At 43.7% G+C, this 144,179-nt stretch overlaps 1 protein-coding gene across 1 annotated transcript; it reads right to left on the bottom strand.

Annotated features, from left to right (window-relative positions):
- Window positions 1-53,418: 53,418 nt before the first annotated feature.
- ADGRB1 (adhesion G protein-coupled receptor B1) lies at window positions 53,419-124,449 on the bottom strand. The gene is made up of 13 exons (XM_054385405.1): window positions 124,349-124,449; window positions 115,955-116,057; window positions 110,627-110,777; window positions 104,766-104,835; window positions 95,890-95,956; window positions 91,268-91,353; window positions 76,920-77,091; window positions 75,025-75,120; window positions 71,766-71,820; window positions 67,174-67,847; window positions 66,104-66,139; window positions 64,532-64,636; window positions 53,419-53,616 (listed from the first exon to the last, which is right to left on the bottom strand). Exons 1-13 carry the CDS (start codon window positions 124,447-124,449, stop codon window positions 53,419-53,421), a joined length of 1,914 nt encoding a protein of 637 aa, XP_054241380.1.
- Between the last annotated feature and the right edge of the window lie 19,730 nt (window positions 124,450-144,179).

Genomic DNA, 144,179 nt, shown 5'->3' with positions numbered 1-144,179 from the left:
AGCACACACGTGGCATGTAGGCTTTCTTCTGCCAGCTGCACAAGCAATACTCAACACTTCAAAGGGCAGTGGTGGAGTCCCCCATCCCTGGAGGGGTTTTAAAGCTGTGGTGATGCGTTGCTGAAGGACATCATTGAGTGGTGATCTGGAGGTGGTGGCTTAAAGGTTGGACTCAATGATCTTAAAATGTCTCTTCCAACCAAAATATTCTGAGATTCTCTGAGTTAATGTTATCTCTTACATCAAGGTGGGTACAAAAGGGAGTCATTCTTATTTGTCCTCACTTCCTGCCTTTGTCCTTCTCCACTACCCAGCCCAAGAGTTTCCTCATTTGCTTCTGATGATTTATGACCATTTGGACGCTGATTTCCCACATCATTCTGACCATTAAGTGTGTATAATAGGGACCTCTCAATGCCCACTGAGGAAGGGAAAAAAAAGGTGTGTGAAAGCAAAAAAAGTTGGAATACTTTACTCATAGTGTAGAGCACAAAAGGGCTAAACAGATGGATATGGAATTTGGATATGCATGGCCCAGAGATCAGTTTTGTGTTTCCAACCACAAAAGCAGCTCTTCAGTGGAAAAACCTGACGCCAGTGTAACATGCATCATTCATCTACTGCCTCTCAACCTGCTATCATCTTGAGGTGAGTAATGAGTGTGGGTCCACACGTCAGTATTCCAGAGACAAGGAGCTCAGGAGTTCCATACCCCATATAGGGTCCTTCATGTAGGCTTCAGAAGATCCTGAATTCCCAAATGAAGACAAAGTACCTGGCGTCTGATTTGCCCTGTTGACAAAGAGGGAATGCAGAGAGAGACATTAATATGAATCTGAAAATTTGAGGATCATTTGTTACTCATCTGGGCTCCTTGATATTAAAATGAGATATTCACTTTAAATTTCCATGTCAGAAGCCCTTCTTGGTTGATTTCCTCCTAGTGACTCCCTGTGAATAGAAATCCTCCTTGCTCCAGTCCAGATAAAAGCAGAAAATTATTTTCCAGATGTAGCTGATCAGGGAAGGAAGGAAGGAAACGTATAAGAACTAAAGATTCCTCCACTTTTTATTTCACAGGATATCAAAACCTGCTTATGATACAGTCTGGGATGACATTGCAAACCAGCTTAAGAGCATTAGACACTGTGCCAGGGTTTATCCACTCAGCAGTGACTCCTAATTCCCATCACTTTCAAATCCCCATCTTTTGCCACAGCTTGATTACAACGGTGATTAATTTTAAAGTCAACATATTTACTCCAAAATACAACATCATTAAGAAGCCTAAACACAAAACCCCATATTTACAAATATCTTAACTTGATATGATTAGAACAAACAGCCTCCTCCATCCTCGTTTGGATACAGGCAGATGAGCCCAGCTTCTCTCTCAGTTTTCTATTTTCATGCCAATAGATGGCACTAGTATGTTCTTAATTTCTTACTAGAGTGTTAGATTTTCATATGACACCTCCTGCCCTTGCTTGGATTTTCAAAGGGCTGAATTGCTCATTTCCAAGGGGATGCTTTCTCCTTGGAACATATATAATATCACTTCAGTTTTGCTTTCAGCTAGTAAATTTCTGCATACTTCATAAAACCTCAATGCCACTAAGCCTGGCTTTGTCCCGTTGTGAAAACAAAATGAATTTAAAGTTTTCATTTCCATACTGATGGGAGAGTTCACCATGAAAAAGCCTGGAGGGTCTCAGAACAGGGTGCCTTAAAATTCCTATGGCTTTTATTCCAGCAACAGTATGAAAATACAAAGAAGTTGCTCCTTTTCAATTATATTTTTATTTGAAGAATGATCAGTGAGTTGCATGAAAAGCAGAGATATTAAAAAGTGTGGATAAGATCCTGAGTTTATTTTGCTCTACCCTGGAACCTGGGAACTGGTTAATATTCTCTTTTCATAACATGCATGTCTGTTCAGCTTTTCTAATTAGAACTGTAAAATCATAGAATTGATTTGGTTGGAAGAGAACTTCAAGATCATCATGTCCAATTGTTAACCTATCACTGCCAGATCACCATTAAGCCATGTCCCTCAGCATCCCAGCTACACATCTTTTAAACCCTGACAGGGATGTAAAACCCACTTCCCTGGGTGGCCTGTTCCAGGGCTTGGAAACATTTTTGGAGGAGAGATTTTTCCTAGTGACCAGTCTAAACCTCCTTTGACACAAGGTAAGGCTGTTTAACCTTGTCCTATCATTTGTTACTTAAGAGAACCACTGACCCACACCAGGCTACAATCTCCTTTAAGGGAGTTGTAGAGAGTGAGGTCTCCCCCCAGCCACCTTTTCACCAAGCTAAACAACATCAGTTCCTTCAGGCACACCTCACAAGTCTTGTGTTCTAGACCTTTCACCAGCTTTGCTGCCCTCCTTTGGATATGCCCCAGCACCTCCTTCCCCATACTTGAGGAATTTTATTTTATTTTTTTAATATTTAATAATTACTCTCGTTTTTTACCAATCACAATTCTCTTGATTTAATGCAAAATTCAACAAGTTGATGTCATCCCCAAAAATTTTTTTGCTTCATTTCCCTGTGCCTAGGAAAGGAAGCTCCTCCAATGTAAGAGAGGATTAATGGGAAATTACATGGATCCATCAACCAGGAGGGTCCATGAAGTCTAATTAAAAGCCAAGCAAATCTTGCATATTCACATTGGTCATGTTCTTTCCACTCCCACAAGACTACATGGATTTAGAAAACAGCCATGAGTTATATGGACAGGGCCTTGAGCAACCTGGTCTAGTGGAAGGTGTCCCTGTCCATGGCAGCAGGGTGAGGACTAGATGATCTTTAAGGTCCCTTCCAACCCAAACTGTTCTATGATTCTATAATATTGATGACATGTCAGTGATGAAAAAATCCCTCCCTTCATGTTCTGAGATAACACCAGGTCATGAGTAATGAGTTCTGATATGAACCTGTGGTGGGTTGAAAGGAACAAGTGAGTCTTGAACCCTGTGACATTTATTCTCACCAGATCTCTGTGCTACTGATAGGTCTACTGGCCCAGGGCAGCAGCATTTTGTGTTTGCAGTTTTATGCTTTTAATAATTGTGGTGTCTCTGTTTGTTAACACAGAACTAATTAATATGCCAGTTAAAGCACCTGGGCTTTGACATGGGAACAAGCAGAAGGTGCAGAAATTAAACCACTACAATTAATTACGTTTGTCTCTCAGAGCAAGGCAGTGGTGTCCTGGGATTTTCTGTCTGTCTTCATTCCCTTTGTTCATCTCCTTCTCTGGTAATAGTGCAACACTTGTAGAAATTAATTCAGTAGAAGTTGATTAAAGGTGGACATTGTTTGCCCATGAAAGTAATTGTCTGGTGTCTGGTGATGGGAAGGATGTGTACACAGAGATGTGGAAGGATGCACGTGAATCTTCTCCTCTCAAGTTAGTTGTGTTAGGAGATGAGTCAAAGAGGTGAGCTCAGCCAGAAGTCATGGAAAGCAAGAGAAATGAAATAAGGGTTACATGGAAGGAAAGTGAGTTCATCATCATCAATAAGTTATTTATTATGAGTGTGGAGGAACACTGGAAGAGTTTGCTCAAGGAGGTAGTGGAGATCTCTTGCTGAAGACATTCAGTTTCAGGCTTGATGGGGCTCTGAGCAAAGTGATCTAGTTGGGGACTTCCTGCTAACTGCAGGGGGGTTGGACAAGATGACCTTTAAAGGTCCCTTCCAGCACAGTGCATTCTATGATTCTATGATCAGCATCCAGCAAGACAGAATTCCATAAGGCTAAAGGATTATGTCTGACTGAGCAAACTCAGTAAAAATCCAACCCTACTGGGCTGCAGATTTATGTTTAATGATAGGAAGCATTGATGATTCTTGTAATTAGTAGGAGTCTTGACTCTGACCTTCATTCCTCCTCCAGTCTCTGCAGATAAGACAGTACTGTCCAGGAAATAGGTCAAACACATCTACCTGAGATTCATTCTGTTATCTTCTGAGTAGAAACAGAGTTGAACTTTATTTTTAATTCTGATTTTATATCATTAGAAGATGTAGTACAAGAGCTGAACAATCCACACTGGTTGTGGATGTCCTTGCACACTGCAGGGGGGGGTTGAACTGGATGACCTCTAGAGGTCCCTTCTAGCCTGTTCTATGATTCTGTTCTATGATCTGTATAAAGGGAATCTATTTGGCAGATAATTTCCCTGTAAGTGCCCCATCGGTCCTCAATGAAAGAAGATCTGTCCTCCAGTCAACTTTCCCTGTTGAAGAGGCAAAAAATGGAAGTAGGAGATGAAAGAGTCCAGGATTAGAGGTGAAATCAAGGATTATCCTTTGCAGTTTGACATCACACCCATGAGCTGCTGCAAATGGTTTTAGGTTGATGGTCAAGTGCTACCAGAAACTGCTACAGATGGCTATTCAAGCCATGTACAAGAAAACAGCAAAGTAAGGAAAGCTGATGTAGAAAAGCAGAGAGAACAAAATCCATGCAAAACCTATGGGCTGAAATTACAGATGGGGAGCACACAGCTCCTGTTCTGATATCTGAGATCCTCACTGTCTAATTAAACTTCACTATTTTTGCCATTGTTGGTGAAATCTGAGATCTTAAATGAAAAGGAATCTGGAACAAAAAGCAGAAGGAAGAAGTTGGAAATGCTGCAGATCCATGAGGAATTTTAAAAGATTGGTTCATCTCTCTCTCTAATGTCATTTTATCTTTCTGTTCCTTTAATATCAATTTTTTTCAGCATCCAGAGAAACTAATCTGAAGTATTTTTAACTCTTTTTCAGCATACCATCTGTTTGCATAATAATTTCCCCCAAGTCCTTAAAAGGACTGCAGTAATCCCTTCATGTTAACTTTTATTACTTGATTTCCACCTTCCTCATCTCCAAAGCAACAGCATGGGGGAATATGTGTAAGAACAAATAGCAGCTCCCAGAAATTGCTCCTCAAAATAATAATAACAAAAAAAGAAGGCATTTCAACAACCTCATCAAGGCAACAGTACTCACATAGGTATGCTTCTATCAAGTTGGGTTGGAGTCATAAAAAGATAAGGGTAGAGGAACTGGTTCAAACCAAGCACAAGTAACTTGCACGGCATGAGTAACAAGCCTCCAGCATCAGTCAGATCTGGTGGTTGGAAAAAACCTCTAGGATCAAGACCAAAAGCACCACCATGACCACTTGACCATGTCCTGAAGTGCCACATCTACTCATTTTTGAACACTTCCAGGGATGGTGACTCCACTACACCTCTGGGCAGATTTCCAGTGCCTGACCACTCTTTCAGTAAATAAATTCTTCCAAATATCCAGTCTAATCATGGAGTACCCTGTCTGAACATGAAGGACTTCTGGAGTTGCTACAATATTCAGGAGGGTACATAACATAGTAACTCCACTGTTCTTCTTTGCTTCCCTTAACCTTCAGAAAAACAAACCAAAATCACCTTCCAAAGGTGTCTTCCTCCTGAGTAAGTGAAGATAGCCATAAATATGTGTCAGACCTGTATTGAGACCAACAAAATATACCATGGAACAGCATTACAACATTGGCCTCTGTCATATGTGAAATAAAGAACATGTGTCCTGTGCAACACCTTGTTGGGCACCAAACTCTCTGTGATATGAGTGCTTCCACACTTCAGCAGCAGTACCTTTGATGTTCACTTTCTAATATTGGATTAAAGATTGTATGAAGACTTTGCCTTTCAGATTCCTTCTGCTGTGTATTACAAATTTGCCTGCTTGGCAGAAGAGCAGAGCAAGGACTTTGTTCTCTTATTCTAACTGCGAGACAATGTCAATAGATAAGCGTGTGTTGAAACTTCAAGATCATATTATTTAGACTTAATTCAATTAAACTTTTTTTGTGCTTTTGTTGGCAGTTTTCTATTAAGGTCACTCCGTCCAACTCATACTTGAAAAGAAATAGCTGCATAGAGTCTTGCTACTTAATATATAGGAGTGCTTCAGTTGCCAAAGTCCAAGGTGAGTCCAAGGAAATGACTGCTCAGGTAGATTGGAGGACATGCCAGCAAACAACCAGTCACAGCCAAGTCACCTCTGCCAACCTCAGACGAAGATTCTTGTGTCAGTCAATTGTTTTATCTGTGTCTCCTCTTTAGTGGTGTTCTGGCCAGTTGCAGAGAAGGGTAGGCTTTTCCTGGAGGATGGCCAAAGAAGGGCAGTGAAGCTGATGAAGGGGCTGGTCAACAAGCCCTGTGAGGAGCAGCTGAGGGAACTGGGGTTGTTTAGTCTGGAGGAAAGGATGTTAAGGGGAGACCTTATTGATCTCTGAAAGGAGCTTGGAGACAGATGGGTATTGGCTGCTTCTTCCTAGTAACAAGTGCTAAGAGGAAATGGACTCAGGTTGCACCAGGCAAGGTTTAGACTTGATATTGGAAGACATTTCACTGAAAGGATTATTAAACACTGGAATTGGCTCCCCAGAGAGGTGGTTGAATCCCCATCCCTGGAAATGGTTAAAAGATGGAGAAGTGTGGTGCTGAGGGACATGGTTTATAATCAGACTAGGTAATTGTTGGACTCCTCCAAACAATATTATGCTATTATTCAAGAAATCTTGGTGGTATAGCAAGATTCCAAGAGTAGTGGGAAGTTTCCCAGAGACAAAATTTATCTTGAATATATTTTTGAATCAATGTAAAAATCACCATACCACAGCATGGGAGGAAGGCTGCATTACATGTCCCACAAACAGTTTGGGTTGAGAGGGACCTTCTAAGGTCATTTAGTTTAAACTCTCTGCAGTAATCTGGGACATCTTCAACTAGATCAGGTTGCTCAGAGCCCTGTCCAATCTGACCTTGAATCCACCACCTCTCTGGGCAACCTGGGCCAGTGTCTCATCACCCCTTGTCCTGTTGCCACAAGTCCTAATAAGTCTGTCCCCATTTTTCATAGCCTTGTACAACTTTCCACCTCAGAGCCTACCTTCACCTTAGATCAGAGCAAGTCTAATGATCTTTGTACTTTGGATGTGACCTGCCACCTGGAAGACACCATCTGGTCAACAGAAACAAGCAAGATGAGGGCACCAGTTGTGCCTGAGGCCAAAATAGATTTTAAAATGCACTGCAGTCACCTAGGACACCAGCCTCAGCTTTCTGAACAGAGGAAAATGTACAGGCAGAAGCTGTTTGTGAAGCTCTATTCAAGAATGGAGCTTGCTAATAGAGAATGCCAGCATCTTCTAATGGATGTGTAGGCACTCATCTCCACCTGAACCTACACAGGTATTTTGGGAGATGATATTCTATGGACAAGCCTCCCAGATGTATTGGCATCATTCCTACCACATAAAATGCACAAGAACTTTCATGTTGTTGATGTATCCAGTGAAGGCCATGACATACAGGTGAACATTTACATTCTGAGGGTGATGTGGAGGAGCATCTGTACATTACTATAAATGGTGGGCTCATGCACTGGACCTTAGAAATCACTGAGGCAAGGAATCCATTGGCTGGAGCAGAGAAAAGATTTCAATATGACATCAGCAAAACAGGAATCCTTGGCTGCTAGCCCAGGCTTATTAACACCGTTGCCAAGTGCTGACCTGTCTGTAACAAAGACCTCTGAGCTTGCTACAAAAGGCAGTTAATTAGATGGAAAGATCTTCACTGATTACAGTGGGATCTGCTCAGGACTGGAAATGTGATATAGGTGTCACTCCTGAAGGGACCTGTCAGAGCCCATGTCAAAGCAAAGTCATTAGTTTTGCTTCATTTGCTTTAGGTCTGAAACTGGAGTAAGTAATAAATATCTTCAAGGTTTAGTGAAAGTCTTCCCCTCAGTCACTTTGGGATATTCCTGCCAATGGACACTTACATTTGCTTGGTTGCTGTCTTTCCAGAAGCATTTCCTGTATACCTGAGCATATTTCTATTCCTGAAAAGATTCTCTAAAGTGATGTGGAAACAGTGATTGATGTCTAGAAGTGTGCCAAAACCCAAACCTTTTAGGCTTTGAAGTCCAGACACTGAGATGTTTCAACCATCTCCAGGTCCTACTTTCTTAGTCCCAATATGCTACTGCATTTTTTCCCCTGATTTTTCTTGAAGACATTCTGCCATCTACCTGGAAAGCAGAAACAATATCACCTAACCAGTAGCCAAATGTGGATAGGCAAAGCTCAGGGATAAGCTAGGCTGGGTTTGCTGGCAATAGATGTGCTTATCAATATCTAAAAGACAGCTGTCATGGGGATGGGGCCAGACTCTTTTCAGTGGTGCTCTTCAGTGGTCTTCTTTTCAGGGAATAATTTGCCCAGGGAGGTAGTGGAGTCACTCTTCCTGGAGATGTTCATGAAATGTGGTAGACATGGCACTTAGGGACATGGTTTAATAGCCATGGTGGTGTTAGGTTGACAGATGGACTCGATGACCTTAGAGATCTTTTCTAACTGAAACAATTGTGTGATTCTATGATTCTTCATCTTCTGGAGACAGTAGATATCATCAGCCTAATTTGTGTGCATGGTGTGGAGACAGAATATTATGAGAAACAAGTAGCTTTGAATTTCTGTGCTTTGTGATCAAGATCTTTATTGGATCTCCTTGCCAGTTTAGCATCTTGAAAGCCCCAACCCATCAATGCTAAAAGAATAATTGTTATAGGAGGAGGGCATTCTGTTTTACATTTGCAAGTTCATCTGTGATATGCTATTAAACACAGATGGAAGTATAAGATGCAATTACTCTGGAACCAGGGAAAGATAATAAGATGACTGTACCTGACCTGACTTTGAAGTGTGGATAAGAACAAGAAACGTGGTTCCCTGATGCTCATTTCGGGGATAAAAAAAGTGATTCACAGAGTACAGCAGCAGAATAGTCTCTTATTAACAGAAGTTATTCAAGGATTTTATGGAGATATGCAACAGGGATGTGAACTGCAAGATCAAGTGATAGATCCAGGGCACCACAGCTTAAAATCCCATTGTGAGCTTCTTAAAATGCTGGGTTTTTTCTTATGTGCACTGAGCACTTCTGATCTAAGGATGGAAAAAGCACTCACTACAATTATAAAAGATTCCTCAATAATTGATTCACTATCCTAATGCTTCACCAAAACCAACCTACATTCTTCTTTCAGTGCCTGCAGCTCAAAACTAGTTACAGAAATATGAAAAAGATGCATTTCTTACAGTGACTCTGTAAGAGGCTAATGGTTTTGAACTACAGCAGGATAGATTTAGGTTAGACATAAAGAGAAAGTTCTTCAAGACAAGGGTGTTGGAACACTGCAGTATGTTGGCTAGAGATGTGGTGGAGGCCCCATCCCTGGAGACATTTAAGGTTAAACTTGATGGAGCCCTGAGCAAACTCCTTGGAGATGTCCCTTTTCCCCTCCTTGGGGGGTTGGACAAGGTGACCTTTAAGAGTTCCTTCCAACCCCATTGATTCTGTGATTCTATAACTGTATTCTCAGCACAAAAAAAAAAAAAATACCTGAGCATCTCCTTGTGGTTGTTTTTGTTTGTTGGTTCATTGGTAGTGGCAATTATTTTCTTATTTATTCACCTATCTATCTATCTATCTATCTATCTATCTATCTATCTATCTATCTATCTATTTATTCATTCATTTATCTACATGTTATTTTATTCATTATTCTAAATTCCATTTTATGCTCAGTGGGATTGTCTTCTGCATTTTACTAGCTGGTCCTGCCTTTGTGTGACTGGCATTTGGAAACTAAAAGCCAACAGCAATTACTTAGATGCAGGAAGCTGGTAGTTTTGCACCTCAATGTGTTGGCAAGGTCCTTATTCATGTGGTGGATCTTCTATCATTCTCATATCCATTCCCCACAAATATGGTCATGGGACATCCAGTGACTGAATTTCTGTAAAATTCCACCATACAAAACCTTAGGGAGTGCAGCCAGCCCTCCATGGGGAAAGCAAAACCAGAAGGTCTAACCATTCACAGAGGTAAGAAAGCCAAAAATAGCCTGGGCTGCATTATAAGAAGTGGGGTCTACATTACTGGCTTCAAACATACAGTTGTTAGCATGTTTGAAGCCAGTGATGTAGACCCCACTTCTTGTAATTGCCCTGCAGTAAAGCAAGAGCAAAAACCCCGTTTGTCAACTCTTTCCTTTGACATTTGAAATATTTCCAACATCTCTCACTTCCCTGAAGCGATCATGTGAATGCAAAGGGTTTGATTGCAACTTGGAGATCATTTTGTAAGACCAGAAGCCATAAAGCCAACGTTATTAGCCTTGATAGGTGGGTGTTGGTCTCTTTTCCCTAGAAGACACATGCTTTAGAACCTTCACCAGCTTCACCGACTTTCTTTACACATTCTCCGGCACCTCAATGTCCTTCTTGGAATGAGGACCAAAAGTGAGCCCAGTATTCAAGGTGTGGACTCACCAGTGCCATGTAGAAGGGGACAACCCCTGCCCTAACCCTGCTGACCACAGTATTGCTGACACAAGCCAGGATACTGTTTGCCTTCTTGGCCTCCTGAGCACCCTGCTGGCTCATATTTAGTCAGCTGTTGACTAAGTACCTCCAAGCCTCATGGTGGAGGGACCCACTAGTCTTGGCAGCACTTAAAGCTCTTAGATACTCCCCCAAGCATCTGATTGTAGTCTTACAACATACCAATATCCCATCCAACTAAAAGAGAAGGGTTGTGGATATTCCTTTCATAAGGAGGATGAGTTCTCTCCCCATTCCATGGATGGGTTGTGTTAGGTTCCCCTCCCTAGTAGCTTCACATGAGTCCTTGGTTTCAGTAGCATTCACATGGTTAATCCAGAGCTATATTTTGTTTCTTCTCTGTCAGAAAGATGCATTAGGTATTACAGCAGCCCTGCTCTTTCATTTCCTTCAGAGAAACCCTGCAGGACTACCTTGGGCAGTCTAAGTGGAGCAGACAGCTTCATAAACTCATTCATGATTGACTTGGCACTGAGTGAGCTTGTCAGGAGACATCATTTACTGTAATCAATACTTCCTGGTAGACTACTGAGCTCCTCTCAAAATGGTCAAAACTCCTCTAGTGTTGCCCATTTAGTGATGTGGATGAGATAAGCAGAGTCTTTTGATACCTTTGAGTATTTCTTAAGTAAAACCACACACCAAATGAGCTACACGTTTGTTTTTTTCTGGCCAAGTTTCAAGCAGGGCATTACCTTGAAGGTTGCCCTCGAGACAAGGATCTGCATTGTGATTTCACTTGTCTAGGCTTAGGCTCCTGGTATTCAATTCCGTGTGGCAAAAAGGAGGCAACAACAGAACTGGACAACCTCCACATCCATTTTGCTGACTAATGGAGCTCAAGATGTCATCTGCTTGGGTTTTTTTTCCTAAAATGTAGTGTCTTGCACTGGTTTATTCTCATACTTAGCTGTCTACTGGGACATCTTTAACTAGATCAGGCTGCTCAGAGTTTCATCCAACCTGAACCTTGAATGCTTCGAGGGGTGGGACATCTACCACCTCTCTGGGCAACCTAGGACAGTGTTTCACTACCCTCATTGTAAAGGATTTCTTCTTTATATCTAGGCTAAATCTCCCTCTTTTAGGTGAAAACCATCACCCCTTGTCCTGTCATAACAGAGCCACATTAGATCTCCTTCACATACTGAAAGGCCACAGTGAGGTCATCCTGCAGTTTCCTCTTCTCCAAACTGAAAAACCCCAACTCTCTCAGCCTGCCCTCACTGCAGAGGCGTTCCAGACCTCTGATCATTTTTGTGGCCTCCTCTGGACCTGCTCTAACACATCTGTGCCTTTCCTCTGCTGAAGACTGCAGAGCTGGAGAGAGTATTGCAAGTGAGATCTACTAGAGCAGAGCAGAGAGGCAGAATCACCTTGCTTGACCTGCTGCCCATGCTTATTTGGTTGCAGCCCAGACTGAACTGGCCTTCTGGGCTGCAAGCACACTGGGCTTATGTGCACCAGTACCCCCCAGCTTCTTCTCCACAGGGCTGCTCTTGAGCCCTTCATGCTCCAGCCTGTAATGACACTGAGGATTCCCCAAACACACGTGCAGGACCTTGCCGCTGGCCTTATTTGAACCTCACGAAGATCACATAGGCTCACTCTCAAGCTTGTCTAGGTCCTTCTGGACAGCATCCTTTCCCTCTGAGGTGTCAAGTGCACCACTCAACTTGGTGTTGTCTGCAACAGTTTCTGCAGACTTGTCCTTTAGCTTTCTTGGTATGGATCACAGACATATTTAAAAGTGACTGGTTCAGACAGCCAGTGATATGCACAGGGATGCACACAGTCAGAGCATCTGCCTGCTTTCCCCAGGACCTCATTACAGGTCACAGACATGTTATTGTGTAGGTAACTGGTAGTAGTCAGGAAATATCACCATGGTGCCTGATTGCCCAGACATTTACCTCAGCAGCCCACAGATTTTTGTGGAATCATAGAATCATTTTGTTTGGAGAGACCTAAGATCATCAAGTCCAATTGTTAACCCAGCACTGCCAAGTCACCACTAAACTGTGTCCCTCAGCACCACATTTCTGCCTCTTTTAAATGTCTCCAGAGATGGGGCTTCAACCATGCCCTTGGGAAACCTGTTCCAGTGATTAATAATACTTTCATTCAGGAAGTTTCTTCTAATGTGCAGCATAAACCTCCCCTGGTACAATTTGAGGCCGTTTCCTCTTGTCTTATCACTTGTCACTAAGGAGAAGAGGCTGACCCCCACCTTGCTTGGAGGATATCCACATTGAACACAGTTCCACAGGGCTTTGAGCTATGAAAGCAGATCATCCACAGGGCTGTGCAATTCCTCAGCCTCTGCCAGTTGCCTTGCCACTATAATTCACAGCACGTTCCCAATAAGCAAAATGTTCTTGTAAATTAACAATATTGGGCTCAATCCATGTCAAGGCAGACATCATGAGTGTGAAAAATCCAAAGCATCTGGCATGCTTCAACAGGTTACTGCCCTGCTCAGGCTCTGTGTCTCTCTTCTGGCATATTTAATTTTTTTTTTTTTTTAAGAATAAAAATAACTGGGTAGAGACAGAACACAGTGTGCCACTGTTCAGTCAGTTGAAGAGGTTATGTTTTGAGAGAATAGAAACAAGTGGGACAGGTTTGCTCAAAACCAGACATTTGAAATCACTGGGGTTTAATCAGCCAAACAGCAGGCTCCAAATAGCTTTGGGTCTCACCCCTGAAAAATGAGAAACTTTTATCTCTTACTTGCTCTTCAAATTCAAGGGAGTCATGGGGGTTGTCAGAGATCTTCTTTCTTGCCCCCTCCTTCCCCCCCCCCCCCCCCCCCCCCCCCAAATATTTGCCTTTTTAATAGACTTTGAGAGTTAACAGAGCTACTGTAATCACTTGCTTGTGTGCACTCATTCTTCCTCCACCCCTGGCTAGTGACAAACTCCCAAACATTGGTGACAAACTCCCAGTGCTGTTGCTTGTGGGTCTGAAGATCACTGTTTCTTCTATTCATTGCTGTCTAGTGGCTGGAAGTCTTATGAGCAATGTTTTAGCCAAGACTCATGATTTGGGGATGACTGCTTTCATCTGGCAGCCTACATCATGATGGTTGGACTCAATGATCTTCAAGGTCTTTTCCCACTGAAATAATTCTATGATTCTATCACATAGGTTCAGTTATCCCTCTGGCAAATTCACAACACCTTGGAATAAAAATGTCATCAAGCTTTCAAACAAAGCAGCAGCAGCTCTGGCTTGGAAAGTACATAAAGTGAAGTGTTCTCAGGTGGTCAAGAAGTCAAACAAAATTCTGGCTTGTATCAGCAATAGTGTGGTCAGCAGGACCAGGGAAGTGCTTGTTCCTCTGTACTCAGCACTGATGAAGCCATGCCTTGAGTACTGGGTTCAGTTTTGAGGCCCTCACTTCAAGAAGGACATTGAGGTGCTAGAGTGTGTCCAGAGAAGGGCTGCAAAACTGGGGAAGGGAAGGGAAGGGAAGGGAAGGGAAGGGAAGGGAAGGGAAGGGAAGGGAAGGGAAGGGAAGGGAAGGGAAGGGAAGGGAAGGGAAGGGAAGGGAAGGGAAGGGAAGGGAAGGGAAGGGAAGGGAAGGGAAGGGAAGGGAAGGGAAGGGAAGGGAAGGGAAGGGAAGGGAAGGGAAGGGAAGGGAAGGGAAGGGAAGGGAAGGGAAGGGAAGGGAAGGGAAGGGATATGATCTGTTCAGGATCTACTTCTCCCACTGGAAACAGTTGCTTGTTCCAGAGTCTGTCTGTAGTTATCTTTCCCAGCCCCTACACCTCTAAATGGACACTTGGACTCAAGGTTGGGTTTATCCTGTACATTTCTCATTTGCTGCAGCACAGTAGACAACAGACCAAATACCATGTACTAATAACCAGCCACCATGCAGCAGGCTCCAGGTGCCCAGCAGCCCACATCCAGAGGATTAAGTTCCTCCTTCAGTATCATGCTTTCCCCTACTGCTGGCACTCTCCTGCGGTGCGTGTTTCCGCTGGCTAATTACCTTGTCCGCACACAAAGCATGCATGAAAAACTCAATCCTCAGCAGAGCCACATCTTCACTGGAGATTCTTCACCTTTAAATATAATTTCCAAACCTTTCCTGGCATGCCTGTCCTCTGCACAATCCCATAGATGTCTGAGGTAGGCTTTGGTTAGTTGTCAAAGGGCTGTGCCTGTCAGACCTTTGTATAGGGCATCATGCCTGCTAGACCTTTGTATTGGGCATCATGCCTGTTAGACCTTTATCTTCTGCTTCTCAGTCACACTCTGGAGTCCCTCATTACTACAGTTGCAGTGCTGCTGTAATTAGACTTCATTTCTCAGATCTTCCTAGCAGTGTTACAGTTTACAAATTGAGGAGTTCATTCATGCCAAATGTTTTCTATCATTATCAATTTCTTTCCTTTTTATTTTTAATTTGACCACTGAAGCAAAATATCAATTATTTGCAGAGTTCTAATTTAGAGGAGGAATTAAGAAATACATTTGTAACACTGTGGTGTTAACTATTTCATCTGCTTAATGAGTGCTGTGATGGATTCTCTACCCCTCTAGCTCTTAATCCAAGAAGAACTTCTTTCTTGTTGCTTTTTCTTTCTTACAGTGATTATTTTTCTGATTTAAATGCTAAGCTTTAGCATGCTTATTAGACTTGAAATAGAAATTAGTGTTGAACTAAATTGAGAATGGTCCTAACACTTGCCTTGTTCAGCCTGGAGAAGAGAAAGCTCCAGGGACACCTCAGAGTAGCCATCAAGTGCCTGAAAGGGGGCTATAAGAAAGCTGAGGAGGGATATTTTACAAGAGCTTGCAGTGATAGGATGACAGGGAATGGACTGAAACTTGAGGAAGGTAGATTTAGACTCAATATTAGAATGAATTTTTTTACAGTGAGGGTGGTGAGACACTAGAACAGGTTGCCCAGGGAGATCAAGGATTCCCCCTCCCTGGAGGTGTTCAAGACCAGGTTGGACAAGGCCTTGGGCAACCTGGTTCACAGTGGAAGAGGTCCTGGCCTATGATGAAGGGGTTGAAACTAGATGATTTTTAAGGTCCCTTCCAATCCAAACTATTCTATGACGATTCCATGACTTTGTGTCTCAGCACACAAGGAGCCAGAGTGGGTAATCACAGCACTAACAAGATGAAATGTAGTTTAAATCATTTGTGACGGTGTAACATCTTGACCAAGTGTCCTCATGTGCTCCAGGAACCATCTATAGAATCGTTCTGGGATTCTACAGTTCTAAATTCTTAATGTGCTAAAATGCTGCAGAAGTCTGAATGGAGATTCAGAATTACCATGACTTTCTTTTTATGCTTTCCACATCTGCAAAGAATAGCTCCAAAGGCTTAAAACCCCCAAACAAACCCTTATAGATGTTTTGCTTATTGTTCCATCACGATTGTGCACAGACACTTTGAAACTGAGGGAAAACCCAGCTGCTTCTTAGTCATCATTGCTATTCTAATTGCATGCAACCTCAGCCACATTTTAGAATCACAGAATAGAATCATAGAATGGTTTGGTTTGGAAAGGACCTTTGAAGGTCATCTGGTCCAACCCCTCTGTATTCATAAGGGACATCTTCAACTAGATCAGGTTGCTCATAGTCCTGTCAAACCTGACCTTGAATATTCACAGAGATTGGGCATTTACCACATCTCTGGACTACCTGGGCCAGTGTTTCACCACCCTCAGTGTCAAAAAACCCTCTTCCTTCTCTCTACTTTGAGTCTCCCTCTTTTTGTTTAAAACTATCATCCCTTGTCCTGCCAATGTTGTAATATTCTAATTCAGGCATCATAGAAACTCTTCCAAAGATCAACAAGAATTTGGAGAAAAGGTCTCTGCTGTCACCTTTGCCTGTTCAGAGCAAAACATAAACTGCTCATCAGGAAAGATTCATCCCTAAGATCTTTTGTATATCCTCTCCAGCTGCTCTGGGGTTTGTCCCAGTCCTGACTTCTGCTTCTGACACCCAGAGACACTTGTGCTGCTCTAAGCCAAACCAGGGTTCTCAGACAGGGTCAGAATCATGCTGCGAACAAAATGCCAGAATATGAAAGTTTCTGCCATGAAGATAATGCTCATGATTAGAGTTCATCAAGCTGAGAGCTTAACATAGGTTAGGAAGTCTTTCCTTCAGCCATCCGAAATCTGGGGTTGATCAGGATCAGTTCCAAGTCAAGTTCTGGGTCTGCAGGAATTAACCATTCAAACAGGAGATTCCTACTCCCACAAACCTCCAGCCACAAGGTTTTTTATGGACTTTCTACAAGGGCCTGGTGGGACTTAATTGATCAAACATGTATCTACCATCAGACCAAGCATGATAAGCAATAAAAAACTGAGTTAACTCAGTGACTATGCTGGAGATAGCAGTTAGAATCAGAATCATTTTGTTTGGGAAAGACCCCTAAGATCACCAAGTCTAACTGTTGACCTAACACCACCATGGGCATTAAACCATATCCTGAAGTGTCATGTCTACACCTTTTGTGAGTACCTCCTTGTGACTATCCCTCCCCTCTTATGGTATTTATGGTGTTTATGGCTTGCAGCACATCATTCTCCAGTGTTCATCACAAAGATGGAGACAAGAAAAATAAATTTAAGAGTTTTCTTCTTTTTAGGGAGTATGGGATAAGGAACAACTGAGATTTGATGAAAATAATATTTCCTTTTGTCGATCTTTTTTCCCCTGTTCTTTGCTGAAAATATGATGGGACAGGGGAATCCAGAAGAGAAGTTGTGTTTTATTGTATATACTATGAATACCAAGGGGACTTTGATCAAGGCTAGTGTCTCAAGATGTTGCTATCATGGATTTAAAAAATGTTACTAATATCACATCCTTAAAAGTGAGAGAGAGTTGTTCCTTCATTTTAACCCAAATATAGCTTAAATTTTCATCCTGAGTTTTGCCATCACTTGGCCCATATGTTGGTCTGCATCCAAAGAAGCATGACCAGCAGGTTGAAGGAGGTGATTCTGATGCTCTACTCCACTCTCATGAGACCTCACCTGCAGTGCTGTGTCCAGCTCTGGGGGTGAAGGACAGGCACTTGCTGCAGTGAGTCCAGAGGAAAACCTGGAAGATGATCAGGAGACTCAAACACCTCACCTGTGAACACAGGTTAAGAGGGTTGGGGTTGTTTATTCTGGAGAAAAGAAGGCTACAGAAACACTTTATAGCAACCTTCCAGAACTTAAAGGAAGACTGCAGAAACATGGAGAGGGACTTTTTACAAGGGTAAAAGGACAAAGGCAATGGTTTTAGACTGAAAGAGGGAGATTTAGACTAGATGTAAGGAAGAAAATGTTAACAACGAGAGTGGCAAAACACTGGAACAAGTTGCCAAGAGAAGCTGTGGATTCCTCCTCCCTGGAAGAGGTCAAGGCTAAGTTGGATGGAACTTTGAGCAACCTGGTCTAGCAGATGTCTTTGCCCATGTTGGACTGGGTCCAGATGATCTATAAGGTCTCTCCCAGCCCAAGCCATTCTATGATTCAATGATTCTATGACCTATCTTTCATTGTAGGACTCACAGTTTGTTCTGGAGTTCCCCTTCAGCAAGAGCAAATTTCTAGGTCATTAGGGAAACTTTCCAAATTTCATTAAGGAAATTTCCCATGTCTCCTTTTCCACTACAATTTCTCTTGCCTCTGAAATACTGGAATTCACTCATTGCTTGAGGCAAGATACAGGAACAAATGGTTCCACAATCTAATTGAGGCTAATAAATCCTGTGTTCCTCAATAAAACATCCTGCTTTTAGTCCCCTGTTGTTTCTCTGAAACCATGCTGTGCTTTTGAGAGTAGAAACCTAATGTCCAAGAGGCTCTCACACACAACAGAATTGTCATGCTCACTGAAATACAGCTTGGCAATTTTCCCTTTACAAGTCTCGATAATTGATCTGCAATTCAATAGCAAGTGTAAAATTGTTACAAGGAATTCCAGCAAACCACACAAGAAAAAATGGCATTGCTTTCACTGGGATTCAGATCTCTTCTTTTGGTTTGTTTTGTTTTCTCTGATGGTGGTGGGGTATCTGAAGAAGATTAAAAGATATCCTCTCCAGAGGAGTGATTTTAATTATGTTCTTCTTCCACAGAAGCTTTATAACAGCAAGTTTTGAAGAGTTTATCCTCAGCAAACCTGCATGAGGCCAAGATTTGGAACCTTCACTCACCTGTGCTGTTACGTGGATGATCTGTGGGGAGACAATGACAGCACCACAAGTCACAGTAATTAGACAGGTGGAAATAGCTAAAGGGTGGAGGTCAAGAGGATGGGGCTGGGCTCTTTTTGGTGGTGTCCAGTGGTAAGACAAGGGGCAGTGGGCGCAAACTATAATACAAGAGGTTTCATTTGAACTTAAGGAAAAAATTCTTTACTTTGAGGCTGACAGAACATTGGAGAAGGCTGCCCAGAGAGGTTGTGGAGTCTCCTTCTCTAGAGAGATTCCAAACCCACTTGGACACTGTGCTCCTGCTCTGGGTGACCATACTTTGGCAAGCAGATGGACTAGATGATCTGCAGAGGTCCCTCTGGGATTCTGTGAAATTCACCCTCCAGGGCTGCTGATGAGAAAACCAACTCAGACACTGTCTCTTGCTAAAGCCCAGAGAGGCTGAGTAAAACATGGTGGTGCCACTGACTTGTGACCCCTTGTGATCACTGGCACCAGGCAGACAAATATTCATCATGTTTATGACTTACTTTTGTTGGCACAGTAACATGGCAGAGCTTTGGTGGATACTCAAAGCATTTTTACCTCTGCCAAAACATACATTAACAAAAGTGATGGAGAAAAAGGAGCTGTCAGATCTAGCTAGATCAGGCTGAGGAATTGCTGCCCTGAACTTTCCAGCATCCCTGCTGCCCTGTAAGGAAAGAACATCCCAACCCGCTGTGGGGCACACCAACAGGGCAATAAGCTGCTTCATTCGGTTCTCACTGCAGAGCTATCTTAAATCACAACATGGTAGGGGTTAGAAGGGACCTCTGGAGATCACCTAGTCCAACCTCCCTGCCAGAACATGTTCACTTAGAGTAGGTAGCACAGGATGGTGTCCAGGTAGGTTATTAATGACTCCAGAGAAAGAGACTCCACCACCTCTCTGGGCAGCCTGGTCCAGTGCTCTGCCACCCTCAAAGTAAAGATTATCATAAAATCATAAAATGGCTTAGTTTGGAAGGGACCTTCAAGATCATCTAGTTCCAACACACACACACCCTCCTCCCCCACCACCATGAGCAGGGACACCTACCACCAGACCAGGTCACTCAAGACCTCATCCAACCTGTCCCAGAACATTTCTGGGGTTGGGGGGGAATCCACAAGCTCCCTTGGCAGCACATTCCAGTGTCTCACCCCCCCACACACCCCCCCCTTTCTAATATCCAGTCAAAATCTACCCTCCTCAAGCTTCAATCCATTCCCTCTCTTCCCATCACTACAAGACCTTGTTAAAAAAAAACCTCCTAGATTTATTGTAAGTCTGCTCCACATGCTGGAAGGTTATTGGAAGGTCTCCTCTTAACCTTCTCCTCTCCAAGATGCTTCTCATGTCTGGATGGGACTTCCTATGTTCAATGGCTCAGCAGAACCAGCCTGAGCTTCACAATGTGCATCAGTTTCTGTTCAGCTCCAGCCAGGTCTCATCCAAGATCCAGTTCTGTCAGGGATGCTTTGCAAAAGTAGTTCACATTTATTCTTCTTACCCCTCAATAGCCTTTCCTTCTTCCTGTCACTGAGGGAAACTTTTTGCAGTTTCTTTATGCAGTGGAGGCAAGAGATGGAATTTTCACAATGTCTGATTTTACAGAGAGCAGGAAAAAAAAAAAAACACCTTGCACCCTTGCACCATCCTGGTTTTTAAATTTCAGGCAGCCCTTAAATGCTAATAACAACTTCTTTGGAATCCGGGCTGCCAAAAATAGTGTGTTTATAAACTGGCAAGCAAAAAGATGAAGTCAATGAACCCGAAGTGAAGTTTTGATCCATCACACTAATAACAGCAGCAGCATTTTTTTACATTTGTCAAACATCTCCATTACTGTAACATCTCACAGTCATTAGTGCATGCAGCTCAGCTGCCTTAGGAAAAATAGCCTCCATTTTATCTATTAATGTTTAAGGGACAAGGAAGTTAAAGGACCTGTCAAGAGCCCCCCAGGGTGTTGGTGGTGTAGCTGGGAGCTAAGTATAGAAATCCCAATGCTCAGGTTAGTAATTTAAACATCTGGCAAAATCCTGTTCACTTTGTCATGAATGCACAAAAAATAAAAGGAGAAAAATCTCTAGATGATGTGGTGGTGTTCTTTCTAAGACATAATTTGGTCACTAAGAAGAACATGCTTGTCCTAGGGAGGGTGCCTATGCTTTAGTGTCCATGAAGTTCTGAGGGACAGGAACAAAGGTTTAGCTTGAATATATTTCCTAGCTTGTTTAATGCTACAAGAGAGGAAAAACTGATGGGGTTTTGAAGATAGGTTCAGTGAGAGTCATCTCTAGCACAAGGCATGGTTGTTTAAGTCTCTGTTGTTATCAGCATGCAAGTCAAGCATCCAAGTCAATACAGATCTGATCAACATAGAGGAGCCTTAGGCAGTTCATTTCACCCTGAAATAAGCATCATAGATAAGATTCAGTTGTTTAAACAAAGGTATCTAGGTGGCTATCTAGTTGACCATGGATGTCTCTGATGGTCAGATCAAGCCTGCTGACTGTATTGATTAGCTCTTCACTCTATTGCAAGCCCAGATAGCAATGCACATGTAGAAAGCAGCTTGTTGACATTCTCATGTTAAGTATTTCTGCCTTGACCTGAATGCCACATTTTTGGATGCATTTCTCTTTATGAAATTCTGAAAATCAACAGCTGAAATAGCTGTCATGATCAGTGATGACCATAGCATATTAGGGCTATCTGCTCGCTTTGCAGAGTCTATTCTGCTATGATTGATCGTGTTTTCAGGCAGCCCACCAAGATTAAGAACTCTTCTCTTTGGAGAAGAACTTAGCCCCTCTCCAAATCCTGTCAGGCAGATGTTTCCATCTACAATCAGATGCTTTGAATTGTAGTGTAAGGGACCATCACGATCTGGCCAGGCCAGGGTGCTAGACTTGATGGACATTGAGTGAAGTATGGTATCTGTGGCTAACCAGGCAGGACTGCTACCTAGAGCTAAGCTCCTGAGGAGGAGCTCACTTCTTTCTCAAAAATTTTCATTATGTCCCTCAGAAAAATGTAGGGCAGAAACATCATGGGGAAGTGCTTAGTGGAACTGCTCTTTCCTCTTTACTGCAAGAAAGGAGAATGTTTGCACAGGCTACAGCAAACAGCCCAAATGTCTATCTGATGCCCAGATGGCTTCTTGCACTTATGGACTAAAGGTGACCTATTCCAATTTTAATTTCCTATTCAGAGACAATTCTCTAATGGTCACTTTCAGAGCAAATCTGCAGTGAGGCTTGAATTCATACAGCTGAATCAACAGCTAGAAACAAAAGATCATGCTGTCAGCAGCACAGATGAATCATATGCCTGTTGTCTCTCCCTGGTCAGAAAATGATAGGCACAACTTATGACCAGTTCTTGCCTCCCCTAATTTATAAGTCTGGGGTGGAATCAAAATAATAACCCGAAGTTATTTTATTTGATGGAAAATCAGAGGTGTCCTTGTAGGATCACAAATTATCTGTTGGTCATGACATTAACTAACACATGAGTACTTGCACAGCCTGGCCACCTTATTTGTCCCACAGCACTTCTTAGCTGCTAGTCTCTGTATCTTCATCTTCTCCTAACTTTTCACCTGGCCAACTATCACTGAAGGTGACAGAGCTTCATCTGGACTTCACTGAGCTTCACTGACCTAGCAGTACTAGGCTAATAGTTAGACTTGATGATCTTGGCCTTCATGATCTTAAAGGTCTCTTCCAACCCAAATGATTCTGTGATTCTACCTTAAAGATGTCTTCTAATGAAAATTATTCAATTATTGTCTGATGCTAATTTAAAGCTTCCTTCCAAACCCTATGATTCTATGATTTGCTTATGAAGAAGACTGAATAAGAGGTTGCTACTCAAAAACTTTTGAAAACCAGCTTGTCAAAAGTATCTGTTCAGGAGAAGAGATTTACTTCCATGTGTTTGTTTGGGGTTTTTTCTAATACTGTTTTCTCTACCACTCAGAAATGTTGACAGCTGCTTGAACTCCTCTCATGAGGGATAAAATGATTGCTTATTCTCACTGCAGTTTTATTCTCCCAAAATATCTATTAATGTTGCTCAAATATAACTTCAGGGAAATGACACTTCCTCCTCTTCTCCATCCTGACACGGTAAACTTGCAGGAGCAGGACTAAAGCCAAAGAGATCTATTTCCCCTTCATCATAATTTGGAATAATGAATGATAAGGAGTGACAGTTGCAGCTTGTATTTCAGCAAAATAAAGGAGAGAGCTTAGCTTCTGCCACATAGTTTTTGAATCCAGCTGTTCACAGGAATGATTGCTTCAAGAGGTCTTTGCCTGAAGCGTGAGGACAAAGCCACTTCCCACTTAGACACTTTGGGTACAAGCAAGATCATTAAGCTTCACTCCACATTAACTCAACTGATGTATGAGGGCATGGGTAGAGAGGAGGGGAGAAAACAGACCACTGAGACCCAAGAGACTTTATACTTTATACCTTATTTTTTTCACTCTGTGGAGTTTTCTGGAGGCACCATATAGAATGGGACAGTGTTAAAAGGGACATAGGGCATGAAAACCTGTTTCCCATTTCCCTACTTGTATCCACAGTTCTCTGAAAAATAAAAAAAAAAATTAAAAAAGGAGAAGTAGAAAGAGCTGCAAAATGATTTAAGGACTGGAAAAATTCTATATTGGGGGGGGGGGGGAATCAAAGAATTGAATGTGTTTAGCTTAGTAAGAAGAACATTCATTAGAGTTCATAAATACCTTCATGGGGAGAAAATCCTGGGTAATAAAAGATAGTTTAATCTGGAAGAAAAAGGTAGAACCTTAACCTTGAAGGTGAATTCCTGTAGATTCCAGTCAAAAACTGAATGAGGAGGGGAGATCATTGTAGAATTTGACAGTGAAGAGCAGGAGTTGAGTCCTTGAACTGATCTAGAATTGATCTAAAAACAAGGTAAAGGGATATTTATGAGGAGGGTTCTTTGCATAGCTTGGTCCTAGATTTACTCCAGGGTCAGACTCAACAGAGCCAGACACTGAAGAGGGATCTAAATGATGGTTGTTATCTTCAGGGCATTTCCAGTCCACTTATAGGAGAAGGAGGTGCCCACCAGAAAACTACAAAGAATAAAACAAAAGGTGGGCATTGTGATGGTCCAATCTTGACAATTGCAAGGATCTGTTTTCATAGTTAAACCATGGCACTTATCTATTATTTTCTCACTAATTAGAGTGTTCTTTTCCATTTCCCTTGTCTTCAATGCTTCAGAATAAAATTGGAAAATATAGAGAAAAAGGTGACAGGGATTATCACATAAGTGGAACAATCTCTCTACAAAGAATGATTAAATAAATTAGGCTTCATCATCCCAGAAAATTAGACTGCAGGGAGCTGACAGAGGTCTGCAAAGTCTTAGTGTGGTCTCAACATGGGAACAACATTCATCAGCTTCTTTTTAAAGCAAAGAAAAACAAAGCAAAGCAAAGCAAAACAAAGCAAAGTAAAGCAAAGCAAAACAAAGTAAACCAAAACAAAAGCAAAATGAAACCAAACAAAAATACCTAACCCAACCCAAACTAAAATATGACAAACCAAAACTAAACAAAAATGCCCAACTCAAAGCAAACTAAAACATAACAGATCAAAACATAACATGACAGAATAACCCAAACCAAAACAAAACCATAACCAGTCAAAACAAAAGGAGAGATCTGGGGAGTTCTGAAATGGAAATAACAGGTGGCAGGCTCCAAATATGCAAAAAAGAAAATACTTCAGGCAGCAGAAATTTAAGCTACAGAACTTCCCAGAATAATTTACACATCTTAAAAAAATTATTAGATGAGTTTGTGGAAAAAAAGTCAATCAGCTGATAACTGATAAACATATCTCTAACTCCAGAGATCTCTATAGGGTACAGTAGAACCTCAGTCCTTAAACTCTCCCTCTGGCATCTGCTAGTGAAGTCTGACTTCAATATATCCACACCTTCAGGAAATGTGAATGCACACTGCCTGTGCTTCATGGCTAAGGACAGCAATGTGGGTGCTCTGGAGGTCACTGCAGGGCTTCAGATACCAGCTTTGGGGTTTCAGGTTTGTTTTTTTTTTTCAAAGTTCCTTTTATGTTCCAAGTGACTGCCAATAAAAAAATGAATTTGGAGTTTGGGAACACAAGAAACCTGCATGTTCAGCTGCTTCTTACCAAGCCAGTGGTGTCACTTTGCATCAATGTGAACACAGGTCATTATTAAATTAGCACAGCTGATGCAGCTCTGAACAGAAACAGCTGTAAAAGATGCATGGGGCTCTGTGGTGACACCCACCACAACAATACTTAGCAATTCTTGAGTGATCAAGCATGTTAGAGAATCTTGCCAGACAAAGGTACATGTGTCCCTATACTCAGCACTGGTGAAGCTGCACCTCCAATACCAGGCTTGGTTTTAAGTCCATCCCTAAAGGAAGGACACTGAGTTCTGAAGAGTGTCCAAAAAATGCACTTGCAGCCCAGAAATCCAAGCAGATCCTGGGATGCAGCAAGAGAAGTGTGGCCAGCAGGTCAAGGGAGGTGATTCTCCCCCTCTACTCAGCTCTGGTGAGACCCCACCTGGAGTACTGCGTCCAGTTCTGGAGCCCCTATTACAAGAGGGATATGGACATGCTGGAAGGTGTCCAGAGAAGGGCCACCAGGATGATCAGAGGGCTGGAGCTCCTCTCCTATGAGGACAGACTGAAAGAGTTGGGGCTGTTCAGTCTGGAGAAGAGAAGGCTCTGAGGTGACCTTCTTGTGGCCTTCCAGTATCTGAAGGGGGCTACAAGAAAGCTGGGGAGGGACTTTTTAGGCTATCAGGTAGTGATAGGACTAGGGGGAATGGAATGAAGCTGGAAGTGGGGAGATTCAGACTGGAAGTGAGGAAGAAGTTCTTCCCCATGAGAGTGGTGAGAGCCTGGAATGGGTTGTCCAGGGAGGTGGTTGAGGCCCCATCCCTGGAGGTGTTTAAGGCCAGGCTGGATGAGGCTCTGGCCAGCCTGCTGTAGTGTGAGGTGTCCCTGCCCATGGCAGGGGGTTTGGAACTGGATGAGCCTTGTGGTCCCTTCCAACCCTGACTGATTCTATGATTCTAAGGGCAAAGAAGCTTGTGAATGGTCTAGAGCCCAGGTCTTGTGAGGAGCATTTGTGGGGCTTGGGATTTTTTAGCCTGGAGGAGTCTGTGGAGAGGTCTTTTCACTCTCCACAACTCTGTGAAGGGAGGTTTGAAGAGATGTGAGACCCAGTCTCTTCTTCCAAGTGACAACTAGAGGAAGCTAGAGGAAACCTCATAGTCATGAGGTTTAGGGTGAAAGGTTGAACTCGATGATCCTTGAGGTCTCTTCCAACCTTCTTGATTCTATGATTCTATGATTCTATAATTCTATGATTCTATGAAATACTTTCAAGTTGCACCAGTGGAAGTTTAGGTTGGACATCAGAAGTTTTTCTTTCCTGAAAGGGCTGTCAAGATTTGGCTGATCTATTTAAAACTGCTGTAGCTCCTGACTCACTCAGCAAAATGGTCACAGACAAATTTGGACCTCTGAAAGCTCCATCTCTGAGTCAATACCAAGGTGGTGATGCACATGTAGGAAGATTCCCTTTCTATAAAATACCCCCACAGGTGATTACTGAGCCCAGTTTGGTTCAACATCTTCATCAGTGACCTGGATGAAAGCACGGAGTGGACACTCAGCATGTTTGCTGCTGATGCAAAACTGGGAGGAGTGGCTGACACCCCATCAGGCTGTGATGCCCTTCAGTGAGCCCTGGACAGGTTGGAGAGTTGGGCAGAGGGGAAGCTCATGAAGTTCATCAAGTGCAGGGTCCTGTGCTTGGGGATGAATCACCCCCTGCACCAGCACAGGTGAGGGGCTGACCTGCTGGAAAGCAGCTCTGAAGAAAATTACTTTGGAGGGCTTGTGGGAAACAAGTTTGCCATAACCCAGTAATGTGCTCTTGTGTCAAAAAGGCAAAGAATCTCCTGGGCTGCACTAAGAAGATTGTGCCTGCCAGATTGAGGGAGGTTCTCCTTCTCCTCTACTTTGCCCTGATGAGGCCACATGCAGAGTATTGTGGCCAGTTCTGGGCTCCCCGGTTCAAGAGAGATACGGAACTACTAGAAATATTTCAGCAGAGGCTACAAAGATGCTGAGGAGATTGTAGCATCTCTGTGAGAAGGAAAAGCTGAGAGACCTGGAGCTGTTGAACCTGGAGAAGACTGAGAGGGGGTCTTCTCAATGTATATAAATGTCTAAAGGTTGGGGGTCATGAAGTTAGGGCTGGGTTCTTTTCAGTGGTGCCAGTAAAAGCACAAGGGGCAATAGGTACAAATTAGGACACAGGAAATTTCACTTGAACTTAAGAAGAAAATTCTTTACTTTGTGAGTGCTGGAGCCCTGTAGCAGGCTTCCCAGAGAGGCTGTGGAGTCTCCTCCTCTGGAGAGATTCCAAACCCACCTAGACACAATCCTGTGCAATCTGATCTAGGCAAACTGACTTTAACAGGGGGGTTGGACTAGATGATCAGCAGAGGTCCATTCCAATCCCTACCACTCAGTGATTCTGTGGCTTTGTCTCTGTGACATCTGCCTTTACTCCCACACAAAGAAAAGCCATGAATGAACTATTGCCCTTATGGACAATGATAAATTACCTCACCTGTAAACAACATGATTTTTTTTTCCTCTGTAACTTGCCTGCAATCTCTTGGTTTATATCTTGAAGCCTGTAGAGTTATTTCCTTTCTAAATAGTGAGTTTCAATTAACTTCAGTTACTTCTGACACTGTATGAAAGGATCCTGAAGGCACTTTGAAAGATCCTGAAGGCACTTTGAAAGATCCTGAAGGCTCTTTGCAGCCTGCTGTGATACATATTTAAATTAGTAGAAAACTATATGGTGAATTGCAACAATGCAGCTAAATGACTCCGGTCATCAGGACACATTTGGCTACAAACCCAAAATGTTCAGACTTCCTGCTGGGACCACTGTACCCAGTCTCCCTTTCCAACTGCCCAGTAGCAGATTTCTGCTGATTCTTTAAAGCCAAGCCTCCTTCCAAGAGAGGAACCTGTGCTAAGAACTTTCTTCAGTAATGAGATCTGCAGGGAGAAGGATTGTTTGTGCTGTTTAAACACAGTTATGGTTGCCCATAACTACTAACTATCAAATTAAGTGGCTTGTGCATTGGAGTCAGCAGAAAGGAAAAAAAAAAAAAAACAAAACAAAAAACACAAGAGTTACATACACATTGTCCATGGCTTTTATAGTCTGCTTCTCTCAAGGGTCACAAAGTTCTCTCCTGTCACTGGGAGAAAAGAGAAGGAAAAGTCGTAAATCAACTGTTCACATTCCCACTTTGGTCTGCCAGGTAGAGAGAGGCAAAGAAATGCAGATGCAGGCAGCACCTGGAGAGCTGACTCTGCAGTTCCCAAAGCCTTGTGGTGAATTATGTTTCTCTGCTGGGCTGTTGCTTCTCTTACTGCCATCTGAACTGCAGCTCAGAAGTGTTAAGTCAGAAGGGACCAGCTGGGGCATGATCTCCAGCCTCCTGGGCCATATGGTGACATGTCACACGAGCCTAGTTTTATAACCTGAGCATGTATTCCAGATTTTGGCTCTACTAGGAGTGTATTCCAAACTTTGTGCCCTCTGAGAGATGGGAAATATAGTTTAATTTCCAGTCAAATGTCTTTTCTGGCCTACTTAGACCCTTTTATTCTGCTAGTATGGACTTTTCCATTATGCAGCCCTTTTCCCTCTATGTTTGATGTCCTGAGTGTGATTTCTTCCTAGGAATACTTTCTTTCCTGGAAGGGCTGTGTACCCCTGGAACTGGGATTGAAGGCTGATCTGGGACACGATGGAGTTACTATCACTGGACATATTGAAAACCTGTGCAGATGAGGTTCTGGGGGATATGCTTTGGTGATCATCTGACAGTGCTGGGTTTATGGTTGAACTTGATAATCTTAAAGGTCTCTTGCAACCAAAATGTTTCTCTGGTTCTATGATCACTTTGATTTAAGAAGTAACAGCAATGTATGGAGTCCCTGAATCACAGAATGGTTTGGGTTGGAAGGGGCCTTTAAATGTCACCCAGTCAAACCCCCTGCAGCCTGCAGAGGCATCTTCAACTAGAGCAGGTTGCTCAGAACCCAGTCCAGCCTGACTTGGAATGCTTCAGATATGGGGCATCTCTCACTTCTCTGGGCAGCTTGGGCCAGGGTCTCACCACCCTCAGTGTAAAAAATTCCTTCCTTCTCCCCTGTCTAAATCTCCCTCATTTAGTGTCAAACTATCACCCCTTGTGCTGTTACAACAGGCCCTGATAAAAGATTGTCCCCATCTTATAGACCCCCTTTAAATGCTCAAAGGCCACTAGAAGGTCTCCTCAGAGCTCTCACTTCTCCAGGCTGAACAACTCCAAAGCTCTCAGCCTGTCCTCACAGCAGAGGGCCTCCAGCCCTCTAAGAATCCCACTGAGAATGCAGTAATTTTAAGATCCCTTTGGATTTGGAGACAGGATGTAATTCATTAGAAGAACTGCCTTGCCTTGAAGCATGGCAGGAGTGACAGTGGCTCAGTCTTTTTCATCATTAATGAGCAATAATCAATGCCACCATTTTCAATGTTGAGCTGCTCTCTGCTCTCTCCCTTCATGCCATCCACAGATAGACTATTTCCTCCACACTTTATCATTTTACATATTTACCTCCCTCCCTCCACCCCTCCTCTCCTCCCACTCCCCCCCCCCCCTAAAATAAAAAAGGTTCCATCTGCAGCTTTTGAGGCTGTGAAAAGCAAACAATTCCCCCTAGATTGAGAGCAATAATAGGTTGTTCTCTGTGCAAATTGGGCAAAGCAAATGCTGGGTAATTGGCTAAAAATGAGACTCTGATGATCTCTGTTCCAAACTGTCATTTAAGACAAACAAATGTATTTGCATGTGAGGAACTCTGCCAGAGTACAGCTGGAGGACTCTTAATAGTTGGGTTATCACGTATCAATTCAGGCTAGACAGCATGCAGATGTAGGGTGGCTGGCATGCTTATAATCTAATTGATCCATACTTGTAAGAGAATTGGGGAATAATGGAACAACACAACCCCCAGCAGCCCTTGGGAAGCTTTTGTGCCCATAGATACCTTCAACAGAAAAAGCAATGACTGCCCTAGGTCAGACTAAAGGTGTGTGTAGTGATATAACATGTCTCTGATGACACCTAAGAAGGTTATAGAGTCACCCTTACCATCTTCTGACTTTAAGAATCATCAGATCTGGCAAATTGGTAGAGACAGAGAGCAAATGAGTTTGGCAATCCAGATTGCTAAAGTACTCACTCCATTGCAATTAAAACCTTCCCAGTTTCTTCCAAGGAAGTCAAGCTAAAAAAAGAGACCCGTTTGAGAGCAAAGCCTAGTGAGAATCAAATGAGCATCAGATGTGAACAAAGTCCATTCAGGAATGTATATCCTGAGACTCTTCAGGGAGATGGTGCTGTAAGCACAGCAGGACATTTATCATGCCATGGGTAAGCAGACTGGCCCCAATCTTAATTGGATCTTGGTTGACTAACCCTCTGGCAGCTCCTCTGAAACAACAGAATAATAACTTGGGAACTGAATGTGCTGCTTTGTTATCAGCAGGCAGCTGTTGAGCTGTGATTCATAAATCCTCACCAGATGAGGAGGAGTCACAGCCTGGACTAGTTTGGTCAGTTCAGTTATAAAATATCCACTCGTGGCCAGGGACCAGGCCAGCTGCAATCACAGAGGTCTAAGGCTGTAGACAGGGTGAGTTAGAGTCTCTTCTGTAGGCCTACTCATAAGAAAGTGGACTTTCAGAGACTGAGGTGTATTTCCAACCACAAGTGTGAAATAAAGTCAGACTGTGGCAGTGCAAAAAAAAAAAAAAGTGTGCTAGAAAAGCTTTTCACACTGACCACTTCTCCAGACCAGCTCTAGAGTTTTGAGCCTGGTCAGGCAATACAAGGGTAATAACAGCAGGTTTCTGGTCTTAAAAGCTCAGAAATTGTATTTGCAGATGTTATTCCTCTGCATTCCCCCTAATTCTGACATCTCTTCTCCACAGGGTGATGATGAGGATGAGGTCCCTTCCAACCCCTACCATTATGTGATTCTATGCTGTGACAGTATCTGCACTTTCACCTTCCCATAATTGTGCTTTTCATGATCACACTTAATGTAACTAATCAAATAAATGAGCTACTAGCCCAGAAGTGTGTGGTCACAACTTGCAGCATTCTCAGGCTAGATCTTAAATTCAGCCCTCAGCATGAACAACTGATTTAGCATTTCCCATTACTGGTGGTGAGGAAAAGAGCTAACACCTCATAGAAACATCCTCATTCTCCATTGAAAATGTGTTGACTACAGCAAGCCTCAGAACTGAAATGACATTCTGAAGATCTCAGCCACTCCTCTGACCCAGGAACCTCTCCAAAATGGGTCTTACCCAACCAAAGTTATCCTAAGAGAATCATGAAGCTGCTGGACAAACTCCTTTGGCTGCAAAAGCCTGATGGAAATTGTCCCTTCTTACTGTGGGAGAGTTGACTAGCTGACCTTTAGAGGTCCCTTCCAACCCACCACATTCTATGATTCTATGAAATGTTTGTGAGGCAATGTGGCCCTGGAGAAGAACTTTTTTTTTCCCAAGCAATAGACACCAGGAAAAAAAAAAATCAGCATGAAGCTATTTGTTTTGCCTGGTTAAAATGAGAAATATGTGACAACAGAGGGACATGTTATCAGACAAGAGGCCAAAGAACAGCACAAGAATTGTGTCACTTCTCATGCTGAGAAAACAAGCTGAAGTCAACCTCTTGGTGTGTTTAAATCACAGCATTTCACTCAGAGGCCAGGATTAACTGGTCCCTTGCAGATCTTCAGCACAGCAATCACATAATCTCTCCACTGCCTCACATTATAGATCTCTTCTATAGCTGAGGGTCAAAAGTTTAGTGAAATGAACTTGCCAGGGTATTGTTCTTTTATTTATGGGAGAAGCTGTAGTACTTAAACTTCAGATGTAATTGCTGGAGCACATCACTGCAGTCACATCCAACAGAGCTGGAGCCCTCTTCTCCTTTCCTGCCCTGTCTGCAAGAGTGGGGAGGAAATGCAGGGAGGGTGAGCAGAACCACTGTCCTGGATGTGGCAGTCTTACACTCACAAATCAAGACTGTTTCTGAAGCTGGTTTCATCATTCTCATTATAAACATTGAAGCCAATGCTATAGGAACCAAATCTGAAATTCTTTATATAAGTGGCCTGGTTTGAGCTAGATCAGAACTGATTCTCTTCACTTCTCAGCTCAGTCTCTGTTAAGTGAAGGCACTTCCTGAAGTTCAGGGCAGGTTTGCACAGCCAGTGGCTGCTTCTAGCAGTGAGAACACTGATGGGGAGAGTTCCTGCCAAGGGCTGAGCTGCAGAAAGGCTCTGGCTTAGACTTGCTCCTGGGCAGACCAAGGGCACTGAAGCATCTTGTGCCCCATGATGAGGTGCAGGAAGTCAAAGTTGACCCCTGTGAGAAGGAATGAACAGGACAGATACCAACAAGGGATTCTATCCTATGGGCATCATCTTCAGTCTACAGCTGAGGGATCACCAGGGTCAAGCCTGGTGTCTGAGAAGGATTCTTTCCATTCTGCCTTTGATCCTAATCCATGTATACCCAAATCCAGTTTCAGAATTCAGCTCCTGAATGGTAAGTCCATCTGCTGATAAGTCCAGTCTGGGACTGCCCCAGTGCCTGCCCCCAGCATCAGTAGCATGGTGGCATAGGTTCCATCAAGGAGGTTGTTGAGGCAGAAGGAATGCTGGAGGAAGGCAGAAGTTCTATTCCTTAATTTACCTTTGTGATAAAAAATTACAGAGCCATGATCTTTCATCAGGTGAAATTCTTCAGGTAAGCTTTCATCTATCACAGGCAAAATGGGCTGAAAAAACCTCTTAAAACTAAAATCTAATGTCTGTCTGGTTCAGAATAAAAAAGGAAACCAAACAATTTAAGATGTTTCCTCCTATTGTGAGGCTTTTTGGAGGCAGCTGATATCTACAGAGTATCTTCTATTGGGATGAATATGGATACACTCACTTCTTCCAGCAACATCTGGCTGTGTACTGGGGGTGTGTGGGCTGTGAACAGTGACACCTATGGCAACCACACCTTAAGAATCACAATGTTGCTGCATGGCTCTAAAGAGAATGTAATTTATTTTTGTGTAATGGGATTTAGTATATTATGAAATTTGTCGTGTTTTAAACTCCACAGAAAAGGTAAAAAGGACATCAAAGCTTATGAGAGACTTTGTTGATCTGATTGATCCACCTGGTAGGGATAAACATTCTCCATACAGCACCTGTATACCTGTTATTAAAAATACATAAATCTTAAAGTTCCAAGGGAGGCACTGAAAAGTGGAAGCCCTTCTTTTCTGTATCTAAGAATAGTTTTCAGGGCTTTCTGCATGTGGGTCAGATTCTTCATTTACCAACTTACTTTGAAATTCTGCATCAGAGTGGGATCCTATCAGGCAGAGTTACCAGAGCTCGTGCTCATCACTGCAATGGTGAACAAGGTTTCTGGTTGAAAGCTCTCCTCTAAACTTCTCTCCCTCTTACTGATGACAGGGTACACTGAAGTAGGTTTTTTATGTCTTAAGGATTTGTGAAAATATTGTTCACAGCTTAATCTGAATGAAGGAAGGCAGCTGAAGGAAGGCATCACCCTGCTGCACCTTGCTTATAGTTTAGCACAGACCAAATCCACAGAATTATTTTGTCTGGTGAGGGAATTTTACAAGGGCTTGTAGTGAGAGAACAAAGGGCAATGGCTTTAACCTGGAAGAGGGCAGATTTAGCCTGGATGCTAGGAAGACATTCTTTACAGTGAGGGTGGGGAGACACTAGAACAGGTTGCTCAAGGAGGTTGTGGATGCCCCCTCCCTGAAGGTATTCAAGGCTGAGTTGGAAAAGCCTTTGAGCAACCTGCTGTAGTTGGTGGAATCCCTGCCTATAGCAGGGGAATTGGAACTAGATGATCATTGAGTTCCCTTCCAACCCTCCAACCCAACCATTCTACAATTCTGATTTAGCACTGCTCAGACTGATACCAGTTCAGAGCAACTAACGAAATATTCCTCTCCACTTTCATGGTTCCCTCTGAACTTCTTTCTTCTTTTTCTCCACATGATGTTTCACAGCTTGGGAATGGTGCCTCTTCTTTCAGCTTTGTGAGGGTCATTCATTTAGAGGCCAAATGAATTTCTGAAATTCCCTCTGCTTTTAACAGCTGCTCATTCAAATGCTGCAGTCCTGGGGGTAAAAAGGCAACTTCACACCTTGCTTCGGCAGCTAGCAAAGTAATGGAGAGACCTGGGAACAGAAATCCATAAATACTGGGAATTAGAGCCAAGTACTGTCACATCAAAGGCCATTGCTTTTAATTCACAAATTCCCAGAGGATTATTCCAACTGCTTCTTGTCTGACCCAGCTTCTCTTTGTGCAAATGACTCAGCCCAAGAGGACATTTTAGATGACATTTATTATTTATATTTTTATGTCCCTTTGGAGATTCCCTTCCCTTTCCATTGTGTCCTCACATTTCTCTTTTAATTTCTGTCCCAGCTTTCTCACTGTGCAGTACCATCATGATTGTGAGAGCCAGAGCTGAGGAATATACCTAAGATCAGTGTTTTGAGTGTTGCATAAGAAAAAAAATAATATATATATATATATAAATAATGGAAGAGCTCATCTGTTTAAATTACACCTATAATTTGTTGTAGTGAAGTCTGCTTAGTGTTGTCAGTGAGGCAGCTTGCATTTTCATGTGGAATTTCTTCCCAAAGGGCTTTGTAAAGATGATTTAGCAGGCAGCGAAATTAGTCAGCCAGAATGAAATGACATTTTTTCTGGACAATGGTGTCTTTGTAATAAGACCACACTAGTCCTTGTATGCAGCCACAGTTTGACTTTTTGGTCATGCACCTCACAATTCCATTTGCTTTCCTGCAGGTATAGACAACAGTCTTAATTTTACCTCAGCAGTGGCTGTTATGAGGAGTAAGAGCATGAGGATGAGGAACAGCAAAAATTTATCAGAGTGGCTCCCAGTTATAGCTGAACACAAAATGGCTTTCCCATGCTACAAAGAATGTTAACAGGTTTCCATTTCACACAAGTAGCCTGTTTGTTTCAGTGGGTTCTGCCTGAAGAGTGGAGAAGTCACTGGAAAGGTGGAAGAAGCAACTTGAAGTCTTTGCCTGACCCAAAGAAGGATATTGACCAAGGAAAACAGCCTTCTCTGGGTCATATTGGAGGACCAAGTTGACCTTTCTTCCTTTCTCTTCTTACTTACTATTACATAAGCAACACAATCTGCTCCTACAGAGCATACCAGGCCACCTAAAGAGATATTCAGGCTCTTACATAAGATCTTCCTTAATACTCCTGAAGAGTAGCTGCTGAGATACCTTAACTCATACTAGCAAAGCTGAGTTTAACCTTTGCTAAAGTTACCCAAATGCAGGCCTTGTTCTTAATGAGGGATGAAGTAACTCCACATATTCCATATTCTAATAGGAAGTCCTCAGGGTCTTACTCATTTAAGTAGAATCAGAGATTTAGATGTTCTCCATCCACTAAGGAAGGGAAGATACCATTTATAAAATAGTCTTTTCTTTTCATGTGGTGATGCCTGAACTGGTCATTTGTTCCACAGTCACTCCTATTTTCAGGCATGTTCTGTGCGTGTATATCTGGGTATGATATGTAAAGATTAGACATTTTTAATGACAAATTGCAATTCTGCAGCACCTCCTCCCCAAAGACAAGATGTTTTGCTGTTCTTCACCTCTTGTTAGTTCTTTTTGCCCATCCCTTAGTGGCAGATGTGAAGATACTGAGGGACAGGTTGCCACTCATGGTCTTTGTTACCCCCACAGTGCATGGTAAAACAGAAAGAGAGAAAAGTTCCCATTTCCAGTTGTTAAAAGGAAGGGTATTAAAAAAGATGGAGAATTTATGGTTGATAAATTTGGCATTTCACCCCAGACCATTCCAGAGGGGTTTTCCAGAGCTGAGTACAGAGTGCAGTGGGGAAAGCCTGACTCCTTGACATCAGGAGGGACTGTGCTGCTGAGTGCCATGTGAATTTGCATAGACTACTCCAGATTGTAAGCAAACCCACTTCTTTTTCTTCTTACTTAAGGGAGTGCCCTGTCTTTACACTTCCAAAACTTGTGCTCAGCTGGGCACCTCTGCTGCCTGCTAAGGTTTGGCAGGTTTGGCACAGAGGCTGCAGAAGGTGCTGTTTGATATCTTGGGTTTGTGGGTGGTTGATAACTACTAATCCTTCTGAGACACAACCTTTGCTCACAGACTGGGCCAAGAATCTAGGGATGAATCATAAAATACTTTGTTAGAAGGGACCTTAAAGATCATCTAGTTCCAAGTCCCCTGCCATGAGCAGGGACACCTTCCACAAGGCCAAGCTGCTCAAAACCCCATCCAACCTGGCCTTGAACACTTCCAGGGATGATGCATCCACAACATTGTTGGGTAACCTCTTCCAATTTTCTCACTACCCTCACAGTAAAGAATTTCTTCCTTTTATCACATCTAAATCTCCCTTCTTTCAGTTTCAAACTGTTACTCCCCATCTGATCACTACACTATCAGGGGATCAAGAGTCTCTCCCCAGCTTTCCTGCAGGCCCCCTTTAAGTACTGCAAACATCTGTGTGATGAGAATAAGACTGACTTCAGGCACTTTTCCCCTTTGCCAGTGCATGAATGGACTTCATGAATGCAAGAAGTCTCAAGTTCAGACATCTGGTGTTCTGTGCAACTTCAGGAATGCTCAACATCTTCTTCTAACCAACAGTTAACTCCTGGGAGGAAGAAATAATGTTTGGAGAGATCTGAAGAGTGAGAGAGGCATCTCTTTGGCACTGAGATGCACTTTAAATCTGTGGCCATGGAGTGTGCCAGCAGGGAGGCAGCTGGGCAGGAGCCTGGGCATGTGTCTGCTGGATCACAGCATGAAAAACTGTTTGTGGCTTCACTGTCATTCTCTTAAAAAGAACAAATTTGTTGCTGATTGAAAAGAAAGAAACAAACAACAAAATCAATCCAAAAGGAAACGTTTCAAGTCACTCCATGCTTTGAACTGAGGAAATGTCTCAATGAAGCTTTTTTTTTTTTATTTTGTATAAATGAAGAAAACTTAGAAAGGAGAGCCTGTTTCAAATGCTAAATATCTCTCCATTTCACACAGGGGGAAAATTATAAAATTGTTATCCTGCTTTTTCAGTTCCTTCTGCTATTCCTCTCCTTTTGAACCTCAAACACGCTTCAGGCTCTTTGCTCATTCATAAACCCCAGGAAATTGTTACCAGCTGAAGAAGCAAACTTATGAAGGAAATGGAAGAAGAGCATTCATCCAGTACCTCAGAGTTTATTCTCATTTACCAAGAGACTAACAAAGTTCAGCAAGGGCATATGTAGAGTCCTGCACCTAGGGAGGAATAACCTTCCCTATCAGTACAGATCAGACACTGACCTGCTGGAAAGCAGCCCTGCAGAGAAGCACCTAGGAGTGATGGTAATCAACAAGTACATCATGAGTGAGCCAGCAGTGTGCTCTCCTCATTGCTGTCTACAACTACCTGAAGGGAGGTTGTAGCCAGGAGGGGTTTGGTCTCTTCTCCCAGGCAACCAGCACCAGAACAAGAGGACACAGTCTCAAGCTGCGCCAGGGGAGGTTTAGGCTGAAGGTGAGCAGAAAGTTCTTCACAGAGAGAGTGGTTGGCCATTGGAATGGGCTGCCCAGGGAGGTGGTGGAGTCACCATCCCTGGAGGTGTTCAAGGGGGATTGGACGTGGCACTTGGTGCCATGGTTTAGATAGTCATGAGGTGTAGGGTGACAGGCTGGACTCGATGATCTTTGAGGTCTCTTCCAGCCTTCTTGATTCTATGATTCTATGATTCTATGATTCTATGAAGGGAGGTTGGAGTGAGGTGAGAGTCGGTCTCTTCTTCCTGGCATAAAGAAGGACAATGGTCTCCTGGGGTTCATTGAGAAGAGTGTGGTCAGCAGGCCAAGGGAGGTTCTGCTCTCCCTCTGTTCTGTCCTGGTAAGGCCATATCTGGAGTCCTGGGACCAGTTCTAGGTTCCCCAGTTTAAGAGAGTCAGGGAACTGCTGGAGAAAGTCCACCAGAGACTATAAAGATGCTGAGGGAAATGAAGTATCTCTGTGAGGACAAAAGGCTGAGAGACCTGGGGCTGTTTAGCCTGGAGAATAGGAGACCTTAGCACTCCCTACAACTACCTGAAGGGAAGTTGTAGTCTGGTGGGGGTCAGGCTCTGCTCCCAGGCAACTTGTGACAGGACAAGAGGGCATGGCCTGAAGCTGTGGCAGGAGAGGTTTAGGTTGGATGTTGGGAAGCAATTCCTCATGGAAAGGATGATTAGGCACTGGGATGGACTGCCCAGGGAGGTGATGGAGTTGCTGTCCCTTGAGGTGTTTAAGGAGAGATTGGATGTGACACTCAGTGCCATGGTCTGGTTGGTGTGGTGGTGTTAGGTCATAGGCTGGACTTGATGATCTCAGAGGTCTATTCCAGCCTCAATAATTCTGTGATTCTGAGAAGAGCAGCCTGAGAGGGGATCTGATCAATGCTTATTGATATCTAAAGGATAGATGTCAAGGGAATGGAGCCAGTCTCTTTTCAGTGGTGCCCAGTGACAGGACAAGTGGCAACAGGAACAAACTAGAACACAGAAAATTCCATCTGAACACGAGGAAAACCTTGTGTGAGGGTGTTGGAGCTGTTTTGCCTGGAGAGGTTGTAGACTTTCCTTCTCCAGAGACATTCCAAACTCACCCGGATGTTGTCCTAGGCAACCTGCTCTGAGAGACCCTGCTTTAGCAGGGGACTTGTACTAGATGATCCTCAGAAATCTCTTCCAACCCTCACCATTCTGTGATTCTTAGACTATTCTTATTTTCCAGTTGGGGAATCCTTATTCAACAAAAGATTTGGCAACTAGGATTTGGAAGCTTAAGGTGTGGCGTGGGATGGAAACACTCACCCACTTGCCTTCAGTCCTCTCTACTGCAAAGTACTACTACTGCCCTGAAACCAAAGCCCTGTATGAAGACACTGATAGAAATGCAATAATAGTGCTTTGAAAATGATAAGTGGCACATTAAACTCTGCTCCAGCTCCTTAGCTCCCAGTGATAACAAGCATTCACCAGCAAATGTTAGTTATAAAGATGCAGCACAACATGCGCCAGGAAATTACAGACAGAAAAATCAATCACCTCAAATGATATGAATGCAGCACTAACTTGAGCTCTAAAAAGCCTGAACTTCTGGGGTTTGTGCCTGAAATAGCCTGGCAGAAGATAAAAACGTTATCCTTTGCTGAAATGAAAAGTGCAACTTTTTAAGAAGATATTTCTGAACCCAGGGGAGAAATGCCAGCGCTCATTTTGGGATGAAGGAATTCAGCATTCCCTCTTCTGCATCCAAAAACCTACAGAAGGTGGAGATAGCGTGTGTTAAAGGAGATGCAATAACTCACTGATTTGTGACTGGCAAATTCAGAGTATTGCCCCTGTTGGTAATGTTTGTAGAGCTTATACTTAATGCAAGATGAATAAAAGAACATTTCCCAGCCCTCCTCAGCATTTCTGAATGGCTCAATAACCTTTGTGTGGATTTCGAATTTGCTGTTGCCTCTCCAAATGTCGTACACAAGAGAGAGGGGAGGGGGAGAGGCTCAGAGGGATAGTTACCAAGTGGAATGGGTTATTGAGGAAGATGATTGAAGAATCTCATTGTGCTGAAGTTTTACTGACATTTCCTTTGTACAGAAGGCAGCCTGCCATCTCAGCATTTCTCCTCCTCTTGAAGTGCCTTATCTTCTCAGCCATGCGTTCATGCGCTGTGTTAATGAGTGTGATATATAATACACTGCATGGAGAGCCAACACAAGCCTGATTTGCAAAGGATGGGATGAAAACCTGCCTTTGAGATGGGATGGGAATCTTAATGTGGCAGAATTTTCTGCAAAGGCTATATAGTTGTAAATAATGGAAGAAGGATAAGAATAGACAAGTCAAGCCAATACCTGAGGTGCATCTTAATTGCTTCTCTCGGTACAAACAAGTAGCAACACGTGTTGCTTCTAGTCAGCTCAGCTGGGTAGATATTTTAATGGTTTGGGGACAGTTTGTATGCCCTACAGGAGTTATGGACTATTTTTTTATCAGGCAACTCACTCTGAGTTCGTAGAGTCATAGGATGGTAGGGCTTGGAAGTGACCTCTGGAAATCATCAAGGTGATGATGCCAAAGCAGGTTCACCTAGGGCAGGACACACAGGAACATATCCAGGAGGGGTTTGAAAGTCTCTACAGAAGAAGACTTCACAACTTCTCTGAGGAGCCTGTTCCAGTACTCCTTACAGTAAAGAAGTTTTTGCTTATGGTGAGATAGAATTTCCTTTGTCCCAGATAGTGTCCATTGCTCCTCATCCTATCACTGGGTACCACTGAAAGGAGACTGGGCCTTCCTTGATTCTTGACACCAACATGAGTTATTTGTTAACATTGATAAGATCCCCTCTCAGTTTTCTCTTTTTCAGACTAAACAGTCCTGGGTCTCTCAGTCTTTCTTCATAAGACAGATCTTTTAGTCCCTTAATCATCCTTATAGCCTTCTTCAGACTCTCCAGCAGTTTCCTGTCTCAAACTAGGGAGCCTAGCACTGGACCCAAGCAATCCAGATGTGGTGTCAGTAGGGCAGAGCAGAGGGGAGGAGAATCTCCCTAGACCTGCTGGCCACACTGTTCTTCATGCACCCCAGGAGACCACTGCACTAATGAAAGAGGCAAATCTAATCATGTCTCTCTGGAGTCTGTTTAGGTACATCTAAAACATTAATTTAGATATTCTGAGCTTGTGCTGTGAGGTCTAAAGAAAACTTTGATTACTCCAAACTGATCAGGGAAGCAGCACTTTGAAAGGGAGAGCCACCCTGCAGGAAGACATGGATAGGCTGGAGAAGTGAGCTAACAAGAACCTTCTGAAGTTCAGCAAAGGCAGGTATAAGGTCTTGAACCTGAGAACACATAACCCAGGAGTGCAGCACGGAGTAGGATCTTTCTTTGCAGTGCTGTGCATATCTGTACAATGGAGAGGACATCTATGCACTTTCTTCATGAAAGTCACCAGATGTTGTTTTATTCTACATAACCTCCTCACTCTATATAAGGCTTTTAATGCATTTCTTTTAGTGTACAGATGCACATAAACCTTTTCTTATGTTTTAGGGGAGTTTCTTCTAATGCTCTTTCTTGCCACATCATCAGCAGAGCTCTTTACTAGCAAGCACTTGTTAAAGCAATCTTCTCCCACGAGTAACCTAGCAATAAACTGCTAGAGAATGAGATGGTAAATCTAAATGCATTCTGAAAGAAATGGTGCCCTTGTAAGACAAGGGGAATTAAAAAAAAAATAATAAAGAAAAAAATATTTTCTCTGGTTTAGTTTTTCTTAAGAGCACCTATAGTGGAAATCAGACAATGAGATTTTTTTTTTTCCCTGAGTCTTGATGATGTACCATAATTTCTTTTGGAGGATGATGGGCAGCTGGGAAAAGGGGACATGCAAAGGAGTGCTAAACTACAGGGAAGTTATAGAAGCAGTTTACTAAACTACAATTACAGAGAATCACAGAATGGTGAGGGTTGGAAGGGACCTCTGGAGAAAAATCTAATCCAAATGCCCTGCTAAAGTAGGTACACTAAGAGCAGGTTACACAGGAAACACATCCAGGAAGATTTTATTGATAGAGAACAATATGAGCCAATGTTTAACCATTTAACCATTAACCATTCCTGTTGATAACTAGAATGTACCTAGGTCTTTCTTCATCCAAAAGACTCACTAGAATTCCACGTAGAGCTCAACAAGATTTTAAAGCACAGCTGGAGTGGGACACACAGGATGAACAAAGCATGGTTTCCATTTTCCCAATCTGACACTAACCACCAGTGCTGAAAAGACACAATTTTATATCTTTAAATAAAGGTCAAGCTAAGGGCTAAAGTCTCTTCTGAACCTCATTTTCTCTAAACAATCCCAGTTCCCTCAGGTGCTCCTCAGAGGACTTGTGCTTTAGGACCTTCACCAGTTTTGTTGCCTTTCTCTGGACATGCTCCAGCACCTCAAAATCTTATTGGAGTGAAGAATCCAAAACTGAACCTAGTATTTGAGGTGTGGCCAGACCAGTGCTGAGTACAGGGGCATGATCACTGCTCTAGTCCTACTGGCCACACCATTGTTCACACCAGTGAGGGTGCTGTTAACCTTCTTGCCCATCTGAGCACATGTTGGCCCATAGTCAGCTAGCTGTAGACAAACACCTCCAGGTGCTGTCCATTCACTTTCCCCCAAGCCTGTAGCATTGCATGGGGTTTTGTGACCCAAGTGCAGCACCCAGTGCTTGTCCTTGTTGAACCTTATCCCACTGGCTTCTGTCCATGGATCCAGTCTGTCCAGATCCCTCCGTAGAGCCTCTCTCCCTTCCAGAAGGTCAATGCTCCTCCCCAACTTGATGTAGTGTGCAAACATACTGAGGGTACACTCAATCTCCTTGTCCAGATGGCAACTCACTTGTCATCAAATGCTCAGAGAAACCATTTCTGCCAGTTTTTCTTTCATATTTACAACTCAGTTGATCAAGGCTGAGGTGGTTTATTTCAGGGTGAGTAATTGCACCAGGGATTTCATGCATGAAAAATTAATGATAGGAAAAACTGAATCATTTGTTTGATCTTCACGTAAAAGTACCAAAAGTCCCACCACCTGTTCTGATAAGGAAAACAAGTCCTGTTTAAAGCTGGAACTCATGCTGTGAAAGTAATATTTTAATCACAGGCATATGTAATTCAGCATTATGTGGGCAGTTTCATTTCTTGTTTCTTTGTAGCACCTTTCTATTCAGCACTAATGGATTCATTTTCACATCATATTGTTGTCCTCTCCATCATACATACATGCACAGAAAAAAAAAAAAGACCCACACAGTTTGTTGGCACAGAGCTTCCATCATCTATCTTCCATCTGATAGAGCCCAGGAGCTCTGCTCAGCTCCCTGTCTCCAGTTATTCCACTGAACTTCTTTTTTTTTTTGAGGAGTTATCCAATAAGATTTTTTTTTTTTTTTTAATTGGTTTTCTCTAGTTTTTGCATGGACCAAATTAAACCCATAATGTGTGCTGATAAATGTACTGCTACCCCAGGGCTGGTATATCACACAGTGAGATGCTCTTTATTAAACCAATTTTTCTTTTTAAATCACCTTCCTCAAAAGAGAGCTAAGAGAGAAAGAAGATGCTCTCATGGCCCATAAGCCAGCCTGGAGACATGCTCCCTAATCTGCTCTCCTGCCCTCAGTGACTAAATATGAATCTACATGAGTGCAAGGGGACCTGCTTGTTTCTTCTCCTAAGTTTATCTTTGATCAACATGTACAAAAATAAAACTCATGGAGCAAGACACATTTTCTAAGGCAGTACATGAAGCCCCAAAGCCAAACTCCTCTTGCAAAACCCAAGCATAGCTGGGGGTTTAAGTGTTAATTACCATATCTGTATTTTTTAAGGGCTTGTTGTGATAGGACAAGAGGGAATGGTTTGAAGCCTGAGGAGAGCAGATATAGACTGGTGTTAGGAAGAAATCCTTTACAGTGAGGGTGATGAGACACTGGAACAGATTGCCTGGGGATGTTGTGGAATCCCTCTGTCCCTGGAAGTGTTCAGGGTCATGTTGGATGAGCAACCTGGCCTAGTGGAAGGTGTCCCTTTCCATGGTGGTAGAGTTGGAACTAAATGACATTTAAAGTCCCTTTGAACCCAAACCATTCTATGATTCTATGATTTTCTAGTCAACGTTACATGTGAAATAGCCAGGATCTGCAGTGCTGGACAAATGTGAAGGAGCCCATCAAAGAGAAAGAGATTGGAAAGGGAGAGAAGGGAGACAGAAGAGGAAAGATGAAGGAAGAAATTAAAGCAGCAGCCAGAGAAAAATAATCAGAGATAAATAAAGTCGACACAAAAAACGACTTTCATTTTCTCTTGCAGGCACTCGAAAGTGATCTGTACGAGCAGAGACTTTAATTTGGCTCCTTCCCACAGCCTCAGACCTGCTGATTCATTCAACTCTGGCAAGGCTACACTGCTCACTAACCTATGGTACCAATTTATATGCTAATCACTTTCGTTTGTAAATCAAGGCAGTCTTCTCCAGTGCCTCCCCACCACCACCACCCTCAATTCACTGGTGCGAAGTGCTGTCCATCTCTGCACCCTGCGCTGGGAATTGCCAACACAAAAGACATCAAATCCTAAATAATTGGATCATTGATGAAGTTCATCCCCAAGGATTAAGATTTTGTTTCATCCCAGCCCTTCACCTGCTCAGCAGGAGCTTTTCTGAAGAGTTTTAGAGTTAATGAAGCCTGGGAAAGAAAAAAATTAATCCCTCCTTCTTTTCCTCCCTATCCTCCAGTGTTCCCTGATTTTCTTCTTCAGCACTTTTCTTAGAAGGACAAGCTGGGACAAGGAAACAGCACCCTTTGTTTCACAGATAACTTTTCCACTTTTGAAATAGTCTACAAGCACCTGAAAAGGAAAATACCAGAGAAACCTGCCCATATCTAGAGGACAAGTTGGAATTCTGGTGGATCTATTAAGGTCCTGGATTATTTCCAGTCTCCTTCTGGAGGAGGCCCAAGGAACCAAATAAACAAACAAGCAAACAAACAAATAAAATCCTGATCTCCCAAAGGTTTGGAAAGTTCTGGGAAAAAAAAAAAAAAAAGTTTAAAAAAAGGATGTTAGGTTTGTGCTTAATTCATGATGACCTTAAACTTTAAAATGAGATCTTTTGGGCCTTTTTGTTCCCTCATAGCATCTTTTCTTACCAGACAGGGATTATGAATGTGGCTCAGCTGAAATGGACATGGGTCTGGATCTCACAGAATCACAGAATGATTCTGGGTGGAAGGGACCTTTGAAGATCATCTAGTCCAACCTCTCTGCTAAAGCCTAGCACAGGGTCACATCCAGGTGGGTTTTGAAAGTCTCCAGAGAAGGAGACTCCACAACCTTCCTGGGGAGCCTGGTCCAGTGCTCCACTGCCCTCAAAGCAAAGTTGTTTCTCTATAAGGTCTGTGTTCTAGTTTGTGCCTGCTTGCCCTTGTCCTAATAGTGCTAGATATTCTGCAGTGCATACACTTGCTCTGCTACTTTGAATAGAAGGTCTGTCCTCTTTTTGACCAACAGTCATTCTGCATTTCCACAGGCCAGTGTAGTTTGGTACACAAAGGTTGTTGTCAGGAGTAATTAATACTGGTCCTTAACACTCCAGGACTCCTGCCAAGTTTCTAGCAATCACTACCTGAGAGAGAGAAAGCAAGCTGCAGAGCAATCAGGTGCTTTTACCTCTGAAGTAAGAATCATCTCTTATTGGAAGCTCTTCCTTCAACATATTTTTGCCCCCCAGATGCTTCACTGCTGTCAGCTTTTGTGATTTCTGGCACACCAAGGGATTCCCAGTATTAGCTCTTCCAGTAAGGACAGCAGAAACCCACTGCTAAGCTTCTGACTGCACCCATGGGTTTTAAAGTTGTGCTTTGGCTGATTTTTGGCCACTTTCTTCTTTTGAGCACAGTGACATAAGAGGTCCTGCATTAACAGCAATGCAGATAGATGTTTGATGAAAGACAAAGTTGTCCTGGTGATGTTCACATCTCCCAGGCTGCAAGTCAAGGTGCTGTGGTCCAGCCCTGCACTTGATTCCCATAGTGTCCTGCCTTCTCATTAGATGCTATTCCTAATGACTTTCTACTATTCCTATCTTGAACTTCTGTGGAAATGCAGTGAACTGCAAGCCAGGCTGGCTGTGAGCAGGGTAGGAGATCTGGGACCACCTGCTGGTGGTGGAGGCCCCATCCCTGGAGGCATTCCAGGTCAGGCTTGATGGGGCTCTGCTTATTGTGGAGGGGTTGGACTGGACAATTTTTAAAGGTGCCTTCCAACCCAAACCATTCTATGATTCTGTGATTTAGCCCTTCCCTCTGCTGCTGGATTTTCTGTGCTCAAGTCAAGCTTCTCTGCTTTACCTCCATTCTCTTGTCTTTCAAACAGGTTGCCAGCCCTTTGAAAAGGACAAAGTCTCTTATTTCCCAGGTACATGGAAAACACCTATGAATGACATAAGCCTGTGCTGGCCTAGGCCTCAAAGCTTGAGTTACAATATTGTTAATGGGTCTAAAGATGAGCTAAGGTGAAGAAGGTATCAATTATTTCAGACAACAATAGGAAACTTCTGATGCACATTAAGCAACCCTTTGCTTGTCCATTCCCTGAAAACCCTCAGCTCACACAGACCAGGAGGTGACAATTTGCCTTCCCAGTTAATTATTTCTCCTGGGCAGAATCTGCCCTGCACTCCTCTTGCTTCCTGCAGAGTTTGCCTCCTTCTGTACCTCAAACTACTTTCAAATTACTCCCCAACATTTGCATAACTTTCTCTGGTTCTTTCTCCACCTCTGCAGAGGTCACTTGTCAAAGTGTTGCTGCAAAGTGTTGTATTTTAATTTTGTATTTCCCTGGCCTTGAAACTGACATCTTCCATTAGAGGAAAAAAAAAAAAAAAAAGAACAACAATAAATGAAAGCCTCCATCCTGCTCTTTACCTCATAATCACAGCTATGCACCAGCACCAGCAGAAAGCTGCTCTGCAAAATCTGCTGCACATGTCGTGAAGGGTAGGCATGGTGAGCACCATCAGCAGTGACCAACAGATTGGGAAGGACAAAACATGAGCAGGTTATGAAATTTATGCCTTCATTTGTGGGCAGCATGGTTAGGGAAGTGATTGTACTGTGTACAGAACACTGGGGAGGCCACATCCCAAATACTGGGTTGGGTTTTGGAGCCCTCACTATAGGAAGGCTGTTGAGAAGTTGGACTGTATTCAGAAAAGAGCAATGAAGCTGATGAAGGTTCTGGAGTGCAAGTCTTTTGAGGAGCAGCTGAGAGAACTGGAGCTGTTTATCCTGTAGAAAAGGAGGCTCAGGGGAGACCTTCTTGCTCTCTACAAATCCCTGAGAGGAGATTGCAGTGAGGTGGGGATCAGCCTCTTCTCCCAAGTAACAAATGATAGGACAAGAGGAAGTGGCCTCAGTTGTGCCAGGGATGGTTTAGGTTGGATATTAGGAAAAAACTTCTTCTCTGAAAGGGTTGTCAAGCCCTGGAACTGGCTGCCCAGGGAAGTGATGAAGTCACCATCTGTGGAGGGATTGAAAAGACCTTTAAAGGTCCTTTCCAACCCAGTGCATTCTGTGATTCTAAGATTCTATGAGATGTTGCTTTTCAAAGAAGCAACTACTTGTGGAGCAGCTGGCTTGTGGGGCCTTGATCCAGGAGGGTCATGTCTCAAGATGCCACAGCTCTTCTGGCCACTGTGGTGGCTGAATGCTCCTCTTCAGAAGCCACGTTGCTCCTCACTGATGTGCCAAAGCCACAGTTAATCTAGAATGCAGGAGGAGCAAGGTCCAACATCCTGTGGCAGAGCTACACATAGAGTGGTGAGGGTGAAGAGGGGCAGTTCAAGTTGCATGGCTGATTTCTTTTGAGGTGATGATTGAAGAGGCTGAAAACTTGCCTACTTCATTCCTCTGGGCCTCTCTTTTTTGACGTTACAGCCATAACAACTCCTCAACCTGCTAACAAGCCAGTGTAATGAGTGATGTTCATTACTCAAACAGAAGGCACATACAGTCAGCAGTGAGTTAATGCTGTTCAGCATCATGTCCCAAAAGGGTTCTCAGTCTTTTAAGGCCAGGAAGAAATGATTTTGACTATTCAACATGACATCCTGCACAGCCTGCCTTTAGAACTGTGCTTGTCTTTCACTCTGTCAGCTCTAAGTCTGGGTAGGAAATTGGCCTAGCTAAGGGACTTGGAGCACAAGGGAACTTTCAGACTCAGACACACCAAAGGTATTTTGAAAAATCCTGAATGAAAATACATCTGAGCAAGCAAACACCTGGAAAGGTCCTCGGCATGGGTCCCCAGGGGACTCCTTACTCAGAAGGCTGTTGAAAGCTCCTTTGAAGATGTATTCTATTTGCTTGAAAGCTGCAGGGTAGACACTTCCCTAGGGAGGGACTGACCTCTTCCTGGGAGGAGCAGGTTGGGTGAAATAAGGAAAAAACCCCACCCAACAGTTATCTTCTTTTTTTTTCCTTCTCTGTTTAGATCTTGTCACAACAGGAGCTTAGGAACAGATGATCACAGAATCACAGATACCCACCTCAGGCTCATATTCATCCTACCTCATCTTGAACACCCCAGAGAGCTTCTGCAACAAAAAACAGATATAAGGAGTAACCTCCTGCCCTGATCCTAAATCTTCTAGGAACGATTGCCCCATGTGGACTTTTCCCTATATGGTCAAGCCAAGAGAAATTTTTTATATTTTCTTTAATTTTCAGATTCCTATCAAATTTCCAGCAGAGCCATGTTTGCCCAGCATAGCAACCAGTGAGTGCCCTTTCTTACATGTGCAGTATCCACTAGTGCAGTTTGGCTGTGCTTCCTCCTGGCAGGATTGTGGTGCATAGCCATGGTGAGCCATGGCCTGGGGTGGCTGCAAGGCAGGGGGAGCTCAGGAGGCCCTTTCCAAGATGAACTATTCTGTGACCCTCCCTTGCAGCCAAACCACATCACAACCAGAGTGCAAATAAAAATCAGCTGCATATCTGATCTCCTGCATCCACCACCTCTGGCAGTGCTGTTATTTACAATTCCACAGACACAGAAAGGAAAAGTGCTCATCACCCTTTGATGAGAAGCAGTGGGACCACCCAAACAATCTCTAGGGCTATGATCTGAGGTTTGGGCTCTTCTGTCTTCTTAGATCATCACATCGTGTGATGTGTTGTGCTTAGTATTTCCCCTCTGCCTGTTAATGCCATAGGGTGATGGTATGGGAGATGCAGAGCAAGAAATACCCCTGTAAGAAGGATGGAGAAGCCCTGAGACTCACCATCATGCACTGCAGATTGAACAAGGTTTGGATCATGGCTTGGGAATGAGTGAGCTGGGCTGAGAGTCTTCAGGCATCCACGTGAAACATCATTTTGGATGATTCAGGTTATCCATTTCATTTCAACCAGGCCATGAGACGTCATTACATTAGCTGGCTGTGATGGATTTGGATTAAAGCTCTGGAGAGGAGCAGTCTTGGATCCAATTTGCCAGACCCCAAAGTCTCCTGCAGTCCTGTCTACGAACCTAAAATACTGTCACTCAGGTGATGGAGCAGAATCAAGAAGATAAAGACACATTTGCTTCCTGAAGGATTTCACTCATTCAAGGGTAAGCACCAAGGAAGTGAATAATCCCAAGTTTAATTCATTTCTTGTCATCTTTCATGAGTGATGTCCTTAACCCCTCATACACTGAGCCCTTCTGATTCCAGCCTGCCTTGTAATGCTGGAATGGCAGGAAAATCCAAGTAGAGGTCAAGATTGGCTTTGCAGGTACAGAGGCAGGGTAGCACCAGCAATGTCCTTGGCCTGTTGGAAGCTGTAACCCAACATCACAACCCTCTGTTAGTAGCACTGTCAGATCTGTGTTACAATCTATTGGTCAACAACAACCCCATGGAATGCCACAGGCTTGGGGAAGAGTGGCTGGAAAGATGTCCTGTGGCAAAAAGGCCTGGGGGTGTTGGTCAACAGCTGGCTGAACGTGCATCAGCATGTCAATGGCATCCTGTCTTGGATCAGCAACAGTGTGACCAGCAGGGTTAAGGATGTGATTGTGCCCCTGTACTGGGTGTGCACTGGTGAGGCTGCACTTTGAATACTGGGTTCAGTTTTGGGCCCCTCACTCTGAGGACATTGAGGTGCTCACTGTGTACTAAGAGGGGCAATGAAGCTGATGAAGGGTCTGGAGAACAGGTCTGGTGAGGGGCAGCTGAGGCACCTGGGGTTGTTCAGCCTGGTGAAAAGGAAACTCTCTACAACTGCCTGAAAGGAGGTTGTAACAAGGTGAGGGTTGGTCTTTTCTCCCAAAGATCAAGGGATAGGATGAAAGGAAATGCCCTCAAGTTGCACCAGGGATATTAAGAACAATTGTTCCCTGAAAAGGTTGTCAAGCCCTGGAACAGGTTGCCCAGAAAAGGGGTGGGATCATCATCCCTGGAGGTAGTCAAAAAGCCATGTAGATGTGGTGCTGAGGGACATAGTTTAGTGGTAGACTTGACAGTGTTAACTTGATGATCTGAATAGTCTCTTCCAGCCCAAACAATTCTACAATTCTGTGAAACACTGGCCCCTCATATTTCAATAAAATCACATTATTCAGAAGGGGGCAGCAAGGTCTGAGTTAGAGATACCTGCAGAAAGGCAGGCTGTAATGCAGGGACAAGGGAATTCCTTATGCATTATTAGACAGATGCTAGTATGGCAGGAAATGGCTTCGAATTGAATCAGGGGAGGTTTAGATTGGACATTAGGAAAAAAAGCCTTTGAGTGGTCAGGCATTGGAACAGGCTGCCCAGGGAGGTGGTGGAATCACCATCCCTGGTGGTGTTGAAAAAAATGCAGACATGCCACTTCATGACATGGTTTAATGGCCATGGTTGTGTTGGGTTGATGGATGGACTCAACTTTCCAACTGAAACAATTCTAGGCTTCTATAAGCACAGGTAATTATTTGGGGTGTCAAGAAGCTGCCAAGCTAAAAGCAAAAGATTCACTAATGGGACAACTCAGCCCCAAGCTATGGCTCTTAAAGAGCAGAAAGCCCAGGCAGCAGCTTGCAGATCCAAGAGAGGTGTCTCCCAGCACCCAGGCACGATGCAAACCACATATGGGGTGTGGTTTAAAAAGCAGACATCGCTCGAGTTTCCACCTCTTTTATTAGAAATAAGACACATTCATTTTGTGCTCTGAAAACTGTACAGAGAGGGAAAAAAATAAAAATTATAATTTGATCAACACAGAGAAGAAAGGAGGAGAAGGCATGGCATGGGGCAGGGCAGGGGAGAACAGAATTAACCGGAGGAGCTGAGCAGAGAAAGTCGAATATCAACAGTAATTAAACAAACATTTATCTCTGTAATTACATAACACTGTTAATGTCCTGCAAACCAGCTAGAGTGACTGGGTGAATGGGGAAGGTTGGAGAGAAGAGGACAGGGGGGAAAAAAAAATAAAAAGAGAGAAAAGAATTAAAATACAGTAGAAAGATATCTGTAGGCTAAAATTCATCATGTGTAATTATAATAATTACAATATCATACAACCCGGCATCTGAGGGAGGCCTTTGTGCTTTCCTGTTTCATAGAGAAGTCTAAAACTGAACAATAATATCACAGTTTTTTCTAAGTAATTAGGTTCCCTATTTTTTTAACTATTTGGATTTATTACTGTTTTTAAAGTTTTTCTTCCCATCCTTCGTATTAGACAATTAATTGCAAGGCAAAGGCCACTGTCCTTACAAGATTACCCAGGTGGCTCAAAGGAAAGTTAAGATGTTTGCATGACAAGCAACATCTCTTCATGGCTGAAGCACAACTAGGGGGGGTGGTCAGTGATTGTTTTGCACCCTGTAGCCATCACTAACTTGCTCCTAAGCACACCCAAGCCACAGCAAGAACTCAGACCCTGACCAAGCTTTGCAGTTGTCTGGCACCGTCTGGTCACTCACAACCAGAGGTTTGCCACTGCACACCTCCCAAACCTGGGGAGTTGCTGGAAACATCAGACAGACAGTGCTGGGAATGATAGAAATAATGAAGTCTGTGTGGAATGTCAGTGGTGTCATCTGTGATGACAATTATATTGCATGATGCTTTTTTGGGGTGAAATGTAGAAACCTTATTTCTTTGTAAAGAGTCCTGAGAAATGTTTGATGAAAAAAAAATTATTTTTTTTTTTTTTTTCATTTTCATGGTGAAATAGAAGAGCAGTATTTTATGACAGGGAAACATCCTGCTCTCTTGATCAGCTCCACCTCTTCCTTCTTGTAAGACCATAAATCTGCTTGCTGGCTCTGGGCAGAGGGGAAGGGGAAAAGCCAGTGAGGGGAAAATAACTGAAGCCCAACCTGAATAAAATAAAGCCAAACATCACAAGGCAGTGGCGAAGGGGCTGTGTTTTCCCACCATCCCAAACTTTTCCATGGTGCAACTTGCATTCCACCTTCAGCAGGTGGCATCCTCACCCCATGCCTGTGCAGTCCTGCGGCACAGAAAGGCATTTGAAATGACAAGAGCCAAAGAAAAGAAAGGTCTCGGGTTTCAAGTTCTCTTTTTATTGAAGAAAAGAAAAGAAGAAGGAAAAAAATAGATTATTTTGTTTGTTTGTTTGTTTGTTTCCAAGTGGACGTTATTCATGTTGTCAGTTTGTCTCAATGTCCTAAGGCAACATCTCTGTATACCAAATATCTTCAGGTACATCAGTAGATCTGTCTTTCCCTCTTTCTCTCTCTGTCTTCCAGGGAGGGGCAGTTTGGAATAAATCTGAGTCCAAAAGCAAGGAAAAATAATAGGAGGGAAAAGAGAAAAAAAAAAAAAAAGGATGAGGGCAAGAGGACCTTTGCAACCTTTGCAAGGCCCAAGCTGAGTTCACCTATTAACAGTCAATGAATGACCTATGTTCCTCTTGGTGCTCTGGTTTTCTAACACCTTCAACCCCCTCCCTGGAGACCGGGCGAGCAGGTTTTGGAGGTGGTCCTTTCCTCCTGTGCCTGTCCCACTCCTCAGGAGGCACTGGAGCTCAGCTGTGGAGGGATGAGAGGAGGAAGCCCCACCTTACCTCTCCATTTAAGCCATGGATGATGCCACCATTTCCCCCTCCAGGCCCCATGGGGACCTGCTGTGGGGGTGCCATGATGCCAGTCATGGTGTGGCACATAGGAGTGGGAATGTCTTCTTGGCCACCACCTGGCACCTCCTGACTCCTTCCTTCATGGATGAGCTGGTGAGGGAGAAGTGGGGGGTGAGGATCAGCAAGGGATGCCATGGACCCTCAAGGCTGGATCTCTCCCAGGGTTCTACAGCCAGATCACATCCCAGAGAGGCTCCCGCAGACGTCCCCTCCTGTGGTGCCCAAACAACCCCGATCTTTTTGGCTCTTCGTGATGGCTTCTGGGCATCCTTCCACACCTCCCCGTGGCAGAGCAGGAAGGCTTCCAACAGGTGGCACCAGCCGGAAAGCATCTCTGCAGGGTTTGTCCCCTGCAGCCCCTCCCCAACCTCTGCCTCCTCCTTGCTCTCTGCCAGGCTCGCTTCTTCTCCAGTCCTACCTGGGAAAGCTCGTGTTGTCCTGAACCTACAGCTACTATACTCTATAAAGTAATATTTCCCCTCTCTGCTGAGAACAATACAAAAGTTACTCCATCTTACCAAAGGTTTCAAAAGAAACCAAACACTTCTCTTGCTCAGTTCCGACTTAATTTAATCATTTCTTTAAAAGGTGGTTTTGTTTTGCTTGTTTTGTTTGTTTGTTTTATTCCAGAAAAAAAGAAGTCCCTTTTGCTCCCTTTCTGCTCAGACCTCTGTCTGAAGGTCAATAATGTCTTGTCCCACCAGGGGAATGGTGGCTCCTGTTTTCTCCCACTCTACAGTTTTTAGTTCTAGAGGAGACTGTGCCACAGGTTCGATGTCCTTTTTAACCCATGATGGTGGGGACTGGACTTTCCTGATTCCTTCCCAGGGTCTCTTGTTTGGTGTCTGCTGTTTTTCTTGCTGCAAGAGGAGGAAGAGAGGGAGAGAGAGAGAAAGAAAGAGAAAGAAAGAGGTTAACACCCACACAACATTTCTCCACCTACTTCTCTTGTATCAAAGGTAATTTTTTTTTCTGTGAAACTCCTGATCTAAAATAAAGTGAGGTTTTAATGAAAATTGAATTTACTGTGTAAATTGTTTGTTTTTAGGAGGAAACATTTTTTTCCTCCAGTGTTATTTCACCTACTGCTAAGGTATTTGCCCCTGTACTCAGCATTGGTGAGGCTGCACCTCAAATTTCAGTCTGGGGACTCTCACTACAAAAAGGACAATGAGGTGCTGGTCCAGAGAAGGGCAATGAAGCTGGTGAAGTGTTTAAAGAACAGGTCTGGTGAGGAGAGTCTGAGGGAACTGGGGTTGTTTAGCCTATAGAATAGGAAGTTCAAGGGAGATTTTCTTGCTCTCTACAACTACCTGAAAGGAGGCTGGAGCCAGGTAGGTGGTTAGACATTGAAACAGGCTGCCCAGGGAGGTGGTGGAATCACAAGCCCTGGAGGTGTTTAAAAAACATGTAGATATGGCACTTCAGGAAATGTTTTAATGGCCATCATGGTGTTAGGTCAACAGTCGGACTCAATGACCTTAGAGGTCTTTTCCAAATGAAACAATTCCATGATTCTGTGATTCTGTATTCCACCTTTCAGCCCAGATTTTGCCACTTGCATTTTCACTTGAAAACTGAACATAGTCTTAGGAATTTAAGATCTTTTCCTACTTCTACAGAAAATCCCATCATAGAAATCTAGGTTACAATGAGGTCTTTCTGAACACCTATCAACTGTATCTCATATAGATGTGGACACATCCCTTATGTAGCACAGCTATTTATAAGCTATTCATTGCTGCAGAACACGCTAAGTATTTTGCCAGTGAACCCACACTGTTTGATGGGCTGGATCATCAGCTCTGAACCTGAAAGCATTTTCCATCAAGTCCACAACAAGCCTTCGGGGCTGTATCAACCAACATCCCACCATGGATATCAATCCAGAAAATACCTTTCAATGTTTCTCCTGATATGCACCCTGACAAGACTCTGGGGAGAGCTGAGGTTTTGGGAGGGGTTATAGAATCATATAGGATGGTTTGGATTGGAAGGGATCTTTAAAGGTCATATAGTCCAGCCCCCCCTGAAGTGAGCAGGAACATGCCCAACTGTATCAGGTCGCTCAGAGCCCCATCCAGCCAGACCTGAAACGTTTCCCAGGATGAGGCATCCACCACCTCTCTGGTTCTTGTAAAATGGGTGTATTCCACCCTCTGTATATGAAGGGGAGTTCATGCAAAGACTTCAAATGAGTTGTTCCTCCAAGCTTCCCCCTCCCACCAAGAGTGATGCTTTTCACAGCTAATTATCTCCACAAAGCACTCCAGCACTGGGTGAGAAAAGGCTTCCCTGCCTGTGACAGGAGCACAGAGCCCTTTTGAGCCACCTGCCAAAAGGGAAGTGGCAGCTCCTGGAAAGGCTGGGAGGAAAGGCAGCTGTGTGGAGAATGATGACAAGGAGAGAAGAAGTCTGAGGAGAAGACTTATTTTGCAGCCCTCACTACAAGAAGCATATTGAGGTGCTGAAGCATGTCCAAAGAAGATCAAAGCTAGTGAAGGGTCTAAAGCACAAGCCTTCTGAAGAACAGCTAAGGGAACTGGAGTTGTTTAGCATGGAGAAAAGAAGGCTGAGGGGAGATCTTGCTCTCTAGAACTACCTGAAAGGAGGTTGGAGTGAGGTGGGGCTGGTCTCTTCTTCCTAGTAACAAACAATAGGACAAGAGGAAATGGCCTCAAGTTGCACCAGGGGAGGTTTAGGTTGGAGACTTCCTAAAGTGAAGCTTCTACCTACAGTGCATTTGAAGGGCATTAGTCCGTCATGAGTACATGCAACAAGAAGGTACACACAGAGACAAAAGCACATACAGAGCAAGAAACGGAATGAGATGAAGTTTCCCAAAAGGCGAAGAAAACAAAAAACTTAGAACAGCTCTTTTCAATGAAATAACTTTGTTTGCTCTAACAGTTGCTGTAATGCCACAAGTTTTCAAGGTCACCCATGTCCACAGCTCTATTATTTAACAGAGAGCAGCACAAATGATCATATGCATGAAGTTCATAAATAATTCCATCTTTTCCCTCAACTGAAAACCCCTCTTTGATGACACTGGTCCTCCTATTCCCAACCAGTCTCTGTTTTAACAGTCCCTGCACCTGCCACACTCCTGACCTTCAGCCTCTCCTTCAAGCTGTGAAGGAAAAGTACCCAAATCTGATCATGTATACTGAATGTGATCAGCAACCTAGAGCTGATCTTGTCATGGGCTACTTTTGAGCTACTGAGTGAGGGCAGCTGCAAATCATAGAATCATAGAATTGTCTTGGTTGGAAAAGACTTCTCAGATCAAGTCCAACTGTCAACCTAACATCACCATGGCCATTAAACCAAAATGCCACGTCCACACATTTTTTGAACACCTCCAGGGGCAGTACCTCCCTGGACAACCTGTTCCAAAGACTGACTGCTCTTTCATTAAAGAATGTGTTCCTAATATCCAACCTAAACCTTCCCTGGCACAATTTTAGGCCATTTCCTCTCATTCTATCACCTGATACTAGGGAGAAGAGGCTGTTTTTGGGAATTGTAGAGAGCAGTGAGGTCTCCCTGCAGCCTCCACTTCTCCAGATTAAAACCAGATGCACTGGTTGTCCTGCACAGTGCTCACAGAGCTGCAAGCACAGCCATGACTGAGAAGGACTCAGTGCTCACTTAGATCTCTGAGCAGGTTCAATGCAATCAACCAGGCTAAGCTCTGGCAAGGATGCTGGGAGACAAAAGAAAATCTTCTCCTCTTGGCAAGGGACACCCTGGGAATTGGTAGCAGGCTCCTGGGAACAGCTCCCTTTTTCTTTACCTCCATATGGAAAAGGTTTTTATGGGTCTTGGCCACTTGAACAGCATATAGAAACAGCCACTGGGCTCAGGCTTCAACTCTGGCATTTTCTTCCAGCCACACTGTGGGGTTTTAGCAATCCTTGCAGACAGGAGGGAAAATCAAGCTATGAACAGAAAAGAAGAAAAAACCTGGAAAGAGGGTTGTGTAATCTGGCTGTAAAAGGTGCCGGGGCTGGCCCAGGGCCTGGCGCCTTGGAGACAGCCAAGAATGGCCTGAGACCAGCTGAAAGCCATGGAGCTGCTCTGCCAGTAACTCACAGAGAATGAGCCATTACTCTGGCCTGACACAGCCCATAAGCTTCTGGCCATAAGTGAGGGGGGAAATGTTTATCAGTTCCTGCCTGGTGCCAGGATGGCTGCGAAGATCGCCCTGTTGGAGGGGTGGGCAGGGAAGGAGTGGCCAGACCCAGGGTAAAACCTGCTGTACAGGGCAAACTGGACGTCTTCATCAAGCTGGAGGCTTCTTCATTCAGCCTTGGCTTTCCATTTGGCTGCACACTTTTAAGGCAGAAGGAGAGGACTTAGGACAAAATGCATTCAAGATGCAGTGCCCACAACCTGCCTCCCCCAAATTCCTAATAGAGAGGCAAAATGCATTGAGATAGTCCACACAGCCCTCTCCTCCTCTTTAGCAGGGCCTGTTGCAACAGGACAAAGGGTGATGGTTTGAAACTAAAAGAGGGAGATTTAGACTACAGAGAAAGAATAAATTTTATACAATGAAAGTAGTGAAACCCTGGCCCAGGTTGCCAAAAGACATGGTAGATGCTCCATCCCTGGAAACATTCCAGGTCAGGTTGGACAGGGCTCAGAGCAACCTGACCTAGTTGAAGATGTCCCTGCTCACTGCAGTGGGGGTTGAATTAAATGATCTTTAAAAGTCCCTTCCAGTCCAAATCATTCTGTGATAGGCCTGGAAGATTGCAATGTGTCACCTGTGCTAGACTTCTGGTGGCTATAAAAAGGTGCTGGTGGTGGAGAGAGGAACCTCCCTACCATAGGCTTTTCTGCACATTGTCTCTGTGATGCCTTCAAGGGACCAGGCTGGCTTCATACAAAGTACAGGAGTGCTAAGAGTCATACTCTGCTTAGGAGCAGTGTAAGTGTTGTCCTCCTTTGTGCTGAACTAACTAGACTAGAACTGATTCTGTCAGCGATGTCACTTCTCAGCTCAGTATCTGCCCCATGCTGGCATCTTCTGAAGTTCAGGGCAGGTTTGCACAGCCAGTGGCTGGTTCTAGCAGAGGGGAGAGTCACTGCCCAGGGCTGGGCTGCAGAAAGGCTCTGGCTTAGACTTGCTCCTGGGCAGACCAAGGGCACTGCTACATGTTGTGCCCCACGTTGTGGTGCAGAAGTCAGAGGTGGCACCTGTGGGGAGGAGCAGAAGACAGGACATGTGACCCTAAACTGACCAACAAGAGATTCTGTGCCTTGGGCATCACCTTCAGTATAAAGCTGAGGGATCACCAGGGCCAAGACTCTTATTCCATGGTTGGTATCCGAGGAGGACTCTCTCCATTCCACCTCTGATCCTGAACCCATGTATACCTGAAACCAGTTGCAGAATCCAGTCCAGAATCCAGTTACCATCTGCTGTTAAGTCCAGTCTGGGACTTCCCCAGTGCCTGTCCCCAGTGGTGATGGTGACATCATTGCCATCAGGCTATTGGGTTCCACTTTGTTTTTTAATCTGTTTGTAACTATTTCATTTTATTGCTTTTGTTTCCTTTCAAGGTGGTTTAGTGTCTTCCCCAACCCATCAGTCTCTCTCCCTCATTCCCTTCTCTTCTCTTTGGGAAGCAAGAGGAGGTCATAGAGAGTATCTGTCATTTGTCTAGTGGCCAGCCCAGCTCTAAGGAGTGTATTGCATAGATAAGACACAGGGGACCAGCTGCTCTAAGACATAACTTTCCTTTCACACAACAGTCAAATGTGGAAGGTGCTAAGCTGCATCTCCTTGTGTTTGTTTTGTGGGTTTTTTTTGTTAGTGATTTGGTTTTGTTGTTGTTGGTTTAGAGTTTGGGGTGGGTTGGTTTGTGTTTTGTTTTGTTTTTTTTTTTTTTTTTTTTTTTTGTCATTTTGGTTTGGGTTTTACTGCTTGTTCGGTTTGGTTTTCTGTTTGAGTTATTTTTGGGTTTGTGTGGATTTCTGCATGTGTAGGTGTGTTTTATTTGGGTTTGGGGTTTTTTTGATTGTTTGGGGAGGGTTATTTGTTTGTTTTGGTTTTAATACCCAAGTTTCATAGCTACCTTGAATAACCTGAAGAAGAATTCAGTGCTTTCAACAGAGCACTCTGGGCCAATTCCCCTAGCAGCAGCTACTCCCATGCTGTTTTCACTGCCTTTAGTGTCAACATGAAGGATATATCATGACCCAAATGGTCTCTCCCCATGACACTGATGACTCTAGGATCAGAATGAAGTTATTCAGAGCGTATAGCAGGGGAATTTGAAAGATAAATGTGGCTCATGAAGCCTAATCCATCTTTGGATCACTGTCGATAAAAGTGATCAGAAAATGTTAAAGCTTTCTTGTTTCTTAACAGAATGATAAATTTTCCTTTTCTTGTTTGAAATAAGTAGCTGAAGGTCCTCTATTTTATGCTGCTGAACTATGGTGTGGGTTTTTTGGGGAGGGGTTTTGCTTTGGTTTTTTTTTTTTTTTTCCATTTAGGAGAAAAACAAGAGAAAAGGAAGTGGGTGACTTTGTTTAGAAGTTTGGGTGTGTTTTTTTAAAAAAATAAATAATTGGCGTGTTTTGCTTGCATTGAGGGAAATCAGTTAGGAAACTTGAAATACCCAACATTTACATTGTTTTACTTGGAAAAGATCTCTAAGATCATCAAATCCAACCACCAACCTAAATGGCCATTAAACCATGTCCTGAAGTGCCATGTCCACACATTTCTTGAACACTTCCACAGATGTTGACTACACCACCTCCAGGGGCAGTCTGCTCCAATGCCTGACCACTCACTCAGTAAAGAAATTTTTCCTAATACCCAATCTAAACTTCCCCTGGCACCATTTCAGGCCATTTCCTCTCATTCAATCACTAGATACTAGGCAGAAGAGACCAACACCCACCTCGTTACAGCCTCCTTTTAGGTAGTTGTAGAGAGCAATGAAATCTCCCCTCAGCCACCTCTTCTTCAGACTGAACAACCCCAGTTCCCTCAGCTGCTCCTCACCAGACCTGTTCTCTAGACCCTTCACCAGCTTTGTTGCCCCTCTCTGGATACAATCCAGCAAGTCAATGTCTTGTAGCAAGGGGCCCAAAACTGAACATGAGATTTGAAGTGTGTTCTCACCAGTGTGGAGTACAGGGCCACAATCAGTACCCAGCATTTGCTGGGTTATAGAAATATGCCTTCTGCTTCTGTATTCTCTGAAATTCGGATAGCCTAACCTGTAGAGGTTGCTGTGTGTGAGCCAAAGTCTACTGAGGTCATGCACAGATGAAGGTGAAGAGTCACTGAATCAAGAAAGTCCTTCACAGACTCTCAGAGGCTCTTTGCATTGACCCCTAAACTTTCCCTTGCCTGAAGGCTGCAGTGAAAGCCTGTGGTACCAGCAGCATGAGGAACTGCTTATTCTCTGGGCTGTTCTTGTCACTGATCCAGCTGGTTAACATACCCTCTACTGAAAAGTCCACTCCCCTTGGTACACACAGAGGACTGGGCCATTTGAAGTTGTCCCATACCTCACCGGGGCACCCACTGACCAAGAGCATTCAAAACACAATTCTTCATCAAACCCTTTTTTAACCAGTCTAGACAACCAGGAGCTTCAATCTGCTGGTGGCCACTACATGGTTTTGGAGGAGCTGACAGCTAGGTAGCTTCAAAGGGCATGGCAGGAACTGATGGCTGATACAGAGGTTACAGGGGGAAGATGTTTCTCTTCACAACAGAGAGCAAGACAGTGCAACTGATGCTGATACTTGGGATTTGAGATGTCAGGTGTTCTACAGGAGGAGGTGAACTTCTGATTGATGGCATGTTTGGACACCTGGTAGCTGACAGATGGTTTATGGCTGAATGAATTAAGGTTTGACGTCATTTACATAACAGAATTTATTGCAGTAATTATTCAATTTTATGTAGTATTTCTCCCTGTAAATGTTACCCTAATTGCTCTTGTAAAATTTGCCAGTTACTAAAACCTTTAGGAAGTTCAGAGAGGATTAAAGACATGGCACAGAGAAGACACCCTGTCCATGAGTGGAGATTCTCTTCAGAGGGACACACAGCCTCCCAGTTTTCTAATTCCTCAGCGAGGAATGAGCCTGAGTTTGAAATGATGATGTCCATCTGAGCTTCTCTACTACCAGTCTCAGGCCATGCAAACAGGTTCCCATGGACAGGAGCCAAATGTTCCCACCTAGTAGCAGGGCTGCTAGGTCTCCAGTCAGCTAGCAAAAGAACAAGTAGTCAGCAAGCAAGGGAATTCATTATGTCATGCAACAGAGCACACCAAGGAGGTACCAAATCCTGACTATTGATCAATATTCCTTTTTTTCTCACTACTCTGTAGATGCCAAGGCAAAGATGGTGGTGAAATGAGTATATTGGACAGGTGTCTGAAGAGGAAAGCTAAGAGAAATCTCAACCTGAGAAGAGGATCAAGACAGAAACACTGTCTAGAAGGAAATAAGAAAAAGTCAGAGGAAGGCAGAAAAAAGTTGGTATCATTTTTCTGCTGGGTTTGGGAGTAAATGTTTTTTTAGAACTAGTAGGATTTGAGAGCCAAATTAGAGAGTCCAGGTCCTGTGTGTGAACTCCAGGGCAGAGCTCCAGCCAAAGCAAAAGCCACCTGAGCAGCAGAGAGCTGAACCTGGCAAGTAGCAAATAAGCAAGAATGGGTAAATCAGAGAAATTTGCAGGGCTCTGCTCAGTGTGGCTTTTGCTGGCCTCAGCATGAATAAAGGGCTGCTGGTTAAAATGAATGCAAAGCCAGATAAAGGCTGAAAGAGAGGAATATGTATGTGATTTAGACTTCTCTAATGGAGCTGGATCAAAGGACTCCTGCCAAGTGGGAAGGCAGGAGTGTCACTTCCATTGCATTCAAAGTTGGCACTAGTGTAGAAAAAACAAAACCTTTGCTTTTATTGAAGGCTGCAAAACCTCCACTTTCATACTATGCTGCTGCAGAATATGTGAACCCCTCCTGATGTCCAGTCCAAGCACTGGAATTTCTTTAGCAATTAAGTCACAGGGAGGAGATGCTTTACCCTGACAAAACAGATCTACACATGAAAACACGTCCCAGGTGGTAAGAAATAGCCTGCAAAGAGCCACTGCTCTGCTTTAATGCAAAAAGCTCTCAGTGGCAAGAATTTACACCTTGGGAAGTGTGTGTATTTAAGAGGAAGTAGGGGAAAAAATTACATGTTGGAGCCTACAGTCTGCCAGGCAAAGGGCAGATTTTGAAACTAAGAAACACACTTGCAGCAAGATTTCCAACAACTGGATGATTTTTTAAAATTTTTTGTTTGGTTGGTTTTTATTTTGTGTTGGGCTTTTTTTTTTTTTTGGTAGCAACAAGGTAGGTAAGGAAGACCTCAAAGTAATGGGAGTGATTGGGAAGACTGCTGAATTCAGAACCAACTTCACAGAATCACAGAATGTCAGTGTTTGGAAGGGACCTCTGAGGATCATCTGCTAAACCAAGGTCACCCAGAGCAGGTTGTCCAGGAATATGTACAAGCAGATTTTGAATCCCTCCAGAGAAGGAGACTCCACAAACTCTCTCGGCAGCCTCAAAAGAAAGGAAGGGTTTGGAATATGTCTGGATACTCTTCAATGCAAACTGAAAGCCACATTTATGCTGCTAGTTCCACCAGAAGAGATACTCCATTGTTTTATAACCTAAATATATTCATCTGTAGACTTTCAAACCCTGCCTGGGTGTGTTCCTGTGCAACCTGATCTGTGCAAACCTACTTTGGTCGGAGGGTTGGATTAGGTGATCTCTAGAGGTCCCCAGCAACCTCTACCCTTCTGTGATTCTGTGAACAGATAAAACATTTCTTTTGCTGCTCCTTTAACCCCTGGTATCCACAGATTTTACTCTCAACGCAAGGTGATAGGGTAGGATTTGCAGTGCAGTCCTCAGCAGCAAATAGTAGAAAAAAAAAAAAGGCGAAGAAAACTATTTTTTGGTTGTTGGCGCTTTTGTTTGTTTGTTTTCTTTTTTTTTTTTTTCACTGCTTTGAATGTTTTTAAACTAATACCCACTACTGACTTGGCAATACTGATCTTCTCAAGCTCCCCCTCTTAGCTTACATTCAAGTGAAAACCACAACTTGAAAAAGATTCAGTCAATATGCAAAGGCCACCTTCACAGCTTCTCTCCACCAGTTCAAAACTCCTTGATGTTGACACTGGCAACGTTGATTCTACACAGATGCATCTCTGAAATGCTCAAAACATCTCCATCTATAAAACCCTCCTGCAAACAGTCCACAGATCAGCTTTCATATGGTATTTAGGCATTTTTTGATTTTACAGATGTGTCATACCTAAATACCAGGAAAAAAGCAGAGAGATTGCATTCAGTGAAATGCATTGAGACTCTGGGCCAATGCAGGCTTCTTCCATTTGGACCTGCCTGTTAAATTCACTGTCCCTCTCATTCTGTAACAATGGACAGACCATAATGACCCATTGGCACACACACAATAAAAGTAGGAGTTGCTGAGAACACATCTCCAGAGCTCAGCACAGCAATGCTGTGAGATCTGAATACAGACCAAAGTCTCTATTTCCACAAAGAATCAAACTAAACCTCTTGTTTGATTACCCTCTGAGCTCTGATCTTGCTTTTAAGGGAAGCCCATAAAAAAAACCCAAACAAACAAAACCCAAGCAACCCACTAGTGCCACCCTGGCCATGCTGCAGGTGACTGCATCCTAGACTCTGCCTGCAGATGTCTGAACTCAGGCACAAGCCCAATTTCATCTCTTACTGCTAACCTCTCTCTACCACCAGTTTTTCCCTTCTGGTTGAGCAGACATGCTTCTTTGCAAGCTTCCAGCTCTTTCCCAGCAGGCCTAATGCACTGAACCATGGGGGAGAAGACATCAGCTTTTCCTGCCTTACTAGTGTTATCCATTTCACTTACTACACAGCTTCCTGACACCTGTTGCCAGTACTAATTCTCTGCCTCTTTGAAAGGCTGCAAGGTCCTTCCCTCCACCTGCCTCCCTCAAAGTCTCCTCTTGCCCTGGAACTTCCCTCCTGTCATGGAACAGAATCATAGAATTGTTTTGGATTGTACTGCATGGGGCTGTTGTGACCCAAGTGCAGGACCTAGCGTTTGATCTTGTTGAACTTCATACCACTGACCTCAGCTTGTCAATCCAGCCTGTCCAGATCCCTCTGTGGAGCCTCTGTGTCAAGGAAAACCATGTATGTGGTGATCAGCTGCCACAAATCAGCTTCCCTAATCCTTATGCTGCATTTCGTCGTCGTGCAGTCCCCCAAGAAGTGCTGCCACCAGCACAGCTGGAAACTCATTTATAAATGATTCCTGCTGTCCCCCCCTTCTGCCCACTTCCCTTTCCCCCTAGATTTCTTCAGGGCTGGTCTAGTTTCCAGTTCCTAGCTATGAGTGGATGTATGGGGCACTGTGAGATGACCTGAAAGGGAATGAAAACAGGCACAGTCACAGGGAACAAACACAAAAGAGGACAATACAGACTCTGTTCACCATGAACAGACATGAGGACAGGCATTCTTCTTCTGAGCTGCTGACCACTCTGTAGATAAGCTAGTAGTAGCTCTGTGGCTCTCCATGTACTTGCTGCAACATGCATGGACAGAAAATCAAGGTGAATTATTAAGTGAGAGCCCCTAAACTTTCCTTCTTCCACTGTTTCTGAGGGCACTGGAGGGGTCTAGAAGAAGATGGTTCTGAAAGTGTCTGACTAACCTTGCTGTCCACTGTTGGAGACTCCTTCTCCTTCTCTGCATGCTGGAGTTTTCTGTTCAGGTCTTGGAACATGTCTTGGTGACGTTTTCTTGTGTGCATGATTTTCTGAAGCAAACACAAGGTCACAGGTCAGCAAACCTTGTTCAGCTGTACAGAAAGAACAGGTGTGTGTGTCCCTCCCCCCAGATTTATATACATTATTAAAAGCTAGCTCTGTCTCCCTGCAGGTGCAATCTGATGTGCCTAAACCACCTTCAGAGTTCACTGAGGACCCAGAGTAGCACTGGCTTTATTTTCAGGATGGGATGGTAGGAAAAAGCAGAACTGATTATTTGTTTAACCTTACAGTTACCCTAAAGCTGCAGCTGCCAACTATTTATGGCACAGAATTTGTGCTTCACTAGCAGCATACTACTAGCTAGACCTAGCAACCATTGCTGACCTTCTTTAACTGATCCCTGATCCTATGTTCACTCTGTTCTCCGTGTATCTCCTCTGCAAGTGTGTTCAGAGCTCACCCAAATGTAGTCTCTGGGTACAAGACGTTACACCAGAAACTATTCCACAGTTTTCTTTGTATTTTGCCACTTCTGCCTTTTATTGCCCAGAAGGAGAGGCAGGACCAATTTCCCTGAGGGCTTCTCTTTGCATGTTTAAGAATGTTGAATATCACAATGACAGAATCACAGAATCACAAACTTTCTTCTGCTCTTCCAAGTGCTACATAATTAGAGAAGATGGCTCATATGGTTTGGAACCAACTTGAACGATCAGCTTGGATGTATCCATTATGCCAAGCTTGCAAGCTGGAGCATGGAAGTGATTTAGTATGAAGGCAACTACTTGTGGGCTCTTAATGTGACTCTGGTTTGGAATTAGCTAACAGCTTTGAAGGGAAAGGATGGCTCTGTTGGAAAGAAAGCCATGACTGGGTTCAGCATATATGCACTAGCCCTCAATAGCCTCATAGACCCTCTGTGGAGGATTGGCTCTTCCAAAGCTTTCCATTCTATGCCTTAGGTGTGAGGACAGACATTTCCCTACCCACAGTACAGACGTCTTCTACTCAGGCTAATTTTGTGAGGTTCACTAATAGGTGTGAAAGACAAGAGTTGACTATGGGTTGTGACAATGAGGACATATCAGCTTCCTTTCTGTTAAGCAGCCAATCTTGCACCCAAAAGACAAGGCATTGAAGACCACCAACCAAATGTACATGTGCTTCCCAAAAAGGAACATAGTTCAGGCACTTACAGCTCCATCACTTCTCTGTTATCATTTTGCTCATAGAGGAGAACTTACAGACCTTGGGCAAGCTGACACAGGATCTTCACTTACAAATATTTGCACAGAAGTGACTGCTTCATAAATTAAACATTTACCAACACAAATCTTTCATTTGCACAGTGGAAGCCTTTCTAGGCATCCAGTACAACTCTTCCAAGCCATTTTTTCTGAAGCTCTTAGGCAAAGGCAGCACTACTGCAAAGGTGCCAGAAAGAAAAGACAGCAGCGTTTCTTCTTCTCTCATCCTATCCCTAGAAAAACACCTTCAGAAAGGGATGTACTCACCTCAAAATCTAGCTCTGCATACCGGGATTTCCTCCTCTGGGTGGTCAAAAGAGAAAAAAGAGATGGGTGAAGGTTAATAAGAGGTTGATGCTGGGGAGTGGATACAGACTCAACCACACAGTTGATAAAACAGGGAAAGTCCTTCTCCTTCTCCTTTTCCCTGCACCTTTAACATGTTTCTCTGGTTCTTCATGATGGAAAATGCCAGCCATTTTGAGGGATCTCAATATATTAAGAGAGACTGAACCTTGAGGAGGGCTGGACATGGGAGTTTGGCCAATTCAAGCTCTGTCTTAGAATCACAGAATCAGAAAATCATAGAATCATTAAGGTTGGAAAAGACCTCTAAGATCATCAAGTCCAACCATCAACCCAAGCTTGCAGGTCCTTTGCAGAATGGGAAGCAAAGAGGGATCAGTAGATCAGCCAAGTGATCTACTGAAGCTTTTGAGCACCAGTCAGCCAAGACTGAAGTTTGGACAGCAGTAGCTGAGACCTGCTGTCAATAGGTAACAAAAGGATCAGATGTCCTAGGACAGACCTCAGAGTATGATCTAAGATCTAGGAAGAATTGCTAATACATGCAGTGAGTTATCACAGGTCAGAAGGTGTAGGCTTATTCAAAAGTTCTGACATTCCCCTGATGCTAAGAGCATTATGGTACTTATCTTAGGGGCATTTTACATCTGTGATCACTAGAGCTTTCTCATCTGTATGATGACTGAAGTCATCAAAATAGGAAACAGAGGCAGAGGATAGAAGGAGAAAAGGCAATGCAAGCAACATGCCTTGCATTAAAATGACCAGTTTTTGACCAAAGAACGTTGTATTGGACTTTGCAGTGCCTGTAGAGCTAAAGACAGTTCATCCAGCAAAGGAATATGACTGTGGAGGCTGTGAGAGATTTTAAACATTACAAAATGGTATCAAATGCAGTGACCCCTCATAATAATATTGCATGGTGGGCTGCATTTGTCCCAAGGTGCTTCTCTTGAAACACCTGCTGTGGCCAATGTTGAGGGCAGGCCATCATTCTGGGCTGTAAACAATACAGTAATTCACGTGCTCACCTCCAAGGAGCTCATGGAGAGGGTGGAAACGGTCTCACTCTTGGACACCACACCTGAGTTCCCTGAGTCACCTGTGTCACACAGGCTGTTGGGAATCTGTGACTCATTGGAGATGTTTTGTGGAGCCAGCTGCTGCTGTTGTTGTATCATGGAGGAACCTTGAACCTCACTGCATGTCATGGGTACAGGCTCCCGTGGAGGACTCTTGACCACAAAGCCTGGGTCAGTAGCCATACTGAGGTGAATGAGCCGTGTCTGGGGCATCTGGTCAATATTGATGCTGTATTTGCTCTCATCTTTGGGTTTGGCCCTCAAGGTAGACGTGTTGGTAGGCAGAATGACGTAGCTGGTGTCCAGTGTTTGCTCCTGTGCTCGAGAGAGTTCTGAGTCTAACTTCTTGAAGATGTCTCCATCACAGATGTAGATGGACTTAGGCTGGTTTTTGTCCTTCTTCAGAGTGAGACTGTGATTGCTGAACTCGTTCAGGTTGATAGCTCCCAGGTAGTGTGGTGAGCCCTGAAGATGCAGCTTGGAGACATTGGCTGGAAGACTGTTAAAGTTTGATGACCCCTTCTGGTGATTGAGTTTCAACTTCTCTTCGTCTGGCAGTGATGGACGCTTCAGTGTTCCTGTGATGGTTGAGGTCCTGCAGGTGGTGATGTCTTTATTCAGCACTAGGGAGACAGATCAGTATCCTTAGAACCTCACCTAAGTTTTTGTTGACACACCAATACACCTACCACAGTCACGCCACGCTAGCACGTTCACTTGGACCTCTCAGAAAGAGGCTGTGGTGGCAGAAGTGTGCCTTACACTGGGCTGTTGGGTTGCCTTTTTTTTTTTTTTTTTTTTTTTCATTCCTGATGAGGAAGGCAAAGTCAAAGATAAGGAGGAAAAAAACACCTTCCCATTTTGAGAAAGTTTTCTGAGATGAGAACTTTCCAATGCAATCATGGCCAAAAGTCCCAACTAAGCCAACACCTATTGTCCATGTTATCTTGAAAAGCAAATGCATGTATTTAGTATATATAAGAAACTTCTTTCTTGTCAGGTGTCAGAGCACTGGACCAAGGCTGCCCAGAGAGCTTGAAAGCTTTGGAGAGCTTTCCAAACCCAGCTGGATGCATTCCTGTGCAGCCTATTCTACATGACCCTGCTTTAGCTGGAGAGTTGGACTGGATGATCTCCAGAGGTCCCCTCCAACCACCACCATTCTGTGATCCTGTGATGCATGAAATACATACATCATGGAATCAGGGAATGGTTTGGGTTAGAAGGGACATTTAAAGGTCATCTAGTCCAACACCCTATATATTCCTAGCCTATGGAGAAGTAGAATTCCTTAAAAAACAAAGTTGCTTTCAAGTAAAAAAATATTTTGATTCAGATAATAGACAAAATTCAGCATTATCAATCATCTCAAATGTAAATTAGAATATTTCATTTAAACTCTTGAGGCTGCTCTTTTCCTTTGAACAGTTTCAGTGTCAACAATTTGGTCTTTGAAAATGCACTTAATTTTGTTATAAACTTCTAACTGCTCTCCTAAAAGCTCACTTTCTAGGAACCATGGCAAGCCTTTCTAATAGCTAATGATTGAGTGTTTTTCAGTTTCCCTTGAGGAAAGAAATGAGTACCATGAATATCCCTCAACAGGAAAAAGCTTCAAACTGAGGATGAGGTGAACATGCCAAGTAGGAGGTATCTGAATGACATACAGACACTCATTCCCAAACATCAAAACATCTGCTCCTTTTCCAGGCATAACAATCTATTGCAAAAAAGACTTGAGGAAGATAATTATGTCTGCCTTGATGTCTCCAGGGAATGAAAATCACAGACTGTGGAACAGGGGCAAAGTGGTGAAGGTCTGAAGGCTACTTACCCAGTATTTCAGCTCAGGAAAGGAGAAATAAATGCATGTTTCCCTTTCAACCATCTCAGAAGGGGAAAAAAAAAAAGTCCCTTTATCTATTTTTTTCTCAGTGGACCAGAGAAAAGGATCTTTGGGCTAACCTGAAGCTCTTCAGCTTCTCCACCTGGGACATGACATAGGCATTTGATAGAGTGAGGACACACTAATTTTTCTACCAACTCATACTGGGTGTGATAGCTGCTGGAAGAGCAAAGCTCCCCTCAAAGACTCCAAGGATGACAAGGATACCAAACAGAATGGAAGAACTTTTAAGAACCTTTGGAAACTAAACACACTGGGTGCAACTGTGGCAGCCACAATCATCTTGACATTGCTAGAGGACACTCTATAAATCAGAGCATCACTGTGGGAAGATGTTACTGAAGTCAAATCCTTTGTGTGCATGTGTCAATAAGGTTTATTGATTCAGGCTCTTCTCCATGCTCACATCAGCAGCAGAAAGTAGGTTTGGAGATGCTTACAGTTGGCAGTCTCTGTGTGTGGGGTGGAATGAATTTTCAACACTGAGCCATGGACTTGGTCCTACCAGTGAACCTAAGTGAGGAGGCTATGAGAGGTATCAGACACATCTCCAGTCTGTCATAACATGAGATCTGGGGCTTCCAGGAGAAATGACAGCCAGAAACCAATGGATAGATTTCTGTTTTTTGTTACACTAAGTAGAATGTATAGGATGATGCACCATACAGAAAAGGCTCTGAAACAGGGACTATAATTAACTACTTCTCTTGGTGCAGACTGACAGCACTTTATCAGGTAGATACCAACAAAAGAATTGTATAGCTATATGCTGGCAAAGAAAGGGAAATCTAGGCTGCTAGCAAGCTGCTGATGCTAAGTCTTCTGCCCTGAAGTTATGTGAAACCAATCAGCTTCATCCATTCCCCTGGGAAGCTTAATTTGGGAGCCAAAAAAAAAAAAAAAAAAAAGGTAGCAGATCCAGAAATGCAGTGCAGGGTCTGCCTTAGTTTTCAGCATAAGCTTGTCTACTAGCTGGTTGTGTGTGCCAGCTCCCAGCCTGGATGCATGTTTGTTGAGCACACCCCCAAGTCAGACCTGGTCTCACATGCATGCTTTTCACACGTGATTTTTTGGAACTGAGTGTCAACAAGGAAGGAAGAAGACGAATGAGAAGAGGGAGGCAGCCAGAAATTAGATTACAAAGTGCAAGACAAGAGGAAGAGAAAGGAAAAAAAATGGACAGACCCTGAAAAGAGATAAATGAACAGAAAGAGACCATGAAATAAGATATCACAAGGATAAGTGAGATAAATATACTGTGACTGTGATAAGCATAGAGAGAGGGAGTGAGGCAGTGAGGACAGGAAAGGATAAATAAGATATAGACAGATATTAGATAGATAAATGATAGTGACAGTGATGGACAGTACACAGAAACACGGTGACAGAGATAAATGGGGACAGTGACAGAAATACAAAAATAGCAGGTGCAGCAAGATAGACAGCTGAGGACAGAGATAAATAAGTGACTGCAAGATAGAGAGAAAGAGATGAATTACAGATAAATATATGAGAAGTAGATAAACAAATGATGGATTAGATAAAGAAAAAGATAAGTGAAAGGGACAGGCAGATGTGTATAGAAAGAAAGGAGAGAGAAGAAAGGGAGAAAGTAAAAAAGAAAGGAGGAAGGAAAGGGAAGGGAGGAATTTGGAAGGAAGGAATTTGGAAAGAAAGAAGGAAAGAAGGAAAGAAGAAAAGAAGGAAAGAAGGAAAGAAGGAAAGGAGGAAAGGAAGAAAGAAAGAGAAACTTTTCCATGATGATAACTCAACACACAATACGTGCTGTCCTTGGCTAGGGGAGACCTGGTTTGGAAGATATGAATTATATACAAGTGCCAAGCAAGACAATATTTTTCTTGCTTGGGAGAGAAGTCTGGAAGGGTAAATGAAAGCCTAAGTATCTACAAAGGGTAGGAAAAAAACAGCTAGATAGTCAGGCATGGCAGGACCAGGAAAGGGCAAAACCTGTCGAGACGAACAGGTAGAAAAGGAGAATTCAGACAGCACAGACACTGCCAGGGGAATGGGGTCACAGGGGAGCTACTGGGAAAGGGACTATCAACTCATGCAGCTCTTCAGGATCTAAAGGAATGTGTGTGACTGAACCTACAGTAGAAAGATGCAAGCAAAGGAGGAAAGACCTGACCCACCTCCATATGTACAGGCACCTTACAACTCCACTAGAAGAGTGCATGGAGCCAGGTGGAGTTGTGGGAAAGCTTTCCACATTCCAGACTTTCTCAAAGACACTTATCCCGAGCACAGAGCTGTCTGAGGTTGGGGTGACCCCCTAGGGCAGGGGTTGCTAAGCAAAGGATCACAGTGGGAAGAGATGGATCCAGTCTCTTCTTCCTTGATACTCTTCTCTGCCACCATGTTACATGGACCATAGGTGAGGTAATATCTTGGAGGCAAGGTTTAATCTTAGCTAAAAGGCTAAGAGAGCTATGGGGGAAAGGTTAAGCAAAGCATAGGGGAGAAAGAGGGAGGTTGCTTTATTTTGGCCAGGGTTCAGAGTAAGGGAAGCCCACAGGAGTACATGCAAGCCACTAAGACATACACAAATAAAACAGAAAGGGGAAAAAACATGGCCTAGTTCAATCCCCAAACCAGGTCACTTGTTGATTCTCACCTGTGATGTGCTCACCTGATCTACAAGCCATATCCACGTCCTTCTCAAAATCGGTCTGAAAGACAGAGAACACAGAGGGTGTGGTCAAAAGGAGGTGCTGAGGGAAAGAAAATCATCTGAAAAATGCAAAGCCCCACTTAAATTAGTGAGGCAGACACAAACACTGGCAGAAGAATGAAGGAATAGGTGTTTTGCTTGGGCTTTGAAACATGGCAAACAGATGACTTTGTTCCACATGTGGTCTTTGAATCTCAGGGAGAGGTAAAGCTGCAAGAGCACTTTTCAGCTGGATACCTGTGCTAATCCATACATCGATTCCTGGGCTACTAGACTGAAATATCTCCTTGAAACACAATTATGTACAATCCTGAAAACCAGGAAATGGGTTCCTGGCTTGATCTGTTTTGGATATACCACCCCGCACTTAGACTAAGTAGATTCTTGTCCACTCACTAAGAAGATCTGGGGATTCTGCTCAGAAAACTTCACACCCACTGGGCTTTCTTGTGATATATCTGATGAGCAGAGGGCTAAAGCACCTCTCCTATGAGGTCAGGCTGAGAAAGGTGTTCAGCCTGGAGAAGCAAAGGCTCCAGAGAGATCTTTTAGTGGCCTTTCAGCAGCTAAAGGGCTCTATAAGAAAGATGGGGACAGACTTTTGAGCAGTGCCTATTGTCACATGACATGGGGTGATGGTTTGAAACTAAAAGAAAGAGATTTAGGTTAGAGAGGACGAAGACATTTTTTACAATCAGGGTGGTGAGACACTGTGGCACAGGTTGCCCAGAGAGGTGGTAGATGCCCCATCCCTGGAAACATTGCAGTTCAGGTTCTTTGGGTCCCTGTGCAGCTCTAGTTGAAGATGCCGCTGCTCACTGCCAGAAAGTTGGACTAGAGGACCTTTAAAAGTCCCTTCCAACCCAAACCATTCTGTGATTTTATGATCACCAAGTCACATGAAGTGGTAACAAGTCTCAGCTTCTGAAGCTCCTAGTGGATGAAAACAATGGTCTCTGCAGACACAAAGGCAGAATAACTTTTTCAAGCAGCATATACAGGCCACTGAAACCTCTTTCTTCTCCCAGTAAAAGTTAATCCTTTTCCTACAGCTTTTAGTAGATAACATTTCAAAGAACTGGATGTACTGAGGCACAATGGGCCATGAGTTTTCATGGAGTGATGGAAAGGCCACAGACTAGTAAAAAGTAGAAGAGTTCACTGATTATTTCTAGCATCATTTCAGAAAGAAGACACTTCACATAATTGTATTAAAATTATTAAATGCCTTCCAGTTTAATACTAAGGAGACTGTGAGAATAAATCCCCATCCTCCTGGTATAAACACTTTAATATAGCAGGTTCAAACCCGAGAGTTTTTCAAGAGCTGGTTGAGGAATTATCTCAATCTTCTTGATGCTAATTTCTTGGTAAATTATTTGGGATACCAAATAAATCTGAATAGAATAGAATAGAAATAAGGCTGAGCTAACATTTAAATGGGCAAGCAGAATGACACAGAAAAATATAATCTCATTTTCATGATAGGAAGTTCCAGTAGAAAAAATGTTCACTGAACAGCCTGATAAATAAATAAAAGTTAGGTTTATATTTAAAATCGGTCAAGAAGAGTTTATGGAAAACTCTGCTACTCAGCTAAGCTTCTTTTCACTTCTTGGGCAGATTTAGAGATTACTTGAACAGGTAATGGTGAAAAAATGCCATCCTGCAAAGCTTTTCATTCCTTTGGTTATTTTACAACTCAGTCACTACAGAATAACATTGCACCCCTCTAAAAATATCAGCGAGGAGTCATCATTCATGTCGAGATTCCAGAGCGTTTTGTGCACGAATGTGAAGAAACTGATTGAGCGCTCTGCTTCTCCACACATCCATCAGCAGTGCAGAAGTAAATGGAATCTTGCTGCTGAAAAAACTTGTAGCTGACACAGAATTTTGCAAGGTGGTTGACAATGAATGAGAAGAGAGAGGGGGGGTAAAAAAAATAAACCTGAAACTTCAGAGTATAGCACTTGGGATGGTGACAATAGAGTAACAAATATAGCATCCACCTTTTTTAAAGGATGGTGAGAATCTGAAGGGCATGGGGAGAAGAGTTATATAAATAATTTGAAGGCAAATGTCTCCCAATAAAAAATAAGACAGCTCAGTGTGCTAACTTCTTGAAAGGAAAATTGGAACTAGATATGATTATGGTGTCTGTTATTGAAAGATGAAAGTACCAGGCATGCAAGGGATTTTCTAATTGCACATAAATAGGCATAGCAAGAACCTCTCTGAAAACGAGAAGACTAAGCATTTAAATTAGAAATGAGGCACCTGCTTTTAATGAACACCTATGAGGTGTGGTGGAATTATATATCTCTTTGTGTCTTGACTGAAATGAGACCTTGCACCCAAGCATGAGCTACTGAGCACAGGAGCGACTGGAAAAAAAGCATCGTTTCATGATAATGTGGGTCCAGTATTAACTAATAATTTCTGGAACTTGTATAAATCTTCTGATCGTCCTAATGTCTTTAGCCCAGCTTTAGAAATAAAATTCCTCTGATATCATCTGCATCATAACATAGAAGCAGATGCAGGATGATTCATAGAATCAAATTGGTTAGAAAAAACATAGTTACTTGAGAGAACAGACCAACCCCTCACCTCACTGCATCCTCCTTTCAGATAGTTGTAGAGTGATACAGAGTGATTCCCCAGAGGTTTACTCTTCTACAGTCTTATCTAGAGTGTTTGTAAAGGACTTACACAACAGGAACAAGGTTTACAGTGCTTAAACTATATTCCCAGCAAAGCAACATAAACAAGTGTGCTTTTGAGAGAAAGAAATCCCTTTGAGACAGCATCTTTATAATAATGACCAAAACCACTGTGATTAAAACAGTATTAAACTTAAGTCTCCTAAGCTCCAGAAAGGATAAGACAGCATGATGGGGATGTAAAGGTCTGGAAGACATGGGAGGTATATTTTGTCTTTGTATTTTTGGGGAAAGAAAAGATTTCACCATGATATCTCCAAAATCTGGTGTGTAGGTTTGAGTCCCTTAATATTACAACGAAAAGAATCCAGATTTGTGTAAAAAAAGCATATGCTAAGTTTAAGGTTTAAAGGAGAAAAAAAAAAAAAGAATAATGATTGCAAAATCTATGATGGACAGAGCCCTTTGTTTATCAGTTAAGAGCTAAAGATGCCCATAGGTCCCTTAATCATAGTCTGGGTGGTGGTTTTCCCTACCATTAGCTGAGCATGTCCATTCTGAAATGACCCCCCTGAGTCTCCATTGCCCTCTTCCTGACGATCTACTACTCGGCACTTCACAGCATCCTGGACCTGCAGGAACAAGTGGGTTTGCAAAAGTCAGTCAGACAGGAATACTAAAACAGATTAAATTCTACTCAGGAAGAAAAAAAAGAAAGGCCTTGCTAAATCAAAAGAACACAGATCCTACTTTAGTGGCACTCAGATATTAATTTCAAATGGTTTCTAAGTTTTTTATCACACATCCCAAAATGAATCATAAAATCACGGAACTGTTAAGGTTGGAAAAGACCTCTCAGATCAAGTCCAGCCATCAACCCAACACCATCATGGCCATTAAACCTCCACTGGTGCAACTTGAGGCCATTTCATTTCATTCTATCACTAATTACTTGGAGAAGAGAACAACACCCACTCACTACAACCTCCTTTCAGGTACATGCAAGCAATAAGGTCTTCCTTCAGCCTCCTCCAGACTAAACCACCCCAGGTCCCTCAGCTGCTCCTCATAAGACCTGTTCTTCAGGCACCTCCCAGCTTCACTGTCCTTTTTATACAAGTATCTTGAGATGCTGTGTTGGTCACTTGCAGTTACTTGATTTACATAGCCAAGAATAAAATGTCTTCTATTTTGCAGCATACAATGCAGTCACTATGGATGTTCTTGCATAAATCATTATATTAGGGTCTACAATGTCTCATTATGATCCTATATCATCTGTAATATATATCTGATCCAAAACTCCTGGAAATCAAGGGAAAAAAGTGCCAGTGCCTGCAATGGGAGTTAAATGCGAGCCCATATTCATAATGCAATTAGTTGAAGGAGTCTCAGCCAAGCCATTGATTTCATTGGCCTGACAGAAGGAATTAATCTGTTTTACTTAATTTAAAGGAGCTATAAGAAGATAAAATGAATAGTGGAAAAAGCCACCCTTTTCCTGTCTCTGTTATTAATAGTCTGTCCACTCAGTAGGATGAAAAGAATAAAAGAAACATAAAAGAATTATCCTTTTCTTCCCTGATGTAATTTACCATTTTAAATTTCCACAGGGAAGCTGGAGAGAATTTACTCAGTTTCCTTGCTTGATTATCACTAGCTTTACTTTCTAGCTCAAATATCGAGGTGTTAATGCCAATATTCAACAGAATCATAGAATGCACTGGGTTGGAAGAGATCTTTAAAGGTCATCTAGACCAACCCTCCCATAGTAAGTAGGGACATGCCTAACTATACCACGTTGCTCTGAGCTCCATCAAGCCTGACCTTGAATGTCTCCAGGGATGTGACATCCATCACCTCCCTGGGCATCCTGTTCCAGTGGTCCACCAGTTTCATGGTAAAGAACTTCTTCCTAATGTTCAGCAATGATTCTGGGAATATTGGCATAAGTCACTCTACTTGAAATCAGACTGTTTTTATTAATATTGATAAATACTAATTTTGGTGCCACACAAGCCCAACCTGAGGACCGGTAGACATTGGAATACTCTCCCAAGGGAAGTAGTGTATTTCCCTACAGTTTTAAGACTCAGCTTGACAGGGTGCTGGGCTATCTCATTTAATCCATAGACTCCAACTAGAAAAGTTGGACCAAATGATCCTTGAGGTCCCTTTCAACCTGACATTCTATGATTCTATGTTATCTAGTTTAAAACTGGCCTCAAAACTCCACCCTGCAGTAGACTCAGCATGACAATCATTGATTCATCCCTCCTTCCATTCTGACCAACACTGTCATGGTCAGTTTCGTGGTCATAGGGTGAGGTTCATAGGACTAGAGAAGCCACCAGGCTGACTGAATGTTTTTCAGATGTTTTCTACGGGAAGCACGTTGGTCATATAAAAGAGAACAACTCATTTGTCTCACCTCCCGCCTTAGGATGCAATGGACCATAACGATGACAAAGCCCTCCAGTGAGTCAAAGACAGCAAAAAGGATCTGGAAGAGTGCTGACCGCCGGTCTGTGATTGCCAGAACTGCAGACATCCAGGTGAGAGCCAAGAGAGGCAGGACCACGCAGGAGCTCCAAAGGGATGCCCTGTCAAGGGAGAGGAAAATGGAACTGAGTTCCACTTCAGCCTTACCTGCTTCCACGTGGGATGCTAATTCAGCCTCCTGATCCCATGGGGCTTCAGAAGACTTCTTCAACAAATGTATACTTGTGCTAGATGTCTTCTGAGCCCTGCCAGAGGGAAGCAGGAAGATGCTTTGCACATTCATGCTACCAAAACAGGTGGACACACGTTTCTACGGGAGGGACTACTTTTCAATGGTGCAGTCATGCATAAAACTTGAGGTGGGGAAGAAGGATGCAGATACCTCACTCCCCCTTTCACACCCTTCCCACCTACATCACTAGTCCACAACAATGGCATTTCCCAAGGAGGGGAGAAAAAATACAGTCACTGCAGGTCACCAAAGGGAAGGGGAACATTTGCAGCAAACACTGGTTTGTCAGAATGGCTGTTGGTACTTGGGTTACAGACACTTGGACTTCCACAGCACATGGAAGACACCAACATCAGGGACACGTCACAGTTTCAAGTGACTAAAAAGGACAAGCATAGAGCTGATGTGAAGACTGATATTTTGCTGTTGCTCCCTTACTCTGCAGCTGATGGTCCCTACAACACTACATCAGTAAGCATCAGGAGAACTGATATTTGACCCAATTTTTCTGTGAATGGAATATCTCCTGCTTTCTGGTGTCATCTCCCCAGCTGAGTGCATTGACAAAAAATACACTTCTTTCTATATTTAGCAATCATTGTAAATAAATTTATTTTTGAGTGGGTGATTGCTCTCTCCAACTCCCTGAAAGGAGGCTGTAGTGAGGTGGGTGTTGGTCTCTTCTCCCTAGTATCAGGAGGTAGAATGAGAGGAAAGGGCCTCAAGTTGCACCAGGGGAGGTTTAGGTTAGATACTAGGAAAAGTTTCTTCACTGCAAGAATGATCAGGAATTGGAACAGGCTGCCCAGGGAGGTGGTGGAGTCACCATCCCTGAAGGTGTTCAAAAAACACATAGACATGGCACTTCAGAACATGGTTTAATGGCCACAGTGGTGTCTGGTTAATGGTTGGACGTGATGAATTTAGAGGTCTTTTTCAACCAAAACAATTCTATGATTCCATGCTTCTGGATTAAAATAACTTAGTACTAATTCAAGCCACTTCTTAATTCACAAGACAGAAAACTGGACAAAAGAGTTTTCTGTAAGTACTGCCCCATGAACCTCCACTTGATCTAGGAATAATGGCCTTAGAAATGAGAAAGCAGCTTTGTTCCCATGGACTATTTAGTTCTGCAGCTCTTGGACCAGAAAGGGTCCCAAGCAATTTTAAAAGCTTACTAGGGAGATTTTAAGCTGTCAGTCATCCTATATATTTGGCAGCACTGGTGCACCAAGAATACCAGGAGAATTTCTCTGTGGACTTTCATCTAATAAATAAGAGTAGACCTAGGCATGAGCTGAATAGCAAGTTAAGCTTCAAGATTTCTTTGTGTGGAAAACCTCAGCCTTAATACTAACAAACAAAAACAGGCAGCACAATAAATTACAGGACAGATATCATGACACACGTTTGACATGGGACTGGCTTACCACTTCCTCATACATGATCAAGATTTTAATAACATTTACTCACTGGTTATCCAGGTACTGCTCTCATAGACCTCAGTGAGAGCTTTACCTGAACAAAGCTGGAGCTTGGACAGAGGGATGGAGATCAGGATGTAAGACCCTGGCTTCAGCTAAGAGTTTTTCAGGTCTTGTTACATCACTTCTGTTGTAATGATCCCGTTCTGTAGTGACAGGTTATTTCTACAGTCATAATGATATTCTGATTGCAAATATCGCTACTTGCCCAGAGTTAGATGTGTTCCTTAGTGCTGCTATTAAGCAATGTAATTTACCTAAGGGAGCATATAAATGGAATATATTTTATTGTGTTTTTTTTTTTTTTGTTGTTGTTGTTTTTTTTTTTTTTCAATTAAATCAAGCATTATCAGATTTCCATGTAAGGCAGAGGCCATGGCATAATCTGACACTTTATAATTCTGTAGGGGATGACAAATGGAATATTCTTCAGCAGCCAATATGAACTAGAATTTCAAAGCATTATTTAAAGAAATAAAATTAAAAAGCAGCAACCAGGCAGCCCTCAGCCAAACAACTTCTGAACAGGAAAATTATTCCACTTCTCCAGCTTTGCTTCCTGGAGTTATCTGGTCTCCCATATACTCTTAAAACACAGCTATATGCAATTCACTACCTCCAACATGCAAAAAAGAAAGCCAGCAACCACATCACTTTGGATATGATGTTTTAAGCATGGGTCTGAACCAGCCATCTAATTTTGGGTAGGTTTTCTATTCCTGAAAAGAACTGCATTACCCAAGTGGCAATGATTTGAACCTGGATCCAAGACCTAAGGTGTGGATTTGGGGCTGTAAGAGATGGTGTTGAGGAGGTAAATTATGTTTCTTTTTAGCAAGTGGTTACATTTCAGACCTTATAAAAGAGATTGATTATTTTCGTGGCTCTCCTCTGTACCTGTTGCAACATGTTTTTCCTGTGCTGAAGACTTCAGAGCTGGACACTGTACTGCAGGTGAGGTCTCAGCAGAGTGGAGTACATGGGGAGAATCATTCCCCTTGACCCTCTGACCACACTGCTTTTGACATAGCCCAGGAGAAGGCTGGTTCTGAGCTGTGAAAGCACATTGTTGGCTCATGTCCAGCTTTTCATCTACCAGCACTCCCAAGTCCTTCTCCACAGAGCTGCTCTCAATCACATCATCCCTCAGCACGGACTGATACATCCTGATGGACTTCATTATTTCTCCTAACATAGGCAACCTTAAATTACCACTTCAATCTCTGCACTTTGAACCAGATGATGGAAATCTCACATGCCCTTCAAACTCAGATGATGGAAACAGTGTAAGACCACATATGCATCTGAGGTAAACCAGGATTTTCCCAGCTGAGTTGTATTGACTTACACCAGCTAAGAGTATGGCCTTTCTGCTCTCTTTGTGATTCACTTTGTAGATGCCTTCTCAATGATATTCATCCCTTGCAAACATTATGGAAATACTGCTTGACACTTAATGCATAATCTTTATTCTTCAGGCAGCTGATGGCAACAGGTCATAGCTATGTAACTTGCTCCAATTTCCCTTTCAGGGCTATGCTTAGCTTTTGAAATATTAAATTCCAAAATAGTCTAACATCTAACAAAAAAAAAGAAATCATATCAAGACTGAAATTTCAGAAGAAAGCTCAGAGGAAGATAAGTGGATAAGTGGGAAAAGTGGGTTTCCAGTGACGTTGCCTTTAATTCTACCTGCTGTGAGCTGAATTCATAGCAGAACTCATTCTTCTGCCACCTTTCCCTCTGTCCCTTTTATAGGAGGTACTGTGCACCCTGAAAAGGTTCCAGACTAACCTATGGGACTTCAGAAACGTCAAGTTATGGTGCCATGTGATGTGAAATGAAGTAAGGATTTGTTATATAATGACCTTGTGATTACCTAATGACTCTTCATGATGGATTATCTATGATCAATCAATCAAGCATTTCTATTGTTTGAGGCAAAGCAATTTGTTGGCAGATACTCTTGGCTGTCCCACACATGACAGCACTCATGATGAGAGACAGCAACATCAAGGGAAGATCATTACATTGTTTTGTGGAAGCATGATGCTGGTTTATTGCGTGAGGACCATGGCATGACAATGTTACTCGGCAGTACAATTGAGTGTCACGTTGTTCCTCTACTATCACCCCATGCTACTGATGCATTGTAAAAGAAGAACCTTACTGTGGAAAATGGCAATGCCCATCACAGAGCAACCAAATATAATTACAATGGCATGTAACGACATGGCCACAAGATTCATTCATGGTTTTCTCTAGCATGGTGGCGACTCAGTCTTATGAAACTTCATAGCAAACCCAGCTCTGGCAACAAGGGTATGATGGACTTGGGTCAAAATGTCAAAACCCAGCTGTGGTTTTGTTCTTTAGCTTGGTGGCAGCCTTGAGAGTCTTTCTCTTTGTAGATGAAGCAGAAGAAACTCTTAAAGGATACTTAAAGGATAGTAAGGGAAAGAGGGGGAAAAAATGCTTCTGGAAACAAAGATCTACATGAAGAAAGATGAAGGGGTCTGCACCCTGACAAAAGGCAAGTGCATGGGGACACACAGTACATGCCAACAAAGATGTAAAGAGCCATTATAAAGAGGTTGGTGATAATTCCTCTCATTACTCAACACTGAGAGGGAAGCCAATGTCCTAAGCTACAGAAGCAGCCAAAGGAAAAATAACTGTAATTCAGATAGCAGGTCCCAGAGAGAAGCTCTGAAAAGGGAGATGGTAGGAGGACTCAATACATGAGACAATGGAAGGCTCCTTAAATGCTGCTGAGTGGCACATGAGACTCTGAGCAACTTGATCCAGCTGAAGATGTCCCTGCTCACTGCAGGGAAGTTGGACGACATTGAAAGGTCCCTTCCAACTCCAACCATTCAGTGATCTTATGCTGCTAATGAGCAAGTTGTTCCAGCATCACAGCATTTCTGCTACAGGAAAACCACAGTACAAGGACTTGCTTTATTCATATTTTATCCCTTCTCTAACTTGTATCCCTCTTAAAAGCAAGAATGTTGCCCCAGTTTTGGGGACAGCTTCAGAGAAAATCCCTTTAACTCAATGCCTACGCAACCAAGATAGAAAATCTATAACTAGAAAAGAAGAGCAGCTCTGGAGCCTCTTCCCATGCAGAGAAAACACAGAAACATAAGATATTATTTCTGTTTTCTCCAAAGGATGATTCTTCTCTCAGTTGCTGCAATCTGAACCATACAATTAGGGCAACAGGAAATCAAATGTCTCTAAATGAGATGGGTAATAAAGTAGCTATGGGCAGCCTGCTTGACTGTTTACCCCTAAGAAGGGAAGTTGTTCTTTAACAGTCCATTCAAGGATCTACAGGGTCCAAGTGTTAACTTCAGGTAAGGAGAAAATTCCAAATTCCTTGACCTATGAGGACAACTCTTTCCTGAGGAACAGTCTCCTTCATAAAACCAGCCATGCATGGGAATGCTGATTCACATTATTCCTAGACCTACAAAACGGGTGGAAGATTTGACATCTAAGTCTTCCTGAAATGACTCTGAGCCAAGAAAATGGGCAAATCCCTTGGAAGCGACATCTGACACGTGATCTTTTGATGATGTAAGAGGGATGAACAAGAAGAATCATGAGGACTCCCTGACACTGACTCTTGGGTGGTTTGCCTCCAGGAAAAACACACCATTCCAGGGCCTTAGTCTTGGGCCAATCTCTTCCCCATGGTCAAAACTTGGGAGTCTATTCATGGTGCATTGCATGTCAGCAATTCCATCCTTCTTTCCTTGTGTGTTACTGTGAGACAAAGTGTGTTACTTTCCCTCCTGTCTATGTGGGGAGAAAAGGGTGCTTGTGAGAGTGGGCAGTGTTAACCTAGGACAGTCAAGAAACTGCATAGTTTCCAGTGCTTATTTTTTCACTTCTGTCCTGTTTACTGCCTGCTCTCTGTCAGTGGTTTACCATGTTTTCCATGTTTTCCTTCCCATGTTATGCATCCCCCTTCTCTGACTTTTCTCTCTTAGACACAAGTAAACTTGCTCTAAAGTTCTATGCTTTCCAAAAGCCAGGAAAATGCACAAAAGGACCTATCCTTTCATGCCAAGCTATCCCAGAACCTAGCTTCTAAAACCTATGGGAGGTAAGCTGGAGAGGTTCTACGCAGTCTCGGAAGGCAGCAACATCCTCCACGTGCTCTCTATCAAACAACTGTGGCTAAATCCAGGTCAGAAAGGAGCCAGTAAGAAGTCAAAACTGAATGGCAAAGCTGATCCAAGATCTGGGATGAAGGCCAGTAGAATGGTGACAATGGTACGAAGCACAACCAGGGCTTTGCCTATTGACAACCTCAGTTCTGACAGATTTGGATGAAGAAAAGCAGAAACAGTTCAGCTGCAGAATGAAATGGATGACAAGGGTAGATGAGGGCTGAGTGAACTAATGTGTGTATTATTCAGTAGTCCCTTTGCAAGGACAAGGGCATAGGACACTTTAGGACAAACAACAAAGATAGCACTGGAATTTATCATCTAGGGTATTCTGTCTGCTGGGAAACTAAAGATATATCTTCTTACAAGGGCCCTCCAATTTCTATCAATCCACTTAAATTAGAAAAGTAGGATAAGTAGGGGATCTGGATTTCACATCTGTTTTTTGTTTTTTTTTTTTTCTGATGGGAAGATGACTCAGAATATGTGATTTATGATGGACCAATGTCAGACAATATCAGAGGAAAATTTGAGTCTGTTTTATTTTTTTAAATAATAATTTAAATGAATTTCCTATGTACTGAAAGCTGCTCCTATTTAATAGCCTAATTTATTAATAGTAAAGCTTCTGCTGGTTTAGCATTCCCCAGCAGTCTGAGGAAAGCAAAATGCAGTGACCTGCTAATTCCAGACTTGTGGTGGACCGTTCCAGATACATGCCTGGACCAATGCCAGCTCAACATCTGAGTTGGGCACTATTGCTAAAGGTAAGTAAATTACTTCAGCAGCGAAAAAAAAAAAAACAAACAAGATTTTGCTTAGGTTTTGCATCCCTTAATAGAAGCAATTGAATGTTCTTTTTTCCTAACAACTGGTTGGTTTGCAGAAAAGCACTTCTTTTTCTTTCTTCCCTAAAGCCTTTTAGATTTCATATAAATGGCTCAATTTTCAAAAGAAATAAAAAGGAGAAAACCTCATGTTTTGATTTTCTTTCATGTTTCTACCTTTTGAGATTTGGCACTCAGCTGCCTGGTTTTGTTTGGATTAATTAAAGGTGGGAGTTCTCAAATTGCAAATGTCTAGATCTGAGACTGTTTCTTTCACACATTTTACATATATTACTTTAGACATCAAAACTGAAGTAGAGCATCACTTGGAAATGATGTATATAATAACATTTCAAAAAGGGAAGGGAGAAAGACAAACCTTTCCTCATCCCTTTCCCTCCTACCTTAACCTTTGGGGGGAAAAAATCCCCTACTATATAAATAGCAACAATGTCTCTAGGAGAACAAAGCTTTGGCATTTTCATTATTTTTTATTTTTACTAACTCCAGCTGCATCGAGGAAGAGATTTAACAGCATTTGACTTTTTTAACTCAGAGCTATGAAACTCTTAAGATTTTGAGAATCAATTCCAAATGTTCAGAGATCCAAAAGAGGCACTCAACGCTTATCAAATCAGAACTGAAGCCCTAAGAGATATTAAACCTAACTTTTGCTTTTTATAAGAGAAAAAACCCCCAACACTTAGAAGTGATTCATAACTCACTTAAATCAGACTCAGTGCTTTGCAGCCTCTGGAGTAAAAAAATTAAGAACATGTTTGACAAAGCTATGTTTGAAGCCCCTGTCTACCATCTAAGTTAATGGGAAACCATATCTTCAAGTCTGTAGCTCCAAGAACTAAATTAAATGAGGGCATTAAACATCTACCCAACTTCCAACAAATAAAGAGTCTTCCATGAGCTGCTCACTTGCTTAAATCTACACAAGTCACACAGTGTTTTTCATGATCCAGCCCATCAGCTCTTGCTCCAGGGATGTTGCAGGAGCCCTATGCTACTCATGGCCCACAGAATGAGGTCAGGGAGAGTTGGAAATGCGGGGAAGTGGGCAGGGACATGGGGAGAGAAAACAAACACGGCTTGGTGAGTGCAGGGAAATGAAAGAGGGAAATAAAATAACTGAAAAACAAAACAAAAAACAACAACAACAAAAAAAAAAAAAAAGAAAGTGGCAAGAAAGAAAGAAAAGAAGTTGAAATTAGAGGAACTAACATGGCGTTACTGGTGGCTGTGGCCGAAACTTCAGCAGAAGAAACTACTCCACACTTGGAACATTTGAGCGTCATGCCGTAAAGGGGCACTGCCATCTGACTGCAATTAAAACCAAAAGACTGAAACAAAACAAAACACTTTGCTTATGAACACAAACGTAGGAAGGAAAGGGAAAGAGAAGCCAAAAAGAACGGAAGAAAGAAGAAAGGGAACGAACCAACCATACCTAGTTTGAAAAGAGAAATGAAAGACAGGCAGGAATAAAACTCTCTCATCTGTAGCACTCCAGATGCAGGAAAACGGGAATAATGCACAAGTCAGAGACGTGTTGGTGCCGCTGGAGAGGGTGGAACGGTGTTGGTGACAGCTTTGCCAGATTCAGAATGTTTCTCTCTGGCACCCATGGAAGAGAAACCAGAGCTGCTCTCCCAGTCTCCACTTCCTTCTTTTAGTTTGTTTTTGAGAAATTGCTCTTTTCCTTTCTGGCCTTTTTGCTCCATAACAAAAAAAGGTGGCAGGGCTGTACAGTAGAAGGCAAGAAGTAGGGCTGTGGGGGCTGGGTCTGCTTATCGTCTTTCCTAAAGCAATGCAGGGGATAAGTCACAGATTTCCTCCACCGGCCCTTGTGTGCTAATCCTGGCCTTGGCAGGGATAGCCACATAAAGGCTGACAATACCAGGAGATAGGCCACTCTTTGATTGCTTAATCTGTGATGAAGGACATGCAAACGGCACCAATTATGTCCTGGAAGTTAAGCATGAGCTTGAGTCTTTTGTAAGACCACTGACCTGCCCTGAAGGGAGTTGGACTGGCTGACTACTTTTGAGACATTTCTTCTTTCAGATCTTGTTTTGGAGCTGAGAACATTTTTGGGATGAACCCTGAGACTTATTAACATCAGTTGCTCCCACTTTCTTCTAGATGGGATCAATGACACGATCACACCATTGTGCACTGCTGGTACAAGGGGCTGCAGGGATCTGCCAAAGGGCATGTCCTCACGATTTTTAGAAGCTGATGTGTGTGAATCCACCTAGCTGACAAGCCAGCTCTTACTCAGGAGCCCAGAAGCCACATTAGCTTGGCATTGGTCCTTTCTTCTCAGAATGTACTAGTTGTGTGCAGCCTGATTTGTACAGATGGACAGCCACATCAGATCTGGCTTAGAACATGGGCCAGAGTCTGCAAAACTTCCTCCAGATGCAGTGCCTGATCTCAAAGAAGGCATGAACATCACTGCCAAAGGACTGCAGATCTGTCATTCTTGGGTGATGGCAGGGCAGCTAGTGAGTGGTGATGTTTGCAGGCACCAAGTTTTGCAGCCTGTGCAGCCTGGTAGAGAGATTAGGAAGACTGACAGATCACTTCTTAACTTTGTGTAGCTTTGTGTTCAATCTCACACACCCCTTAACACCAACACAGCATAATCATCAGTCCTAGTGGTTCACTTTCAAGTGGCTGCTGATTAGTCTTCTAAATAACTACAGTCACCCAAACCATTACTCCCCTCCAGAATAATGGTTAAGGTATTGCATAGAAAGTTTCAGCCTTCAGACACAGAAAATTAGCTCCTGTGTCAACAGATACATGTCTTCCAGGAGGGATGAGATCTTCAAGGATCTTCAAGGCCAGGCTGGATGGGGCTTTGAGCAACCTGGGCTAGTGGAAGGTGTCCCTGCCCATGGCAGAGGGGTTGGAGCTAAATGATCTTTAAGGTCCCTTCCAACTCAGACCAGTCTATAATTCTATGATGGTGCAAATCCAGTGAGCAAAATGGCTGAACCAAAGATTAAGTGGGTCTTGAGAGGCATTAAGTGCATGACCCATAAAAAAAAAAAAAAAAAAAAAAAAAGACAGCTTATCCCCAGATCTATAAGCCACAAAGAACAGATAAGCAGAGAGACAGAGAGAGGCAGAGATAGGCAGCAAAAAGAAAGCAGATTCATTTGAGGAATTTGATGGAAAACTATACCAGAAAAAAACATGAAAGACATTGAATCACAAAGAAGTGGCCAGAAGACCACCATAACACACAACTGTAACTGCTGTTGGGTGTATTGATGCAGAAGGTTGTAAGCAGTAGGCACAGATGTGGATACATTTATATTCTAATTTGTCCTTGTTGGGGGCATGAGGTTGTTAATATATTGAATTTCCCTAACAGGTTTATATCGGTACCTGTGTCTATGAAAGGTTAACTAATGAAATAATCACAGTGAATAATGCATTCATTTAATTAAGTTGTTGGTTTGTTTGTTTTTTTTCATTCTGCTTCCTAAATATCCACAAAGAGCTCACAGATTCATCTGGTATGTTCACTGGAGCCTGAGTTTTTCTACCTTTTATTGAACACCACGTACAGCCCAAAGAGCAGAAGCACTGCTTCCAGCAGGAAACATTCCCAGACAAAGGGAAATCTAAATCTGTTCCTATTTTAATATCTTTAGTATCTTTCCAAATACTTTCTTCTCTATGCCTGGACAATCCAGGTCTGTTACACCCTGCCTGGACAGAGAGTATTTCACACAAGGTATCAAGGTAGACTTTCTCAAGTCTTCTTTATAATCCACAGAGAGATAAAAGAGGTAAAGGTTCCTCTAAGGGGCAAGTTGGAACAACTAAACAAGGCTCCAGTAGTTACAGAAGAAGCCTAGGGAGATGAAACTCAGCAGGCTAAAATTAGCCTTTGTGAGTATACCCTATAGTCTCATTCTTCTTCCCTGGCTGCCTGAGCACACAAATACTTCTGGAATAAAAGCTGGCTGAATAAATTTAAAATTCATTTTAAAGGCTCCTGAGTCTGACGTGAAAACATGCATTTAAATAAGGCAACAGAGCTCAAAGACTCTTGGTGCAGCTGACCAGAATGGAGCACGGAGTGGTCACAGGTCCCTACACAGTCACTCCAAAGAACCAAGGTCTGCAGCAATGTCCCACAGTCTTTATGCCACAGAGTTGGGGTGGTAGTGTGTCCAACTCTCCAGGTAATCACACCCAACTCTCTACAGCCTGGTTTTGTGATATAGCTATAAAGTCATTGCCATTAGAAAATCAGTGTTTCCTGACAGATATCATAACAGAAATTACAGCAATTTCTTCTGCTAAGTACAGGGCAACCCCCATCACGTCTCAGGTATTAATTTACAGGAACAGTTAGCACTAGATATCTAAAGGGTGAAGGTGATGAGGATAGGGCTGGGCTCTTCTCAGTAGTGCCCAGTGATAGGACAAGGAGCAACAGGCCCAAATAAGAACACAGGAGGTTCCACTTGAAGTAAAGGAGAAACTTCTCTCCTTTTAGGGTGATGGAACAGTGGAGCAAGCTGACCAGAGAGGTTGTGGAAACTCTTCTGGAGAGATTCAAAACCCACCTGAACATCTTCATACGCAACCTGATCTAGGCATTAGCAGAGGGGTTGGATTAGATAATCTTTGGAGGTCCCTTCTGACCCCTGCCATTCTATGAGTCTATGATTCTTTGATTCTATGATTCTTTGATTCTATGATTCTATGTTTCTATGCTTTTTTTGTGCCAACTGATCTGCTGTATGTGTGCCAGGCTCCTCTTAGTGTTCAACAGGTTCCTCATTTTGTTCACTTTGGTTTGGTTTTGGTTTGTTTTATTTTTTGCAACACTGAACCATACTTCTTGCCTCTGCTAAAGGAAACACAACGTTTCTTTACACCATCTCCTCAGATCCAAACATCTCCAAGGCCATTACTCATTCTAATTATTGTCAGATCTACCTTCCAACACAGTTCCCAAACCCAGGCCAGAAGCGGCTAGCTAAAGGGAAGGGGCACCAGAGCCCTCCAAAGTGCTTCCACACTCTCAGCAGGTGCACTTTGACAGGAGAACAAAATCATTGAGCACAGAGAAGGCTTAAAAGTGCTGCACACACACACACGGACACAGAAGAGGGGAGGGGAAGGGGTAGAGAAAAGAAAGAAAAAATAAAGAACATCAGGAAAAAAAAGACTTTTTTTTTTTTTTTTTTGCTTTGTAGGTTTTGTTTTCAAAGTACAACCACGAGTGTGATCAATAACCAGCCTGTGTGTGTAAAATAAGGTCATTCTGTGTGTGGGTTAGATTAGAGGAGAGACTGAGAGACAGCCACTCGCTGCTCTGCTAATCCAATAAACCATTTATTTCAGCGCTGACTTTCAAGTGCAATTATCTTGCTACAGGCTCTGCCTGCAGGTCAGGCATTTTCTCCAGTTCCTCTCTTTGTAAAAAGGCATCACCCAGAAGGAAGTACTCACTCCTTAGCAGTGGCTTTAAGCTACACACCAAGGTCACTTCTTCACGTATCTGTTCAGCTGATACCTCTGATCATCCAAATGTGCTTAAGCTCCTGTTATTACCATGAGCACAGCGCTGCTCAGACACTGAGATTTCCCCTCTCTGCTGCATTAAGGGATTATGATGCTTGATTATGTCAACACAGGTGATAAAATATGAACCTTAACAGACTCCTGTGTTTTCCCTCTGTCTGGCAGAGTTAGATAATGGTTGGACTTGGTGATCTAAAGGTCATTTTCAACTGTAGAATCAGAGAACCGCCTGCTTAGAAATGACTTTAAGATCATTGAGTTCATCCATAACCTAACATCTCCTTGTACACAACTGTTAGCCCGTGTCCCTAAGCATGTCACCCAGATGTCTTTTAAACACTACCAAGGATGGTGACTCCACCACTTTTCTGGGCAGCCAATGCCTGATGACCCTTTTTGGTGAAGAAATTTTTCCTTATATCAAGTCTAAACCTCCCCAGGTGCAAACCAAAATCATTTTATGATTCTGTGATGTGAGCTTGCTTCTACCCTCAGTTTTGTTGCCAACACTCCATTAAAAACCACTTCCACCAAGAACTACTCAATAGTGCACCAGCAGGAGTATCTAACCTCAGCTGTACTTTCAGCCTCCACCCTCTGAGACCCAATTTTAGAGCCTAAGGCTTTTGCAGCACAGCAGTGGATAAAGCAGATTCTCTTTGTGAAGCCTGGAACTGCAGCAAACAAGGAGATATGTTCCTGTGCTCTCTCCACAAATGAGGCAAAACCTGAATCTTCTCCACCAGCCTCCAAGGGGTTGGCCTCTGCCTGTAGCTGTGGTGGTGAGGCACCAGAACTCCTCCTGCTCCCCTTGTCTTTTTGTACACAACTTCTTCCTTCAAGAACACAATTGCTGTCCACAGTGATAAATCAAATGTCATCAAGGGACAAGTACAGCACACAGCCCTCTCTTCCGTAGCAGCAGGTATGGAGATAGTTGCTCTGAATGTAACAGCAAACCAAGACAGAGGAAAATTATGGACTAATATCAGAGGCCAACCTGACCTGCATGCTTGATTTGAGTCAGAGTGTCAGCATGCCATTTCTGTCCTTTGCTTGAAGCATGGCATAGCTCAGGGACAAAGTCTGAGCAGGCTACAGGCTCTTTTCTAGAAATGAAGATGAAAGGAGGTCTCATCCTGCTGGAGCCAATGACAAAATGGTCATTGTCAACAGAGTTTGGAAGTAACCCAATAGAGAGCCCTGCTGTCACCTCAGCCAACCCTTGGTGAGAGTAGGGTGTTAAGCACTGTAGAGTCAGCTCTTCCATTTATACTGCAAAGGAAAGCAGATAGTTTGGGGTGGTGGTTGTGGAGAAGATAAAGGATCTCAAGTGACACTTGAAATTTTTCTTGGGGAAGAGATCCTCTTTATATATCCATCGATCTGCTAATCTGTTCACTGAGAGACTTCCAGAGAACTTCAGAGGGCATCCACAAATTTTTCTTGTGGAAGAGGCATTTTTACTTACAGTCCTCCTCTTTCCACATCCATCCATTTGCTAATCTGTTCACTGCTATACCCCCAAAGACCCTTTCCTTGAAAGCATCACATACCTTTGATGTCTCTCAGCCACCTGCCAGCCATTAGACACGATTTCTTTCTTACACAGCCCATATCATATACCACACTCAGCAATGATGACTCCCTTTCTGATCCAGCTGCTGTCTCCAGGAGTTAGTGAGAAGAGTCACTTTGCTCTCCTGAATGTTTAGGAGGATACATCCAGCTTGGATTGAAGCCTTTTTAACAAAGAGATGAACTTCTAACCTTCCTCCATAGTAACACAATGGCACTTCTTGGGTCTTTTGTCTCTGCTGCACTTCATGGCAAGGCAGAGAGATTAAACCAACTGGGTTTTCTTTAAATCTGTTTGCACCTCCAACCACTCTTTGCATTCCTTGCCTGGTTATTGATCACAACCTGGAGCAGGTTAATTTTTGTTTCATTCTTTACTTAGATGTATTGATAAGGCATACCCTGCCCGTTCCTTCAGTTTCTTATCTGTTATTCCATCTTTGGATACAAGTTTGTTAAAAACCAGAATGCCAATAACCATGTTCACCTGTTGAAAGAGAAACAACACACAATTTTGTTCTAAAGTGGGTCAAACTTGGTAACACAGAAGGAATGAAAACACATTTGGCAAGTTAAGTCTTTTCCATTTCTCCCGAAGTCAGGTAGCGCAGTCAAACTTCTGCAGGCCACCACCCTTTCTGACCCCTTTCCACCCTGTCCCACCACCCCTGGCCATGCATCAGTGAGTTTAGGAGAGAAGAATGCAGCTGGCAGCAGATCAGTCTCCATGAACCAGGACAAGACTGTGAAGTGCTAAGATTACTGATGGGCTGTTTGAAGCTTGATGCATGCTTGAGGTCTAGCAAGGCAAACGCCAGGCACAAGAACAATTATTCAAAGTAATACAAATAGAAAGTGGCCCATACAGGTGGTGGGTTGGCACTGACTACTTTCAAAAGTGCCTTCTGGAGGAATCCTACCAAAGGAAGCACACAGATTAGCCATCTAGTCATCTCCAAATAAATCCATGGGCAGGACAACTGCATGAAGTCCTTTGGTCTGCTCTACTAGGGTAAGACCATATACATTTTAATCAGCCAGGCACAAATATTCACAGTGGAATACTGAAGTCTTGCAAAGTGATCCTGATCTCCTCACTGAGCCTTTCTGACTGCATTCACTGCTGCCAGCTGCATCTGTTTTAGAAATCTCATCCAAACCTCAGCAACCTCAGAATGTGAGCATGTTAGTGACACGTGAGGTCCACCCTCTTCATGGAGGCACAGCAATGATGGTGGGAAAAGAGTGACACTCTCCTGGTTTTGCTGTCAGTGAAACACCTGCTCTTGGTAGAATGATGCTTTGGATGCTCTTTTGCATGTGGAGCTTGCAAGAAAATGTTTAAGGAGGTTGTAGTGAAGTGAGGGTTGGCCTCGTTTTACTAGTCTCAGGTGATGGAATGAGAGGAAATGGCCTGAAATCATGCCAGGGGAAGTTTAGATTGGGTATCAGGAAAACTTTCTTTACTGAAAGAATAGTCAGGCATTGAAATAGGTTGCCCAGGGAGGTGGTGGAGTCACCATCCCTGAAGGTGTTCAAAAAACATGTAGACATGGCACTTCAGGACACAGTTCAATGGTCATAGTGGTCACTGGTTGACAATTGGACTCAATTATTTTAGAGGTTTTTTTTTTTTTCCAACCAAAACAATTCTATGGTTCCATAGAGATGTGAAACCTAATACACCAAAGGAAGGGAGATGTCTGCTGAGATCAAACCTCCATCTAACTGCCTACATTGTCCTCAAGAAGGAGCAATATTTTTGAGTTAGAATTGCTGGTTTCAGCATCGCGTGACCCAGCTCAGTCGTCTGGAGTTCACAGCTGGGGATAAATGAAAGATCTCACAAATAGCAGTTATTTTCTTTTGCATCAGCTGCTGGGTCAGTGGAGTACTTTCCACAGCTGTGAGTCCATTTCTAAAGCTCACCACGGTATTGTTTCAGAGAAACAACACTGGCAAGTCAGACATAGCAACTCAGCCAAGGATCAGCAGGAAATCAAACCCAAGTTATGTGCTTGGAAAGAGAGCACTTTCAATTCACTGATCCTTCTTCACTGGGATGGAGGCTGGTGAGTGCAGGAAAGACTTTTCTTTAAGGTGCAGCAAGGCAACAGGAAAGGTGGGGTTGAAGTGTGGTGGGCTGACCACAACACAATGTGTGTCCACATTCATCTCTCACAGGGGAGATGACAAAGTGCAGCCCTCCGATTGCAGCTCTGCCATTGTTTTAATAAATAAATCTATTTTATCCACTGTGATCTATTTTGATCCAGTACATTAAGCAGTAGGAAAAATTTCTTTACTGAAAGAGTGGTCAGGTATTGGAACTGGCTGCCCAGGGAGGTAGCAGAAACACCATCCCTGGAGGTGTTAAAAAATGTGTAGCCATGGCACTTTGGCAGATGGCTTAGTGGCCATGATAGTGTCGGGTCAGCAGTTGGAATTGATGATCTTAAAGATGTTTTCCAACTACACAACCTATGAGTATATGATTCTTACCCTCTGCCTTCAACCTGCACAGTTATCACCAGGTTGCTTCACCTGAGCTGGGTGAGTAAAACTGCTTGCAGCAGCTTTGCATTTCAATTTCCTAGGATTTTTAAGGCTAAAGGTCAAACCTTTGCAGCTGTTCAGAGTTTGTGGACTGACTGCAAGTTGCAAATATTGCTGAAGCTGCAGATCAACCATCTTAAGAATGTTATTCTGAGTAAAGATATTTTCCAAGCCAAAAGCCAAAGAGTTGTGTTTTGTTGTTTTTTTTTTTTTTTCAATGAGGAGAATAATAAGGGAGGGTGTCAAAGAAAAAAGGCTACTACAGGTAATAAAAACATCATGTTGATAGGAGAACTGCAGTACAGAGATCTGATGAGGAGAAACTTCTTTACTTTGGGGGTGAAGGAACACTGGGTCAGGCTGACCAGAGAGGTTGTGGAGTGTCCTTCTTTGGATAGATTCCATACCTGCTTGGATACATTCCTGTGCAACCTGTTCTAGGTGACCCTGCTTTAGCAACGGGGTTGGACTAGATGATCTCCAGAGGTCCCTTCCAATTCCTACCATGGAGAACAGACAGCTGCCCAGTTTTGTAGAGAGTGCATGCTGGAGAACTGCCTGCTCAACTTCTGTCTCTGCTAAAAGCCACTGGGCAACTTACTGAGCTAATCTGCTTCCCAGGTTCCCACTGAGAAAATGGCTTTCTGCTCTTCTTCTCTTTCCCCAAGCTTCACGGTGCCCTACCAACTTCAGCCAGAAATGAGTCAGGCAGCCTAAACTAGTTATGTAGGCTCTCTCTAGGTACCAATTAGAGACAGACAGCCCCAAAGATGATTCATCACATCCTAAGATCAGCTGTATGAACCACCATTTTCAGGTGTTGAACTCTCTGTAAGGACATCTCCATTTCCAGCTTTGAGTGAAAATGGAGATGCCATATGGAAGCAGGCTCACGTGTTTTTCCTAAGCTTTAAAATTGCTAAGGAAAGCTGAAGGATTATTTCCCTTGTTGTTGGCACAACAAAACCAAGATGGCTTGAGGGAGCAGATTGACTGCCTCTCCTCTGGGCACTACCAAATCTCCCCCTCTCCTAATCACTGCTGTCTACTGAGCAGTCAAACCACTGAGCCAAAGCTATCAGCTGTCATGTTGTTGGGGCAAAGATTTAGTTCCTCTGAAAGCACTAAGCCACTTAATTCTCCTGACAATTATCCTGACTATAAAGAAGACCCTGACCCCTACATTAGTGAGGGAAATCCAGCTATCATATGCCTACAGAGAACTAACAACTGGTTGCATGAAAATCTGCTTATCCCCACTCTTTGTCAACTGTTATCTGAAGGCTCAGCTATGTGTTACAGCCCCACACTAAAGATCTTAAGTGATACAAGCTTAGAGGAGGGGCAACCGCTTGTTTTTGTCATCATGATGAAATGATGGCACCAAGGTGATTTGATGTGAGATGATGGCAGTGAGAGTAGAGGCACCAAGAGCTTCTGTGTAGTTATTGTCCTGTAAGCCTGCTCCTCCTGTGGGTTAGTTAACCCTCCAGGCACTGCATGAAACAAAATTCTCATGAGAAAGAAATTCAGAGTGTCAGCTACTCCATTCCTGTGGGACCATCCAGGGCACTTGAGACTTAGGGGACATACAGATCTTCCACTGGATAAATACTGGGCTGGAGAGAAACTGCTGCCTGTCACTTACATGTAGAGCCTCAAATGTGGCATTAAACCCACCTGAAATCACTGCAGGATGGATTTCTTTGAGGACCAGGAATTCTCCAATTCCTTGAACCCTGGCAGTCAATATTTCTCATGGCCACTGAAGTTTCAAGAGCAGGGAAACTTAATGAAAGATATGTCATCTCTTGAGTGGCACCTTCAACTCAAGTAGTAACTGTCCAAGGCTGGCTCTGGTGCCGTGTTGGAGCCAAGGATGAAGAGACAGCAGGACAGACTCCCACCATGCATGAACTGGTGGGACAGAGCTTAGGAATGTTCACCTTAACCGTGCCATCTCTTTGAACTAGAAGCAAGCATGACATTTTTATGGTCACAGAGGTCAACTTGGGCACTGATTTGAACACTTCCATTTCACCTGTTAACAAGGAAGCTGCTCACATGCCCTGGCTGTCTGAAAATGACCAGGAATAACTGCTGGCTGTGGAGGCACAGCCTGGTCTGAAAGCAACCAGTAACAGCAGTTTCTGAAGGAGTTAATGTCAGAGTTTTCCACCATCATCCTGCACTTCCATCCAGACAGATCCAGTCCAAGGTAAAGCATTAATCAGATGTCTAGGGCATTCCAGAGAGGAAAGAGGTGGAAGGCTGAGAGATGAGGTAGTTTACATTTCAGAATCAAAGCCATCCCAAATTGCTGAATTTGCTCATTCTTCCTGAAGGAGAACGCTATTCAGACCATGAGTGGAAACCAAGAGGAGCACTCTTGAGTTGAGAGAACAAGGAAAGCATTATGAGGAAAAAAAAAAAATAAAAGATATAATTTTGAGCCAAGCTTAAATACCAAAACGACAGCAGCCGCAGGTCCCACGAAGGCATAGAGAAGACCTCCCTCTAATGACAGCCAGCAGCTGGAAAATGAAGAGAGAAAAGAAAGTTACCCAGGAGCTAGCATCACCAAGAGGCACATGTTTGATGCTTCTTTTTGCCCTCAAAATTCATCCTGGGAGGTGATACCCAGGGCCAAAAAAAAAAAGGTCTCAGACTTCACAGCAAGCAAGTTTTGCTTCCCATTTCTCCTGAACTTGCATAAAGGCTCATTTGCCTGGGGGTCAGCCTGCAGAATGGCATTTGATTGTTGACAGAGGAACTCATGCAAAATTCATCACAGACCAGGTCATGGAAGCAGTTGCATCAGTTTGCTGGCAAGATGATGCTCTTATTCTATTCACTCAGGCAAAAGAGTAGAAACAGCAGAAACTGTGCCTATGCTCACTTGCTAACCACTATAACCGCCAGGGGTTCAGGCCTAGGAGTAGAGGATTCCCATTTCTTCTCCTGAATCCTCACTTTGAGCTTCGAGAAATTTCAGAACTCTGCAGCAAGGTGGGAATTCACAGCACTCTAACTGGTTGATTTAAGGAACCAGCTGAACACAAGGTGTGTGTTGCTTTTGGAAACCAGGTTTTTCCTTCTCCCTCACACCATGTAACCTGAGAAGGACTTCTCCTTTCTTCACTGACCATTTGTGGACTTTAGGTTCTTAAACTGCCTGGTGCCTACACAAGCTCTTCTGACTGGTATCTGCCCTGTTGGTTCCTGCCACAGAGCCAGTCGCTCTTGGTGACCTTTCTAGTCAGCAGAGATCCAACCAAAAGAGTTCAGGATGACACAACAACATTCAAGCAGATCAATCACATCCTGAACTCCATGACTGCCTTGACCAGTTTTTCACCATCCAAGTAAGCAGTGCACCTCACCCAGAGGGAGGCCTCACTGGGGAGATGAATCCCATAACTCATGCATGAATATGCTTCAGGTGTCCCCACAGAGGTCCTACTGCACCATACATTCACATGGAGATCTCACTGCACACTGACATCTCCATACTGAGAGAGGCAGAGGAAATCTCAGCCCTCTTCCATCCTCAGAGCTGAGCATCACAGGGTGTCTGGATAGACCACAAAGATTTTTAGGCTTGAGCATAAAGTAAGGAAAGAAACACTTCTTCACTGTGAGTGTGACTGAGTACTGGCAAAAGATGAGCAGAGGGGTTGTGGGGTCTCCATCTTTGGAGACATTCAAAAGCAGTCTGGGCATGGTCCTGGGTGGCCAACTCTAGGTGACCTTGCTTGAACAGTGGGTTGGTTGGATCAGACAGCCCTCAGAGATCATAGAATCCTAGAATGCTTTGGGTTTGAAGGGATCCTTGAAGGTCATCTAGCTGAACCCCTCTGCAGTCAGCAGAGACATCTTTAATTAGATCAAGTTGATCAGGGCTCCATCTATTGATCTTGCATGTCTCTAGGCATGGGGCCTCCACCACCTCCTAGACAACCTGTTCCAGTATTGCACTACCCTCATTGTAAAGAACTTCCTTCTAATGTCCAACCTAAACCTACCCTCCTCTGGTTTAAAAGCATTGCCCCTCATCCCATCCCTTCACAAGTCCATCAGTCTGTAATTCTGTGACAGTCACAAACAGCTACAGCAGCACTGAGGCTGAAATTTCCATTTTGTGAGGGATCCAGCAATTCAGAGCACGAACACATAACCCAGGTACTTCAGGGTGAGTGAAGATGCACATTTTACACTTTGTCAGTAACCATGAGCCAAGTTTGCATGCTTTGACATCTCAGTACCCTGAAGAAAAACATGTGATGAAGTACTCCTGTTTCAGCAGTAAAACTACCACAGATTGACCACAAGATAAGAGCAGGCAACCACAATGGAGCAAGGACCTAACCCTGCAGTAATTCAGTTATGTCTCAGCAATTTGGTTTCATTCTGCTTCAAACTGATATGTGGCCAGAGGACAAGGGAGGTGATTCTTTCTGCCCCTCTGCTCTTGTGAGACCCCACCTGGAGTGTGGCATCCATCTCTGGAGCCACCAACACAACAAGGACATGGATCTGTTGGAGAGGATCCAGAGGAGGGCCACAAAGCTGATCAGAAGGCTGGACCACCTCTCCTACAAGGACAGGCTGAGAGAGTTGGGTCTCTTCAGCCTGGAGAAGACAAGATTTGGGGGAGACCTTAAGCAGCCTTCCAGCACTTGAAGGGGGCAAAAAAGAAAAGCTAGGGAGGGACTTTTTACAAGGACTTCTAGTGACAGGACTATGGCAATGGGTTTAAACTAGAGCAGGGTAAATTTAGATTGGACATTAGGAAGAAATTCTTTGCTATGAGTGTGATGAGACACTGGAACAGGTTGTCCAGAAAGCTGTGGATGCCTCATCCCTGGAAGTGTTTAAGACCAGCCTGGATGAGGCTTTGAACAACCTGGTCTAGTGGAAGGTGCCCCTACCCATGGAAGGGGAGTTGCAACTAGATTATCATTAAGATCCCTTTCAACTTAAGCCATTCTATGATCCTGTAATTCCATGACTATGCTTTTCAGAGTCTCTTGGGAAACAAAACCTTCCTGGAAATATTTCCATGTTGTTGGTCATCTCAGTATATTTTTGTATCAATTCTGATTTGCCCTCGCTAAAAAAGGCATTTTTTTTCACCCCAAAACACAGACTATTTGGGGAAATAAAAAAACAACCAATGAAACAAAAATCAACACCAAAACAGCCCAGGTATTTCCAATTGCAAACTGAAAGCAGGACTTTCTGTTTTTCTCCGAAGTTTGTATCTTGTTCCTACATTAAACCTGTAATATGCTAATTTAATTAGTTCTTGTTTCTTCCTGATAGCCAAATGCTCTGTCACAAACTGTCCAAGCAGCTGGAATAATAAAATTAATAACCAGCTGGGGAGGAAAAGAATAAGAATGAAGATTCAGAGGGTTGCAAAAACTGTAAGTCTTTCTAAATGCAAGGAGAGGGCAAGAGGAAGCACAGAGTTATAGAATGGTAGAGGTTGGAAGGCGACTTCTGGAGATCAAGTCCAACCTCCCTGCCAAAGGGGAATCACCTAGGGCAGGTCACACAGGAAAGTTCCCAAATTCCAGCCCTTTCCTAGAGCTTTTTCTCCACTGCTCCAGCCTAACTTTGAGACCATTTTTCCCAGGGTTTCTTCCAACCATCAGCTGAAGAAAGGAGCTGACAATCCTGCACTCCAATTAGCCATGAGGATTTGGTGCAACGAGGGTTGTTCATGTCAGGTCCCTGGCAGCCCCTCTGAGCATCAGGCTCACTGAAGGCAAGTTCACACATCAGCAAGCACTGGTCCTTATCCCTTCTGACTGCCTGACCTCCCCGCCACAGCGCTTAATCAAAGCATTTCCAAGCCTGTCAGAGGTGATGGCTGACAGCAAGGGAAGAGAAAGGGTGAAGTGATATCCAAGAAGGGGAACTGACAGCAAACCCCAGCAATACATTAGTCTAGTGGAGATGCTTTTAGCCTCGTGCCTATCAGGCACAGAAATATTTGCATTTTGTGAAGAGGTTCCCCAGAACTTGCCAAGGGATCTCTTCACAGATCTCCTAAAGAAAATTACCACTGGAAAGGAGAAAGTGAATAACTACACTCAGCAGCTCCAGACTGCTATTTCTAAGCAGTGTTTCCCCAGCTGACAGCAGCTCTTGTGTTCGAGGCAAAAGACCTCTTTGCAAAGCATCTGATCCTTTTGTTGATCTGCCACAGCAAAGACAAGAGATGGATGGCCTTTGTCTTGGTCCTGCAGAGCTGACTTCCACCAGCACCTCCTGACTGCACTCGTTCAGCTCTGCCAGCCACAATCGTTTGCAAAATTAAGTAGCCCCAACAGTCAACGTATTAGAGTAACTAAAGCTGCAGCTGGGCTGCCCCAACAGCTGTAATTTACAGATTAATATAGAAGCTGCTGAGATATTTGGGCAGGTTAGAGTCCTAGAGCAGCAGAGGTTAGTGATAAGCAGCTCTGTAGAGAAAAACCTAGGAGTTCTGGTGGACAAGTTCACCACGAGACAGTAATGTGCTCTTGTGCCCAAGAACGCCAATGGTATCCTGAGCTGCACTAAGAGGAGTGTGACCAGCAGGTTGAGGGAGCTTGCTGTCCCACTCTTCTCTGCCCTAGTGAGGCCACATTTGGAGTATTGTGTCCAGTTCTGTGCTCTTCAGCTCAAGAGAGACAGGAAACTACTGGAGAGAGTCCAGTAGAAGCTACAAAGATGTTGAGGGGACTGGAGAATCTCTGTGAGGAGGAAAGGCTGAGAGCCCTGGGGCTGTGCAGCCTGGAGAAGAGTAGCCTGAGAGGAGATCTGATCAATGCTCAGCAAGAGCTGAAGGGCAGGTGGGAACAGTCTCTTTACAGTGGTGACAGAAACAGCCTAAGGGAAACAGGCACAAACTACAACCCAGCAGGCTCCACCTAAATCTAAGGAAAATTTTCTTTCCTCTGAGGTTGCTGAAGCACTGGACCAGGCTGCCAAGAGAGGCTGTGAGGATACTTTCAAAACCCGCCCCCGAAAAATTCTTGTGCAACCTGATCTAGGTAACCCTGTTTTAGTAGGGCAGTTGGACTAGATGATCTCCAGAAATCCCTTCCAACCTCTACCATTCTGTGGTCCTGTGATTCTATGATACCTGTGGGTGACAGTTGCAATGACACAAGAAGACCTCTGGAAATTTGCTGTATCCTGACACTGCTTTCAGAAAATTTCTTGTGGGCTTTCATGTGGGGAAGGATATGAATTCCCAGCCACCAGCAGTACAGCCTCAATAACTCAGTTCAAGCTTTAGGAGGTAATTTGTCAAGCTTCAGAGGTACAGAGTCAGTCTTTGGGAGTATCAGCTAAAAGGAGAGCTATTATTCAGGCATTCAGCCCAATATAAGGAGGTGAGCAGTGATGGGTCCTCTAGACCTTCATTATCTCTAAGACTTTCTTAGATACTGGAAGCAAAGCCTGTACCCTGCCTTAGCAGGTCTCCATACAACTACAAATTCTCATCTTCATCCCATGTACAAAACAAAAAAAGAAAGGACAAAGCTGGGTGAAATCTTGTTTAGGACCCAAGTAGACTACCCTGTTGGAGGTTCCTCCCTTAACTTACTCCACTGCAGGCATACCCTGCAGATGGACACTTTCAGCCATCATGACACAGAGACATGTTATGCATTTCACACTATCCCTTCCACCAGCTTTGCCCTGAAAATCTGAAACACTGCAGCAATCGCCTACAACAGCTGCAGCTGACCCCAAAATCATGTCACAACCATGTCCTATAGATGGATGTCAGGAGTTTTTTACCACTCTGGGTGAAATGAGAAAAAATAAGTTAAAAATGATGCTGAGTGTGAAATCTAAATATCAGAGCTCTACTTTGCCTTAATGCCCATCTCCACAAGAAAACTAATAGGTGCTAATGCACTGCTCTTAGGATCCATAAACTGCAAGGATGGAAGAAGCTTTGAAAGACACTGTGAAGTCCCTGGTGGTTTATCAGGTCAGGTCTCTTCCTCTGCTTCACAGGGAGGGATGTGTTGTGGTTAATTTCTTTCTTTCCTTCTGCAAGATGAAAACATTGTGCCTTGAAAGTCTTCCACTGCCCATTTGAGTTGCCCTCTGCATGCTCTAGACTGACCACAAAAAAAGCTAAAAGAACTTCCAGCTTTGCAGCTATCTCACACATTTCTGCAATGGCCAGAAACCAACACACATCATGGGACAATCTTCAAACCTCTATTCTTTTTATATGCCTTTAGCATTAGTCTTAAATTTAGGTCTAGGCAACCTCAAATTTTTAGGTTCAGCTCTGAAATTACAGCTCTGTGGTGTTCACTTTGCTCTAGAGAAGAGGTAAAGCCAAGGACATCCCCACATATAAATGTATGAGGGCTTTGATGCCTTTTGAGCAGGAAAATAGAGATAGGTGTGAATGCAGAGCAGTCTGTCGGGACACCCTTCCTAGTCTGGTCCATGTGAGTATGTGTTGCATGTTTTAAAAAGCACCAATCTGCAAATGTAACTCTCCTTATGGTAATGCTCAGCCCCATTTTATGGTCAGCATGACAGCTCATGAACCCACCACTCCATCCACCTTGCATGGAGAGGACATCCATGCTGCCTGGGGTTGAGATGCTGGCTGGGTGCATGACTACAAACCAATTCTCTTTATCTCTTGCTCTTCATAAAACCAACAGCAGGAATTACAACCAGATGGCAGCATTAAGAATGTCTGATGGACTCCATGTGGTTGAGAGGAGATCTTACTCCTCTCATGGCTTTGCTGGGTCTCACCAGCTTTGCCACACACTGGCTGCAGTGTGGAAGGGAGGCAAAAGGAGAACTGAACTGCACACCCCCTGATGTTTGGTGACAAGCACCCTGAGATCAGAGCTAGAATATGGTATCACTTGAGCTGCAGCTACTGCTGGGAGCTCAGGAAACCCTGCCAGACCCCAGGCAAGCAGCCAGATTGTCAGGCAGGCAGCATCCAGCCCTTGGATGCAAGGAGCAAAGGAGTCTTTAGGATTGAAAGAAGTCAGAGGATTAGAAGCAAAAGGAGAGCTGATGTGATTGAGCATCTCCTGGGAATGATGGAAAGTCAAAGTAGCCTTGCTGGTATGTCAACCTGAGAGCAAAAAAGTGAGTCCAGAAGGTTTTTCCATGAGTTGACATACTTTTGGCTACAGTCTGGGAAGGTTTTGCTTTGGGGTGGGGAGATGTTGGCACACTGTCCAGGGCAGTGAAACAGGGTGTGTTTTCTGCATGTTGCTTCATTCCCTGCCCAGGCTCTTTTGTATGGTCAATGTTGACCACAAAACTCTGTGGTGGACCTAAAGCTTTAACTGGGAAAGAACTAATGAGCTTTTTGCATTGATTCCTGCCATTCTATACACATGCAACAAGCACTGGATCCCTCTGGACCAGGACATGCTGAAGCCGAGTCACCTGAGCTGAAGCAGGAAAGTCAGGATGAATACAGTCCTGGTGCCAGCAAAGGCTTCAGGGGTTGTATCTACAGATTTGTATTTCATGGAATCACAGAATGGTGAGGGTTTGGAGAAACCTCTGAGGATCATCTAGTCCAACACCCCTGCTAAAGCAGGGTCACCTAGAGCAGGTTGCCCAGGATCAGTATGTCCACATGAGTTTAGACTCTCTCCAGAGAAGGAGACTCCACAACTGCTCTGGGCCACCTGCTCCAGGGCTCTGAACCTTCACAGGAGAGAATTTTTTCCTCATGTTGAGATGGAAACTCCTGGGTTCCATTTTGTGCCTGTTGCCCCTTGTCCTATGACTGGGCCGCACTGGCCCCATCCTTCTAATCCCTACCCTCTAGCAGCATTGAGAAGATCCCCTCTTAGGCTGCTCTTCTCCAGGCTCAACAGTCCCAGGTCTCTCAGCCTTTCCTCCCAATAGAGATGCTGCAGTCCCATCAGCATCTTCAGAGCCTCTGCTGGACTCTCTCCAGCAGTTCCATGTTTCTCTTCAACATGGGGAGACCATGACTGGACCCAGCACTCTAGTTGCGGCCTCACTAGGGAAGAGTAGAGGGGGAGGAGAACCTCCCTTGACCTGATGGTCATTCTACTTAATGCACCCCAGGATACCATTGGCTTTCTTGGCCATAGGAGTATATGTTGTCCATCAGGAAGTCTTCCTGCACAAGTTTTCCTCCACAGTGCAACTTTCCAGTAGGTCAACCTCTAAACTGTACCGGTGCATGGGGACATGCCCTCTATGCAGGACTCTACACTTGCCTTTGTTGAACTTCATTTTACAAACCCACCATCCAGAACCCTCTGGTTTGTGCAGTAATTTAAACTGCAGCAATTGAGATGACAAAGCAAATGGAGAATGCTGCTGTCTTGGTTTAATGCTCTCCTGCTATCAAAAACCCTGGACCATTTGGTTGTGGACGTGCAGAACAGGGTAGGAATTGAGAAAGAGCAGAGAACCCACATTGACAATTCTCAGGGGACATATTGAACCCTCATCTGTTGCCTGTCTCATTTCCAGTGCTTGTGTTAAACATTGTTAATGTGAAATACAAACCACTGGCCAGGAACACTCTGGATAATGATAGGCTGCAGTAGGGAAGGGCTTCATTTATTGTTACATAAAATATGAACCTTTGGTCACCGCTATGCATAAAATTTCTAAGCTATTTTTTTATTCATTCAGTGAAAAAAAAAACAAACCCTTCCTTTTTCTTTTTTGAAGTTGTAGTAATGCTCAGCTCTGAGTGTTGCCAGCCTTGCCTTAATGTATTTTTTGTCTCTGCACAGTCTTCCTCCAGTATTTTTACCCTGCCTTCCTTCACCTGTTACATACAAATCAAAGTTTCTTAAAAGCAAATCCTGTGGAAGTTAGGAAACAGGCAAATTCAACTTGCTTTCAAAACCTTGCTTTGAAAAAATCATGCTGCTCATTTTGGTGCCTAAAACTGAACTGAGCTCTTCTGAAAACCTAGGACTTGTCAAGCAACCATTAAATCAACACAAAAGGTATTTTTAATTTTTAAACATCACAAACTTAAAAAAAACAAAGAAACAAACACATTTCACCCTTAAAATATCTCCAAGTAGGAGGTACATAAACTAAAGTGATGTTACCTGTGCAGAAGTTAAATCTAACTAGTCTCTATGAGCTTCCTTTTAAAGGAACACACAATCCACTTTGGCTAGCTGATGACTTGAGAAGACAGGACGGCTTCATCCCCTCTCATCATCTCAGCACATCAGAATTTAGCTCCTGTTCTGGCTTCCGAAAGTCTGTGACTGGATTTTGACAAAAAGGATGGAAGTTGAGACAGCAAGAAAAAAGAAGAGCTCCTTTACTCACTAGTTCACGGTGCCGTACCCCTTGGCTTTAGTGAATCCCACAGAAATGGCAACCACCAAGGCAGGGAGCCCTACAGAAAAGAAACAGGAAAATTGGTCATTTCAGTGCATGGGCACCTCTTCTCCCACTCAGCTGCATAATTTACCCCATTCTTCCCAGTGTTATTCTAGCACCATCTGTCCCAGTCAGGTCTTTGGCAGAGACTGAATTCAGGACCTTCAGAGCCAAATGCATGAACCCTTGCTACCTCAGCTAATGAAGTAAAAGTCATCAGCTGTAATCAGCTCATATCCTGCTGTGGTCTCAGCAGTTGTCTGGGGACTGACAGTACATGCAGATGCATAAAATAGATTTATTTTATTCTTAGGTACACAGACTGCCCAGGAATATATAAGCGTGTCTCCTGAAGATGAAATATTCAACCACAACCCAGCTCAAAGAATCTAGCAAGTAGAAGACGAAGGGCTGCAGTTGCTCTTTGACACAATCATAGAACTGTTTTGGTTGAAAGAGACCTTTAAGATCAAGTCCCACTGACAATCCAGCACTGCCAGGTCACCACTAAACCACATCCCTCAGCACCACATCTATGTGTGTTTTAAATACCTACAGGGATCGCGCCCTGGGCAGCCTTTTCCAGTGCTTACCAACAACTCAGTTCAAATTTTGCCCATATGAGACAGAAAACGAAATGGAAATTGAGCTCTCCCTATCTTAAACAGGTCCCCTAAGTCCTTAGGCCATGGTCTGTAATAGAGTAGATGTCTCTTAACAACAAGGAAAAAGAGCATTAGAACATCAGGTCTTTCTAGAAACCAGGATACTTCTCATGTCAGAGACCTGTTCCCTTTTGCTGTCAAAAAGGGGAATAAAGTAAGAGAAATTGGCTGCCCTGTAGAAGGCACACTTCATTACAAGTGTTGCAAAGGATGGGCAAGTTAGGCCACAGCTGGGACACCACAATGTGCAAAGTACATCTTCAGAGCATCACAAGCTAGCGATGTCAGCACAGAATGTCATTTCAAGTGCAAAAAGAGGTGAAGCTACAGCCTTAATCTTAATTCTAGAAGCTTCCACAAAATTAGAGTGAGTATTGTAAAGAAAACTTAATGGTTATTGTGCAACCTGCTGGTTATTAGCCCAAAACTCACACAAATTTTGAAAACTGTTTGGTCTTTGAATGCCTAGGTACAATCAGAACTAGCAAAAAAAACCACTTAATCTTCCTAATAGTCTTCTGATCCGTCTTATCCCTGCTAGGATAAACTGCTCAAGGATCTACAGAGGGGATTGGGTACTTTTCTGGTTCACTAGCCCCAGCCCAGCTCTTCCCCTTTCCCTGAAGAAATGCCTAGATATTGCCTAGTAACATCTGGTTCTTTTGCTATGGAGGTCTTCATGTGGCTTTTTATAGCCCTCCTCCTTGTGACATGATGAATTAAGCTGTCTCAATGCTAAAGATGGGCAAATCCCATTAAGAATTATCAGGATCAGTAGCCAGCTAGGATTAGTGCTTCTTGACAAGACCCTAATTCATGTGTTGTAGAGGTCATGGCAGGTGGCTGCAGAAGACACTGTAGATCGAAGGGATGTGCAGACACAGCATCCAAGCAATAACTCTGCTGGCAAGGTGGTCACTCAGCAATAAAAATCATTGCAAGATTGATTAATAGTGAGAGTCTGCAGCCAGCTGGGAGAAATAAAGCCAAGTTGGCTGGAATATATAGCATTTGAGAGCTCTCAGAAATGAAAGGTTTGCTCTTTCCATATGAGATTTCTAAGCACAGCTCACATTTATCAATCTTTTCTCTTCTCTTCTCTTCTCTTCTCTTCTCTTCTCTTCTCTTCTCTTCTCTTCTCTTCTCTTCTCTTCTCTTCTCTTCTCTTCTCTTCTCTTCTCTTCTCTTCTCCTTTTCTCTTCTCTTCTCCTTTTCTCTTATCTTTTTTCTCTTCTCTTCTCTTCTCTTCTCTTCTCTTCTCTTCTCTTCTCTTCTCTTCTCTTCTCTTCTCTTCTCTTCTCTTCTTCTCTTCTCTTCTCTTCTCTTCTCTTCTCTTCTCTTCTCTTTTTTCTCTTCTCTTTTTTCTCTTCTCTTTTTTCTCTTCTCTTTTTTCTCTTCTCTTTTTTCTCTTCTCTTCTCTTCTCTTCTCTTCTCTTCTCTTCTCTTCTCTTCTCTTCTCTTCTCTTCTCTTCTCTCTTCTCTTCTCTTCTCTTCTCTTCTCTTCTCTTCTCTTCTCTTCTCTTCTCTTCTCTTCTCTCTTTTCTCCTTTTCTCTTCTCTTCTCCTTTTCTCTTCTCTTTTTCTCTTCTCTTCTCTTCTCTTCTCTTCTCTTCTCTTCTCTTCTCTTCTCTTCTCTTCTCTCTTCTCTTCTCTTCTCTTCTCTTCTCTTCTCTTCTCTTCTCTTCTTTCTCTTCTCTTCTCTTCTCTTCTCTTCTCTTCTCTTCTCTTCCCTTCTCTTCTCTTCTCTCTTCTCTTCACTTTTCTGTTCCTTCCCTTTTCCCTTTCCTTTCCTTTCCTTTCCTTTCCTTTCCTTTCCTTTCCTTTCCTTTCCTTTCCTTTCCTTTCCTTTCCTTTCCTTTCCTTTCCTTTCCTTTCCTTTCCTTTCCTTTCCTTTCCTTTCCTTTCCTTTCCTTTCCTTTCCTTTCCTTTCCTTTCCTTTCCTTTCCTTTCCTTTCCTTTCCTTTCCTTTCCTTTCCTTTCCTTTCCTTTCCTTTCCCCTTTTCTTTTTTCCTTTCCCTTTCTCTTTCTCTTTCCTTTTCCCTTTCTCTTTCCTTTCCTTTCCTTTTTTCTTTCTCCTCTCCTCTGGTTATATCCTGGGTGATATATTCACTACAATGCCATCAGTATGGCATGCCAGGGCAAGCACAGCAAGAAGCCACATGTGAAAGGCCATTTTCAGGAGCATAGATGGATGCAATAGGCCTTGTGAAAGAGGAAAGTTGGCCAAGACTCCACCAAAAATAGTATCTTGTTCTTCACAAAGTGATTCTCTCAGACGTGATAATTATGCAGAAATACAGACACAGGCTGTGAACTTGTCAGCTTACAGTCACTGGCTTGGACCAAGCCTGCGTAGAAGCCTCAGCTTCTGCTGAAAATGGATCTGTACAAGCAGCACTTACTGAAGGTGGTAGATGTGCCATGGTAACTAAGCCAAAGAGCATTGTAATGAGGGATGATACACTCCTCAGAGAGATGTTAATGGTCTAATCACAGTTAGATATAATTAGGTTAAAAAAAAAAATCAATATGTTTGATCTGATTTTTTATTATTATTTTTATTTGAAAGGAAGTTATTCCTAACTGCTCTGTTCCATATGGTGTTTGTGGTTTCTATCAGGTTTCTGAGCAGTCATTCATGGTATGTAGTCACTGCCAAGGTTTTGGGAGCTTTCAGCAGAAAGTGAATTTTACATTCAAATAAATTAATTTAAAACCTGTTTCAAAGAGTTTTGTATTGCCAAGTCAAAGAAGAATCAGGTCACATCCCTCTAGAAAAGACTGATTGCTAATAACTACCAAGAGCCATATTAGGAACAATTTCTTCCCCAAAAGGGTTGGTCAAACACCTGGGACAGGCTGCCCAGGAAAGGTGTGGAGTCATCACCCCCAGGGAGATATAAAAGATGTGTAGATGTGGTGCTGAGGAACATGGATTAGTAGTGGACTTGGCAGTGCTGGACTAATGGTTGGACTTGATGATCTTGAAGTTCTCTTCCAACCAAAACAATTATATGATTCTATTCTAACTTTCATGAACAAGTGAAGACCCACTCAGAGCCTGAACTGTGGCAGCATTAAAACTCTAATTTTGAAAACTACAACATGACTGTAAAAAGACTGATAAAATATTTTTTTCTTTACTGGAGGTAAATATAATGACATTTCTAGGGAGCAGTTTGTCTGTTCTAAATCACAGAATCATAGAATCATTTTGGTTGGAAGACATCTGTAAGATCATCAAGACCAATCATTAACTTTACACTGCCAAGTCCACCACTAAACCATGTCCCACCATGTCCCTCCCATCTACATGGCTTTGAAATATCTGCAGGGATAGTGATTCTATCACTTTCCTGGGCAGCCTGTTGCAGGGCTTGACAATCCTCTTGGTGAAGAAATGTTTCCTACTATCCTATCTAAACCTCCCTTCGTGCAACCTGGAGCTATTTCCTCTTCTGTCACTTGTTACTCGGGAGAACAGTCCTCTACATCTCTACAACCTCCTTTCAGGTAGTTGTAGAGAGTGATGTCTCAAATTAAATTAAAAAAAATTTAAATCTATAATTACTACAAACTCTTTTCTGAAAAAAGCAAAGTTGCATATCCAAGAGGAGGCAAAAAAAAAACCAACCAGGGAATAAACCTCAATGCTGATGAAAACCACTGTAGCTTCAATGAGCTACAGCTGACAGCAGCTGAGAACTTGGCAGAGACATCAAGAACAAGGGCTTAGCAAAATGCTAATATGCAAAGGGGGAAAAGGGGGAGAATCAGCCCATGACAAAGTGAATTGTGCTAATTATTTCAGATTATGCTCTTTAAAAAGTATTTTCGGCCTCTCTCCTCCTAGAAGTGCCATTAATCCCAGCTCCACAGCTGAAGTCTAGGATGCTAAATATCGGAAATTCTCTTGCTGCCTTAATAGATGAGAGTGATCTTCATTTCTTGTCCTAAACTACTCCAAATGGTTATTATGCATCATTTATCAGCCAGTGCATCCGAGCTTGGAGATGACTACATTTTCCTAGCAGTGCAAATTATGCTTCTACACATGTAGGGTGGGTGTTTTTTTTTCTTTCTTTATTCTGCATAGACTACAAATGTGAACACTGCCTATCCAAAATTCCCTTGGCTAACACACCCATCTGTTCCAGCTTTTGCAAATCAGCAAAAAGCCAAAAATCCCTTTTTACTACCTAGAAAAGCTTTAGTCTGTTGCATTCGATATCCCTGATGTTCCTTGAGTTGTAGAGTGTTTGTGGATATACATATGAATGGATACACAGAGACACAAACACAGCCTGGGCTTGGCAGAGATGTGGCCATGCTCCTGGTACACACAAACACTTTATTTCAATAACACAATTTATTTACCATCGTAAGCAAAAGCTAGGAGTGAAAACTTAAAGGGATGCAGGTGCTGGAACGAGGACAGCTCTTGATGTGTCAGGATAAATCACATCAGTGTACTTGGTAAACATCAGAAATACCTTGCCTGGGGTGAAATACTAGAATTCAGTAGTAAAATGAGAAACTAATCCAGCCCAGATGCAGAACTCTTTCTCCCTCCCTTTCCCTTTTTGCTGCTTGCTTTTGAGTTCAGTTGCTCCTTTCAAACTCACACTTTTGAAAGCCAGGGTTATGGGTTTGTGTTTGTTTGCTACTACAGAACGCATCATTTAAGGCTAATAAATTAAACATTATGAAAGAGGTGGAGGGAGAAAAATTAGTTACAAGCATCTGCATCAGTCTCATAGTTTACTTGTCTACAAAAGGCCCTGCTGCCATGGAGACAGGATTTCAGAGCCTGCTTCACTACAGGTTGCACATGGAAGGAGACAGGCAGAGCAAAGGAGAAAGCATGGAAGAAACCCAAACCCAGTATGCACCACTCCCATCACACCCTTTGAAAACTCAAACCCTCTCAACTCATCTGTTTTGTGTGGCCCTTGGGTGCACTGGGTGGCAGGCAGCACTAGTTCTTGCTCATGCTATTTGTAACCATCTCAGCTCTTCTTGGCACCATTGAAAGGCTTGCAAGCACCCTCTGCCAAGCCTTCTGCAATGCATCAGTCTTGTAGCCTGGACCATCTCTAACCCACAGCCCAGGGAAGATGCTCCACAGAGCCAGGATCCTCACCCCATCCGAGACACAAGAAGCGCTTGCGGATGATGCGGTTCCGTAACCGGCCCGTCACGGCCATGTAGGACTGCCAAGCCTCGGTCAGCACCCAGCAGAAAGAGGAGAGGAAGAAGAAGTGCAAGAAAGCCGCCACCAGCGTGCATATCACCTGGAGAGAGGAGGAAAGGAGGACACGTGAGAGAAGCAGCAGGCAGAGAGAGCAGTGTGTAGGAGAGCAGAAAGCGCAAGGGAGATGCTTCCAAACGCAGTTCTGGAAGGCAAGGTCATGGAGATCAGGACACAAAAAGACATTTTAAGAGAAGACAGCCTCTCCCGCAAGCTTTGATCTGTCAATGACCAAAGCATTTGCTTAAAATTTAAGTACTGCATGGAAACCAGCTGCTCTCAAGCAGGAGCTCTAAGATCAACACATAGAATCACAGAATCATAGAAACATAGAAACACAGAATCAGGGAGTGGAAGGGACCTCTGAAGGTCATCAAATCCAACCCCCCTACCAAAGTAAGTTCACCTAGGGTAGGCCACCCAGGAACATGTCCAGGCAGATGTTGCAAGTCTCCATTGAAGGAGACTCCACAACCTCTCTGGGCAGCCTGTTCCAGTCCTCCATCACCTTCAGAGTAGTGAAGGTTTTTCCTCATGTTGAGGTTGAATGTCCTGTGTTCCAATTTGTGTCCATAGCCCCTTGTCCTATCATAGGCACACTTTTGCTGAAGTCTGAACCCACATCTCTTCCTCGTGCTTTATTTGCTTCAGCAAGATATATCTATTTTCCAAATTATCAAAATCATTGCCACAATACTTTCAAAGAGGACAGAGCAGTGAGTAAGCTGTGCACTAATCTCAGCATTAAAGATCTGCATCATGTCGTTGGCAGCTGTGCCAGAGAAATGAAATCAGAGGAAGGCAATTTAGATGGCATCCCTGCCAGGGAAGGACTGCTGAGTGAAAGAGTTAATCCATGAGAGCATAATGAAACCATGGCTACTGGTAAGGATTGCAAACATGAGTGGTGTATAGCTGTCCAAGAGCAGACAACTACTAGCAGACAGGGGAGAAAAAGAGAAAAGGAGGGGAAAAAAAAAAAAAAAAGAAGAAACTACATTAGAAGGAATGTCATAATGGTGAGCTCTGCTACTCTGTAGGGAAGTCTCTCAAGGGAAATTCAGGGAGCTTAAGCCATTTAAAATTAAACTGGGGAAAGTACTAGCAAATGCATTACGAAGAACAATCCTGTAGTGCCAAGGAGATGGACTGGAAAGCTGACAAGCTCGTCTTTGTTTTTAACTCAGTAAGGCCAAATCTTTCACTGGTGCAAATTGGTGCCGCTCTGTTAACTCTGCCAGAGCCGTGCTTAATTTCCACCATTTGTGAGCTGGAAACTGTGACTCAATGTAGTCCACAAGAAAATGACAGAAAGAAAACCCCGTGGCTCCCAAGAAAGAAGGGAGAGCAAACAGACTTTAAAAATTACTCTGTATGAAAAAAACAACAACAACAACAACAAAAAAAGGGTGGGGGGAAAAAAAAGGCTTAAGGCACTCAGGGCAGGGGGTGGTTGGAGGTCTATAATGAAGAATTTCTCTGCTTTGAGTTAAATCAAGAAACATGGTCTCTGAGCTTATGGTCAATGAATCTTCCTCTTCATTTTCATCCCCCAGAATCTTTTAACACAGAGCTCTCATGCACAGAGTGTCTTTCATCATGATTTTATCAGATCGCTCTCGATTCATGTGCTGGCATAAACCAATGTTATCAGAGGTTGTGAATAAAAGTAAGACTGCTTTTTGAGACAGTAACTGTCTTTTTGTTCCATGTTTGTATTTGACACCAAAATCCCTTGGTATTCTGCCTATAAATGGATTCAGGATGGCAGTTCAGTACAAATAACACAGCTCAATATGATAACTTCAAGTCATTTTCACATTTTAAAGGGGCTTACAGCCCTACATAAAACTGACAAACACACAATGTTGTCTGGAATGTATTTAAAGAGACTTACTTTAGACCTTTTTTTTTTCTTCTTTGCTAACATCAATACCACACATCTCATTTAATTGTTTTCATTCTGCACCAGCATGGTTTCTGCCCAATTTGCCAGCAGTTTGGAAAGGGAAAAGAAAAACCTTGCTTTCCAACTTTACACCAGAGAGATATATTTTCTAGATACTTTTTCTCAGTCAGATAATTTTGTAGAAAGGGATGGAGAAGAGAAAAGGAGAGCACAACAAAAATATGGACATCTCAGCTAGATCAGTATAAACCCATCACCTCAACTCAAACCAGTCTGTGATCTTGGCCAGATCATAGGCCTGCACATAATTGCTTCTGCTACCTCTGCTGCAGATTTTTTCTTCCCTTGTAAGGAAAAAATAGGTCTAAACACAGGAATATGATATCCCAAACTGCTGCAGAAAGATCTACCAGAGCTTGTCAGTCTGTCAAGGCCATTAGTCCTTGTTTTCCTTTAAGAGGAGAAATCTGTTTCTTTGCAGCACACAGCTATGCCTTTGAGATATGTCCAGTTCATGCAGCATTCTTTTTTTTTTTTTTTTTTGTATCACACTACTGCTGACTGTAATTTTTTTAGCCTTTTCCCAGGCCTTTCATCTTCAAAAAACTTAGCAAATCCAGGCGTGGAATCTTGCCTTTGAGGTTACATGGATGGAAATCAAGGGAGAATTTGGCATTTCCAGCGAAACTAATACTGTAGAAATTCTCCCAGAGTGGCTGCAATTATAAATCAATCACCAACATTTTAAGGCACTCCAATATCAATAATTGAATGTGAATAAATTCCTGGTTTCCACTCCTTCATCTCTTCTCTGTATAGTTTTCTTTCTCTGTTCCCTGCCAGAGACTGTTTACTAGCTGGTAGAGCGGAAACCCAAGAATAACATTTCTATTTTTGGTATCTCATGCATATGTATGTGCAAACTGCTAATCTGCCTGATGTGATCGCAGCCGGGAGCTTTGAATCCCCACCAACAGCTCTGACACTGAACACCCAGAGTCATGTGAGAAAAAAGCACATAGGTCAACCTGGGCTCACAGCCTGGGGAGAACCTGAAGATCACAGAATCATGGAATTGTTTCAGTTGGAAGAGACCTTTAAGATCATTGAGTCCAACCTTCAACCTAAGACCACCATGGCCATTAAACCACATTGCAGAGCGCCATGTCCAAATGTTTTTTCAACACTTCCAGGGATGGTGACTCCATCATCTCCCTGGGCAGCCTGTTCCAGTACCTGACCACTCTTTCCATTAAGAAATCTTTCCTAATATCCAGTCTAAACCTTCTCTGCCACAATTTCAGTCCATTTCTTCTTGCTCTATCACTTGATACTAGGAAGAATAGACTCATTCACCACAGCTTCCTTTTAGGTAGCTGTAGAGAGCAATGAGGTCTCCCCTCAGCCTCCTCCTCTCCAAACTAAACAATCCCAGTTTCCTCAGCTGCTCTCTTAAGATTTATTCTCTAGACCCTTCACCAGCATTGTTGCCCTTCTAAAGATATTTACCATCTGTCTTGGGTTGAAGACAATTAACCAAAGAGGTGATCCAGATATGGTTTGTTATGTTAAGCATCCCTCAGTGTTTCTTTCTATGAAAAGAAGATCCTAGAATCACATATTGGGTTGCACTAAGGGAAAGCAAAAGCTTAGCTCACTCTTCACCAAGAAAGCCATGTTGGCTATGAAAGCAATCTCTGCTTTGCCAAGTTATTTTCTGAAGGACTCTTGTTTGACAGGAGCAGAGCTATCTCACTACATCTCTCCACGGTTCTCTACATACACCTGACTCAAGTTGTAAAGCTTTTCCTAAAACAAAACCTAGCCTTACCCAAAAAATCCTCCACAGAAATGAGTCTCTGTGATTCATTAAACCCTGGGGCTTCTCTGCAAAAATGCTTCCAAAAAAGACAGCCTACCAAAGTAGATGCTCAAAAAAAACCTCACAACAAAATGGCCAGTCACTGGTTACTGTTAATTAAAAACTAAATTTTCACTTCTGAGAGTGACTTTGGCAAGAGGATTAGTGGAGGATGCTTCTGGCCTCACTCTTCTGCTTAATGGAGTTGGGGTAATTGAAGCACTTCAGGAGATGGGGAAACATACAACAGGAAAATATAACAAATTATGGAATCACAGAATAGTGAGGGTTTGAACAGATTTCTGAGGATCACCTAGTCCAATTTTGCTGCTAAAGCAGGGTCACCTGGAACAGGTTGCCCAAGATCACAATGTCCAGCTGGGTTTTGAATCTCTGCAGAGAAGGAGACTCCACAGCCTCTTTGGGCACCCTGGTCCAGTGCTCTGTCACCTTCAAAGGAAAGAAGTTTTTGCCTATGTTTTGGTGGAACTTCCTATGTTCCACTTTGTGCCCATTCTCCCTTGTCTTTTTACTGGGAACCACTGAAGAGGGTCTGCCCCCATCCTCTTGACCCCCACCCTTTAGTTCATAGAATCATAGAATCCTTTTGGTTGGAAAAGACCAACCACAAACCAAGACCAACCACCAATCCAAGATATTGATAAGCACTAGGAAGATCCCCTCCCAGTCTGCTCTTCTCCAGGTTAAACAGCCCCAAGTCTCTCAGTCTTTCCTCCTCAGAGAGACGAGCAGTGATTTATTATGCCAGACACAAAGTGGGACTGCTTTAGCTGGAGAAAAGTCACACAGGCAACATGTGCCTCTCCAGCTGGGTCTGTAACATGGGAAGGCACGTAGGTGCAGCCAGGGCACGTGGCTTGAATGTGGCCATTACATCTTGCCTTTACTGCCTGAGTCACACTGCGATCTGCAGCGAGTCCCTCGTGGCCCCTGGCTCTGCAGTGCATCTGGCAACACTTCCTACCCTAAAAAAAAATGGTGGGTTTTGTGGCTCTGTTTGTTAACATCTGCCAAGTGCTTTAAGCTGAGAGCATAAAATTTGCTGGAGAAATAAATGTAAAACTGAGATACTGGTTTGTTTATTTATTTATTTTAAAGCCTTTTCTCAATCTGTCTTTCTTTGTATTATTCAGAACATAAAATGGTTAAAGTCTTGCAAACAACAGTAATTCTTTGTTGTGCCATGTGCCAGCTACTCCAGGCAGATAGTCACAAAATATCACATTGGTTTTAATCAAGGCCTGAGGATGCTGACAAATTATCAAAGACAGAGAGAGAGAGAAAATTGAAATCTGCCATTTTGTGGTGTCTTTGACATGTTGCTAATTAACAGATGGAGGAAAAACAAGGAAATGCTGCCTAAATGGGTCATTTCAGTGCTATAATTGAGGGGAAAAGCAAGCAAACAAAGACCAACCCTATCTCTTACCTTATTTCGTGTCTGGGTCTGTCCAATCAAGATGAGAGCATTGGAGGAGATGATGGATAGGCAGAAGTTGATAAGGATGACCGAACGCTCTGAGCGAATATACCTGCAGCAAGAGAAGAGGAGGAGGAGGGAGATCCATCCTGTTACAACTTGCAGTAAGTTACCTCTGAAATGCATTGGGCCAGGCTCTACAGAAGGCCATGATAAAGAGTTTGCCCATTTCCTGCTGATCTTGTATGTTAAACAGACAAGAAAAAGGGACAAGCAAGAAGGAGAGCTCGGGTTTTAGTCCTCAGCCCACAGATTTCTCCATCAACCCCCCCTCAAGGCTGGAGTTATGGGCATGAGTCAAAAAACTAAGGGCCAGGTGCTCCCTAGTCTGAGTCGCTCCAAACACAGTAGTGTTGCAAGTCTTCTTCAGCTCTGCTTGAAAGGGGACTTGAAAAGAAGCTTGAAAGGAAACATACAGGCAACACATAGAAAGATTCCCAAATAAGAAGAGCCACAGACATGCTGGCAATGAAAGCAGATTACAAATGCATGCACCTTCACAACAAAGTGTGTGTGATTCAGCATTCCCCTTCAGTTAACCTAACAACCCATCCTGAAGTGAGAAGTATTTGTGGCTTTTGGAGAGCTTTAACACTCCTCAAAAACTAGGCCAAATACGTAACTGCAGCTGTGGGTCTGGGGCATCAGGGATCCAAGTCAGGAAGCTGTTGCCTTCAGCACCCAGCAGGAACAAGCTATTTGTCATTTCTGATTTGTGATGTGCAGCACAGCACCGACTTGCTGCTGAGGTATGTGCACAGCCATTAGTTCAAACCTCTGGCTACAGAGGACAATTTGGTGGTGGTGGTTTTTTTTTTGTTGTTGTTGTTGGGTTTTTTTCCTTTTTTTAAAGGCACTTTTATGGATCTAATAAAATTAAAAGGTAATTGCAAAACTGCAAGTCCTCGAGGGTTGACCTAGGATCTGACCCTCCCAACACTCATACATGTGAATAACCTCAGCGATTTGGCAAGTGTCCTGCGTGAACAGCAGATGAGCAAAGAGTAGATGCTGATGCTTCCAGAAATTAGAAACATCTATTAATCAAAGAGCTCATCCCTGGAGGCTAATGCAGAGTTATTTCCTACATTCCAGCACGTGAACTATATATACTGGGAATTTGATTTCATTAACTAATTTCAACAAGAGTGTGCTGGTTGTGCTTTGGCTGTTTTTAAGTCCTGAGTAGGTGGGCAGGACAAGTTTACTGCAGGTGTGTCTATGTTCTGCCAACAGTAAACTTGTGCTTTAAACCTAATGAAGGCTGCAAAACTTTAACTTCCCTCTGATTTCTACCTTCAGACAAACATGAAGGCTGGGGATATGATTTCCTGGATACAAAAAAAGTCACTGATGCAAAGCAGGCTGAACTTCAGCTGTTGGAAATCTGGTCCATAGGCAGTCCTCCCTGAAACACATCCAACCCCAGAACAGCATACATAATTTAGGCTCCCAACTCAGCTAAAACCTGGGTTGACTGGCTGCAAAATGACTCTTTGGTTCTTCTCATGGTCAGTCTGATTGGGGTTAAAGAAATTTGGTGCATCACCTGGATCCTATTCCATTTGTGGCTGGAGAGTACTGAGCCATCAATCTATCTATGTTTCGATTGTATGAGTAAAACATCAAGCCTCCAGTCAGCAGCTTCTAGGGGATAGAAAAGGAGATATGGACTCTGTCCAGGTGGGAATGAGATGTAATAAATCTCTGTAATAACTCTGTGATCCAATTGTCATTAGTGTGAGCTTCAAAAGTCTCTTCTGGTCAAAAAAAGGTAAGAAATGAAAAAAAAAGGTAAGAAATGAGTTGACCATACATACAGTTTGCATGTGAATGTAAGGGAAGATAATTTAGATGTCTTCATATTTTCTCCCCTACTTAAACAAGCCTCTCCTTTCTCATTGATTCCCTTCATGCACTGAGTCCATCCTGCTTACCAGATCCCTGAACCTCTGTAAACCAAGACATGGGCTGGCAACATATAAAATCACAGAATCAGAATGATTCAGGTTGGGGAAAAACCTCTCAAGTTCCCAGTTCAATGCTCTGCCCCCAAACGGGCTAATTTCAAAGTCAGGACCGGTTTCTCAGAGTCTTGGATAATCAAGTGTTGAAAATCACCAGGACAGAAAAGCCACCACCCCTCTTGAATGACTTGTTATACTGTCTAACTGCTCTCATGGTAAAGGATTATTTTTCTTTATATCCTGCTGGATTTATTCCTGCTGCAGCTGGTGCCTCTAGACCTTTCATTGTACACCTTTGCAAGCTGTCTTCATGACTCCTCCTTAATAGCCTCCTCTTCTCCAAGCTAACAAAGTCTTTTGCTCTGTGCCTCCTTTTGCACCATAATCTCCATCTCCCTAGCCATCCACTGGACTTGCTCCACTAAGACATCTTTTGTATTGCAGGAGCCCAACATTTGGCACATTTTTTCCCAGATGTGGCCTCAAAAGTATCAAGCAGAGGGGAATTATCAATTCCCTTGACTCCCTGGCTATATTCTTGCCTATCCAGCCCAAGATAACCTTGGCCTTCATTGTCACATAGGTGCACTGCTGATTCATTTACAAATTATTGTTCAGCAGGACACAGAGAACCTCTCCTGTGGAATCACTACCAAGCCAGTAAGTCCCCAGCCCATCCTGCTCCATGCAGTTATTCTATCCCAGGTGCAGGACTGGACATTTGTCTTTGTTGTACCATTTCTCCTCAAATTGCTAAGGTCCTTCTGAATGGCAGTGATGATCTCCAGTTTGGTGTCATCCACAAACCTGCTGAAGGTGCATTTTTCCCTATTGTCCAGGTTGTTAGAGACTATTTGCTGTAGTATCAACCCCTGTCAGATGCAACTAGTAACCAGCTCCTGATAAAGCTTCAAACTTTGATCATGACACTTTAAGCCTGCATGAGCTCCATTCAACTATTAAGCCACCTTAGAAGTCCCCAACCCAGTGCACTGTTCCCTGGTCTGCAGAGAAAGGTGCTATGGGAGACTGTGTTAAAGGCTTTGGTAATGTCAAAACATGCAACACCTACTTCTCTCCACTGTCCATGCAACCAGTCATCCCACCACAACAGGGAAAATGGGTCAGTCAGGCACAATCTACCCTAAATCAATCTGTGCTGTCTATTCCAAATAGCTTTCTTGTCCATCATTTTGCCAGGAAATAACTTTTTAAACTACTTGCTCCTTAATCTTCCTTGGGGCTGTGAGTAAGCTGACCAGCTACTTGCTCTCTGGATCCTCCTCCTTGCCCTTTTTAAAAATTAGTCTGGCATTTGTCTTCTTCCAGACATCAGGAACCTTCTCAGGTGAGAGAGAGTAGTTCCACAGCAACCAACATCAGCCAGCTCCCTCAACAACCTTGATTCATCACATTCAGTCTCACGTACTTGCAAATATCTAACTTAGATGGTCCTCAGCTCTCTCTTCCTCAACAGTGGGTAGTATTTTCTGCTACCAGGAACAGGAACTTAGGTGTCTGGGAGTAAACCTTGCCAGTGGAACAATGCAATGAAAGCACTGACTGCCTTAACATTTTTGACATCACTCCCCATTAGGCCACTTGCCCCATTCAACACTGGGCCAACACTTCCTCAAGCAATCCTTTGGTGCTGATGCACATACAGAAACCCTTCTTAATGACTTTCACATCCTTTAGCAGTTTCAAAAGCACCTGAGGGCTGACCTTCCTAATTCAATCCTGCATTCCTGGGCAATGCTTCCATAGTCCTCCTTGGTTAGCCTGATCTTGCTATGAAACAATTGCATGTTATGTTTCAGCTCAATCAGAAGTTCCCCAGTATGCTAAGATGGCCTCCTGCCATGCTTGCTTTTTTCCTTCTGTTTCTTCTTCTTCAGTGCAGAATGCCCCATGAAAAAAAATCACTATTCCTGTCCAGACCCTATATAATTATAGAACCATTAAGGTTGGAAAAGACCTCAAAGATCATCAAATCCAACTGCCAACCCAGCTAAGACTACTAAAGCATGTTCCATGTCTACACATTTATTGAACACCTCCAGGATGGTGATTCCACCATCCCTGGACAGCCTGTTCCAATGTCTGACCACTCTTTCAGTAAGGATATCTTTCCTAATATCCAATCTAAACCTCCCCTGATATGACTCGAGGCCATTTCCTCTGGTCATGTTGCTAGTTACTTGAGAGAAAAGACCACCCACCCACCTAGACCAGCTTCCTTTCAGGTAGTTGTAGAGAGCAGTAAAGTCTACTCTCTGTCTTCTCCATGTTAAACAATCCCATCTGCCTCAGCCTCTCCTCATAAGACATGTTTTTCAGACCCTCAGGCCAAAGAAGTCAGGAACTCATATCAGAGAGGCAAAAAACACAGAAACTGATGAGTTTTGCTTGAGGAAAGATCTCCAGCAAAGGCAGAGCTGCTCCAGGGTGCTGTCTCACTACCCCATGGATGCTATACCACAGCCACCAAAGCAGAGGAAAACTCACTGCTCTACTCTGGGTCCTGCAGGGTGTGGGAAAGCCCTGTGCACATTGAAACAGGTGGAGAAAGTGGGAAAACCCTCTCTGTCCCCATTACTCTCCCTTTCTCTTCACAAACACTGACTCACTCCTGCTTCCTCACTGTGTACATGCATCCTTCTCCATGCAGTCACTTACTCATCCCTACTAGCTCCCATCAGGGCCACCAAGTGCCTCAGCACCTCTGGCAAAGCAGAGCTCCTGGTTTTGAAGCAAGTGTTAAAAGCCCCTTGAGAGCTCATTGACAACCACTAAATCAAACCCCAGGCTTCGATGTGTGGGGAGCAAGAAAAGCTTGCACTGCTACAGCTAGACAGCACTCAGCCAGCTGCCACCAGTGAAGAAGGTCTGCTGTGCCCCACATGCTGATGGGCTGGTGGAAGAGCTATTCAATAGCAACCATCGATCTTTATGCTATGAAAAGGTCACTGCCTCTGAAGCTGTTAAACTGCAATGAGTTCAGGGATGGAAAACATGCTGGGGCACTCCTGAAAACATCACTGTGTCAAGAAGCGGTGGAAAGCAAGAACTTAGGGAATCACAGCACTAAGCAATTTCATCTGTTCTGACCCGTGATAGTTCCTTTTCTCCCCAGTTTTTCATTTTTATCTCAGTTCTCAAGAGGAAAGATCTTTTTTTCTTTGACTTCTCCCTCTTTTTCCACATGGGTGGTAGAGCACATGGCCCACACACAGATCCTGTCTCCAGCTGTGACCCAGGACAGCCACTGCCGAGATGTAACAAGGTCACATCACTGCTATGGCCCACTGTGTCACTGACCTCTCTGTCGAGACTGCTAATAAGGCCAGAGATGCACCATCTGCAGCAGAGTTTTTGCAGCCATCTGTCTACTGGGAACTGGAGTGAGTCCACCAACAGGCCACCAACAGCCGTCAAACAGAAACAACATCCAGTTTGCAACGAGCCTGTGCCAAGTTGGCTGTGTCTGAAGTGATCACTTGCATCAAAAAGCTCGTGCCGCTCGTTCATACCGATGGCTGAGTAGGTGCCACTAAGAAGCAACCATTATTTGGGGTTTTTGAATGGGAAATGGAGGGTAAATTCATTTCCTCTCTAATATGCAGCCCAAAGCTGGGATCACCTCCTTTTTCAGTCAACCCCCTTTTCTTTACTGTGTTCCCTTCCTTTTTTCTCACCCCTCCCCATCCTTTCTTTCTGCTTCCCATGTATAAACAAACCCTAGCTGGGCAAAATTCTGGGAAAGATTCCAGATTGTCAGCCTCAGTGAGCTTATTCATCAGAAGTGTTTCATACTCAAGCTGAGTCTATGTATGCATGCTCCAGATGCCTTTGTCCTGAAGTCTGAATGGGAAATTTCCTGGCCAAAGCTTTCCGAAACAGCTGAGCTCGGGTGAGTGCTCTCCACAGAAGACCAGGAAGCTAGGGCAGGAGGAATCAGAATGGTTTGGGTTGGAAGAGACCTTAAAGGTCATCTAGTCTATCCCCCCCTGCAGTCAGCAGGGACATTCCCAACTAGATCAGTTTGATGAGAGTCCCATGAGGCTTGACCTTGATTGTCTCCAGGGATGGGGCCTCTGTCCCTTCCCTAGGCAACCTGTTCCCCTGTTTCACCACCCTCATAGTGAAGAAGTTTTTAATTATGTCCGATTTAAATCTACCCTTTTCTAGTTTCAAACCATTGCCCCTTGTCTTACTGACACATGCCGTTGTACACAGTCCCTCTCCAGCCTTCTTGCAGGAGTTTCTCCCCTGCATGGTGAAAAAGAACCATTTTGTTACTGCTCCTATATTTTAGCAACAAGAGCTGGAGTAGTACTGCTGACCTCACTTCTAAGCATTACTTCTGCTGTTGTCTATCAGACTATATAACATCTAGGGCAAAACAAAGTAGGAGCCAGGAGATAAGGTTGACTTGAACATGATGTTCCTGAGACCATTAATAGGACAGCACATTCATGTCCAGCAGCTATGCCTAAAATAAAAAGGACACACAGAGCGCTCAGGGCTCAGCCACAGGAATGCTGTGAAGTTTAGAAAACATGAAAACATGATCTACAGAGAAGAAATGAAGCAAACTCAGAACACCAAAGAGAACTTCTAGAGATCACTTGATCATGCTTTACAAATATTTACACAAAGAGACTGAGGATAGAGAGCCCTTTAATCAAGATATAGCTGGTCTCAGGATCACTTGGAAATGCATGCCCATCCTTGGCTAGCTCAGAAATGGCCATTCAAGCCTCCCATAAACATGTCTACCCCACCACCACCTCATGCTGATCATTTTGGGCATAGGCATGAACATAAAAGCTGGAATGAGAAATTAAAAAGAGGGTATTTTAAACAGGGCAGGTAATTAACTTTACTGTCCTTAATAACAGTAAATATTGAGGGGCACACCACTCCTGGAAGATGATACATCCTGTTATTCCAAATGACTCTGGCATGCTCCAAACTGATTCAACCTCATGCCTGGACTTGGGTTTCAGTTCCTGAACTTGTTTCTCATAGGAGAGAGTGAGGCTCAAATGCTTCCTCTTTAATCTAACTTTCCACTTGATCCTGACACCAGTGACACCAGTAAGTCACCTACCAGCGCTGCTCAGTGCTGCCCAGCCTGAGGAAAAGCAGGAGAGGACAAGGACTTGAGCACATCCAATGATACCCCAGGCACGGAAAAACCTGAGTTCTAGATAAATGTTATTATGATCAGTCTTCAGCTCATAGCACTTGCCATAATTAACCAGCCACTATGCACTGTCACAGTATCAACAAGAAAAAGATGCATTTTTGCTCAATTTTCTTACTCTCTTGTTTCTTTCCTCTGTGAAAGGGTATAAAACGTTATCTCAATTCACCACTCTGAATTTACCCTTTCCTTCCTAAGAAGAAGAATCACTTGACAAAATAAGAGCCTCAAGCTGATTCCTTCTCCCAAAAGGGTCACCAATGACATCCAACCAGTATATTCTCTAGAGCCACTCCATCTCAGTTTGACTGTCATTTACCTGTTTCTGACTGTCTTTGTTTTATTTACTTTAGAGTCATGAAGCTCTCAGTGTGTTTGCTATGGATTTGGGAGAGGCATGAGGTCTTCTAGAACAAACTCAGCCCTTGTGCAGTGTAGTGGGGGGAGGGGAGGGATGGAAATTCCTTGTACATCCCAGGTCTTCCAGTTTCTGCAGTGCACCAAAACATATCTAGCAAGGTCATGAGCCAATGTGGAACTTTTTTCATTAAAACCCACTACAGAATCACTTCAGCCTCTATAAATACTAAAATTTAAGGTTATGCCTGACCTTCTTGTAGTCTTAAAGGAGCTCTCTGCAATTGGATGTATTGAAGAATCCTACATGCAGTTGAAGCTAAAGGCAAAACATAGCTAAGAGGTTGGAGAGTTTATCATCCTTAAGCTCCTGAAAAGTGCTGTCAGTTCTTCAGGCCAGATGTTTTCATAACAGGTTGTGGATGTTTGGATGCTATCAAAGACCCAACTGGGAATAGGTTGAAGCAATTCTGCCTGACAGGAGGCAGTGTGTGTCCACCTCCCTGTGTACAAGGTTTCCTGGGGTGTTTGAAGGCATCTAAAGCAGCACACAGCTTTTGAAAACGGCACAATAAGACTACATGGGGTCATGGCACTAATTTCACTGCACTAATTTCTCTGGCACTAAAAGGAAAGAATACTGCCAACTGAGCCACCATGATGACTTTTTGCAGAACCCACTCGTAACCAAACAGTTCTTCCTCAGGCACTAGACACCCAAAACAGGAGAACAAAACTTCCAGGATCCTGGCAGATCAAGAGACAGTTACTTTCCCCAACAAGAAGAGCAGAGAATGAAAGCCATACCTCCAAACTGAGACATAAATGATAATCAACAGCAAAAGCGTCAGCGAAGATACTCCACAGCCTACAATTAACGTGACAGAGGGGACCAGCACCTTTTCCATGTTCTGAAAGAGAGAAAGCAAGAGATTAAAAACAAAAACAAACTCTACCAGCTTAATTTTCACAGCAAGAACTTTCCTCCTAGCTGTCTGTGTGTCAGCTTACTGGGCCTTCACAATGAATTGCACATACAAACAAAGAAGAAGGAAGACCAGGATCTATTTCTGGCTGATCCAGCCTTGTTTTGGACATGATTCCGCTCCCACTCCCACCGGTGTTAAGTCTGAGTAACAACTCTGATATCCATGGCGAGATGGGTGTATAAAATGTGTGGACTGCACAATCAGTCCCTTCATATCCAATGTGAAACTATGGAGATAATTAACAAGGCAACAACAGAAGGCACTGCCTACACCAGAACGATTACAAATGAGGTCTTCTGGGAATGGCAGTGATGAAGGTTGGAGGATGAAAAGAAGGTGAAAATCTTCTGCCAGCTACCAACATCCATCTCTAAGAGCAGGAGATGAAGGGAGGAAAGAAAAAAACCAAGCTGTATAATCCTCCCAAGGGACCCAGCCTCCACCTGTATTATCCATCACTTCATTCCTCCTACACTATTACAAAAAAGGATTTCTTCCTATGCAGAGGTCCTTACTGGCAAATATGATGTTGAATGGTTCACCTTTCCTGCCTAAACACAAAAGATCAGCTCTTGCAACATCAAGAACAAACATGCATGCTATAACCTCTCCTAATCTAGTTCTCTGCGTCACAGGGACTAGCTGTACAACTAGCCAACATCTGCCAGACTAACATCACTAAACTCCCCCTCTTCTCAGCTTAGAGTGAGGATCTGGATCCCACTTGGTTTTCCCTGCTGCAGGCTTTTTCTCTGGCATGTTTCTCATTTCCACATCAATGATCTCTGCTGGCATGAAGGCAGAGAAGCAGAGACCCACCACGCAGCAGACACATGAGAACCTTCTATTTAGAGTGATTAGGCAGCATGCAGAGGTGCAGGAGTGCAAAGTTGTCATTGGATTGGCACAGTACCCACACCTGTAGCTACAGCCATGGAGATGAGATGTGACACAGCAAGGCCTTACCACAGAGAGGGAAAAAAAAGGCAATTACACCTGAAACTGGAAATGGAATAGGCAGTTCTCTAAGGACTTATCTCCACCACTTCGTTGGCAGGCACAAGGCTCCTCAATCTGAACATCCGCAATCAATAGGAGTCCACAAAACTGAGGCTAAAGTGTTCCAGCCTACTGAGCCCTTTGCAAGGCAAAAAAATATTAGCAAGGCTCAACACTGTGCTTACCTGGAGTCTGCCCAGCAAAACACATGAGCAAAGCAAGCATGTGGCCACTGAATCAAGCCCCATGGTCAGTAGAGTTGTACTCCACAGAGCCCACCAGGAAGAAGAATCAAACCACCCCACTACACAGAATTCTAAGCTGGATTGTCCCTGAAGTCTGAAGGACTTGGGAAGATCCTCCTTACTTGCATATTTTCACCAAGGGCACCTCTCACATTTTGAATCCCATTTGGGGGAAATTAATGAGGAGCAAAACTTTCATCAAACTGCTGCAGTGAAGCCCACAGGACCTATCGGCAAGGTTGGCACAAAAGCTTAAAGGATCTGAGACAGAATTTAGTGACACATTCAATGGCTTGAATGTCCAAGTGGCATATAGACCCAAAGGAGTACAGGTTAATTCTTCACTGGATGCAGACCAGCTGCAGACTGGAAGCCAAACAGCACTGCAGCATGGTGCAATGTCCCCTCCCTGCTGACTACATCAGCTCCGACATGTCACGACCCCAGCATGCCTGTACAGTTTCCTTGAGTTTGCTCAATGAGAAAAGAGGCTTAGGACTCTCCAGATTTACATCATAGATACATACACAGGGCTTAGAACCTCATTCTAATTCAACTTGTTGAACTGATGGAGTTGGATTTCAGGTAATACCTTAGTTCTTTTAACTACCAGCAGCTGTGAAGAAACTACAAGAATAACACAGTGATGAGCCTCACAAATCCATCCAGCAAGGTCCTACATCTCCCTCAATCTAGAGCTTCCCAAAATACTGACAGAACATGTTTCAGTTCACATGTGGATTCTTCTTGTAAAGTTCTACCAAGGCTTAGATCACTACCTTTTTTTAACATAGAATCACAGAATCAAAGAATGTTTTGGGTTGGAAGGGACCTTTAAAGGTCATCTAGTCCAACTACCCTGCAGTCTGCAGAGACATCTTTAGACCAGGTTGATCAGAGCCCAGTCCAACCTGACCTGAAATGTCTCCAGGGATGGAGGTTCTACCACCTCTCTGGGCAACCTGGGCCAGTGTTTCACCATCCTCATAGTAAAAACTTCCTTCCTTAGATCCAGTCTAAATCTCCCTCTCTTAGTTTAAAATCATCACCCCTTGTCCTGTCACTACAGGCCCTGCTGAAAAGATTGTCCCCACCTTTCTTATAAGCCCCCTTTAAGTACTGAAAGACAACACACACAAAAAAAATAAACCAACTCATATACTGTATTCCCACTCTGGGAATTTACTCCTGCCAAATATTTGTGGAAGCTCAGAAGCCTTTTTTTTTTTTTTTGGATGTAAACATAAAGAAATTTCAATGAAAATATCAACATTTTGTTTCATCTCCCATCAAACAAAACTGAAATTGGACACATTCCAGAAACTGCAAGTGCTGAAATATCACATCCTGCTCCTTATAAACTGAAATGTGATGGGAACTGAAGGCACTGGGGTAGGATATGGGAGACAGAACTACATTAGGAGGAAATTCTTCACAATAAGGGTAGTGAAATACTAGAACAGGTTGCCCAGAGATGTGGTTGAGGCCCCATCCCTGAAGACATTCAAGGTCAAACTTGATGGGGCCCTCAGCAACCTGACCTAGTTAAAGATGTCCCTGATCACTGCAGGGGTGTTGAACAAGATGAACTAGAGAATCCCTTCCCACCCAATGCATTCTATGATTCTAATCCACAGTACGAAGACACAGCTTCTCTCCTTGCCACCTTTTTTTACCCTCTTGCAGAATCCAGGTGAGCAACATCCTTGTCCCACCCCAGAGATGCATGGTCCTGACAAATACACTGTGAAGCACAAACTACTCAGACACAGATTGCTTCTTGCTTTCCTGCTCCAAGCTCATTCCCAACCCTTTCTCTCTCCCTGCTCCCCCCTTACGGCAATCTGATTTCACGTTGCACAAACGGTGGCCCGGGATGAGCACTGATTGTGACATTTGATTTAAGTAGGTCTCATTTCACTGACTTTTCATGAGTAACTGGATAAAAGTGGGGGAAGAGCTCTATTAAAGCCAAACAAGCCCGACATATAACTCATTTCTAAACTACCCAAGAGTAACTGAAGAGCTTGGATTTTCACAGACACGCAGAGTACATTCCTGTATCTCCAACACAGTAACCCTAAATCCTCTCCCTCCCACATCATCTCAGACACACCTCCACCCCAAGCAACCTCATTTTCTTTCACTCTCTTCCCAATCCGCTTTCCCACATCACCCATAACCCACTCCTAGATCCTCCATCAGCTCTGTAAAAGGTTGAATGTTCTGGACCATCCTTGGTCAGATGGTTGCTCATTGGAAAGACATTGCACAAATAATGATTGGCCAAACAGAAGCCAGATGTGTGAGTAACAGCTGGTGTCTATCTGCAGCCCTACCCTCAAAAAAAAAAAAAAAGATCCTGGTCTGCACCTTCTTAATTGTCCTGCAGCCAAACTTGCACAAAATTCATGCCCACCAGATGGATTTTCACTGAAGAGATGCTATGAAGCTCATCCCTTCATCACTAAACCTGAGGGGATTTCTGTTGGCACTGTGAGGGTGGGTAACAATAAAAAACACTGACTGCAATCAGACCAGGAGCTCACTCTTTGTGAATAATAAATCCTACATGCTTAGCCTATGTAGATTAGGATTCTGCCTTTTTATTTCATTATCAAGATTTTTTTGTCCTCCTAATTTCCTTCCTCTCTCCCCCACTTCTTCCCTTTAGCAAAAGAAGCATTGTTTGTTTTACTGCTTTTGACTAATTAAACCCTCTGACAGAAGGTGGTTGTATGCTGTAGGATCTCAGCCTTGCAAGGGAAATTTCCTTGGAGTAGAGGAAGGAGAGAAAGCAAGGTTGGTTTATAAAGAAATAGTGATACCAAGAGAAAACCAGCAAGACATTATCAAGGTAAGAGAGAAATGAGTCCTATGGGAGTTTCACAGCCCCACAACCAAGGAGTTGTCTTGGTTGTCTGCAAAACTAAGGATAGAGGAACAGGATTTCCACGTGCTTGGACTGGAAGTGGTCTCAGATAGTCTGTTCCTCACCATGTCTGCTGAGGCATGCTATCCAGAAGCACCCTGAAACACAGATGAAGCTGTGGCAGTTTGGAGCTGGGAAGAAAAGCTTTTCCTGGACCTAGCAGGAACAGAGCAGGTCGTTTGGAGTAGCAAGTCCTGTGATTCTGTCACCAAGCATGACAAGGGAGGAGGGAAGCAATCAATGACATCAGCTGGGATGGAAATAACGAGTGCCACTGCCTGGGGCTGCTTGCTGTCCTACCACCTCATCGCCCTGCCTAGCAGGGCAGAAGGACACTCCTCCTTTTCTTTACAATTTCACTTTGCTTCCATCTTCTTCTTTTTTATTTCCTTCTCTTCCTTTCTCCCTATTTTTTCCTCTCTTTTGTCTTCTCTCCTCCCTTCCTTTGGCCATTTTCCATGACATGTTCTCCCTTTTCTTCTTGCTCGTAAGGCATCTCTCCAGCTCTCCCCCCTTTACATTTTCTGCGTTTCTCTTTCCTTCTCTTGCTTTCTGCAGAGCACTCTGAAAAGCGACTTCATTTGAGTCATGCTTGTTCCATTACCCAGCTCTGGCTCCAGGGTCAAACAGGCTCCAATTAGAACAAAGTATTTCTTAATGCCATGCAGTTTGTCTGAGACCTTACAAGCAAGCTGTTCTTTCTGCTTTTTTCCATCCTTGATACCAAGAAAATCTGAACAAAGTCTTTATAGGTACAGCATCATACTAATAAAGCTACCGAAAAATTAATCCATTTATTTTGCTTTCTAATTAAACACAGGCATATGAGAGCTGAAGAGGCTTTGGCTCTGCGTAAGCACTGCTCAGCAGTAACTAAAACATGGCTGTGTTATCAACACTGCTACCATCACAAATCCAAAACACAGTCCCATGCAAGCTACTATGGATAACTTTATCTCTGTCCCAAACAAAACCTGATAAAAAGACTTTCTCTATCTTTCTTATGACACTTCATAGAATTACAGAATGGTTTGGGTTGGAAGGGACCTTAAAGATCATGTAGTTCCAACGCCTCTGCAATGGGCAGGGACACCTTCCTCTGGGTCATGTTGTTCAAGGCCCTGTCCAGCCTGGCCTTGAACACCTCCAGGGAGGGGGCATCCACAACTTCCCTGGGCAACCTGTCCCAGGATCTCATTACATCACACCACCTCACTGTAAAGAATCTCTTCCTAATATCTTCATACACTAAGAAGCCCCAAGATCTCCCCAGAGCCTGCTCTTCATCTTCTAACCTCTGCAGAGGGCTTTGAGATCCCTGCATGGAGATCATTTAGTGGAATCATTAATAAATAATCTTTTCCTAACTGATTTCATCAACCTCGTATCCTCCCTAGCTCAGTTCATGTCATTGCAAGACAGATCCAGAGAACTGCTGCCTCATTTTGCTTCCTTTGTATCATAACTACAAGCTTCTCATGTCAAAGCTAATAGCCACCCATTATCAGGAATATATTTGTGGAGCTGAGGGTCCCTTTTAAGTAATTTGGCCAGCCTAACAGGCAATTCTGTGTAATTACAGCACACAAAAACCACCCAGAGAGACATCTTAACGTGCTACTATTTATTAATAATTGCCAACTCTTCCCTCAGTCTTGAGTCTGCTCTCAAGACACAACATGGCAATCTGAGGTTACTAAACACCTTTGGCAGAGGAGTGGCCACAACATTGCTCCTTAATAGGAACCATCAGGATAATTTCCTACACTGGTAGGTGTCTACCTACCAGTCATCGATGCCGTGACCAGCTTGCTGCTGCTCTTCAAACTCCCAGACTATGCTGACAATGCCACTATTCTACAGACCCTTCATCAACTTTGCTGCCCTTCTATAGACACAATCCAGCATCTCAGTGGCCCAAAACCAAACCCAGTGTTCAAGATGCAGCCTCTCCAGGGCACAGTACAGGGGGACAATCGCTTTCCTTGGTCCTGTTGGTTGCACTCTTGCTGATTCAAGCCAGGATGCTGGTGGCCTTTTTGGCCACCTGAGCATACTCTTGGCTCCTGTTCAGCCAGCTGTCAAACAGCACCCCCAGGTCCTTTTCCATTAGGCAGTTTCCAATCACTCTGCCCCAAGCCTGGAGCATTTGTGGGGTTGTGACCCAGGTGCAGGACCTGGCACTTGGCCTTGTTGAAACTCGTTCCATTTGCCTTGGTCCACTGCTCCAGCCTGCCCAGGTCCCTCTGTAGATCCTCCCTACCCTCAAGCAGATGGACACACTTTGCTGTCATGGTGCCATCTGCAAACTTACCCAGGGCCTCGATGTCCTCATTCAGATCTTTCATAAAGATTAAAGAGAACAGGCTCCAATACTGAACCCTGAGAAAATAATTTGTGATTGCCCACCTCCTGGATTTAACTATGCTATTTCAAATACCCTGTGCTTCATTCCCTCCCTTTTCCCATTGCACTTTGCTTGGCCAAGCTTCTGAAGTCCCTGTTTAGCAAGGTTCTGATATAAGTAGCTGTGAGCCACTGTGCATCTCTCTTCCAGCTGTGGTTTGGGACCAGTGTGTTGAGCAAAGGGTCTGCAAGCAAGGAGAGCTGGGTTCTAATCCCAGCTTGCCCACAGATAAACTGTGTATGTGTGGCTCCATCATTTAAGGCAATGTTTTCAAAGTCCTATCAGAAGACCTGCTTGAGATTGCAAATGCTAGTCGTAACTTCTCAGGGGCCTGTTTTGACCCCATGGAAATGGAAGAGAATAATCCTGCCCTCCATCTCTCTTCCAAAGCTTAATTCAGCCTAGATTTCTATTATGTGTAAATGCCTCAGGGGTTTCCTGAGGCTACGTCAGAACAATCAAGCACCAGCATCTCATTCTCTGCTGTGCAATATTAACATGGGGAGGTATGGAGGAGAGAGTGGAGAGAGATTTCAGCTTAACTCTTCGTGAGCTGTCCAGATGGAGTCACTGGGTTTTAATTTGCTGGCTTTGCTTTCCATGCATATCATCAGACTTGCTCTGTCCCAGACTTTCCTTTAAATCATATTAAAGAGAAAATAAAGCCATGGAATTATTGTTGTTGTAATAATAATAATAATAATGATGATGATGATGATGATGACGATGATGATGATGATGATGATGATGATGATGATGATGATATGTGTCAGAAGTGTGTTCTTCTGGCCAAAAAGGCCAATGATATCCTGGGGTCCATTAAGAAGAGCACGGCCAGCAGGTTGAGGGAGATTCTCTTCACCCTCTACTCTTCCCTAGTGAGGCCATATCTGTGCTACTGGGTCCAGTTGTGGGCTCCCCACTTCAAGAGGGACAGGGAACTACTGAAGAGAGTTCAATGGAGGCTAAAAATATGCTGAGGGGCCTGGAGCATCTCTGTGAGGAGTAAGCTTGAGACACCTTGGGCTGTTTAGCCTGGAGAAGAGCAGATTGAGAGGAGATTTTCTTAACGTTGATCAAGAGCTGATGGGTAGGGGTCAAGAGGATGAGGCTAGACTCTTTTCAGTGGTGTCCAGTGATAGGACAAGGGACAACAGATACAAACTGGAACACAAGAAGTTCCACCTATACATAAGGAAAAATTTTCCTTTACAGGTAGTGGAGCTGCTCAGAGAAGCTGTGAAGTCTTCTTCTCTGGAAAGATTAAAAATCTCACATGGATGCATTCCTGTGCAACCTGCTGTAGGTTACCCTGCTGTACCAGGGTGGTTGGACTAGATGATCTCCAGAGGTCCCTTCCAACTTCTACTATTCTCTGATTCTATTATTTATGATGATGATGATGATGATGATGATGATTTCATATTATGAATAAATGCTCTGACAACATTGGATTCAATCTTGGTTGGACTCAATCTTGGTTGGACTCAATGATCTTAGAGGTCTTTTCCAAAAAAAAAGATTCTATGATCCTATGACATTAAAAATGAGCCTTCTTCACTGCTCATTTCTGTGTGAGATTGCCCCTTCTGTGTACACACAAAGGATAATTAATTCCAAGCCCATAAGTGCTTTGCAAACTGCTTTTTCCATCATCCATCCTGCCCTGGTTTCACAAATGCCTCATCTCTAGTAGCTTCACAGCAGCAGTGCAGAGCACCTTGCATGGAAATGTGTAAGATTTACACACAGTTAAAATAAAGCAATTCTATGGCAGACTGGAAATGGAATATGAAAGCAGAATCCAGACTGTGTTTATCCTGATTTAAGCAGCATTTTGGTTCCATGCCAGGTGACAGCATTTCACCAAATTATTCCAAAACAGCCCGCTGTTTTACTCTATCAGTGGTGTGCTGGAGAGTGATGCCAGTCCAGCAGCTCTCCCCACAGCATGGCCAACACTTGCCTTGCCCATGCTCACTCATCCTGCCCTTTGGAGATATCCAACTGAGGAATGAATCATAGAACCAAGGAATTATTATGGGTGGAAAAGACTTCTAAGATCATCAACCACCAACCCAACACTACCATGCCCACTAAACCATATCCCAAAGAACCACGTCTACATGTTTTTTTAATGCCTCCACGGATGGTGACTTCCCCCTGTGGAATGGAGGGAACATCCATGGCCACAGAGCCTGGAGGAAGACTCCTGCCAAAGGTGCTCACATCATCTTTCTGCCTGCCATCATGGAGAACAAACGTCTTCCCTTTCTCCTCCTAGCAATCTTGCCCTCTGAAGACCAGTCCTTAAGAAGAAGTTTTATACAAAGCACAAGCCATGCATGCTACAAAAGCCATCCCTAAAATATCTCTTTAACCCTGCCTTGCTTCACTCCCTTTAATCATTACTTCCAAATGTGATTTCTCTCCTGGAGGAATCCTGTCCTTTCAGGTCGGGTATTAGGAAAAAAATTCTTCACAGAAAGGTTTATCAGGCACTGGCGGAGGCTGTCCAGGGAGGTGGTGGAGTCACCATCCCTGGATATATTTAAAAGACCCATGGATGTGGTGCTGAGGGACATGGTTCAGTGGTAGTAGCTTACCAGTAGTGATGGGATTGTGAGTTCTAGGCAAGCAGTTGGACTTGATGATCTCAAAGGTCTCTTCCAACCTCAACAGTTCGATGATTCTGTGATTCTGTGACACAGGCAAAGGTTCCCAAAAGGGATAACTGAAGATCTCTGCACTGAGCAATGGCTCCTGACCCCAAATAGGCTTGAACCAACCACTCTGAAGTAAAAGATGTTTCCAGATGATTATCAGCTTTCAGGGGCTCATTGGCCAGAGCTTGCCCCTGAAGAGGAGATGAAGGGATATCAGCCATTTAGCAAATGATCTTTTGATGATTATGAAGCTTTTTTCCTACTGCAATCTAAACAACCCATGGGATACAGCCTGTTTCCACCCACCCAGAGCAACACAGATCTGGTTACTCTGAAGTCACTCTGTTAATTCCCTCCACATGGAACAGCAATCTCAAAGTGGCACTCGGGGAATCAGCTTCTGGCTCTGATGCCCACCTCATTCACAGCCAAGGGGCTGAGAAGTAGAAGTGTAACAGCCCCTGGATTAATAACTGTACCCAGATGATATAAACAAGATCAAAACTGGCCCCAGTAGTAGGATATTCCCCATCTGGGGAACTGCTGACATGATTGCCATATTTAAAAGAGCAAAGAGAACAATTTGTTATGAAAAATGAAAGCATTGTCTGGCTTGTGGGAAAAGAGCAGAATCATTTTGCTATCACAGATTTATTGAATAGATTCTGTATATCCTTCTTGTTAGCAGGGCAGACAGATATCTAGTGTACATTTGAGCTGCAGACATGGGCTTGACTGACCATTATCAGGCACAGCATAACCCCAGAGTCCTTATTAGACAGTCCTAATATTTAAAGGGAAGTTTAAAGCTCAAATACTCATAATTACAAGTCTGACATTTGTTTTCCATGCACAATGTACCTTTTTGCTTAAAGACTGCCATTAATGCCAAAACCGTGCCAGTGGATGTGTCCACTCAGCTATCCATAGACAGCAGAACTACGAAGGGCACAAGCCTTTCAGAAACTCATTCAATTTTGGTTTAAATGGGTAGTCATTTGTTATAAAAAAAAAAAAAAAAGACTTCATTTTCATGTCTCACTCCACGGCAGTTCAAGAGCAACCTATGCCTTTGGGCAGGGCACCCCAGGGCTCAGTGGTGAGGCAGCTTGCCAAAATTACCTAAAAAGGGCCTTTCCAGGGAAATGTACTATGGAGACAAGTGCAGAATGGTATAAGAAAGACAAGCAATGCTCAGCAGTTCCACTGGCTCTTCAAACCCAGTATGTTTAGCCCTTGAAGTGCTTTGAAAAGGAAGATAATCTCATTTAGCACTAATGCTCTGACTCCCACCCGGATGAGCCCATGAAACCCAGCCTCCATCACCCACTTGTTACCATTTTCAAATGAGCACCTTTGGGATGTCTCCCATGCCATCCTCTGCTTTGGGAGAAGCTCCCCAAGAAACACTTAGAAAGCTACCCAGTGCTCTTGCTTTAAACTTTCTCTTGTAAAAGCCTGCTTGGTGCAGTGCCTGCAGAGCAAGCCTGGTAACAGCAGATGTGCCACGACTTACTGCGGATCGCGATGACTAATGCCCTCGCGCTGTTTACATGTGCCCCCGCACCCGCCTCTGCCCAAGCATCCTTCTACTTCAGCTGGAAATTTCAGCTGTATTTCACTTATTTTGGCTTGGGGTGGCTTTGTGGCTTGTTCAGCATTCACAGAATCATAGAATTGCTTTGGTTGGAAAAGATCATCAAGTCCAACCATCAACCTAAGACCACCATGGCAACTAAACCATGTCCTGAAGTGCCATGTCCACGTGTTTCTTGAACATCTCTAGGGACAGTGACTCCACCACCTCCCTGGACAGCCTATTCCAATGCCTGAAAAAGCAAATCATTCTTAATATCCAATCTAAACCTCCCCTGTCACAATTTCAGACCACACTGAAGTTGTTCTCCACAGATAAACCTCCTGGGTGATATGATGGTCCAAATAACATGCTGTAAATACAAACCATCAATGGATCAGCAGCTCCAGCTGGATATGGAAAGCAGGCAAGGTAGTAATCTCAACTGTGGACAACCCAAACTCACCAGTGCTTCCCCATCTGCCTCCATCCTGATACTCCACTATCCATCCACATGCCACACCGCTGCTACATTTCTCTTTTGCATAGCAAGAAGCAGGCACAAAGGGGAACCAATATACAGAATTACAGGCAAGAGTGTGGGAAAAGACCTGACAAGCTCAGCTCACCTATGTGCCTGCCCCAAAGCCACCAAAACTAACCCCCAGGCTCTTTAACAAAACCTTCACTGGAGGCTCACAGTGCTTCACTATCACAGAATCACACAGAATGACTGTGGCTGGAAAAGACCTTCAAGATCATCAAGTCCAACCATTACCTAACTCTACCAGGGTCGCTGCTGCACCGTATCTTTAAGCACCTTGTCTAGGTGGCTTTTAAATACATCCAGGGATGGCAGTTCAAGCACTTCCCTGGGCAGCCTGTAAATTATCCCTGCATCTGAAAGGTTTTTCCTTGTGCCTAAATTAAATATGTCACACTACAATTTGGAACCAGTCCCCAGCAGATACAGAAAGCAGATCACTCCCTTTCCATCAACTACCTTCTATCTATCTGAACACTGTTATCCTCTTTCCCCTCAGTCTTTTTTCCTTGAGAAAAGAGTCAAACAATCTCATCTCTGCTCACCAGCAGTGTGGAGCTACCACACCAAATGTCTCTGACACATCATCTTCTCCCACACACATAATCACAGACTCCCACGCTCACATACCATACCAGTCATCCTGCTTAAACACAGAGCAAGAGCATCCCAGAGAGGTACCACTCACCCCCTTTGTTCACATTTATGGACCTTAGTAGCCCAAATCTGCATGCATTGAGTCTGAGAGCTGCTTTCCGAGTTGTTAGGAAAGGGGAAAGTGGGAACTGGGAAGACTCTGGTGTCCTGGCTTAAATCCACTCCTCCTTTAACAGAGCAGTAAGCTGTGGCTGGGTAATAGGGCAGCTGTCACACTTGCTAAGCTGCCTTCATGGCAACAAGCCATTAAGCACTGCAGCTCAAAATAAGCACCAAACCCCTCAGGAATGCTTGGACACGCAGCATCCCAGACACGCACAGAGAGTCTTTGATTTCTGCTGAAGAGAAGGGGACTAACCTCAGCCCTGCTCTGCTCCTGGGGTCACTTGGTTAACGCCAGAGCTGCTGTTGCCCTTACACCAAAGGGTGAATTTGGCTTGGTCTTACTCACGCTGAAGCACTGAATCCCACAACGGTTTTAAGCTCCCAGCCACTTGATTGTGTTCTTCTCCCGCGTCCCCTTTCCGATGAAGAGATACAGGGTGATGCAGCATTTGCCTGCAGAAGAGTCACTGCCAGGGCTGTGCGGAGCTGGCTGGCTCCAGCTCGGGAGGGAAGAGAGCTGCAGACCCATGCTGCTGCAATCCCACCGCCTGGAGTTTTGTCATGAGTTAAAGACCTGAGTGAATCCACAAGCATGGAGCAGAAACTCAGCAGAAGAAAGCTGTCGGCTGGGAGTATCTCCTGAGCTACCTGCTGGATCGACAGACAGCTGAATCTGCAGACAGCCGGGAAGGAGGTGGGATGCTGGATCACTGCTTATTATGCTGAGCCAAATCCTCCCATTATTACCTCGTGTGCTACCTGTCGTCTTTTAATAAATTTAAGTGTTGTCTCTTCTAGAAACACAGAACTGGGAGGGATTTCCTATCACCCTTGTCTCTTATTTCTTGCCTAGATATGTTCAAATATCATACAGTTACTTGATGATAGGATCCCTTTTTAGATATAACCAACCCAGGGTTCCTCTGCTTTCTGGCACCTGGAGAACATCACAAGCTCTATCAGTAATCACCTTCCTCTAAAAACCCAACATAAATCATCCATATGTTGACTCTGGGTCCTCTCCAAACTCAAATGAGATTTAGCCCAAATTGCCAATATTAACAGACTTAGGTCAGTGATGACAAAGCAAAGGTTTAAAAGCAGGTGGCTTCCAGCAAAGTGATTCTACAGCTAGCTGAATGGAGGCTGCAGTGAGGTGGGGGTCGGTCTCCTCTCCCTAGTATCAGGTGACAGAATGAGAAGAAATGGCCTGAAATTTTGCCAGAGTAGGATTAGGTTGGATATTCGGAAAAAATTCTTTACTGAAAGAGTGATCAGGCATTGGAACAGGTTGCCCAGAGAGGCAGTAAAGTCACCATCCCTGGAGGTGCTCAAGAAATGCATGTACATGGCACTTCGGGACATGGTTTAATGGCCATGGTGGTGTTAGGCTGACAGTTAGGCTGGATGAACTTAGAGCTCATTTCCAACCAAAACAATCATATGATCTATGATTCTGTGATGAAACAGGGTCACAATTCAGCTCCCTCTGCTCAGAATTAGAGAGTCTTAAAATCACGGCATCAGAGAATCAAACAATCATTTTGGCTGGAAAACACCTTCAAGGTAATGTTGCTTCAAGAAGCCACATTTGAAAAATAATGCAGTACTTCTAAGACTGAGCCAATCTCTGAGTTGGCCCATTTGGCCATTTAAGAGCATCACACATCCTCTCTACTTTCTAATCATATTATGAGAGAGAGTGGGAGGGGGCAGCTGTCTGCCCAGCTGGTTCATACCCTGTCTTCTCTGTGCTATCAGTGCCTGCTGAAACTCAGGGGGACTATATGGGTTTATTGAAAAGAGCATCCCTGCTGAGCAAAGCAAAGACAAGCTTGTGATTTGCAGAATCACAGCCTGCTCCTGTGGGCTGCCACAGACCTCAGGGAAAGGCACCCCTGAGAAAATATGGCAGCTGTTCCTGCTGTGGAGCTGGAGATGGGCAAAATCCAGAAATCCCCGAGAGCACTTACACCATAACCTTCCCTAATCTCAATATAAAGCTCTCCTGAGATGAGTGGGAGTCCAGCTGGAGTGTCCCTCCCTGATTCCCACTTCAGCCTCTCCATATCCAGGGACAGTCCAGCAATAAAAGCACAAATCCCCAGGAAATCTTAGGAAACATTTCCAGTTCAAGGGCTCCAAAGCAAGAGGTACAATCAGCTCCTGAGAGACACTCTACACACAGCAGCATCCCAGAGAGGGCAGGCTGATTGCAGGGAGAGGTGCCAACAGCACAAGTGTTGGCACAAGGTTTTCAGAGGATTTGGACCCTAAACACCCAAATGTTCTCAGCTCAGCAATGCTCACCCTGGCACAGCCCTTGCAGAGTCTCCTAATGCTCTGTCAGGGAAATGAGAGCACCTGGGGCTTTCTGTAGCACCCTTCAGGCTTGGGGCACTGTGCAAATAGAGATGCATATGGCCTAGGATGTCACCTGCAAGGGTGCTGCAGCTGGAGAAAGGGAAGCAGAAAACAATGAAGTGATGAGCCCAAGGTCATAATTTCCCTTACAGGCACAGAAACAGCTCTGCTTAGACAACACACCCAGACACATCAGTCTAATACATTCTTCCCTAGACCTCTCTCCAAACTGGCAGGAGTTTAATGCCTTCAGGCTTTGAGATGGGCAAAACCAAGAACTTTCCTTGAGCAGAAAAGTCCAATTTTGATATTAATGGGTTAATTACACAGGAGAAGCAGAATCTTTTTGAACAAAACCTGAAAAGCTATTCTAAACTTGAGAAATGGATGTTCTCAAGGTATGCAGGAGGCTTGCTTCCTACATAGACTCCAAATCTCACGTGATAAACAATGGTAGAATATAAATGTTAAAACATTCACCTTCAAATAAAGTGCTCCAGTCTTACTCTGGTCTTTAGTCAAGGACTGGTCAGTGTTAGGTCATCAATGGTTGGCCTCAAATGATCTTAAAGGTCTTTTCCAACCTAGGCAATTCTGGTTTTCTGATACTTTAGTGAAATACAGCTACAATTTTCCATCAAGATGCTGTCAGAACTGTAACACTCTTACAAAATATTTTAATTCAGTAACATCAGCATTTTTTTTCCAGGGGAAAAGTGTGTCGCTGGAAAACCTAGATCTACTCCCTGTCCAAGCAAGGTCCTGCAGAGCTTTGAGACCTTAAAATAATCCACCCTGTGTCTGCACACTCTCCATGAAGTACACAAGCCTCCCATAGCACGGGACAATGTTTTCAGATGTAAGATCTTCAAGATACAGCAAGTTCACACCAGCCTTCCCACAGCCTACGCATCCCAGATGTGCACTGAAAGTATACTTTCCATGCTTTGTTATTTCTCCAGGGTAAAAAGGATTTCTCCTTCTGTACTGAACACAGAATATTGGGTTATTGGGTTGTTTTCGGGGGCAGGGGGAAAGGTTTATGTTGTGAATCGAGAAATGAGCTCAGAAGCTGTTGTCCCTTTGGCTATGAAGCACACCATGAAAGGTGCCTTGCAGTCACGCACACTGGAGGTAACAACCACAGAATCATAGAATCATAGAACGGTTTGGGTCAGAAGGGATTTTAAAGATCATCTAGTTCCAACAATTTAAAAAGCCTTTTGCAATATCCATAGGGTTATGACTGCTCACTGCGTGCACTCACTGCTTTGCCAGCAAGCTTCCAAGTCAGCTCTGTGGCTTGCTCTGCTACATGACACCCCACAGGTGCTGTACAATCTTTCTAGCTAATGGTTTGCCACTACCATGGAGATGAGATGTTCTACAAATCCAGCATGGACATAACGAGCTAAGCATTCATACAAGCTCTTGCAACCAGCACCTCTCAGCCTTCACTAACACTAGAAAAGAGATCAGAGCTCAGATGTCTAATTCTGAGCAGCCTTGTCTCTGCAGATGAGTGGGAGAGAGAGAAAAAATAGATTTGTACAGTTACTATGGTCCTAAGTGCTATAAGGACCAATCTTTAAATCTTAATTGATATAAAGCCCAATCAAGAGCTGGTAGGCAGAGTCAACAACACAAGTCTGACAACACAGTCAAACTCTAACAAGACACCCAAAGAGTGAAAGGCTTTCCTGGGCATCCTCAGGCTTCTGCTCTCTTTCCTTCCCACCTCCAAAAAACTGCAAGAACTGCCAGGAAACATTGAACAAACAGCACCACAAGACTCTTACTCATCTTGACCATGGTTTGCAAAGGTGTAGTTTGAACACATGGCTCTGTAGTTCCCTTTTGCCTTTATTCTCTGCTAGCAGGTGTTGCATCAGAGCATGTCAATACCATTGCCCTACCAAGCTAGACATGGTATAAATCAAAACAAAAAGACAAGACTCAAAAAGTTTGACTATGTTCCTTAATTTAAGAGGCTTTAATCTTTTATGATGGTCAAACTGCAATCATGCTGAACCAGGGCAGGAGGCTGCCTCTGTCTAGTCAAAAAAGCAAAGTCCACAGAAAATGGGACACAGAGAATGAATCACATTCTAACTCCAGCTTTTGAGTTGGATCTGAACAGCTCCATTGTAGTTTAAGGATGTCTGTCTCCAAACTCAATTCAAAATACAGCACTTTCAACCCTTAGCATCATTTCAACCCTTAGCATCATTTCAACCCTTAGCATCAAAACTGCTTTATTTCCCCACCTCAGGAACAACATCCATGTGCCAGCCTGGGGAAACTCTGTCCTTGGCAAGTCCCAATCAGCTGTCAGGGCAGCAAAAGTCATAAGCTTTTCCTGGTCCTTTTTCACTGCAAAGAAGCTCTGCCCGTACCAGGGTAGCAAATATTTCAAACTGCCAAGGCCAGAGACTCCAGAAAGGAGATATATAGCAATAAATAATATTAATGACACAGGCGGACAGAGCTTCTTGTCCTGAGAGCTCCAAAGGCACATGAAAAACTGCACTAAAAATGTCACCACCACAGACACCAACGATCACAAGATGCCACCTCTGAGGAAGGGAGGCAACATGGACTTGTTCAGGCAACTAAGGGTGGTACCATGATAACCTGCATGAACAATGCTCCACAGCATCAACACATCAACAAACCCTGGGTTTTGTTTAGTGGGGGGACTCAGGAGATAACCAAGCCCCAGCTTTCCTCCCAGTGTGGCCAAAGAACTCAATCTGATGTTCCTGAGTTGACTTCAGCCTGGAGAAAATAATGAGTTGTGAACTGGAGTGGAGTTGGAAAGACAATGAAGGAAACAATTTTAGGCCTAAACCCCAAAGGACCAGCTGAGAGGTTAGTTGCAGATATAATAGAACATGCCTAGGAGAAGGAAGCTGCATCCTCCTGCAGCCAAGCCCACTACCAGATGAAAAAATACCTGCACAGATGACAAAGGGCTTACACCAACCCTGTGTTGTCCAGATAACACTCCAACACCTAGAGCTGGGAGAGTAGCAGCATCTGGCTATGCCAAATGAACCAATTTTTTTTCTTAGCTGCCTAGTCAAATGATACCAAGCACTATGAACATAAAGCCTCTGTTAGAGAAATTCCTGCTTTAGCCAAGCCTAAACCTCCTTTCTCTCTTTCCACACTGCCTTGTCCTGTGCCTTCTTCCAAAAGGATGAGCAAAGGACCTTCACCAGCAGCTCAGCTGCACACCTGGGCTGGCTACATTTCAGGCTTTGCCTTAGAAGTATTCATGCAGCAGAAATCACAGTTTATCATCTCCAGCCATGCAACCTCCTTAAATTTTGTCAGGAGTGGACTGCTTGCAACAATTGCATGGAGCCTGTCCCACACCAGACCAGGCTCACCCATCAATCATCACAACCTCTGGAGCCATGCACTTAAGCCGCTGCAGCTTAGGCTGAAGGGTGAAACTTTGCTGCAGGACACAGCCCTGCAGGCTCACAGAGCAGGTACAGAGCTGCATGAGATAGATCCTGACTAGCTCACCTGAACTCAGCCTGTCCACCTCAAGAAGTCTGGGTACCACTCCTGGAGAACACTACCCCAGCAGGCTACCTCTCTGCCTGCTTGGTTTCCTGCAGACCCTAACCTGCCCAGTGGGAAGACAAGGAAACAACACCCATAGAAGAAGATGAGTGCAGGGACACCAGCATCAACACAATCAACTCCTTCCAGGCCCCTTCTAAGCAGGAACCCAGTCCCAGTCCTACCTCCAAGCATCCTTCAACCAATGCATTTCTACCAAGACCAGAAGATTGGTACCTCTCTCAAGAGGACCCAAAAGGCAGCTCTACCCAACACCCCAGAGCCCATTTCATGACACTGTGGTGGCTGGGCCTTCACAGACCAGGCAAACACAACCAACACTGTGTCTTTAAAACCACTTCAGTGCAGATGTTGTTTCCATGGTAACTAGTGGACCAAATACATTAGTGTTTCTAATAATAAACCAAACCTTCATCTTGGAAAATGTGATCCCCCCCTCCCTTTACCACCATCACCCTTCCTTTCTTCCTTTCCCCTCCCCTTTCACTGAATTAAGCCAGCATTTAACAAGCAAGGCATAATTAGTAAATAATTGCAAGGGCCCAGTAACTCTCAGTGCCCAGACAGATGGAGAAGAGGTAGGTGGAAGGGAGGTTGGTGGTTTTGCTCTACAAACCTGGGAACTGTCCAAAAAAGGGATGAACTACTTAAAACAAATAAAATTATAAATAAATAAATTTTAAAAGCAAAAGGTGGAAGAGAGGAGTCTGCAAAGCCTCTTTTTGACCACCCTGCTGTCCTCTTTGGTGCCCTAGCCCCCACCTCATTCCCTGACTCAGGGTGTAGTTGTTTGATGATCATTTCTAGGAATCTCACACTTTTTTTTTTTTTTTTTCCTTTTCCAGCAGGCTCTGTCCAAGACAGGCCACCGGCTTTGTGTCACTGACAGCAACCAAAACTTCACAACTCTTCCCTTCCCTACTCTGGAGTGGGGACTCACTTACCCTTCCCCAAAAGTGTGGAGTAGAAAGAAGGACCCCAAAGCAGGGACATGAGCAAGATGCAGTGATGGAGATGGGAGCAGCATGTAGCGATCCCCCACCCCCCCGTCCCCACCCCAAAAATAATAAAACACGTGCAAAGATTCCGTGCGTGGGGAGCCCACGGGAGTGAACACGCCCGGCGGGGATTGGCCACCCCCCTACGTTTAGCGACATCCCAATTGAAAGGCACAGGGCAGGGATGGAGGAATAGGAGGAAGCAGGGAAGCAGCAGCCCCCAGTATGCCGTGTGGGGTGTCCTCTACCACCTTCCAGTCCTAGGCTGCGGTGTCAGGAAAGGGGAGAGGAAGGGCGGCGGAGAATAGGGATGAGGGGGGAGAGGGTGATGCAAAACCTCACGCTGTGTCGCTACGGTCCCGGCGACACCAGACTGCAGTAGGGCTGGGGTCTGTCCCCGCCACTTCTCCGCGGTACCCAAAAGCCTCACGCTGAGAATGCTCCACTCCATGCCGGTCGCGTTTCCCCCCTTCCCTCCTCTCTCTTTATTTGTGTCATGTCCCCCCGCTCCGTGTGTATGTCCCCCACCAAATCCATCCCCTCTGCTCCTCCCTCCGCG

Source organism: Indicator indicator, chromosome 12 (assembly GCF_027791375.1).
Source record: "Indicator indicator isolate 239-I01 chromosome 12, UM_Iind_1.1, whole genome shotgun sequence".
Taxonomy (NCBI): domain Eukaryota; kingdom Metazoa; phylum Chordata; class Aves; order Piciformes; family Indicatoridae; genus Indicator; species Indicator indicator.
Note: the sequence above shows the minus strand (reverse complement) of the source record. Positions and strands in the feature narration are given on the sequence as shown.

Excerpts from the sequence above, each read along its gene's own strand:
- ADGRB1 (XM_054385405.1), bottom strand. The coding sequence starts at position 124,449 with ATGGAAAAGGTGCTGGTCCCCTCTGTCACGTTAATTGTAGGCTGTGGA. Across the intron at positions 91,354-95,889 it reads CTGCGGCTGCTGTCGTTTTG|GTGAACATGGTTATTGGCAT; the intron begins GTATTTAAGCTT and ends CTCTTTCAACAG. Across the intron at positions 53,617-64,531 it reads CTCCAACAGTGGACAGCAAG|CAAGAAAAACAGCAGACACC; the intron begins GTTAGTCAGACA and ends CTCCTCTTGCAG.